At 35.2% G+C, this 144179-nt stretch overlaps 1 long non-coding RNA gene and 2 pseudogenes across 1 annotated transcript; all 3 read right to left on the reverse strand.

The window, feature by feature from the left end:
- Positions 1 to 11582: 11582 nt before the first annotated feature.
- On the reverse strand, positions 11583 to 111481 carry LOC140595060 (uncharacterized). The gene is made up of 5 exons (XR_011996455.1): positions 111365 to 111481; positions 64935 to 65113; positions 62499 to 62624; positions 18083 to 18235; positions 11583 to 11779 (listed from the first exon to the last, which is right to left on the reverse strand). It is a non-coding gene; the product is annotated as an uncharacterized lncRNA (long non-coding RNA).
- LOC112932381 (ubiquitin carboxyl-terminal hydrolase MINDY-1 pseudogene) lies at positions 60821 to 61749 on the reverse strand (annotated as a pseudogene).
- Positions 67084 to 83374, reverse strand: LOC112932372 (large ribosomal subunit protein uL1 pseudogene; annotated as a pseudogene).
- Positions 111482 to 144179: the final 32698 nt, after the last annotated feature.

Genomic DNA, 144179 nt, shown 5'->3' on the forward strand with positions numbered 1-144179 from the left:
CATGGGTTGGCTCCTTCCCTTTCCCTTTCCTCCCCTCCGCTCTTTCATTTTTTCTTTTACCTTTCATTTATTGCCCAGTCTTCCTTCCCTGTCTCTTTTCCTTCCTAATTACAGTTGCTAACCATAATTAGGATATGGCTTAGTCAAGAAATATCTGTTGAATGCCATCAGTCCACAGGACTGGCACTTCCCAATTGCTGGGGATTGTTTTGAAGGACATACATTGAGCTATGAGTTCAGAGTATTAGCTTCTTTCTTTTTCTTTAGTGCTTTTATCTCGTTTCTGACTCTTAGATCTTTTTGCATTCTTTTGCAAGGATTTTATAAAGTCATCCCTTTGTGAAAATGTACTGCTTTGTTGAATCACATGGAATTTTTATTGATTTGCAGTTCCTTCATCTCGGGACAAATCCTAACTTACCTCAGATGATATATTTTTGTGTTTGCATTCCTTTTATTGTTTTCTATATACGTTCTCTTTGACTGACGTTTTGATTTTCCAGTCTCAGGTGAAGGTTTTATCTTGAGTGCTCAATGCAGAGTTTCCAATACATTATGTTCAAATACTTCCTTGGTGCATTTTCTAAAAACAAAATTATTAATTGTATTGCACTTTTCTTAGTTGGTACTACTTAGTAGTGCATACAAAGCATGTGACTGACAGTTGTAGTTCTCTTTACATGACTAATGATCTGGATTTTCCCCTTCCTATGCTACTATAAACTGCATCTTGACTCCTGAGCTGTTACTGAAGTAAAATGTCTTTTCTATCTATTTCATAAGTTTGTTTTGAGTCTTGAATGGTACAATGGATGTTAACCTTTTGTTAACTATAAACCACTGTGAAGTAAAAGGTTACTGCTGCCTGAAAAAGAAGGTGCATATGTTAAATTTAAGCTTTTAAAAATATCAAATTGTGATATAGTGATGATAGTATTTGATGGAACAAAGGAAAAGGAGGGGAAAGGGGAAAAAGGAAAATATCTAAAAAAAAGTCTGAATACAGAGAAAAAAAGGGTGAATAGTACAATTTGAGACAGCATGTAAGAAAGAAAAAGGAATTTGGAAGTTACTCAGTGGTATGGTCTGTGATGAAAAAACTCATCATGAAAAACAAAGAAGAAATTTATATGTTATTTTAATGAATATTTCTTAACTGTGGAGAGATTATGGAAGAGATGATTATAGATGGGACAGCTATGAATATAGGAGTTAGTAACAAGTTGATGACACATCTAAACACACACATCCAGGATGGTAAATAAGCTTTCTTCTAAAATGAAATCTTTCATTTCAACTCTAATTTCATCTTGTTGAAGATGTATCTCTTAGTACATGTATGAAATAAGCAAATACATTGTTTAGGAATAAGTGACAATTCCTTATTCCCTCTTAACTGTTATCTTCTACTCAACTGTATTTGGGAAAGCTAGGGGAGGACAAGAAAGGTATGAGGGGAAGTTGTTTCATTTTAACCTTTAATGAGAGTCTGCTTCTATTACTGGTGTAGTAGAAGGACACTGACTCTAAAATGTTAAAGTGTGGGTTCTAAAATTTAGCATTTATGTAGTAACAATGAGGAACATTGATCTAGAGCAGAGTTTATGTGCATGTGAATCATCTGGATAAGTAGATGTAGATTGTTAAAATGTAGATTCTGATTCAGCAGGTCTAAAGTATGGCCCATGAGTGTCCTAGGTGGTGCTTAGTGCTGTATTGCCATGGACCACACTTTGATTGGCAAGGATACTCCATTTATTTGCATTTTATCACACAGTGGACAAGACTTAGAATTCAAATTCAGTGTTTTTCTTATCAGAGCTCACAAAGTGGGCATTAGCTAAACATAAAATTCCTTCTCTTTTCCTGAAGCATGGATTTTCACTGATAAAGATCAACAAGCACTTCTCTTTCATCATTTACATTTCATGCATGTGCTGAAATTTGATTTGTGCTGTGTACATCTATGATTTTATCTACTTTAAAGTAACATATATGCTACACACAAGAAAATGACCCTTTTGTCTTTCATGCCCCTTCAGTTCATTAACATTAAAAACATTAATTGGACAGGGATATTGGCAGTAGCTTCATTCTGTTTTCACCCACTTTTCTATATTGAGGTAAAATTCACATAAGATAAAACTCATTTTTTTATCATTTAAAAATGTACAATTAAGTGGCTTTTAGTACATTCACAGTGTTATGCAACCATCACCACTAATTCCAGAACATTTTTATTACCCCAGAAAGAAACCCTCAGTGTACTCACTAAGCTGTAACTCACCATTCCCTCTTCCCCCAGTATGTGGAAACCACTAGTCTCTTTCTGTCTGTATGTATTTTCTTATTCTGAACATTTCATAAAAATGGGATTATATGATATGTGGCCTTTTGTTTTGGCTTCTTTCACTTAGTGCAATATTTTCAAGATTCATCGATGTTGTGTAGTGTGTATCAGTACTTTTTATGGCTACATACTATTTTATTTAATGAATGTACCATATTTTGTTTATCTATTCAACGGTTGATAGACATTTGGGTTGTTCCACTTTTTGGCTGTTTGAATTGCACTATTAGAACAGTGGATGTAAGTTTTGTGTGGATATTTGTTTTCATTTCTTTTGGGTATGTATCTAGGAGTAAATTGCTGCGTCATCTGGAAATTCTATATTTAACTTTCTGAGGTACCACCAAATGGTTTCCAAAGTGTCTCATTTATGTTCCAACCAATGATGCATGAATGTTCTAATTTCTCCACATCCTACCAGCATTTGTTTTCTGTAATTTTTTTAGTTTTGTGTTTAATGATACCTTTCCTAGGGTTGTGCAATGGTGTATCACCGTGTTTTGATGTGTATTTCCCTAATGACTAATGATGCTGAACAGCCTTTCGTATACTTATTACTCATTTGTATATTATTTTTGGAAATATACTTATTCAAATCCTTTGCCCATTTTTAAATTGAGTTCTTTGCTTTTTTGTTATTGAGTTGGAAGAGATCTTTATATATTCTGAATACTAGGTCCTTATCAGTTACATGAATTGCAAATATGTTTCTCTATTCTGTGGATTGCATTTTCACTTCCTTGATTGTGTCCTTTGATGGATAAGAGTTTCAAATTTTGATATAATACAACTTATCAAACTTTTTATTTCATGTGCTTCAATTATCATATGTAAGAATTCATTCTCAAAAAACATCATAAAGATTTGTGTCTATTTTCTTTTAAGAGTTTTATACTTTTAGATCTCATATGCAGGCTCTTGATCTACTTAGACTTAATTTTTGTATATGGTGTATCCAGCTTCAATCTTTTTCAGGTGGTTATCCAGTTGTCTCAGTACCATTTGTTAAAAAGACTATTATTTCCCCCACTGAATGGTCTTAGAACAATTTTTTAGGATCAATTGACAACAGTTATATAAATTTATTTCTAGACTCTGGATTCTATTCCATTGATCCATTTATTAATCTTCATGCCAGTACCTAATTATGTTAATACTGTAGCTTTATAGTAAGTTTTGAAATTGAGAAGTGTGTTGCCCAACCCTCTTCTTTTTTTATGATTGCTTTGGCTCTTTAGAGGTCCTTGAGCTTCTATATAAATTTTGAATCAAATTGTCTATTTCTGCAAAAAAAAAAAAAACCACTGTGATATTGATAAGGATCGAGCTGAATTTGTAGATCACTTTGAGTTACTCATTGCCGTGTAAACAATATTAAGGCTTTTCAATCCATGAAAATAATCTTCAATTTAGTTAGATCTTCTTTAATTTTTTAAATAATGTTTTATAGCTTTCAGTGTACAAATGTCAACCATCCTTGGTTACATTTATTCTTAAGTATTTTGTTTTCTTTGATGCCATCATAAATGAAGTTGTTTTCTTAATTTCACTTTTAGATTGTTCATCACTATTGTATAGAAATACAACTGATTTTGTATCCTACCACACTGCTTATTTTTTTTATTCACTCTCATTGTATTTTTGTAGATTATTTAAGATTTACTCTATATAAGATCGTGTCATCAGCCAATAAAGATAGTTATAGTTTGCCTTACCTATCTCGATGCCTTTTATTTCCTTTCTTTGCCTATTTTTCCTGGCTAGTATTTCCAGCGTAATGTTGAATAGAGGTGACAAGAAAGGACATAATGTCTTACTCTTGATCAATGAGGGAAATAATTCAGTCTTCCATCACCAAGTGTAAAGTTAGCTGTGGATTTTCATAGATACTCTTTATTATGTTGAAGAAATTCCTTTCCATTTCTAGTTTTCTGGGTGTTTCTTTTTTTAATCATGAAAGGGTATTAGATTTTGTCAAATGCTTCTTTTATGTCATTTGAGATGATCATGCATTTTTTCGCCTTTATTGTATTAATGTGGTATATCATATTGACTGAATAATGTGGTATATCATATCATTTGTTATTAACTTATAACTGGCCTTACAAATTTTTCAAAATTAGAAGCATACTTGGTGTTTTCAAATGATATTCCCAAATAATGGGCATTATTTTATGCTCCTGAAAAATTTGATTTACTAGAAGGGTAACTGTTTTCTTTGAAAATAGCATGAAATGATCACGCCGCCACTAATTGTCAGTTTTATAACAGACAGTAGTCTAGCTACCAGAGGTAAAACAAGGAATTCTTAGGTATTTATTATCTTATTTTTCTAGTTGCACTTTTACTTTTTGGGTGCATGTATGACATAATCATATTTTCAGATTCACATTTTATATCTTCCCTGGATTTCTGTTTACTATTATAAACATTAATCTGAGTAACTATATTTACATTGCAACTTCATTAATACTTTTAAATGCTTTGATGAATCAATTTTGAACCACTGATCTAGTTTTGGGAATGAAGAATTTAAAGGAACCTAATAATAACAAGGAAAATAAAAAGTTAAAATCATTGTCATGCAAATAATGAGAATATACATGTTTTCCAAGATAAAAAATAACTGCCTAATCTTTAGTAAGTGATTATTAAATACTTTTGGCAATTTTTGTAAACATCATAATTTTATATTTCAAATTTGTTAAATATATATTAGCAGAATTGGTTCATTGTTTCTTTTCTGGAAACTTGCAAACTATTTGCAGATTCCTTTGTACTCTAGGTGATTGCTAATGGTCTGTGCATCTCACCTTGAGGACTTTTGCACTGACCACATTTTTTTTTCTTTTTTTTTTTTTTTGACCACATTTTTAAAATGACTATAATGATAATAATGAAGGTAAGTCTCTGCTGCGGAGTTTTGGATGCTTGCTGACTTTGCCTTAAGCAGTGTGTGTGTGTGTGTGTGTGTGTGTGTGTGCATGTTTAGTTTTACTTTTATTTCACCTATATTAGGCTAGTACAGATATTAGAGTGATGTTAGAATTAACATGAAATGAAGTTTTCTTGAAGATAATAATGTCTCTGAAATCATACTTTCAGAATCTTCAGGTTTCATACTGTAAAGCTTCTCCCCTCCCAGGATGATAAAATCTCCAATTATGGAAGTTCATTAATTGGATTTCTATATTATACATTCTGTATTTGTATATCAAAACAATAGCTACCAGATATTATGCTGTCTCTTCCCCACAATTTAATTGCTCATGTTTTCACAGTTCTTCTCTCTTTGGCCCTCTGCTCCTCTAACTCTATCGGACCTTCCTGGACAATTTCATATTATAGGGATGCAGACTCTATAGTCACAGAATTCCAAATGTGTATTTCTAGTCTTGACTTCTTTCATGAGATTCTAACAACATTTCTTCTTGGACATTTACAAATACCTCCAACTCATCTTATTTCAAAAACAATGACTTACACTCCCATGTATTAGTCATCAATAGGAGACTAGAACCAGTAGGAGACTATGTGTGTGTGTGCGTGTGTGTGTGTGTGTGTGTATAATCTAGACTAAGAAGTCCCACAATCTTCTATCTGCAAACTCTAGACCTAAGAAAGCCAGTGGAATGATCCAGACTAAATCTAAAGGCCTGAGAATCAGAGGAACTGATGATCCAAGGGCAGGAGAAGAGATGAGATGTCCCAGTTATTTCAGTGAGGCAGGAAGAAAGGGGTGAATTCCTTAAATTCCTCCTTCCTCTGCCTTTTGTTCTATCTAGACCCTCAGGGGATTGGATGATGCCAACCACACTGGGGAGGGCAAACTATTACACTGAGTCCATTGATTTAAATGCTAATCTTGTCCAATAACACCTTCACAGACACACCCAGAAATAAAGGTTAATCTGGGCACTGTGTCTAGTCCAGTTGACACATAAAATTAACCATCACACATAGCCACCCTTACATGGCTCTTAGGCTCTCTCTTTTTCCTTTCCTTTCTACTCTAGTTGGTGGCATTATCTAGTATTCCATCACTCACACTAGAAACCTGGCAACTGGTCACTGGGTGAGAAATAGCGTTTCAATGTTTTCTTCCTCTTTACCTGTACAACCTGCCTTAATTCAATCCCTTCTTGGTTGTGTCTCCTTGCCCCACTCTGCTGGCACAACTCTCTCACTGGCCTCCCTGCTGTCAGTATTTCCATTTTCCTCTCACTCTTCCACAGCCTCCAGAAAAGTCCGTGTCAAATGTGAATCTGACCATATCATTCACCTGTGTCTCAGGGTCCCTCTGTCTCCTGCAACATAAAGGATTGCTATTCCTTCAGTGGACCTGTAACCACTTTCCTACAGATTAAAACTTATTCAGAATTCAAGAGAAAATTAAAATGAGATGCTAAGGAAAATGTATATGAGCATCACCATCTAGTTTTTAAATATGGAACAGCCTTATATAATGCTTTAATGGCATAAACTTTTATAAGCTTGATGGTACCTCAAATGGCTATTTTGCATCAGATTTTATTAAAGCCCACTGCATTCTATAGAAGAGGATCATTGTATATTTAATTTTTACATACACAATTAAACTCGTATATGTGATACATTTATCTAAACAAACCTAGTTTCTATTCCTGAAACTTTATTTTGAACAGTGTGATCTAAAACTGACTTTTCCACGGGAACAAAGTTACATATGGGAATTATGCCTCTGGAAAACCACCAGAAGATTGTGCATATCATGGAATAAAAGAAATAGGGAAGAACAGTTAAAATGAGACTTGGACTGAAATAACATTTATCGAAGGCAACCATCAATAATGCATCTCATCGTTCAAGAACTAGATGTTTGCTAAAAGAGGAAACAAAGCAACAACAAAACCACTTGTGATTTGGTGAGCTGAGTCACTGAGGAGTATTTACAAATGCTATTCTTTCACCCTTTCCATCAAATCTATTCCTCCTTTGTCCTCCTCATCACAGCAAAATACTCCTATTTCCATCCAAATGCTCAGGGCAAAAACCTATGTAGGATCTGTGCATCTATCCTTTCCTTCATCTCTAATATTGGGTCTATCAGCAAGTTCTAGGCCACTTCCTCCAAAAGATATCTTAAATCTATCTATTTCTTCTTATCTCTGTCCTTCCTCCCAGTCCATTATCTGTCATATACATTCTTTCCATCTTTTCTTTTTTTTAAAAGATTTTATCTATTTATTCATGAGAGACACACTCACAGAGAGAGAGAGAGAGAGAGAGAGAGGCAGAGACACAGGCAGAGGGAGAAGCAGGATCCATGCAGGAAGCCTGAAGTGGGACTTGATCCCGGGTCCCCAGGATCACACTCTGGGCTGAAGGCAGTGCTAAACCACAGAGCCATTCAGGTTGCCCCTTTTCATCTTTTCCTAACTGTTCTTGGCGCTTTCATTTTAGCTTATCTACAATCCATTCTACATATCAAGAAGAAGGTGATCTTTTACAAGTAAACATCAGATCATGTCACTCATCTGCTGAAAGCCATCCAAGGTTGCCCTTCTTCAATGAGATGGAAACTTCTTACCATATCCTTCATGGTCCTACATGATTTGGCCATGCTTCACCATTGGTCTTTGTCACCTAATAACCCTCTCCCCTGACTTATTTTGCTCCAGGCATCCAACACTTCTAAATGAACCATTCTGACTTTGAGGGCAACTCACTTGTGCCTTCAGAGCTTTTGTTCACTGCTTGGTGTACTTAGAATTCTTTGCCAGGCTGGCTTTGTCTCCTCATTAGACCATATGTAACTACCTGTTATGTTATGAATTTGGTTTCCTCCAAATTCATATCTTGAAGTCCTAACCCCCAGTATTTCAGAATGTGACTCTATTGGTTTAGTAGGGCTGCCATGACAAAATACCATGGATTAGGTGGCTTAAACAACATAAATTTATGTTCTCATAGTTCCAAAGCTGGAAGTCCAAGATCAAGGTGTTGGTTGGTATGGTTTATCCTAAGGCATTTCTCCTTGGCTTGTAGATGGCCATTTTCTCACCATGTTTTCACATGTTTTCTCTCTGTGTGTACATGCTTAGTATCTCTTTCTTCTAAGGACACAAATTTTATTAGATTATGATTTTTGATTTCACCTTTATGATTTCACTAAACCTTAATTATCTCCTTAAAGCCCCAATCTCCAAGTACAGTTACATTGTGGATTTGGTCTTCAACATACAAACTTTGGGGGAATACAATTTGATCCATAACATTGACTGTATTTGTAGATAAGGCCCTTAAAAATGTAATTAAGTTAAAGGAGGTCAGGAGGTGGGCCCTAATTCAATAGGACTTCTGTTTTTATAAGAAGAGAAGTTTAGGACACAGACTTATACAGAGGGAAGACAATGTACATACAAACCAGAGAGAGAAACCACAGAAGAGACCAACTCTGCCAACATCTTGATCTTAGATATCTAGCGTCCAGAATCATGAGAAAGTTCATTCATGATATTTGTGCCACCCTCTCTGTGGTACCCTCGTATAGTACCCTAGAAAGCTAATAAACCACCTCAATAAGGCCTTTCCTGAGCCCTCAAGCTAGGCAGCCCTTTGCTATCTCTATTCTATCATCCTGTCAATAGAAGGTAACCCATGACAACAACAGGGAACAACAGTTTCTGTTGTTCTCTGTAGGTCTTCAGCACTCAAGGAGGTGGCTCGCTCATTGTACTATGCTCTGTTAATTGAATCAATGGCTAGATGAGAGACTAGCTGAATTGTTGAGTGGATGGACCTTCTTACACACAACAAACTGGGAAGAAGAGGGATACGAAATGGGCAAATTTTGAAGAAAGTCACTTTATGGGGCTTTGCCTAGGAAAGAACAAGGTTGTAGAGATGGGATGATTTTAGATTAAAAGGTTAGTGGGAACCTGAAGAGCCTAGTAGAGAATGCACGGCAAGAAAAGTGGAAACAGAACAGCTATAATCACTATGACTAGGGTTGGAAATATAGTGTAGTTGTCCTCCCATGAGATGGCAGCAAATGAGGCAGGTCTTAGCTTAGTGACCCAATAGGAAGGGGAAGTAAGGCTTTGCACTGACTTTCCAGAAAGCTGGGCCTTCAGTTCTGACTGTAATGGAAGTCACATCTCCCTTTATAATGTGAATGCACCTACCTACCTGTCACATTCCAGGGGCTCAGGCCCTCCTTTCTTGTGTATGACCTGAGGATGTGCAGTTCTTGCTTAATTCTGACATCTTCCTTCTCTACCTGCTGCACAACCCTTTCCATGTTTCCCTGGTGCCTGGCAGTGTTTGCTGTATCTGCATTTGTGTTTCTTCACTATTATGCCTAGCTGCCTGATCCTTGACTGAGATGACTTACACCCTGCTTTTCACAGATCCTAATACCAAGAGCTAATGTTCTATTAAAATTATAGAGATCATGGTCTTTGCCCAAATCCTAAAGAAATGCCAGCGAGAGGAGAGGATAACCATAAAAGCTACCAACCAGCATGCCAGCATCTAGGAAAATAGCCCCAGAGATTAAATTAAAAGAAAACAGATAAAAATAAAATCAAATAAAAGCAAAAAAGCATTTGAAGAGCACATATTTGATATTTTATAACTATTAAAACACATTAACTCTATATCAAGTTTATGTATTTATGTGTTATTAGATTTCTAATCCAGTGTAATTCATTGTCCACATACATGAGCAATAAGTGTTAATGTGAACTGTCAGCCTAAACCTGAAAATTAGCTTGTAGGATGGAATTGGATGCTATTATGGCATTATTAAAACCTGATTGAACGTGTATAAATACAGACTGATTTGAGGACCCAGGTTGTAAATGCTTTTTAAAAATCATTATTTAGGGATTAAAATGAGGTAAAATTATCAGATTCAGTTTTGAGGGGTCTATCGTGATATATTCATCTATGGAATTCAAGCTTTCTGAGGCAGATACTATTTCTAAACCTTTTCAATTAATTCTATTTTCTGAAAAGTGATAATGAATGTATGACTTTTAAGCATTAGCTCATTAAATTTTTACAACTATCTGAAGCAGGCATTATTATTATCTTAATTTTACTCATGAGAAAACTGTTTTACTATCCTGTCCTAACTCCAGTAGGAGAGTCAGGAATTAGACCCAGCCTGTCTACTGTCTAATTCCAGAAAAGGTTCCTTTAACCACTATATATGCTGAATTAGAGTGAAAACTTTTGCTTACTCCTAATTACATAAGCAATTTTAAATCAAAGTTTATTTTATTTGTAATTTCTTTTATATCTATTTTATTTGTAGTTTATTTATAATTATGCATTTAGGTGGCTATCTTATAGATATCTATAATCCATGTGCTTTAGGCAAAATTTTATGTAGATAATGTCTTCAGCATAAGCAAAAAATTCATATATAGTTATATATGTGTTAACGACATTTGGTTGATTGATAGATTGATATTTACCACATACCTGCTTTGATTTCGTGAGTCAAACTTTTCCCTGGTCAGGGGCTTGACAAAGATAAATTGAGAATGGCTTTGAAGTTCCTGCCTTTAATTGCTGCATGTGTAATGAGATGTTATTTGTTTGTAGAGTTGATATTCAGACACAGTTCCATTTCTCTTTTGTTCACATTATTCTGCTTTCCAGCGACAGTCCAAGCCTCATAGTCATGTTTTGATTAAGGGACTAATGCTTTATTAAATTTTGAATAGAGTCTGTTATCAGTGTAGTGTTATTCTTATTGAAATAGCAACATAATATTCTTCAGCTGCTTTGTGAAAGGAGAGCAAAATGTGATTTCTATCCTTACTCTGATTCCTAGTTGTTTACAGTGGTTTAAATAATTCTTTTTGTGAAAGGCTCCCAATTTTAGTTTGAGATGATACTGGGCTGTATCGCTGATTCCATTATCAAATACATTGGAGGTGTGGTCCACCTATTCCAATTTTATTACTTCTTGAGAGGTGAAGCTACATTTACATGAAATACTGATTTCTCCCCAGAATTCTGCTTAGTGGGCCTAAGATATGCAGTTCATTTCTGAGAGTCAGATGACTTCCAAGTTCTTGTGTTTTCTGATTCTTTCAATATTACCTAGTCAGCAGAATGTAGGATCTATGAAGACTTTTTTGTATAAGAGATGCATGAAGAAGGCCAGAGTTTGGACTTCATGGCCCTCTCAGATATGCAGACTCTTTTCTTTTTTTTTTTTTAAATTTTATTCATAGAGACACACAGAGAGAGAAAGGCAGAAGGAGAAGCAGGCTCCATGCAGGGAGCCCGACGTGGGACTCCATTCCGGGTCCCCAGGCTCACACCCCGGGCTGCAGGCGGCGCTAAATCGCTGTGCCACCAGGGCTGCATAGCTACGCAGACTCTTCAGGAAGAATTCCCTCTTCCAGGTCTTGGTCTCAGCTTCAGCATCTGAGAAAGAAAGAAATGAAAGTAGATAATTTTTAATCCCTTCAACAATTTTATGCTGAGAGATTTTATTACTCTAGTCTTCTGTGTTGTAGTAGCTTTTGTAAATATATTGACAACACGTTCATGTATTTATTGACTACCTAGTAGGATAAAAATGGTTGATTTGAGTTCATCACTCTTTTAGGGCAAATGTTGCACGTGTATGAAAAATATTTATTCATTCAACAAATGCTATTCACTGATTGTTATGTGCAAAGCACTGTGCTAAGTGGATGCATGCGGGAAAAAATAATAGGCAGTAAATATTCTTACTGCCTTTTGATTCTTGGGAATTTGGAGTTGCTTATATTCATAGAAACTCTCAGATGCAAATGGACAGAAGTAAGATTCAAACTTAATTGTCTTAACTTCAATATTGGAAGCTGACATGGGTTGGTAAGGATGCATTACTTCTGGAGGTGTGAGGGAAGACTTCTTTTCCTTGCCCTTTCCAGCTTCTAGAATCTGCCTGCATACCATGGCTTGGCTAATGGACACCTCACTCCAACCTCTGCTTTGTCATCACATCTCTGACTTTGACACACCTGCCTCCTTTTCCTAAGGATCTTCATGAGTACATTGGGCTCATCTCGATTATCCAGAATAATCTTTCTGTCTTAAGATCTCTAGCTTAATCACATCTTCAAAGTCCCTTTTGCCATGTGAGATAACATATTCATAGGTTCTGGGGATTGGAACATGGACATCTTTGGGAAGCCATTATTCTGCCTATCACAATTTTTTGTGGAAATGTATAGATTAATAATAAAAATACATAGAGAATTTCTACTATACATTATATCCTTGAAATAATACTATACTTTCTAAACAATTATACTAATTGATGTTACAGTTATGATAATGTGGTCAGCTTGGCTCAAGTTTTTAAGATGTCCACTTGGCAACTGCTATTTGGGTCTAGAACATAGTCTTACAGATCTTCATCTTCTGAAAGTGAAATGTATTTATGTAATATTTGTGATACATGGAGCCTAAAACTGATGAACAAACTTGTTGTATCCAATGGATATTTTGGATTCTAACCAAAGAAAACAATTAACTACTGCTACAAAGAAATGAGGCTGATTTTTATTATGTAATAATAATAATAATAATAATACATATTATTACTGGCACTTACTAAGTTAAACTTTTTTTCTGGGCACATGGTCACAAGTGTGTCTATAAGGTAAAATGACTAATTTTTAGCAAACATAGTAGACCTTATCTATTCAAATTAGTAACTTTCCTAGTATGATCACACAGTTTGTCATTAGAATTGGTTTAGAATGCCATTTTACTGTTACCTTCTCAAATTCAGTTTACCTTCAAAAGAAAATATTGTCTAATCACAAAAGTCAAAAACATGTGTCAGGGACAATGAAAGCAATTCCAGAAGAGATCTTTCTCCAGTGCCTTGGGCACTGCCATAGTTCTTCAAAGCAGTACGTATCCTCCCAAGATGACTACTCTGGAGACAATTCACACAGCTGCAGGTGTAACGGGTAGCATGTTGGCGCAGTTGGTTTGGTTGTCATGGGTGCTGCTTATTTGTCTACACAAAATGGGTATCAAAATCTTGACTGTGGTGGTCTATTTACAATCTTACTTGGAGGAATCTTTATCTTCAAACATTAACAAAACGATTAGTTTTGAGTGAGTGTATCCACAGTCTGAAATGATGATTAGGTATAGTTGATTTGAATACAATGTACAATAAGCCATAAGTGATATCTAAAGGTTCTGAGGTCATTTCCAATATTCCCTCATTGGAAGTTGGTGAAAAATATTCCTTAGTCAAACCTAGATAAGAAAAATATCTTTGTCTGTTGCACACTTCTCTTCTTCAATTGTTTACATCCTGTGAAAAGTGTTCTGGGTGACTGTTTCTAACCATCCTGTTTTGGTCTGGTTCCTTCCTTTCATCATTGAGCTTGTTCTTTTCTAATTATGGACTTCTTCAAAGCTCATCTCAAGTGCAGGATGTCATCAATAGGATTGTTGCAGAGGCTTTGCTTACCTTACTCCACTCTTCAAAATGCTTGCTCCTGTGTGCCTATTATTGCGCAATGGCTTCTGTTTATATTTGTGTGGCCCTGCAGCTTTAATCTCTGTATCTGTGTTCACCCCTGTGGGCTGTGGTCAGCCTCTGTGATGGTGATGAAAGGAGTGTTTTTAATCCACTTATTTCAGTAGGAAAAGTAAGTTACTAACTAGACTCTAAGCTGAAAATGGATCTTTCCCCATTGGGAAAAATACAGCACACACTTACACACACATATGCATGCATACATACATGTACAAGAGCTTTAATACCACCAAACTTTTTGTATAATCCATTAAGCATTTCTCCTGGCCTCTGCTTATGAAGAATGTTGCTTTTTATCCAATTAATGTCTAGTGTCATCTGGGCTAAATCTGCATTTTAGAGGGTGCCTTCACTCTAACTCTTTGCTGGAGGACAATGATGCAGTTCCCTGTTGCATTTAAATCCATCTTAAATCACTTAGCTTAACTTGATATAAACTAAACACTTAGGTAGCAACATGTCTCTGAATATCCAGAAGTCCCTTAGCTTTAAGCTGTGATACAGAAATTCTTATAAATCCAGAGATAGCTATGGAAGTTTGTCAGGAGGCTGAGCTTGGCTATGCCATACTCGGAAGATTTTGCTTTCTCACAGGGTGTATGGAGGAACTTTCCTCCGGGGAAAAATGGCTCAATAGCTTTCAAAACAGAAAATGAGATATATGTAAATATTGTATCTTGTAAAGCATTTTTAAACTAGTCTTCTTGTTTAGTTTTTTTTTTTTTTTTTGCATGTAGGCAATAATAAATGTAGATGCAAAGGCTAGGAAAATTGAATTAAAAAAACAATAAATTATAGAGCCAAATATATAAAAGTTGGTAGGAATGTGTATTTGGAAGCCCATAAAGTAATGTACATGAATAAAAATATAGATTATTTATTAAACCAACAAATGTTTAAATTCCTAATAATCCTGAACTCTATTAAAACATAAATATAATATCTAAATAAAATACATTGATTTTCCAAATATTGAGTGAAAATCTCTGAATTATTTAATACTATAATAACTATTCCTTATTTGCATGCAGCTAATTTTGTATAATACCCTATTCTTAGAGTTATTAAACAAAAAAATCTAAAATAAGGGAGCTTGGTCAGTATTCATTAGAATGGCCCATAAATACTCATCTACTGACATTTTAAAATATGCCAGCTTATTTATTTTAGATTAGATATTTGGCCTTCTAAAAGCGCTGAATATTTTATATCTGTTTAAAATATTACCTTAATTTAGTTTAAGCAATTCAAGCATCAACTTTTTACCATCCTACTAATTATTTTAATCACATGACATAATTACAATGTTAGAAATATGCCTGTGTTAACCAAGGAATAAAAAATATGAAGACATGAAAAGTATCATTCTTAGATGTATTTAATAAACCTGGAAAAGAAAAGTGTGCTGTTAACCCAGAGCCCATACTATAAGGGCTGTTCAAACATTGTTTTATAATGCTAAGTATACAATAAAACTGCTTTAACAATGCACTCAACTTACATTTACATTCTCAGAGAAATAGACCAGCAATTTCTTCGTACATTTTAAATGTACTTAATAAATTCTTGTTGGGTACACTAAACATGTGTTGACTAGACATTAGCCATTTGAAAGAGATCTAACACGCTGTAATGAAAGACTTTATAACACCTACAGCAGCAGTTTTCCCAAGGATCAAGACAATTACTTTGACATTATGTAAAGAGAATGACCAGATCAGTATAGCTGCTTCAGCAATAAGTTTTTGGATCAAACAGCTGTTTACAAAGGCATTGCAAAACTTTATCAGATGTTTTATTTATATTAGAGGTTAAATGAAACATCTGGTCATACCTGATAGCAAAGTTACAAATGAGTATCACAAGTGACCTGATTATGTAATTAAGGCAACAGCTGGGTCTTGAGGGGATGCTTGGAAAGGTAGTATTAAGTAGCTCTAACTTTGGCTAATGAGTTATTTCTCTTCAAAAAGCTGCTTTATAATTTGATGTGTACTTATCTCAAACTTGGCCTATGGCAGTTCTCTCCCATATATCATAATATGCTCAAAGGATCCCAAATAAATCTATTACCTTGAATCAGTGCTAGTAATATTTTGCATTTGCTTCTATATTTTCCTGGACATTAGCCCGCTTAATAAGCTTCTTGACTTAAGAAATTGCCAGCAAGAATGCAAGATTTATAACTTACTAAGCCTCAAAAAGTTACTATATATATAGAAAGTTTAAATTTTTGAAAAAAAATATTAAATGGATACCAAATCCATGTCTAAACTCATAAGAAACTCATTTCTGAATACCAGAAATGGTGTTTTAGGACCTGTGAAGGTTCAATTTTTAGGTGGTTAGTGAAAGAGTAAACTTCCTCTACTTTACTACTTTACTAGGGTAAAGATTCTCTATCTCCCTCCCAGTGTGGAATTTTATTACATAAGGCTCCTTTGTATTGAACCAGCTCTGGAAGGTCTGAGTGTGTTTGGGTGTGAGTGCATGGGGGAGGTGAGTGCATGATGAGGAGTAGGAATTGAGAAGAAAAACCCATCCTCATTATGAAACCATATAAAATACACTATAAGAACAAAGCTCCAAATAATCTTGGTCAGTTTTGATTCATAAAAAAGATCATTGTTTGTTATGAGTTGCCAGGTCTTTATATGAAAATGCTTCCTTTTTACTAGGAAAAGTACCATAGAATAAAATTTTTGGCAGCATTTGCACATCACTTAACAAAGATGCTGCTCTCTTTTCACTCAGTAATAAATAACAAGTATTTATTAAATACTTGTATTTAATAAAGTATTAAATACCAAGTATCCCTGGTAAACTGGAAACTACTTCCTCATCAGAATGTTGTAAAGCATAGTTTTATCCCTAATCAAACAGCACCAAACAAATTTTATACGTAATATGTCATAAATGCAACTGTTAAACAATGATAAACATCTATAATAAGGCAATCATAAAAATAAGCTACTAATTTTATAGAAAAACTAAATATCCAGTACACATTATTTACAAAATGGGCCACAATGTCCAATAAAATATACACGAGATTTAAAAAAACAAAAAAGCTCTAATATTTGGTAATTTGACTCATAACCAATAGTATTGATAAAATAAATAATAAACATTAATAAACAGTCACAACAGACTATGAAAACCATTTTGCTGATTTTAAAATTTGGAAGATACTTTAGGAAATAATGTTAATTTTAATCCATGTTTCTTTAAAAATATGTTAAAGGAGATTTGAGAGGATCTTTTTTTTCTTTATTCTCAAATATCTTGGAAGCTAGAGAAACATTTCAAATTATTTTAATTTTATAATTGTTGAAAAGCAATATAGTGAACATGTTATAATTGATAATTTTAGTTTATTCTACTTAGAACATTATGTTGAGCCAATAATAACATCGACAATAATAATGGATACCATTTTTTTATAGCACTTGCATTGTGCCATGTAGAGTTTTTTGTTTTCTCTATGATCTCATTTTGCTCTTCCATTGTCTTCTATATTTGCAAATTACTTGTGACCAAATAATTTTAGATCACATCAGAATTCTCAAGAATATAAGTGGTAGCTATAAAAGTACCTCATTTTAAAGAATAAGAAAATGTTTCTGGTCATCAGGAAACTTTACAGTTCCAAAACATCTCTTGCATGCTGTCAAAGGCAGGCATTAGACTGCACCCTCCCTCCATGTGTGTATTACAAGACTAGTTGAAGTCATCCACTGAAAAGGAAAGTATTAGTTTATTTGGAAGTGAGCTCTGGTGTGTTTTAAAATGCTTCCAGTCTCATATTCTCTACACATAATAAATAACCTATCAAAACAACACTTAAATGCACCACCATTTAGTAGAACCATGCTATATTAAGGGAATTGTACCTTACAGAAAATATTTAGTAATGAGCATAAGTATCTCTTATTTATCTATGTGTCATATAGTGAGTTATTTACTTAAGCAAACGCAGTCATCCTTCTGAGAAAAGCAATCCCCTACCCATTTCACTGTCTCTACTAACAGACTAATTTACTTTACTGAATTGGAAAAATTGATTTCCATTAAGAATTTTATATTTACTATATTAGAATTTGTTGCATGAACAGTGATGATTGGTATGCTTTCTATCAGCTCTTAGATAAAAGAAGGCCTTCAAATACTCTTACCAATGTCTAGCACCAGTGCCTTCCTGCTAAAGGCAGTGTTTTCATATAAATTCCCTCCACTTGGAGACAAGTTCCTTTTTCTTGTGGGGTTTCAAGAGCATCTTGATTCTTGAATATTTGTTCTTGTTTTTCCAAAGATGGAGGCTGTGAGTCCTAAATATTCAGAAATATAAATCAGTGAGAAAAAGAGATGGAAAATTAAAGCTGATATATCTAGTGAGCAAATTGTTCTCTGAAAATTAGTCTTTCAGAAAACATTTAGTCTTCACCTCTGTTATGCTATATAAATAGTATTTTAAAATATAAAATGAAATAGATATTTTTCTTCATTGTGTTTAGCATCATACCTGTATAGCTGCAGGTTGTGTTTGTGTGTATGTGTGTTTTAAGCTGGGAAATAAGATTAAGTGCTTTTATCCTTTGTTTTTCCTCCACATCTTTCCATCCACCTTGTTTTATAAGTATATATATACTTATAAAGAAATATATGTCAGAAGTAAATATATAGTAAATATTTATAGTCTATATATTTAGAAATATATATACATATATATATTTTTACATAATCTTCACAAACTTGGTTCATATATAGAAATTGGTATTGCAATGATAGCTTTAGTAGTAATAGTTTTGTTGATGTGAGTTTATGTATAAAAACGATGTTTTACAGTTTGGTGAGTGGCCCCAAAATATGGATATAGCTCACAGAATAGTGAGGCAATCAAGCTTGATGATTTGACTAAAGGAGCAAAGATCAAAGACCAGTATTCTGCAGAGGACATACACCATACACAGGCACCAGATATTGCAGATATTTTTACTAAGTAAATATTTATTATGATTTGTATCTACTTTGTCCTTTGTTTTTTAATGACCAATTCTACTATTTTATATAGTTAGTTATCATACTTTGAAATGAAACAAGTAATAGATGTTAGTAAGTCAATAAAAATATTTAAGCTATGTCAAAAGTATCATAAGTCATGTAAAACTTGCAGTTTCAGTTCTTAAGGGATTCCTAGAATTGTAATAATATCATAATGGCATGTACTAGCAATATTAATATACTAATTATTATAATTGATGACATTAGGCAATCATGTGCTATATTAAACATTTTACACATATTGTCTTAATCTCCTTCTAGACTTCTAGACTTAAAGAAATTAGGAAACTTAAATGATCTGTTCAATGTCAGACAATTAGAAGGATGGACACTGTGAGCTGGGGCCAAACATAGAGCACTTTGGTGATATTGGAAAACATTGCCAATTCACTAGGAAAAAAAATTAATGATAGCTTTTAAATTATATGTAGATCATCCCATTTGATTCTTAAAACCAATATGTGAGATTAACTGGTTTGTTATAGAAATTCCATTTTGCAGATGAGAAAACTGACACTCAGGAGATTGTGATTTGTCTCAAGTTACAGAACCAAGTGCTCATGTACTCTGATTTCTAATTTAGTGCTTTTCCATTACACATTACTCTTTTTAGGAATTAACAAAATGATTGATAAGATAATAAATAAGTAAATTAAACATAAAATAAAGTGAGCTCTAGTATGAATAGACTGTGATTTTCATAAGTAATACAGAAACTGAGAGTCTGAAAGACGAATGTAGAATTACAATAACGAAAAATTTGTTCCTTGCTTTCTTGGCTTCTCAAATCATGGTGATCTCCATATTCTTCCATTTTTAGATATTTTCCCAATTTGATTTTCTATAGATCTAGATTAGAGAGATGATCTCTACCGAGTAAAGGATATTTCATGTGCTTTATTAATCACTTAATCAATTAATTCTTTTTGTTTCCAGTTAGTAATCGAGTAGTCTATATGAAAAGTATAGAAGATATACAGTTAAATAAAGTATAGTCTTCAAAAAAGTCCACAGACAAAAAAAAAGTAGTTATAAACAAGTAATTAAAGTGCTGTTCTAGAGGTATAAATGAGATTTATATAGCATTAGCACAAGGAAAGATATGATCAGGTTAGGGGAAGACTCTAGTCTGAATTATTGAGGATGAGTAGCAGTTTGCTGTTTGGTCTGGGAAAGGGGTCATCCGTGAAGGGCAACCTATGTTCCATGAATCAGCATGACAATTTAGGAGAACTGCAGGTGGTTGAGTTTGTCTTTCTAGAGTATTGGCTGTTTGCCTATGTTTGGCAGAAAATGACACTGGAGAGAGACAAGCAGGGACCATAGTGTCCTGTGTGTCATGCCAGGTACTTTGAATGTTATCCAGTAGACAGGATGAGAATTGAAATGTTTTGAGCTCGGGAGAAAATTTACCTGTTTACTTTCAGGAAGATGGGCCTGTAAGCACTGTGGATAAGCTCTCAGAGAGGGGTGAGATGAAAGTCAGGAAGACTATTTTGGAGTTCTATTTGTCTGCTTTGCGTGCCATAACAGAATAGCAGAGACTGGGAGCTTAAACAACATACATTTTTTTTTTTTTTAAATAGTTTTGGAGGCTGGAAGGCCAAGATCAAGGTGTCAGCAGGTTTGGTTTCTCTTGAGACCTCTCTCCTTGGCTTGAAAATGGCTGTCTTCATTCTGTGCCCTCACGTGCCTTTTTCCTTGTGCATGAATATTCCTCTTTTTTCTTATTATTATTATGACACCAATTCTATTGGATTGGGGCCCCATCCTTATGATCTCATGTAACCTTACTTATCTCCTTAAAGACCTTATCTCCAAATATGGTCACCTTAGGAATTAGGCCTTCAACATACGAATTTTGGACAGATACAGTTCATTCCATAGTATTCCACCCTGTGGACCTCCAAAATTAATGTTCTTCTTCCACGCAAAGTACACTCACCCTATCCCAAACATCTCCAGTCTTGACTCATAAAGTCTTATCTAAATATCATCTGAATCAGATATGGGAGAGCCTTCAGGTATAATCACTCCTAAGGCAAAACTCTTCTCTAGCTGTGAGCACATGAAACCAATCCATCTATGTGCTTTAAAAATACAATGGTGGGAATTGCATAGGATAGTCATTTTCATTGCAAAGTGGAGAAATTGAAAAGAAAGAGGTTATGTGTTCTAAGCAACTCCAAAATCTAGTATGGCAAATTCCATTAGCTTTTAAGTTTTAAGAAATATATACTTCATGCTCTGTTCTCTTGGCCTACTAGGAAAGCAGTGATGTCTCCACAGTCCTAGAAAGCAGCCCTACTTCCATGGCTGTGAGTGGCAGCTCTGTGTCTGAGGCTTAGGGTACCTGCAGCCTGGCCCACTAAATGTTGGGGGTGATAGCCTTGCCCCTGGACACTGGCACCATCATGGTTATTCTTTCCTTTTCTTGAAAGATAAGGCATGTTTACATCTGGATAACTTTAATGTCCTTTCTTCAAGAATCTCAGAAGTCTAAAAGCCTTCTTTTATTTTGTTTCATCTCTTAGTCCAGACTAGAAATGTCTTTGCTGGTATGATTCTATCTCTAGTCCTAGCTTCTGCTGCGATGCTTGATTAAATCCAAGGGTAATCTCTTATTGGGGTGATTGCACAGCCCTACACTTGACATTCTCTTTGAAATGCACTTTCTCACTTTTTGCAAGATAAATAGGCTGAGACTATTCCAAATCTTCAAATTCTAGTTCCTTTCTGCTTGACAATTTCTTCAACTAAACTCAACCCTCATGTTTTTGCTATTTGCAGCAAGAAGAAACCAAGCCATGCCTTTTAATATTGCTAGAAATCTCAACTAAATATCCAAGTTCATCATTTTTTTAAACTGGGTAGATTTAAATTTTTTTTTGAATTTTATTTTTTAAATCAAGTATAAATAACATATATAATATAGTGTTATATTAGTTTCAGATGTACAATATAATGATTCAACAATTTTACACATTACTCAGTGCTCATCAAGATAAATGTACTCTTAATCCCCTTTATATTTAACCCATCCCCCCTCCCACTTCTTCTCTGGCAAACACCAGTTTCTTCTTTGTTTTTAAGATTGTGGTTTTTTGTTTCTTTTTTTTCCCCTTTTATTGTTCTTTTATTTTGTTTCTTAAATTCCACATATGAGTGAAATCATATGGCATTTGTCTTTCTCTGACTGACTTAGTTCACTTAGCATTATACCTTCTTGGATCACTCATGTCATTACAAATGACAAGATTTCATTCTTTTTTATGGCTCAATAATATTTTATAATATATATATATAAAGAAATATTACATTTTCTTTATTCACTCATCTATTGATAGATGCTTGTATTGCTTCCATATTTTGTCTATTATAAATAATGCTGCCAATAACCATGGGGATGCACATATCTCTTTGAATTACTGTGTTCATTTTCTTTGGGTAAATACCCAGTAGTAGAATCACTGGATCATGTGGTAATGCTATTTTTAACTTTTTGAGGAACCTCCATACCCCAAGTTTGTCACTTTTAACTTCTACTTTCCACAAACAGACACTTCAGCCAAATATTTTTTTCAGCCAAATTTTTTGCTGCTTTATGACAAAGATCAGTTTTCCTCCAGTTTTCAACAACATGTTCCTCATTTCTGTCTGAAATCTCACCAGAATCAACTTTATGTCCATATGTCTCCCAGTAGTCCCTTCAAAGCATTCTAAACTTTTTTTAACATGTTCTCCCAAACACATCCAACCTCCACCCAATATTCAATTACAAAGCCAATTCTACATTTTTAGACATTTTATTTTTTAAGATACAAAATAAATCAAGCTTGTTTATATTCAGTTAAGAAGGAGAGGGAAAGACTGATTGAATAACACATAATTAATGGGAAAGGATTCATGAGAAGAGTGGGATAAAGAACAGTACTTCTCAAACTTTAATGTGCATAGGAATTACCTTAGGATTTCCAAAATTAGGTTCTAATTCATTAGGACAAGGAAGGAACCTGAGATTCTGTACTTCTTTTCTTTCTTTCTCCCTTTCTCTCTTTCTTTCTTTTGGAGGGAGAGAGAGAAATGGACAGAGGGGCAGAGGAAGAGGGAGATAATCTTAAGCACACTCACACTCAGCACAGAACCCAACACAAGGCTTGATCTCACAACCCTGAGATGGGTTGTATGCTTTAACCAAGCAAGCCACTCAGGCATCCCAAGATTCTGTACTTCTTTTTTTTTTTATTTTTTTAAAATTTTTATTTATGATAGTGGCACAGAGAGAGAGAGAGAGAGAGAGAGAGAGAGGCAGAGACATAGGCAGAGGGAGAAGCAGGCTCCATGTACCGGGAGCCTGACGTGGGATTCAATCCTGGGTCTCCAGGATCACGCCCTGGGCCAAAGGCAGGCGCTAAACCACTCTGCCACCCAGGGATCCCCAAGATTCTGTACTTCTAACAAGAGCTCAGGTATTGGTAGTGCTATTGGTCCACAAGGATTAGGGCACTGTTGCAGGACTTTTCAATAGGATGTGTACACCTCTTTTTTAAAAACATGAAGGGATTACTCAAGGAAAAATCATGCTTAAAATCTGATCAACCTCATTCTCAATCTCGTGGTAAATAAGATTCAAAGATGCCTCTAGTTGGAAAATGAATTATTATTTTTTTAAATATGCTTTAATATGAAAGTGTTTAAACATACAGATGAAACCCCATATACTCTTTTGCAATATTGTTTCATCATCTCTTGCCTGTACCCTCTCCCTTACTTTACCTCTACCACTGAAGTATTTAAAGAAAATCTCACACATATATCATTTTGTTTATAAATACTTCAATATATATCTCTAACAACTAAGAATAAAAATGAACAGTACCATGATTACAAGGTCAGAAATGTTAATGTCTCAAAAATGTATTTTCATAATTAATTTGTTTGAATCAAGGTTCTATAAGGTTTCTACATCAATTTTTGTTGACTGTTCTCTTATTTATGTTTTAATATAGAGCAGTTACTCCTCCCCCTTTATCTTTCAAGGCATTTATTTGTTGAATAAACTGGATTATTTTATTTTCTGTAACATTTCCCATATCCTGGACATGCTCATGGCATCTTTATATGATGTTATTTAACATGCTCCACTATCCTGCTTATTTCCTGTAAAAGGATAGTGGATCTAGTGACTTGATTCAATCTGTTTAATTATTTATTGACTAGAATACTTCATGGATGGTGCTGTGTAATTCTTTGCATCACATCACAAGGCATGAAATTTCTTGTCCCAGTTTGGTGATGTTAATATTAATTGTGGGTTCAGGTGTTGTCGGCCTCCTCTATCCATTTAAAGTTCCCTATTAACTTCTCATGTAATGATTTTAATGGCCATTGATGATTGTAACTTTAGATACATGATTTCAACAGAGGTTTCAAAATGGCCTTTTTCTGACATTTCTTTTGTATTTATTAACTGTAATCCTTCTTTGGAGAAGAATTTTCCATGATCAAATGTTCCATGCCAGAAAGTCTAGAAAAATAGATGATTTTTATACTTATTTAATCATCTTCAGAATGGCGATTAGTACCCTAGCAATTTCCAAAAGTGATCACAAAGATGCAATTACCAAAAATCAGATTATGGGGAAAATCTGCAGAATGAAATTTCCATTATCTTCAACTTCAAACTGAAGAGGTAAAGAAGAAGACAGAGGAGCAATGAACCTATAGATTAAAAGAAACAGGGTGCTTACCTACCACATTCACTGTGTGAGTCTTATTTGGTCCTTTTTAAAATAAATTTTAAATATGACATGTGAAAATCAATTTAATATGGACCCTGATTAGCTATCTGATATTAATAAATTATTGCTAATTTTCAGCTTAATAATAATATTGTGGTTATCTTTAAAGATACAGACCGAAATATTTATGAATGGAATAATATGGTATAATAATATGGAATAATATGGAATACATGAAAGAGGATATGAATAAACAAGATTGCCTGTGAATTGATAATTGGTGAAGTTGGTGATATAAACATGCAAATCCATTATACTATTCTTTTTTGTGTATGTGTGAAATTTATCATAATGATAATTTTGATGGTCTATCCAGGACAGAAAAACTAAAGTCACAGAGTACATTTTCTCTTTCATTTGAAAGCCATACACATTTGCACATATTATTTTGATATTCAGAAATAGTTCTCATCATATACTTAATTCTGTTTCGTTGTTTCCTTCTTTAACCATTTAGTGACAAGAAGGCAAAAGCTTTTTTTCTTTCTTTCTATTGCTTTATATTTTCAGGATCTAGCAAATTTTCTGGTACATAGAGAGTTCTCACCAAATGTTTGCTTGGAGAAATGGCTAACGTTTTCAGTACCAGCCTCATATATAATAGGAATTCTAAGAAGGAATTTGCCATTTGAAAGACAACATGCATACAGTCAAAATGATCATCAAAAAGGCTAAAGCAAAAGAAAATTAGGCAATATAATAATTTCTAAAATGTAGATCTATTTAAAATTTCTGGAGCTATTGTAACTGTCCCATATCCTAACATGATAACTTTATCTGTCCTATCATGTTTTTCTTTGGAAATTGTTCATAGGAAATTTTAGGTTTTCAAATTGTGATGGGAAGTGATTATATTTTATTAAGAAATCATTGGATTCTTGCAATATCAGAAGTTGAGAATGAGAACTGATTATTAGTTTCTCTAATGCTCAACTTATTCCATATTTGTTCACTCTGCAATGTGACTCTCAGGGCAGATTGGAACTCTAATTAGGGGTCTAGTTTCCCTTTGATGTTGACGGCAACTCTTATTAGTATTAATGTATATGGAAGAGAGAATAGATCTTTAAATAATTTAAAAACAGCTTTGTGTATTATGAATACAGACATATAAAAGATTTAATGATCTGACTTTTACATATTTATACAATGGTGCACATAAACACACACTCCATGTATTGTATATAACTATGTCTTGGGAACTAAATGAAGTTCATAAAATCTTGCCATTAATTATATTGAGGGAGAGAATATCCTTTTGTGTTTATTCATTCATTCCCAGAAATGGCTGGAGCTTCTTTTAACAATAATCTGCCTAATTTTTAAACCTCAGTCTCTTAAAAGAGAGCCCTAGCTTCGATTTCCCTAAATTGAGGAATACACATTTTACAGCATTGGGAAATTAACAAAAAGGGAAGACTTTATGTCTTTATATGTCAGGCATATGAGAGTATACATTTCTCAGGAAAAATGTTTTACAATGGTTGACATTTTCTCTTTTTTTTGTGCATTTCTTTCATAAATATTGTGAGCTACAGCTGTAATACTTCTTTGGGCACAAGTGACCTACAGTGTGATTGTACTGTATTGTATTTATAAGTCATAAGTGGTGCTTGACATGGCAGTAAGAATAGCTTGTCTGTGACTTCCACTGTGAGAGGCACCAGGGTTTTGTTGGTCAGGAGGTGGGTTTTTCACTCATTATGATACAGCCTCTGTATTTGAGTGGTCTAGTTATGTTTAACCTAATACACTCTAGCTTTATATATGGATTGCTTAACACCTAAATTGTATCTTAAAGAAATTTCCAAAAACAGAAAGGAAAAACATAATGCTAAGTTGGTTTTCATTCAGGGATCACAGAAACAAAGCTAGAACAAACTTCTTCTAGGGTGTATTCTATTGGCTTAGATCTAAGACCAGAGCATCTCAGATTTCCTATATGCATAATAATTTTTTTTCTTTTGAAAACCCTGCCCCTGAAAAGAAGCCCTGAAATGGTTGCAGTAAAGCCCCTTTTGAAGGACTCTCAGCACCGGTCAAGGAATGAACAATGCCAAGGGGCAAGGTCTTTGTTATGCAGGAGGCTGCTGGCCATTTCAGAGCAGCTCTGGGTGTCAGGGAACCCAGTTGATGACAGATGGTGTGACTGTCCTTGCAAATTTTTCACCTTAAAATGACAGCCTATGTGGAAATACCCTGTCATCATTGGGGAAAGATACTCTAAAAAGCCTCTTGAAAATTACATAAAGGGAAACAGTTTTTATTTCAGATATAGTTCTGGGTTTTTGATATTTAGGAAAGCTTGGATGTTTACAATAGAGAAAAAAAAGAAAGAAGGAAAATGTTTCAGTTCAAAGGGCTCTTCCTCTACACGCAAAGCGATAAATGGTAAAAAGAAAAATAAAATATAATCAATATCTTTTCAGATGCAACCTTTTAAGTGCATATATTGTTTGGTTTGGTATACTAGGTTGGTTAACCATATATTCTCCATTTTGGATAAAAGACAGTCTTTCGCTTACTGCATAAACCGGTAGAAATAGGGAGATTTCCCAGTTATACCCCAGGCCAGATATATAATACAAAATTAAGCAATAAACTGCTTTAAGCAGCCTGTTTTAAAAATTGTTGTCAATATATGACTGGAAGATTAAAAAAATTCTTTCTCCTTTCTCCTTTTGTTCTTAATCTACAAAGGAAGATGAAGATGGAAAAATAATTCTATAACTTCAGCAGCAGTTTTATATTTCCTATGCATCTTTTAAATTTTTAATTATGTGTGTTTGTTCAGAATCATCAAGGAAATATTGCTAAAATTCTGAATGACAGTGAGGGGTTTCTAGCTTATATACTCTATAGATTTCCAGTGATACTCAGTGTCATAAAATTAAGATATATTAAAAAGGCTTGGTTAATTCTGAATGCAAACATTGTTTTAGGTTGGTTTTAATGAGAAAATCATAGCTGTCATTTCTGCTTCATTTTCTCCTTCATGTACCATAATTTGTGCATATAATACAGTGTGGTCTCAAAATGTATGTCAAGGAGCAGAATGAGTTCCCAACAAAAAAAATCAATAGTTCATTATTTTTGATTTAATTATTTGCATGTTCCTTTAGTCACTTCGTTAAAATTAGAAGACTGAAAATTAAAACAATATCAGGATCAATTCATTAAATTGTTGGTTTATGTTCTTAAATGGGATTTTGCTTTAAGCTTTGTGTAAGAATAGTATTAATTTTCTTTCTATAAAGTGTGAGATAGTAGCAGTTACTAAGGGAGGTGCATTCTTGATGGGGATGAGTGGCTTCCCCAATATATCCCAGACTGGCCAACTTAAAAATATACATTCTCCCTTTGTTCTTTGGTCACTTGTGTTATAAATCCCCAGGATACCTGAAGCCTCCTGTGGTTCACTATCTGAATTATGATTCTTGAAGTTTGGATGGAGTTCAGTTATATTTTGTAGTTCACTATCTTATTTTTAAGGAATGCCAACATGACTAAATCTGGGGGACTTGTTTTTGATTGACAACTATACTATGACAATGTAAAGTAAAGAAGGAGAAAGAAGAAAAAAAAAGAGCAGAGGGATGAGAGAAAAAGGAAGAAAAGAAAAAAAAATAAAAGCCTTTCACACAGATACGGCCAATTCCACTTGACTGTATAGGAATATAAATTATGGTTTTCTAATATGGCCACTTGCAATATTAAAATTTACGTATGCCATGAAATTATAAAACTGCCCCCCAAAAGCCTAAAAATTATCTTCGGAAATGGTCACATCATCTCTTTTCCCTACATGGGGCTCAGGTGACAAAAAGGCATTGAGAGCTCAAAGCTCTGCTGTAGCTCACTCACTTTACTGTGTGTTGCTTGCTCCCATTCCATTTGCAGTGATCTTGTTATCTTTCCCATCATTCTCCAACCTTCTTTATCCACAATGTAGTACATTGTTCCACATGTTGTCAATTGGCTTTAATGTGTTAAAAATGTTCTGAAATTTGCTAAGGTTGAAGTGTGCTATTTAGATAAGTTTAAACAGATTTCTTGCATATAGTACTTCTCAGAACGTTTATATGCTGAAGTAGATTGTCAAAACTGAAGCAATACTGTGTAGAAGGTTTTAAATTTAATTGACCATTGAGAGGAACTTTCCCCCATTCTGAAAACAGCTCACAGGATTTCTGGTCCAGAGGATACTCTGGGGGGAAATTCTGACATGTGTCATAATGCCCTGAAGTTATACAACTGAGGTCAGTGAATAAGGAGGTCTTAAAAGAGAGTGATGGAAACAAGCTTCATCTCAGTCTTGGTCTGCAAACCTAGTCTGACTGCATTCTCTAAAAGAACATCCAGCACACAGAAGTCACGTGAGTTTGTCACGTGAGAAGCACAAGAGTGGGCACCCACTTAAAACCTAGTTACTTAAATAGTCTCAGCTGTAAGATCAGCTAACTTTGTCAGGTTTACTTTACAGGGTTACAAAACGTACATTATGCTCACAAAAGCACTTTAAAGTAGCAAAGCACCAATACCAACTGAAATTATTATTGTTGGATGCAGTCATAGAGTGAAAAAGCACAGGATCTGACTTCATGAATCTATGATCCAGTTTTGTAATTTTTACCATATATAAACTTGGGCAAGTTGTGTGACCCCTTTGAGTCTCAATTTCATCATCCATAAAATGGGGCATAATCATGCCTCCTTCGAAAGCTATTAAGAGATCCAAATGAACAATGTGTTTCAAAGCTAGCATCATGCAAATATGGTACACACAATTCTATTAGGATTTCTTGCTGAGAAATACTCTTTTGGTCCTGACAATTCGGGACACTGAGAATATGCTTGAAATTCCTTCTTATCCAGGGCTCAATGTTTTAGCCCCCTTGTATTCATGAAAGAATATTTCAAAAAGTAATAGGGCCTGGATAAGGAACCAATATATTGGAAGTAAGGGAGTAAAGAAGTAGCATAAATGTGAGCCATCCAAATAACCTTGACTCTCCATTAACCACTTTGTAAAATGCTTGAAAATGGCCAAATATTCTTATCTGGGTTGATTTAAGTCCTGTGTAGTCATTTGAGAAAAAAGCTCTGTCTCATTCTTTTGGTATTCCCTGTGTTGCTTGTATGACTTCACCAAAGGAATGAGGAAGATGAATAAATGTTATTTACCTCAATTACTTAGATATCATCATGTGATATATATTATGGGCTTTTATATTTAGACTTGATGGCATTTCTTTTCTGTAAGCTTACAGCAAAACATAGAATGCATACTTCATTAGCACATTTGTTATAAACTGGGGAAGGAAGAGCCTCCTTTTCTGCTCCAGATTCACATCTTTCTCCATACTTGCACAGAAATGTACCGGAAGATGCAGACGTGGCTCCAAGCACATAAAGTGCACACAGGAGAGGGAATGTAAGACTTGTTAACAATCCCACAGACATGGTTTTTCCATTTTAATTTTTTTGATGTTCTATTTAAGTTAAAAATGTATACCTTCACAAGTACTGATTAAGTATTGGATGTACAACTGAAAAGAAACAATGTATCAGACTTTTCCCCTTCAGAGATTGTACCCTTTCTCCCCCCCCGTCCTGAGAACACTCCTTTAGATCTCTGGATGCTTTAGCCTGCTCCTTTTTTAGATCTCAGAGCAGAAGTCACCACTTCAGAAGGGCTTTCCTTGGCTACCCTCTCTAATCAGCTCCCGACTGCCTTCTAGGTTTTATTTATTGATTATGTGTTTACTTATTGATTATTTGTTGTTTCTCTACCAAGCACATTTTTCTTCCCTTTGAAACTTGGCAAGTATTTAAAAAATTGTGGAATAAAAATGTGTATAAATTGGGACTAACAAACATAGTTTTTGTGTTTTGCAATATGATAATTAATAATTATTAAATATGTGTTAATGTATTAAGGATTCTATGTCACACATTGTTCTGAGCCTTTTGTATGTATAATTTAATTTAATCATAATAACAACACTGTGAGGTGGATATTGCTGTTACTCCCATTAAAGATGCATTTTCAGTAAAGATAAAGAACTCAAGAAGGTTCAAAACATTGAATAATGATTTTCCCACTCAAAAGTAGTATAATCTTGGACAAGCAACTTAATTTTACTGTTTGGGTTTCCTCATCTGTTAAAGTAAGATGCTAATATATCCCACCTGGGACTTTGCTGAAGATTGGCTAGACAAAGCCATAGGACTGCATCATCAGGGACAAATTGCTATAAAAAAAAAAAATCATAATATCATTGGAATTTGTTTAGTCTCCAGACAGGTCAAGCCTGGTTATAATCCTATTTAAAATCTGAGATGGTACGTAAGATTTGTCTTGTTCAGATATTTCTAAATACAAAGCCCTCCAAGCTCTGAATGAGTCCTGTTGACATTCATATCACAAATGGGGAGCTAAGTTAAGGAGGAAGCTTCCTACTATGGAGGGATTTCCCTGAGAATAGAACTTCTAGACTCTGAGCATGACAAATATCCATGAACTGATAGACAGCATACATGGAAAGGCCAGAAAGAGCCAGGTAGCCAGGCCCTTAAGGCCTCTTGCTTCTGGCTCAGATTTCCTAATGTCTTATGTATTGAGATTGTGGCTACAAATTTAGCAACTAAGCAATACTGCAGTTAAAACTGTGGGGTGCCTGGGTGACTCAGTCAGTTAAGCGTCTGCTTTCAGCTCAGGTCATGATCCCAGGGTCCTGGATGGAGGGTCCTGGGATCAAGCCCTGAGTCGGTTCCCAGCTCAGCAAGGTGTCTGCTTCTCCTTCTTCATCTCCCTCTGACCCTTGCTTCCACTCAACTCATGCTTTCTCTCTCTCAAATAAGCAAATAAAATCTTAAAAAGAAAAATTAAAAACCGTGAGGTGATAAAGTATATATACCTATATATATTTATATATCTTAATATATATATGTATATGTATTATGTTGTATATGTGTGTAGATATATGCATGTACATATAAGCATACACATGCACACATATTTAGAAAAAGCATAATTAAGAAAAAAAAAAAACGAACTTGCCCAGGATTGTAATGTTAGTTTGTGGCAGACATGGGATTATAATCTGTGTCTAACTCAAATGCTTGTTCTAGAATATCATACTAGCATTTAAGTTAATAATTATACATATACATAGATTGATAGTCACTGTTTTTTAAGCATTTACTAACTGTTATGTGCTATGCTTGCTTATACCATCTCATGTAAGCCTTCTAATTAGTTAGTTTACAATGTACGTATTTTGAGGTTCACTTTACAAATGAAAAAGTGACTTTGAGAAGTTTATCCAAGATTGCATAGTTGGTAAAAATCCCAATCTTGAGGCCAAACCGTGTTCTTTCTTATCCCAAGTCTTAACCAGGCTTTCTTTTTCTTTTTCTTTTTTTTTTCCCTTTTCACTATGCTGCAGCTTCTAATTTACTAAGTGTATGGTAGATCTGAACTGAAAACATGTCTTTTTTCATAATATTCCTTCTAACATGATAGAGCTTACATAGTAGTATTAATCACTCATGTTGTTTTCTTTCTAACCGCATACAAGTATTTGATTTAATGTCATAGTAGAGAAATGTTAAAAGAAAAAATAAAGGTCAAGCAGTTTCTATATAAACTCCACTGTCTCTTTACTATTTGGCTGCTTTATAGTAAATCAAATCCATTTTATGTAATGAAGCTTATCTTTATTATCCCATTATGGCTGCCTTAGAAAAGAAATCATGTATGTGCTTCAGTTTAGGGTCATTTGTAATTATAAAAAGATATGCAGGAAAGCTCTGTCTGTACTCCTTGTATGCTTTTAAAATCTTCTCCTTTGGTTGTTCTGCACGTTTTTACTGTTTTATAAAGAAAGTGTTGGAAAGCTGTGTTTTTATTGCCTTGATGCCTTTAATAGTACATACTGTGAAACTAAGCTGGATACCTGATTGATGCCATTCCTACCTGTCTAGGAAGATAATGATCAAACATCGAGGGGTCTGTTCTCCAGGTGATGTGTGCATGGAACTCCCATTAATGTTAATGGGAATCCTGCAGCTAAGCACAGTGACTGGAGACAAGAGGCTGAAGGTGTGGTAGGTCCATTAATACTTCGTTCTTTCATAGCAGCTGGTTGGAATATAAGTGGTAGGCAGTCCTTTTGAAGCTAACAATCAGCTATATTTAAAAAGTGCTGCTTGTGGAAGATATGTAGATGTATTGTCAATAAACTCTTTGTATACTTATGCGATATTTTTTGATACAAAAGCGTCCATCTGAAATGCTTGCTTTTTTGAGTATTGTTTCATCTTCCTCAAAATGGTTGATTAGAAGTTGATAAAGAATTTTGATAATTGGTGGCTATTTGAGAAATACAGATACAAAATTTAAGAGCCAAAAAAAGTACTTTAATAAGTTGATGACATACAAAGATTAAAATCTAGACAAGAGAAGAAAAATATGATACATAGAAAATATGAAATTTCATACTTAGGCTGAATTATTTAAAAATATGACTTTTTATATGCTTGCTGTAAAAGTCATTTTAATGGTTGTATAATGTTACATGGAATAAATCTTCCAAAATATCTGTTTACTATTTAGGTTCCTACACATTCATAATTTTTATGCCTTTCAGATGGATTACTCTTGTTAGTAGTGACTATTTTAATCCCTAATAAATTTCTTTGGCATTTAAGTCTATTATGTATACATAACTATATATGAGCTTTCTTTTGGTTAGTAATTGCCAAGTGTGTTGTTTTCATCCTCTTACTCAGAAATTTCTTATGATGATATGTTTTAGGTTCATCTTTTTGTACATAAGACCGAATGTTAGTTGAATCTGAAAATATCTTTTTTTAAAGATTTATTGATTTATTCATGATAGAGAGAGAGAGAGAGAGGCAGAGACACAGGCAGAGGGAGAAGCAGGCTCCATGCAGGAAGCCAGACGAGGGACTCAATCCCAGGTCTCCAGGATCACACCCTGGGCCAAAGGCAGGCACCAAACCACTGAGCCACCCAGGGATCTCTTGAAAATATCTTTTTAAAATAAATTTATTAGGGACTCCTGGGTGGCTCAGTGGTTGAGCGACTGCCTTCCGCCCAGGGCATGATCCTGGAGTTCTGGGATGAAGTCCCGCATTGGGCTCCCTGCATGGAGACTGCTTCTCCCTCTGCCTGTGTCTCTGCCTGTCTCTTTCTGTGTCTTTCATGAATAAATAAATAAAATCTTTAAATAAAATAAAATAAATTTATTATATAATATTTGATAAATTCAGAATAATATATTACACATATTTGTGATATATATATATATATATATATATATATATATACAGGTTTACTTTTCCAAGAATAATGATAAAATGAATACTCATGAACTCAGTGACCAAATTAAGAATTTAGGTATTACCAATTCATAATAAATGAATAAGTAAATAAATAGCAGGTGCAAAGTCTATAGCCAAGGAAGAAATGATGGAGAGGGACTGTTGGAGGTCAAGTCTCAAAAGATAGTCTAACATTAGAGGCATTGAACACAATGTAAGGAATGTAGGCTCAATCATAAAGCACTGAGGGCGCATTATAAGTTGTAAACAGAGGCAACGTGATCAGATTAATGTATTTCAGGTGATATTTTGATGGTTGTAGGAGATGGACTGAATCAAAAGAGACATTTGTCAGTCATCAATATGGTAGTATGAGTGATCTTTGATGTAGGCTGAAAAATGTAGAAATAGAAGTGAAGACAAATTTTAATTGAGAAATATTTGATGGTGGATTTACAGGCATTGGTGACCACTTACATGGGAGAGGGAGGAAGATTTGAGAAATAGGTTTTTTTTTTTTAAAGATTTTATTTACTCATGAGAGACAGAGAGAGGGAGGCAGAGGGAGAGGCAGGCTCCTCATGGAGCAGGGAGTCGGATGTGGGACTCAATCCTAGCACCCTGGGATTAGGACCCAGGCCGAAAGCAGACATTCAACTGACTGAGCCACCCAGGTGCCCCGTGAGAAATAGTCTTAAGAGAGAATGGAGTCTTGTGACTTGTCAAAACCCAGGGGATTGGTGAAGTACCACAGGGAAAGTGAAGAGATCTGAGGACATGGTGCTGATAAACACACGTGTTCATCAAGCTACTGAATAAGGGGAAAGGGCATGTGAAAATGGATGAGAATGAGTTGGTATCTGAGGTCTTTTGATTATTTGCTTCCTATGATGAAAACATTTAATCATTATGGATCTAAAAGTAATGTTTAAAATGTAAAGATTACACTCTATCATTGTAGTAAACTGTTGTGTTTATTGGAGCTTTGGGCTTCAAGGTACCTGAATTTAACTGAACTTGCTAAATAATTAAGATTGTTAATAGTCATAATCAGAGATAATGTATCTCAGATTGGATTTAAAAATCCTTTGAGGAGTGTATACTTGTAGGAATCAGGCTGATATTGTGATGAACCCAATTTTACCTTTCATAAGAAGTCATACAATAAACTTCTTTTATGTCATCCACTAGCCTTAGAACGGTGCTAGATTTAGTAAACACAAACACACACACTATATATATATATAGTCTAAATTAACTTAGATATTTGGAGTATATTAGGCTATAAAGATTAGCTACATATTAATCCAATGGTATGGAAACTTCAATTTGATTGTACTTGTTAGAATTCAGATATCATAATATGGGATATAGTTTTTAATTGTCCTACCCACTTTTAAATGCATCTGTCATAAAGTCTTGCCTCATCACAAGCTAGAAATTATGGTGACAGAGTGGTATTTTTATGGTCTAGTTAAAAAAAGGAAATTACTAATGGAACCCTTTTCTGATGATGCAGTTAGCTGCCTAGAGTCTCAGTAGCTTCACTTCATTTAACATGAAGAAATATGAAACTGACATATAAAAATTCCCCAGGGGGTCCATTCATAATTGTTATTTTTTTAAACTTAATAAAAGTTTTTGCTCTAGATATAAGGCCTTTAACATATACATATTATTTTCTAAGTAAACACACTAATTTATGTCTCATTGTATAGTATAAATTTAATTTACATTTTCTTCTATATGTACATTTGGTTTTTGACAGTCCTAAAGAAATCAGAGTATCATTTTATCTAGTCATTATCAAAGATTTTATATGATAAAAATATTAATAAAGCATTCATTGGATTCTTTAAATTGATGTTCTTATACTATAATTCATATAAAATAAACTGAAGGCACCCATTTTTAGGTTAAAAGTTTGGAGCCTTTTGATACATTAACATACCCTTATAACCACCACTCTAATCAAGATATCATACGTATGATTATCTTAAAAAGTTTTTTCATGCCCTCTGTGCCCCTTCTTGGGCAGTCCCTCCAAGAGTCTTCCCTAGGCACTTTTGATCTGATTTCTATCTCTATAAATTATATTGCTTTTTTAGAACTTCATATAAATGGAAACATACAGTGTATATGCTTTTATGCCTGGCTTCTTTCACTCAGCATTTTTTAAAATTCATCCATATTGTTTGTGTGTCATAGCTTGTTTCTTCCTATTGCTGACTAGCATCTTATTGTATGAATATGTCACAATTTGGACATTTGGTTTCCACTTTGTGACAATTGTGAATATTCACGTACTAGTCTTTTTGTGGTTAGGTTTTCCTTTCTTGGACAAATACATAGATGTGTGATTTTGCTGAGTCCTGTAGCAAGTGTATATTTAACTGGATAAGACACTGTCAAACTATTTTCTAAAGAGGTTTAAAAATAATAAAATCTAAGGAGCAAATTTTCTCAGAGCATTCTGGGAATTCTGCTCCTTGCCAACTCTTGGTGCTATCAATTAAAAAACATTTAGCCATTCTAGATTTAGATTTATTTCCTTTTTTTATGATTTTTAATGATGTTGAGCCCTTTCTCATAAGCTTATCAGTTATTTCTATCTCTTTTGTGAAGTATCTGTTTTACACTTTTGTCCATTTTCTTTTTTTTTTTTAATTAATTTTTATTGGTGTTCAATTTACCAACATACAGAAAAACACCCAGTGCTCATCCCGTCAAGTGTCCACCTCAGTGCCCGTCACCCATTCCCCTCCAACACCCGCCCTCCTCCCCCCTTCCACCACCCCTAGTTCGTTTCCCCGAGTTTGGAGTCTTTATGTTCTGTCTCCCTTCCTGATATTTCCCAACATTTCTTCTCCCTTCCTTTATATTCCCTTTCACTATTATTTATATTCCCCAAATGAATGAGAACATACACTGTTTGTCCTTCTCCGATTGACTTATTTCACTCAGCATAATACCCTCCAGTTCCATCCACGTTGAAGCAAATGGGGGGTATTTGTCGTTTCTAATGGCTGAGTAATATTCCATTGTATACATAAACCACATCTTCTTTATCCATTCATCTTTCGATGGACACCGAGGCTCCTTCCACAGTTTGGCTATTGTGGCCATTGCTGATAGAAACATCGGGGTGCAGGTGTCCCGGCGTTTCACTGCATCTGAATCTTTGGGGTAAATCCCCAACAGTGCAATTCCTGGGTCGTAGGGCAGGTCTATTTTTAACTCTTTGAGGAACCTCCACACAGTTTTCCAGAGTGGCTGCACCAGTTCACATTCCCACCAGCAGTGTAAGACGGTTCCCTTTTCTCCGCATCCTCTCCAACATTTGTGGTTTCCTGCCTTGTTAATTTTCCCCATTCTCACTGGTGTGAGGTGGTATCTCATTGTGGTTTTGATTTGTATTTCCCTGATGGCAAGTGATGCAGAGCATTTTCTCATGTGCATGTTGGCCATGTCCATGTCTTCCTCTGTGAGATTTCTCTTCAGGTCTTTTGCCCATTTCATGACTGGATTGTTTGTTTCTTTGGTGTTGAGTTTAATAAGTTCTTTATAGATTTTGGAAACTAGCCCTTTATTTGATATGTCGTTTGCAAATATCTTCTCCCATTCTGTAGGTTGTCTTTTAGTTTTGTTGACTGTATCCTTTGCTGTGCAAAAGCTTCTTATCTTGATGAAGTCCCAATAGTTCATTTTTGCTTTTGTTTCTTTTGCCTTTGTGGATGTATCTTGCAAGAAGTTACTGTGGCCGAGTTCAAAAAGGGTGTTGCCTGTGTTCTCTTCTATGATTTTGATGGACTCTTGTCTCACATTTAGATCTCTCATCCATTTTGAGTTTATCTTTGTGTATGGTGAAAGAGAGTGGTCCAGTTTCATTCTTCTGCATGTGGATGTCCAATTTTCCCAGCACCATTTATTGAAGAGACTGTCTTTCTTCCAATGGATAGTCTTTCCTCCTTTATCGAATATTAGATGACCATACATTTCAGGGTCCACTTCTGGGTTCTCTATTCTGTTCCATTGATCTATGTGTCTGTTTTGTCCATTTTCTAATTCAGTTGTACTGAGTTCTTTTTGTTATTGAGTTATTGAGTTCTACATGTGTTCTGGAGCAAAGTTTTTGTGTTTTGCTTTTACATTTTCTCAATAGTATCTTTCTTCAATAGTACATTTCTTCAATAGTATCTTTTGAAGAACAGGTCTCCAGTTTATCTTTAGTTTCCTTTGGTTTGTGGTTTTATTATGTCCTGTTAAAGAAATTCTTGCTTATCTCAAGGTTGCAAGGATTTTTTTTCTGGTTTTCCTCTTAGAAACTTTAATTCTTTAGTTTTATGTTTTATTCTATGATCTATTTTGAATTTAAATTTTGTATGATGTGAGGTAGGATTTGATCTTATTGGATATTTCATGTCAGTGGTTTCAGAACCATTTGTTGAATAGATTAATTGCTTACACATTATATTGCCTTGAATTTTTTATTCAAAATCAATGGACCTTATATATGTGCGTCTAGTTTGACTTTCCATGTGTTCTATTGATATATATGTCTATTTTTATGCCAAGCCCACATTGTCTTGATAATTTTAGTTTTATATTAAATATTGAAAGTCCTTCAAATTGTTCCTTCTTTTTTCAAAATTGTTTTAGCTATTCATAGACTTTTACATTTCCATATATATTTTATTTGTATTTATATATTTTAGAGAAAGAGAGTGCACACACACTTGCTTGTGGGAGCAGGGGGTGGGATAGAGGGGAAAGGGAGAGAATCTCCAGCAGACTATCCATTAAGCATAAGAGCTTGATCTGGGGCGATCTCACAACCCTGAGATCATGACCTGAGCTAAAATCAAGTGTCAGATGCTTAGCTGACTGAGTCGTCACCTGCGTATATATTTTAGAATCAGCTTTTAATATCTACAAAGAAACTGCTGTCATTTTGATAGAAATTACCCTGAATTTGTACATCAATTTGGGGTGAATCAACACTTTATCAATGTTAGTCTTCCAAACCACAAGCAAGGTATATCTCTCCATTTATTTAGGCTTTCTTTAAATTTTATATGACACTGTTTTGTATTTTTCAGTGCATTTTTGGTGCTCAAATTTGCCATTAGGTATTTTATACTTTTAATGCTATTGTAAATGTTTGTGTTCTTGTTTGTTTCTTTTTGTTTTTAAATATAGTTCTATTGTCCATTGTCATTGGGTTTAGAAAACTTTGGTCCAGGTGCCCGGTGAGCTTAGTTTAAGTGTCTGCCTTGGCTCAGGTCATGATCCCAGGGTCCTGGGATCAAACTCCATGTTAGGGTCCTTGCTCAGTGCCAGAGCCTACTTCTCCCTCTCTCTCTTGTGCTCTCTCTTTCTCAAAAATAAATAAATAAAGTCTTAAAAAAAAAAAAAAAAAGAAAACTTTGGTCAGAACGTGTCACTCCTCTGCTCAGAAACTTCTACTAGTTTCTGAGTTCCCTTAATAAGATCTAAAGTCTTTCAATGAACTAAAAGATTTAGCCCCATATAATCTTGCCTTTGCTACTCTACTAACCCCTTGTCATTCACTTACTCAGCACTAGATACATTGGTATTCTTATTCTTATTTAAATATGCCAAACACTCTTACACCCTAGAGACTTATTCTGCTTTTTCCTTGAAACCTTCTGCATATATTCACACAGCACAGATGCTTACTATCTGTAAGGCCTTCTTTTTTTTTTTTTTGTAAGGCCTTCTTCAACTGTAGTATATAAAGTAGAGCCTTCTCCTCTGTAAGCTCCAGATACTGCCTGTCTCCTTACCTTAGACTAATTTTTTTCCACAACCTCATACTCTATATTTATGTGATTATTTTTCCATTTCTTGTCACTCCCACCATAAGCTTATGAGGGAAAGAACTTTGTTTTGTTCACTGCTGGAATTATAACAGTGCCTGCATTTTGTAGTTGGCACTCAATAAACAGTAGAATGAATGAATGACCTGATAATTAAAATTATTTCAACTCCGAGGGCAGAGATCAGATTGCTATGGTTTACAGGGTGCTATGGTAGAGGAGAGATGGCTAGTGAATCATAGTATTCCTCAGGGAAACTTATTTGAGGGAAGTACCTGGGTAAAATGGAAGCCACTTGGGGAATAGGTGGCAAAGGAAGATTTTCTTGTTTATTGTTTTAACTACAGAAGACACTTGAGAATATTTTTTTAAGGGATCCAGGAAGTTCTCTTAATAAAAGCAAATGAAATTCTCAAGTTTCCAAATGAAGGAGGGATTTTCACATAAGTTGGACCAATGGATCCTGCAACTTTAGTACCTAATTCTTGTCATTCTTCTTCCCACTGGAGCTTGCTAATCTCTGCTGGCCCTGAGTTGGAGGGGTGTGTGTATGTGTCAGTGCTCTTGTCCGTTTACACTGTCCAAAGCTTAACCCCATAATTGTTATTTCATTGTCACCAACAACAGAGATAACATAGCAAAGCCATGGGAATGGGACAACCTCAAACTCTTGGAACCAGTACAACTTTTGATAGAATCCTAATTCTGTCTTCTTAGTTGGGCTTCTTAATTCTCTGAGCCTCAGTCCCTTTGGGCTTTCTGTAGGCTTTCTCCACAGAACTATTAAGAGAATAAATTTAGGTTCTATATGTAAAACATAAAGTTTCTGGCATGTGATAAAAGTCATTAATTAGTGTCCATATATATAAGCCTTTTTGAGCAGCATTAAGTTCTGATAGTTTTACCATTCATATTTTGACTTAGCACACAATGATTTGTTACTTAAAGTTTAAATTTCTTTAACACATTAATATGATTTTTTTTAAATAAAAATCTGAAGCACAATATAATATCTGGAGCACAATATTAAATCTGTAAACTGAAGTACAATATAAAATCAAAAGCAATGTTTCCACTAAGAAAGTAAGTTTCTGAATTTAGTAGGGCCAGATATTTGGAGTTTGTGATGATTAATATTTTTAAAAGTATGTTTCATTTGTTTTGTTCCCTGTTAATGACACTAACATGTAAGCAGGAATGGGTATGAAAACCTTAAAATAAGAATTAAAGTCAGCCGAACTTAAAATCTAGAAAGTCCTATTCATCATGTAATTTATTTATCAATTTAAAATAGAATATCATCATTCTTTTTTCTCTTTTTTTTTTAGATTCCAGCACAAAGCACATGAGTGTATTATAGTAGAGTAGTTCAGTAGTCCCCACATCTTTGTGTGCATCAGAATTACCTGGAGGGTTTGATAAAACATTACTGAATCCCACAGTAGAGTTTCTGATTCTGTAGGTGGGGAGTGGGAAGCACAAATTTTCACTGCTAACATGTTCCCAAGTAATGATGCTGGTACTGGTTTGGAGACATTTAGAACCATTAGACTTAAAGCAATGGTTCTCAAATCTGGCTGCACATCAGACTCATCTGTGAGGATTTTCTATTGTCTGTTAGTACAGATTTCCCAACTGTACTTAAGATTTACTATGCCATAATCTCTGGGATTGGTACATTGGAATCTATATATTTCTTCACAACTACTTAGATGTTACTGATGATCACTTTTGCTTGGAAACTACTACTTTATAGCCCTGGTTCTCAAACCTGGTTGCACAATGGAATTAACTGAGAAGGCTTTAGAACTACAAATACCTAGGTCTCACACCCACAGTTTTTGACTGAATGGGTTCTACAGTTTGCTCTGAGCTATAGAATTTTAAAAGGTAATTTTCATTTTTAATTTTGAAAATTTTTGCTTTTTACTTTGTTCTTTAATGTTAAGCTGTTTTCTTGCCATATGCCTGTTTCTGATGTCCTACACATATTTATTAAAAATCTACTATGAGTAAAGTGTTACATTAGCTGCAGTATAAAATAAGAAAGGATAGAAGGTAAGTCTTTTTTCTCAAGTAGAATACAATCTGATTGAGGAGATTAAGGGATGTGCACATGAAAAGTTAACTAGAAATATAAGGGATTACTTCTGCCTAGGAAGATTAGAAAAGACTCACAAAATACAAGTGAATTTAGTACTTCAATCCTAGCTAACTGAAGTTTTGAGTGTACTTGATTTCCAGATTTCAGGACTATAATACTTAAAGTAAAGAGAGGTACCACTAAGAGAAAATAATTGTTTAGTCACTCAAATATATTAAAATATGAATTGACTTTAGTGATAATAGTAATTATGATTTAGTTTCTGGCAAAGACATCAATAATTGAAAGAATATTTTTGAAAAGTGTATAAGACAATTCTCATCTTTATTGTTAATTTTCAGAATATTCATTTGTATTTTGTCCTACAAAATGTCAATATGACTCCTTTTTCCTGTGTAATCTGGAGTTAAATTAGCACATTTCATTGGAGGTGTGCTAATGATGCCAATCTAATTAGTTTGTTTCTCCATATAAACTAGGTAGCTTTGCTTTGTTTTTTTTTTTTTTATCCCAAATTGCACCCCAGTGGCCATTTTGAAATTGTATGACATTTTTATAGAAGATGTCTTAACAAGGAAATGTGGATGTATTAGTGAAATCCATAACCTTTATTTCAAATAGTAAATGTGCTTTGCTTGATTGATGCTGAGTCATGTAATCTTCACATGTTAATTTTATCTAGTTACCTGTCTGCCTCCTCGTGTGACATCATTTTGTGGGCACCTGGTGATGTGAAGCATATCTGGGTGACCCTCCAGTCAGCTGGCAACATCTCTGTGTTCTATTTTTAAAAACTCTTGTGAAAACTTTGTCTCTTGAGAAATGTCATGACCTATTTACATTCAGAACTCACAGGTCCTGAGTTTTACAGTATGTTAGTGGACTTAAAACATAGAAAATCCATTATTCATTTATACATTTCCCAATATATGTATCTAAATGCTTTTTTAGAAAGTAGTGAATGTCTAATTTATGTCCCTTAGGTTGACATTGTACTCCTTGTATTCTGTGATTATTTCAGGCTTCATTTCAACAAATTAAAAAGAGTGGCAGTACTTTTAGTAATCTCACCATGCCATAGTAACAAACCATTGTGCTCTTAAACAGAATAGACAAGAAAATAGCTTAGTTAAGACACTAAGTTGTTATAAACAACAGGAAAAAAGAAAGAGGGAGGGACTGCTTTAAAATAGCCCTTGTTTAAAGGCTAATGTTAAAAGCTTAGAAAAGAAGAGAATAAACCACTTAACAGCCTTGATTCTGACAATCTTGAATGAAAATAACCCTCTCTCAATATTTTTAACATACCACATATGAGTTTTTGATATTTCATGGAAACAGAAATTTTTGGATAGCAGTAGCATGCCAAGAAGTGGGTAAATATGGGATTCATGCTGGAGCCTGAAAACAGAGGACTTAGTGAGTGACTGAATGTCACAGCATCAAGAATGATCCCCCAGGATTCTGTCTAAGTAAGAGCATGAGTGGAGGTGCTGTTTACTGAGATGTAGAACTGGAATTGGGCAATGATAGATGATCAAGGATTGTTTTTGATACATTTGAGAGCTTGTGAAACATATTGGCAGTTGGACTAAACATTGAGAATAGATCTGAGCTAGTTATATACACTGAGGATTTATTGGGAAATGGAGAGTGTTTCAAGGTATAAGAGTAAATGAAATAATCTGTAGAATGTGCTATGGGTTGAATTTTCAAACCCTCAGATTCACAAGTCTCCGAACCCCTCACCTCTCACAGTCCCCAGAAAAGAATTGTTGAAGTCTTAGCTTTCAGTATCCTACAGTGTGGCCTTATTTGGAGTCAGGGATCTATAGAGGTCATCACGTTAAAACAGGCTATTAAGATTTAATCCAATATGACTGATGTCTTTACGAAAAGGGGACATTTCAACACAAATACATGCAAAGAGAGAATGTGATGTGAAGATGAAACCAGAGGTTGGGGTGATGCTTCTCAAGCCAAAGAATGCCAAAGATTGCCAGCAAACCACTGGAAGTGAGAAGAGAGGGATGAAATAAATTCTCCTTCATGAGAGCCACCTTAATTTTGGACTTCTGACCTCCAGAACTCATGAGAGAATACATTTCTGTTGTTTAAAACCACTCAATATATGGTACTCTAGCAGCCCTAGCAAACTAATATAGAATGCATGCTCACTGGGAATATAAGAAATTTCAAAACTGAGGGTAGCCCAGGTGGCTCAGTAGTTTAGCGCCACCTTTGGCCAGGGCGTGATCCTGAGATCCCGGGATTGAGTCCTGTGTTGGGCTCCCTGCATGGATCCTGATTCTCTCTCTGTCTGTGTCTCTGCCTCTCTCTCTGTGTGTCTCTCATCAATAAATAAATAAAATCTTTAAAAAAGAAAAAAAAAGAAAAGAAATTTCAAAACTGAAATTGCAGTGCTCCAATACAGAAAGAGAAGGAAAAAAATCTTAAATGAGGCTGATATGGAGAGGTCAGAGAATTAGGAGAAATGATAATGGTGTGATATCATGAAGGCCAAGAATAAGGGGAAAACCTCAAGGAGGGATTGATCAACTGTCCTACATGTTACTATGAGACAGGCACTGTGGCTTTAATGTGGTATTCGGTTCTAAAATGCTATGATTGTCTTATTTGTTTTAGGGTACAGGTTGACTGTTTTTTTCTAAGTTATAGTTCTAACAGCAAGTTCACAGGGTACCTGTTGGGTTCAGAGTTAATCTGTCTTCTCTAGAGACCCTGAATGAAGTTTTCAAAATTTTATCAGTAGATAACTCCAATTCTGACACCAATTCCAATGTGTGGGTTTTCCAACACCACCAAGCAGTTCTTTGACACCAGCTCGAGGTCCTATAATTCAATTCAATTCTAACACCATCTACCTATAGATAGCCTCTGATCCCACATGTTAAGGACTCACTTCAGTTCAACAAGACTGTCCCCCCCTCCGCCCCCTTCTGATGCCAATTGCAAGTTCAGTGCTTCTGACAAACTGCCTGTAAATCAGAGATTTCTGCAACCCTCTCCTTGGGGTCAATTAATTTGCTATAGCAGCTTACAGAACTCTGAGAAACATTTTACATATTAGATTACCAGTTTATATTATAAAATAATATAACTCATAAGCAGCCAGTTGGAAAAGATGTGTAGGGCAAGGTATGGGGATGGGGCACAGAGCTTCTGGGCTCTCTGAACACACCACTCTCCCCAAATCTCTACATGTTCACTAACCCTGAAAGCTCTCCAAAAGTCATCCTTTAGGGTTTTTTGGAGGCTTTATTACACAGCATACTTGATAAAATCATTGACCACTGGAAATTAAACTCCATCTTCAGCCCTTATTCCCCTCTCTGGAGGATAGGACTGAAGGTTCCAACCCTCTAATCATATGGTTGGTCTCTTAGACAACCAGTCCCCATCCTTAGGTTACCTAGGGGCTTTCCAGAAGTCATCTTATTAGCAAAACAAAAGGTATCTTTTTGGCTCTTATCACTTAGGAAATTTCAAGGATTTTAGAGGAGTTCTGTGACAGAGACAAAAAACAAATATATATTCCTTACTATAAATCACAATAGCACTGTAACATAGTTACTTAGTTCAAAATTAAAAAGTGAAAAGTTCCCTTCCTGTTCCTCCTCAAGTCATCCAGTTCCCCTCCACAGGGAGATCTACTCTTATTTTGTGTCTCTCCTGAGATACCTTAAGCATATTCAAGTATTTCTAAGAAAATGTGAGCATATAGGCTCCCCTCTTAATCATACAAAGTGGCATGTTATAACCATAGTTTTAGACCTTACTTTTCCGGTTGTTAATGTAATTCCAAGTTTTTACCATACTAGTATACAAAGAATTTCCTTATTCTTGTTTTTTTTTATAGTTGAATTATATTCCATCTTCTGGATGTAATTTATCTAATCAGTCCTCCTTAGATGAGCACTTAAGTTGCATCCCCTTTCCTAGTAGAAAATATTCTTTTGGGGCACCTGGGTGGCACAATTGGCTAAGTGGCAGCTTTTGGCTCAGGTCATGATCCCAGGGTCCTGGGATTGAGCCCCACATTGGGCTCCCTGCTCAGCGGGGATCCTGCTTCTCCCTCTGCCTTGCTTGTACCCCCTCATTCACGCTCTGTCTCAAATAAAATATTTTTAAAAATTCTGTCATGAATATACTTACATTTATTTGAATGTGATCAAATTTATCTGTAGGATAAATTCCTAATAGCAGCATTACCAGGTCAAAACATGATGAGCTTTTAATTTTGATGGCTATTACCAAATTGCATTCTGTATGGATTCCAACAAGTAGAATTTGCACCATCCAAGTAAAAAAGCATCTGTGTTTCCTGTACTCTTACCAATGAAGTTGTTACCAAATTTTTAATCTTTGTTAAGTTGGTAGGTAAAAAAATGTCATTTCAGGATAGTTTGACTTCATATTCCTCTAATTTTGGGTAAAACTGAACATCTTTTCTTCTATTAAACCATTTGCCCATTTTTCTATTCAGTGGTTAATTTTTCTTATTATTTTGCAAGGAGAAAATTATATATTAGGGAAATTGATTCTTTTTCTATGACAGAATTACAAAATTTCCCAAAGTTGTCTTTTTTACATTGTTTAGAATTCTCCCACCCCTGCACAGATTGTTGATTTTTACAAGGTCAAATTTAATCAACATTTTCCTTTATAGGAAGACTGTGCTTTTCTGTCCATTGGGCACACTTTAGAATATGGGATAAACTGCTATAAACATCAGGGTGCAGGTGTCCCGGCGTTTCACTGCATCTGAATCTTTGGGGTAAATCCCCAACAGTGCAATTGCTGGGTCGTAGGGCAGGTCTATTTTTAACTCTTTGAGGAACCTCCACACAGTTTTCCAGAGTGGCTGCAGCATTTCACATTCCCACCAACAGTGTAAGAGGGTTCCCTTTTCTCCGCATCCTCTCCAACATTTGTGGTTTCCTGCCTTGTTAATGTTCCCCATTCTGACTGGTGTGAGGTGGTATCTCATTGTGGTTTTGATTTGTATTTCCCTGATGGCAAGTGATGCAGAGCATTTTCTCATGCGCATGTTGGCCATGTCTATGTCTTCCTCTGTGAGATTTCGCTTCACGTCTTTTGCCCATTTCATGATTGGATTGTTTGTTTCTTTGGTGTTGAGTTTAATAAGTTCTTTATAGATCTTGGAAACTAGCCCTTTATCTGATACGTCATTTGCAAATATCTTCCCTCATTCTGTAGGTTGTCTTTTAGTTTTGTTGACTGTATCCTTTGCTGTGCAAAAGCTTCTTCTCTTGATGAAGACCCAATAGTTCATTTTTGCTTTTGTTTCTTTTGCCTTCGTGGATGTATCTTGTAAGAAGTTACTGTGGCTGAGTTCAGAAAGGGTGTTGCCTGTGTTCTCCTCTAGGATTTTGATGGAATCTTGTCTCACATTTAGATCTTTCATCCATTTTGAGTTTATCTTTGTGTATGGTGAAAGGGAGTGGTCTAGTTTCTAGCAGCAATGTCCACAATAGCCAAACTGTGGAAGGAGCCTCGGTGTCCATCGAAAGATGATGGATAAAGAAGATGTGGTTTATGTATACAATGGAATATTACTCAGCCATTAGAAACGACAAATACCCACCATTTGCTTCAACGTGGATGGAACTGGAGGGTATTATGCTGAGTGAAGTAAGTCAATCGGAGAAGGAAAAACATTATATGTTCTCATTCATTTGGGGAATATAAATAATAGTGAAAGGGAGTATAAGGGAAGGGAGAAGAAATGTGTGGGAAATATCAGAAGGGGAGACAGAACATAGGGACTCCTAACTCTGGGAAATGAACTAGGGGTGGTGGAAGGGGAGGAGGGCACGGGGTGGGGATGAATGGGTGACGGGCACTGAGGGGGGCACTTGAGGGGATGAGCACTGGGTGTTATTCTGTATGTTGGCAAATTGAACACCAATAAAAAATAAATTTATTATAAAAAAACTGTGAAAAAAAAGAATATGGGATAAACTGCTTTTGCCTTAATTTCAAATCATATTATGACATTAACTGCATATAGTTAGGATTTTAAATGCTTGTTAATGTATGCCATAGAAGTTCTTAAAAATCAGTATGACTCCTTAAGTCAGTTGAAATTTCCCTCCAATTTAATTCAGTCTTAAAGATAGTTTGCAAAAGGAATGTAAATGGAAACTTTAACCCAATTCTGATTTTATTAAATAAAATTGAATTTAATGAAGATGAAATAAATAAAATCTTAAAAAATATTTGTTAAACATAGCTAGCATTCCGAATGTTTATTTTTTTTTCTTTCACTCTGGTATATATTAAACTACATATAGCCAAGCCAATTTGGTTTTTGTGGTATTATGAAAAGATAAACAAATTCTTCAAAAGAAAAATTTTATAAAGGATTCCATGAAGGAGTCATTTAAATGATCATTAAATTTGAATTTTGATGTGGAATCAAAGTATATTTTTGTATGTTTGCTTATTTTTCTGCTATTCTATTTAAAAAATATTACAAAATAAGCAATATTAACAAAAAAGAAAAACACAGAATTGCTCAATAGTTTATTCCATCCTGTTCATATAAAAGTAAGAATTTTGTTGTAACTTTTACTCCTTGTGAAAGAAAAAATGATTTCAGGAAGCACATTTCTATGACCAGAGTCAGAAGTGAAAGATTAACCATAGAAGCAGAATCACTGTCCTGTGACTGAGAATGAATGAGACAAGTAGAATTGATACTTGGTGTGGCCAGGAGGAAAGATGTATCTTGATGCTTAAAGGAAGAGTTTTGCAAGTGATATCTGATAATGTGATTTTTTAAATCTGGATTGAGGTAAAGAATCCCGTGTTGTCGACTAAACTTCATTTTTCTCTGCCAATATTTAAAAAGAAATAAAGTTTGCTCAACTTGACCTAGGTAGATAAAAATGAAGAGAACAAATGACCAGATTTTATAGTATTTTATACTTGTGTGTTCCTGCTTATAGACTTGATTGGAAAAGTTATTTAAAAAAAAATAGACTTTTTTTTTTTAAACGTGAGATACTAGGCTAAGCACAAACTACAGACAAATTAGTTCATTAGATCTCAGACAAATAAGATCATTAGATCTAAAAGTTTGAATAGATCAATGTCCTTCTTGTAAAAGGTCTTTAAAACTCTATTTAGTCTTGGAAGCCCATCCTGATGAGTTACACATTCCATTGAATGTATGGCAGAAGGGGGTAAGCCTGTTCACTGACTTATTGCCTGACCTTGTCCAAGTCATTCATTCCACTGACTATAATTCTGGCCATTTGCAGAATTGACACAAAGGGACATTTTCCATTTAAGGGAGAATTTTATAGAGCCAGTCTTAAAATTAGTTTAAATTAGTTTAAAATACTTAGCACACGTTTTTCATCATAGTTATATATCTGCTGACAGGATCCATTTAACTTTATCCATTTTGTGTTTGTGGATACAACGTATTTTACTATATTTAAATTCATTATTTATTTTTTTCCTGGTAGGTTGATAGGTTACTGTGAATAAAAAATATAGTTTCTTCCCCTTCAACAAAATCTCAGTCAAGATAAAAAGAATTCCCCTTTGTTAAGAATGATTCCATATAAACATCATTCATTAACTCCATGCAATTGATAGAGTTTAACACTTTATTTGCTACTCCAGCCACATTTTTTTTTCCATAGGAGAGCAAAAAACGAATGAATATTCACACTTAACTTTTAGCTTCAGGCTAAAATGTATTATGCACCGTATTTTGGTTTTTAAAAATAATCACCTTGTCATAGTTCAATGGTAAAGTGAAGTCAACTCTGTCAATAGAGACAATTTGAAGAGGAAAAAACACTCTTCACCCCCTTGAGTATCATTTCATTTGAATGTTCCTGATTTTTTACCTGCTACTTTTTTTGGGAATGCTCCATGGAACAATATAATGAAGTCTAAAATACCATCCACTGAAAGCTCATCTTTGCTGACAGCACATAGCTGACAAGTCCTGGTGTTCTCATACATTGTCCCTATTTGAACACTATATTTTATGTACCTAAAATGCATGTCTAGAAGGTTCCTTTTAAACTCCACAAGCACAGAAAAAACCTGGATGCCCATATGTCTAACAATGTACTGCATGAATATATTAACACCATCATAGCACCAACTGCTTTTATTGTTTTGCTATAAATGGGATCATAGTCAGGATATACATTACTTCAAGTGTATTTTTCAACATATCCCAGAAGAAAGCAAAATCATTTGTTAAAAAATATTTAGATGATAGAATAAAATAAAAGTAGTAGACATTATCTATAATAGAAGATACTAGCAATTGAATGTAGCTGACATGATTTTTTTTTTTTTTTTAAGGAGAGGGGTGATAGGGTTGTAGAGAAGGTTTGTGTTCTATTATTTTAGAATTTGCTCTCCAAGAAAGACTAGCATGATTTTCACAATTTTGTCTAGATATTTTAAAGGCCGGAGACTCCTAAATTTGCCTTTGTTTGAGGTAGATTCTGAGTAAATTAAGATTATTCCTTAAGAAAACCAAGATCTCTTTAATGATTTGAGTGGTTCAATTTTCCTATGCTTCATTGCTATTATTATGATTTTAATAGGGATCAACACTTTTAAAGAATTGATACTACTCTGCCATATTTTCAGATAATGCACAGAAAATATGAATACTTAGATTAATGAATTAACACCATAAGAACAAATAGAAGAATTCTAGGGTCCTTCTATAAACTGCAGGGGAAAAAAGATTATTCTTCATTTGAATGTGGCTATAACTAATACAAGTTTTGCTTTAATATTTTATTTTTTGTCCTGGTGTTGGCACTTGTGAAAATCACTTAAGCTCTCAGTGTTTGGGATGACAGTGACCACAGGGCTAATGGCATCCAGCTCCACCTTCTGATAGTGATATTCTGAAGTCAAAAGAGATTCATAGAGACTTTGAGGTCCCCAGAAGAAAAGCTGCATATGAATTCAAGTGGCAGTTACTGCCAGGACTTAAATATACTGCATCTAAGAAAATCTTTGGTTTACTCTTTTCTTAAATTTCAGGAGAAAAAGTTAAGAAAACTCTTATTATGATAGGCGGCAAAAAGCCAGAAGTAGTTCAAAATGGTTGATCCAAGAAAGAAATTGTATTGAGCTGCGGTAAATGAGAATAACTTCAGTCAAAGTGATAAAGGTCAAAGACAACTTTGAAGACAAAAGTCCCAAGCTGTGTTCTGTAGCTCCTCATGATTTTTTTGGGGGGGGTAGAATTCCATGTATGTGGACCTATTTTTCTAGGGGATTATAACAAAAGCCACCAAAGCAAGTGTGGGCCACTCTACAAATTAGTAGGCATATCTAGAGATGGATAGCTCCATAAATGCCAAATAAATACACATGTGAGAGACAGGTAGAGTTTGTGATTATTTTAAATTCTATTCTCCAGGTATGCCTGTGTGGGTCAGTGGTTGAGCATCTGCCTTCAGCTCATGGTGTCATCTCAGGGTTCTGAGATCAAGTCCCAGATCAGGATCCCTGCGAGGAGCCTGCTTCTCCCTCTGCCTATGTCTCTCAAGAATAAATAAATAAAATTGTTTAAAAAAATAAATTACATTTTACAAACTTGTAAGCTCTCTGGACAAAGTGAGAAAGATATGCAAATAGTATGAGATTGTCAGTGTGAGAAAGATATAATGAACTAAGAATATTTTTGTCATGGTTTAAAATGATCATCGGTTACATGCCATTTAACAAAATCCAGTTAGTAGTCAATTATAGACTTCACTCATTTCTTCACATCGTTGTCTCCTTTTTATTCTAAGCTAGTTTATTAACAAGATAAACTCCTTGTGCTATTTGAGAATAAAGGAGCTGAAAATCATATCTCTGTGAGCCTTGAGTCTCTGCTTGATGTCACTAATGCTTGTGCACGGGATTTGGGGATTAAGTCATTTTTATTAAATTGAACTGAGTGCTGTCCATATGCTCAAGAAATACCACTAAGATGGTGTCTCAGAGGGGAGGTTATGCAACTTTAGTAGCAGTTTAAGAGGGGCATGGGCATCCTTTAAACTATTAGGGTAACTATAGTCTGCATTAATCAATATATAGCAAGAAAGGTAATGGTATAACTGTTCTGGGAAGACCACATTTGGAGTAATGAATCTATTTCTCAAAATGCATTTTGGAAGGTCATTAGTGTACAATATAGTTGGAGATTTTAGAAAACTAGAAAAGTTCAACCTGGAGAAGGCTTTTGGGAGCATTTTCTGTTTTGATTTTCTCAGTATCTTAGGGAGCATGAGTATATATATATATTTTTGTGGCTCCATAGGAAAGAATTAAATGAGTAGCTATAATTAGAGAGAAGCACATTTAGTTGTATATAAGAAGGAAATTTTAATTTTTCAATGCCTTTAGTACTGTAAATAAAAATAAGTACATAATTCTGTCTAACATTACCATGTTATAAATGTAACTATATATTCACACTGAGGTAGAATAAACATAATCTCATAGTAGAAGATATTTTGTTAATAAGAATAAATTTAGTTCTAAGAAAAAGTCAGGGCATTCTTCTTATTTCTCTCCATTTGACATGGCCAATGAAAACATCATGAATTGGCCCTGATCTAAGGACTAATTTTGGGAGCCATTGGCCTTAATTATGTGATTCATTTGAATCGAATACAATGTAAAGGCGAAGGACAACTATAGGTGGTAGCTTTATTTTTTTTTTTAATTTTTTTGGAAGATTTTATTTATTTATTTGAGCTGAATGCAGACACTTAACCTACTGAGCCACCCAGGCACCTCAATAGTAGTTTTATATCAAAGATTTTAAAGTTATTTTAGAGAATGAAAGCATCTTTCATTGTGTATAAATGGCTAAACAAAATATTAATCCTTATAGCTTGGGAAGGGAAAGATAGGGTTAAAAAATAAAGACTTCACTTGCTTAAAGCTCTCTAAAATATATCTGGCTATTTCTTCTCTTTGCGTTAGGCTCTATTTAGATGTTGGTGCAAATTGGTTAGTGAAATGGACTTTTCTGCTTCCTCATTTTCTCTTCATTCTTTTGATGGGCCGACTGGTTTCAAATATCATGAACTATAATGATAGGCCATAATTTATATGTCAGAGTTAGCAAACTCTAGATGAATGGTCGTAAGAATGGAAGAATGTAGTCGGTATTTTTCAAATGTCCTACAGCTTTTTGCAGCTTAAGAAAGAAATGTGAAGCTATACAGAGAGCTAATAACTTCTTCCACTGGAAAGTAGCCACCTTTCTATCCAATTGTAACTAAAAGAAAATGTATTTAATTTATTATTTCAATTTACAGAAGTGCATCCACAGCCCAGACCTCAGTGTAACACAGAGTATATATTTCATTTCAGTAAAGAAAGCCTGAACTGAATCAATATTTGAAGGACCTGGAACTGAATGGAGGTCAACAGATTCTGGATCACTCAGACAACCCAGCAAATCTGTCCGTGTGTTTGAATGCCTGAGTGTCTGTACCTTACTCATTGCCCTACATATTTAAAAATGACACACCTAGGGGATTGTTTTCTGAGTGTATAGGAGTCCCTATGAAATCTGATGCATAATCAGTTCCTAGTCCTTGCCTCCATCATCACACATGTAGCTTAAAGCAGAATCTTTTATTTCTAGACTGAACAATTCCCATATTCAGAACAACTCATTTAATTCTGAATTGCTGGTTAAAACGGTCTATTGGAACATTGTAAACAAAGTGTTATGTTTCTTTAAAACCTTCTTTTAGAAGAGTTCATGCCTTCCCCTCCCCACTTTTTGAAGTGAGTTTCCATGAAGTTCTATAACTTTAAATAGCAGCAATATCATTCAAAGTGATATTTTGTTTAAGCATCCCCAAAACCTTATTTAAGCATCCTCAAAATCTTGGTTTCTGTTATGCACTAGGTTAATCTTATTTCTATGTTCAAAGTAATATGTACTTTTTCCCATAGTCATCACAAAAGTAACATAGTGATTCCAGCAGAAAAAGATAATCAGTGTTACAGAGAATCATCCCAAAGCCACGGCTGATATGAATCTCCTTGCCTAGTTAAGCAAAAGGAAATAGCACAACATGGGTCTTCCATAACCAGACATTATGAGATCTAACTTAGAAACCTAACTTAACTTCAAGATCAGTTCTCCCTCACAGTATCCTGTGTATGTGTGCGTGTGTGTTTCTGTCACTCCATCCCCTGTTCTTCTTAAAACTTTCCATATTCTCAGCAGTGTTGTGTGTGTGTGTGTGTGTGTGTTTTCTCCATTCTTAGACTCAGAATAAGTTATACCATAGCACTCTGAAGGGTAGACTAAAATATCTCATTGCAGTTCAGGGATATGATCAAAGTCGTCTATATAAAGGTTAGTGAAAAGCGTGAGGTAGTCTGAAGGAAGCATTCCATGATTTTTCATGGTTTGGCACTGGAGCTCTGTGATAGGCATCCAGAATAGGATTAACAAAAATGAAATTGTCTCCAACTGAAGGGTGTATACACTTACTTTCATCTTTATCTTAAGACTCATTACTCTCTGATATTGGCTAAGGTGTAGCCAAGCTGTTGTTTGAATGCTAACCAAAATAATGTGCTACCCCTTCACTAACTAAAAACGCCCCAAACACATCATGTCTAGAATAGAATTTTGTTGTAAAGTCATTTCTAGGCATTTATTTGGAATGAAAAAGGAATATTCTAATAATGAATTGTTAAAGATATTTTAAATTGATATTTCCCTTTTGAGAATATTTTGGTATTCTGGACATATTAACTAATCTATGTCATTTTCTCTTCAGTTAAGGAAATTTTCTGAGATTTGAGGCACAAATTTTTATAGCAAATGCTAATCTTTGTTTTCAAGTAAGGTGTTTTGGTATTTCAGGAAAATTTTTTATCATGCTTAATCACTTCCATGCTCATTTGATTCTAGACCCTAAATAGACTCTAGTTTAATCAATGAGCCTTAGGCCATAAGAATAAATGGAATATTAAATCTGCACAGACAGAGAGGAATGGATAGACTGATTAAGAAGATATGAGAAATTCACATATTAGCAGAAAAGATGAAGAATGGATTAAAGCACTATCTGGAGAAGGTACTAGAAAATTACCATTGTGGGGTCAGTAGAAACATTTTTATATGTTTTGTATTCTAGAAGTGCTTTTGTTCTAGTAAGAAAATAAGATTCCATATGGAAGAATCACTTCTGTACCCTTTACTTGCATGCAAAAATTAAAATTCCAGGGGTAATTTACCTTATTTATATTATTTCTAGATTATAATTTTGCTGGGATATAAATACAAATGTTTTATTTAATTTTAACTATTTTACAAACATTCAACAAATGTCTAACTTTTTCTTTCCCAAAGACTATCTTTTTATATATGGTAATATTTAAATAGATTATAATTTTTCTTTTACTTATGAAATGATTACCAGTGGTTGTTAATTTCTTCAGAGTTGAAAATCTATTTGAGAAGCCCAACAAAACCTTTGGACCCTGCCCCAGATAAATAGTTACATACTTATACAAGCTTAGAAAAAAAATTATGATTTTTACAAAATACTTAAGGTTTATCCATGAATGCTTAAGAAGCCCTAGATTAGAATAAGGTAAGATTGCAGGTTAGTTGACAGCTTACCATGACTGAAAAAAAGTTTGTTGGTGCCTTAGAAGTAAAAATAGCTGACAAGGCACAAAATTCTGGTTGCAATCTTTAGAAATGATGTCGTTTATTAGCATGTAATGAATGTTCAGGATTTTTGGAGTTTCACCAACTTCAGTTTTAAAGTGAAACTTCATCGCTATCCTATGCTGCGTTTATCTGAGAAGTGAGAATAATTACCACTGTGCATTCCAAAGAGAGTCCAAGTTAATTTCTATTAGTGACAGGATATGCAATATCATATGTAAACAACAACAACAAAAGACTACCTAATTAAAAGATTTCAGAAGGAGATTTCAATTTTCTAAATGTTGGTGCTCATACTAAATAATATGTCTCAATTGAGCCAGCTTATATCTTTGCCAAGTTTCTGTCATTTGGCAGGTTGTTCCAACATTTAAATTCAAATATTCAATGAAAAGAGCTCTGCAGAAAGGAAATTTTTTCTGAATGAACAGTTTTACCTGCTATCCATGTATGAAACAAACTATTGCCCCCCCCCCAGTTATCATTGGACAGCCAGTCATTAAAAATTTATTGAGTGCTTACTATATGCTAGATTTTGAAGTACAGTATATAGTCTTTATCTTAAAAAGCTGTGATCTACAAAAAGAAAAGGCATTCAAATTGGCAAAGAAGAAGTCAAACTCTCTCTCTTTGCAGATGGCGTGCTACTTTATGTGGAAAATCCAAAAGACTCTACCCTAAAATTGCTAGAACTTATACAGGAATTCAACAAAGTGGCAGGATATAAAGTCAATGCACAGAAATTAATTGCATTGCTATACACTAACAATGAGAAGAAAGAGAAATTAAGGAATCAATCTCATTTACAATTGCACCCAAAATCATAAGATACCTAGGAATAAACCTAACCAAAGAGGTAAAGGATCTGTACTAAAAAAAACTATAGAACACTTTTGAAAGATATTGAGAAAGACACAAGGAAATGGAAAAACATTCCATGCTCATGGATTGGAAGAGCAAATATTGTTTAAATGTCTATGCTACCCAGAGCAATGTATACATTCAGTGCAATCTCTATCAAAATGCCATCAATGTTTTTCATAGAGCTGGAACAAATAATCCTAAAATTTGATGGAACCAGAAAAGATCCTAAATAGCTAGAGTAATGTAAAAAAACAAAACAAAACAAAACAAAAACAAAAAACAAACAAACAAACAAAAAACCCTGGTGGCTTCACAATTCTGGACTTCAAGCTCTATTACAAAGCTGTAATCATCAAGACAGTATGGAGCTGGCACAAAAATAAACACATAGATCAATGGAACAGAATAGAGAATGCAGAAATGGACCCTCAACTCTATGGTCAACTAATCTTTGACAAAGCAGAAAAGAATATCTAATGGAAAAAAAGTCTCTTCAATAAACGGTGTTGGGAAAATTGGGCAGCCACATGTAGGAGAAAGAAACTGGACCATTTTCTTACACCATACACAGAGATAAACTCAAAATGTATGAAAGAGCTAAATGTGAGACAGGAATCCATCAAAGTCTTGGAGGAGAACACAGGCAGCCACTTCTTTGACCGTGGCCCCGGTAAATTCTTGCTAGATACATCTTCAAAGGCAAAGGAAACAAAAGCAAAAATGAACTATTGGGAGTTCATCAAGATAAAAAGCTTTTGCATAGCAAGGGAAACACTCAGCTAACTAAAAGGCAACCTACAGAATGGGAGAAGATATTTGCAAATAACATATCAGATAGAGGGCTAGTATCCAAGATATATAAATAATTTATCAAACTCCACACCCAAAAAACAACAATCTAGTCAAGAAATGGTCAGAAGACAAACAGACATTTCTCCAAAGAAGACATGAAAATGACCTACAGACACATGAAAAAATGCTTCACATCACTTGTCATCATGGAAATACAAATCAAAACCACAATGAGATACCTCCTCACATCAGTCAGCTGTAATCTGACTTAATTAATTAATTACTTTTAGCCAGGAAAAAACAAATGTTTGCAAGTATGTGGAGAAAGAGGAACCCTCTTACACTGTTGATGGGAATGCAAGCTGGTACAGCCACTCTGGAAAATTGTGTGGAGGTTCCTCAAGAAGTTAAAAATAGAGCTACCCTATGACCCCGCAATTTCACTACTAAGGATTTACCCCAAATATACAAATGTAGTGATCTGACGAGCACCTGCATCCCAGTGTTCATAGCAGTAATGTCCACAATAGCCAGTGTGGATGCCCATCAACTGATGAATGGGTGAGGAAGATGTGTGTATATACACAATAGAATATTACTCAGACATCAAAAAGGATGAATGCTTACCATTTACATTGACATGGATGGAAGTGGAGGGAATAATGCTGAGCAAAATAAGTCAACCAGAGAAAGACAATTATCATATGATTTCGCTCATTTGTGGAATATAAGACATAGCACAGAGGATCATAGGTGAAGGGAGGGAAAACTGGGAAGAAACCAGAGAGGGAGACAAACCATGAGAGACTCTTAACTATAGGAAACAAAATGAGGATTGCTGGAGGGGAGGTAGTTGGGGGGGGATGGAGTAACTAGGTGATGGGCATTAAGGAGGGCACATGATGTGATATGCAACTGATGCATTACTGAACTCTACATCTGAAACTAATGATGTATCATGTTGGCTAATTGAATTTAGATTTTTCTAAAAAGATCTGGTCAACTGAAAAAGGACCTAGGATTTGATGTGATAAATGTTATCATGGGGACAATATGGGGCACTCTAGCTCCTCATTGAGGCTTAGTTGTTATGGAAGATTTATCGATTCTATGCATGTCTAAATTTAAACATAAAGATGAGTAGAACATAATGTGAGCAATGCAAAGATATTTGGGAAAATGAAGATGGGTGGAAAAAGTTACTTTGGGACCTAAGAGGAAGAAACAACAGGTTTAGAGTATAGAAAGCTAAGGATTTTGATCCCAAGAGCAATGTGAAAGTAGTACAGAATTTTAAGCAGAAGAATGACATGCATTATTTTGAAATTTAGAAACATCACTCTGGCTGCAGTAGAAAATAGTTAGAAAGTTGGATACCACTGAGAAATTGTAGGTAAAGATATTGGTGACCTCAGTAAATGTAACTAATAGAAAGGAGTGGAGCATTAAACAATTCATCAGAATTAACACGTGAATGACTGGGGGAAAGCAAGGAGTAAAAAATGATGCCCTCATTTATGTTTTATGTAATTCGGTAGTTTTAACTTCTGTTTTTATGTAAATGGTAGAACAATTTACAGTGAGCGATAGAAGAGTTTTTGGAAGGAAAGAAGAGGAGTTCAGTTTGAAATATGTTGCATTGTAGTTGAATATGGAAAATCCATAGTTCGCTCACTTAGTAGTTAGATATGCGGGCTTAATATTGTAAGACCTAGGATATGTATATAGGTATGGATGTTATTCACATATACACAAATGACAGAGGTGTCAAATCCTAATTAAGGAAGAATGAAAATGAAACATTGAATTTGTTGACAGCTGTCAGAATGTGCCCAACAAAGATGAGCTTTTGAGAACAATCTTAAGGGGAATGTAAAAGCCAAAATATCATCGGTTGAGAAATAGGAAGTGAGGAAGTGAAATCAGTGAATGAAAGCTACTCTCTTAAATAGATGGCTGCTAAGTGGAGGGCAGATACCACTGAACAATACTCGCAAAAAAAAATCTATCTTGCTCGAAAGAGCCATATTTTTCCATGTACGTAGAGCTAAATTCTACCAACTATGTATTATTGCCAAACTAGAATTAAACCACCAAACATAGGTCTGAGATTTATTAGGCTTCGTATATTTTGTTTTCCTTTCCTTGCTAGGAAAATCAGGATGTTTACAATTACTTGGAATACAATTTGGCTTTTATTTTCATGTGTAATGTCAAGATTGGGTATAAGAGTCAGAGACAGATAAAAAGAAGAGAAACCCAAGCATATTCTCTTGGATTTGGATCAGCTGAGTTTCTCCCTGAAGGATGGAAGTAAGCTTATTAAAATGAAAGTGCCTGCTCTCTTTTAATTATTATTTCAAAATGTCAAATCTCTGGCTTGAAAGCCTGACTAGCTGAGCATTAGCCCTTGAAACAGTCAAAAGGCACAGTGTAAGAAAGTGAGTTTGAGTGTGATGAAATCTCCCTGTTCCATTGATTCTAGTGATCAGAGCCATGGGAGGTTAGGGCAGCTGTCCAAGATAAAGGTCAGTAGAATCTGGGTGCCAGTGTATTTCTGCAGAGCCCACCGTTAGCTTAGTGTGCAGATATTGCATACTAAATTTACACAGCACAAAGATTCTGATCATAAGTCTTGAATCTTTGTTAGTGAGACAATGGACTAAATTTTGCATCCAACGTTGACCTGATGCTATAAATCTGTAAGTCAATAGCTAAGAAATTTGTCAAACCCATGATAATTATTTTTTCAGCTTATAGCAATTCTAGTTCATTGGTCACCTTGTTGAGTGGGCCATACCATGCTGTGACAGCTATGCACTGATAAGATAATTGGGTAAAAATTATTTGATCATTTGAGTTCAAATAAGGGAAGGGATCTAAAATATTTTAAAAATGATTTTCAATATAATTAGTTGAATTCGCATCTAAATCATATTTTATTATCCTTTTTATTTAGCAACATCTTCTAATACACATCATTATAATTGCATTTACTGTCTTTATTTAGCTAGCAGTTTTTTTCCCCAAGTAATATGGGATGAAGTTGTAGTATAGGAGTTGAGAGCTTGGGATCTAGAATCAGACAAGCCTGTTTAGAATTTCAGATCTACTATTAACTAGCTGGATAATCTTGAGTGAGCTATTGCTTTCTTCTGTGTCTCAGTATCCTCATCTATAAAGAGATGGCAGGAATGGTACTTCTTGCCTTGAGATGTGAAGATTAAATGAGATAACTCAAATATTGCTATAATAAGCAGTCAGTAAGTATTACTGGGTCTGAATTTGATATTTATTGCATGCTCTGATCCCTAACAATTCATAAATAAATTACCTTGCATATCTCACAGGCTGAGCTAGGGGAGCAAGCAACATAGCCATAGCCTCTGAAAGAAGGAGCAGGGCAGCTTAGCACTGGCAGGGACCATAGGAGAGCACAGTCTGCCTTGACAACTCTCCCTAGCTATGTGTCCAGATGTGGCTCCTCTCTCCTGCCGTGACAAGGCTCATACTGGTGCAGGCTGGACTGCTTGTTGCTTTATATACTTCTCTCGGTCAAGTTGCTGGGCTAGCTCCAAGATGCTAAAGCCCAACGTACCTTGTTGCTACTCCCACCTTTTGCCAACCTACCCAGGGAATGACTGAAGTACAAGTCAGAGTCACAAGGGCCCCTGTCTCCATCCACAATGCATAGTTTTCCCATACTATTTGCTCCTTCTGGAGAAGGTCCTGGTGCTGACCATTAGGTACAAGGGGCTTTGATGCTTAGTCATAGTACTAAAATGCTTATTTTAGAAGAAGACACTAAGTTCACTTTTCATGGCAGCTGCCATTAGCTCACACAGACCATGGTAAATCCTAGCTCTCTCAATGGTCTCCAGGAACTGCTCTGCAATTGGGGCCTGTTCTGTTATGAGGTTGGTGTTCCTGGAGTGTTTGCAGGTGAAAATCTTCTCCACCAGCTGGTTATAACTCAGTTTCCCAACTGCACTCCCAGCCTCATAAATCTGGGGATCAACAAGCCAGCCATAGTATAGAGTTATGCTTAGCGGGCCAAAGATCCTGCACTCAGATGCACACTTAGAATCTGAGACACCTGTGAATTGCACATTGATATTAAGACTTACAGCCGGTTTAGGCAGCGTTATCATTGCATCATGCACATTCTGCTGAAAATGAAGCTGAAGTCCCTCCGATTTCGGGGGACCGATGGACAGGAGGTAATCTCTCCAAGGTGGGCCATGAGATCATCTAATGTGATCACTTCCTTCTGAGAGAGCAGCATACACACACACACACAGAAATATGACATATAGATACACATATGACATATAGATGGCATCTTTATATAAAATTGTTAGTTTGGGTTTTATTGGCTCCTATGGTGTGCTCAAAGTGTTCCTTTAAAGTAATGTTCTTAGTGTTTTTTTTAAATAATTGTCTAAAAAATGTTTAAATGTTGTTAGTTCACATAACATTTTGATTTCTACCCTCATCGTCTTTCACATTACCTTTAAAGTATAGTGAAATGAAAATATTTAACATTGGAAAGAGAGAGAGAAAATAGAGAACATCTCATCTTCTGTATAGAACCCAAAATAGAGGGGTACCCGGGTGGCTTAGTGGTTAAGCATCTGCCTTTGGCTTAGGTCATGATCCCCGGGTCCTGGGACTGAGTCCCACATTGGGCCTGCTTCTCCCTCTGCCTATGTCTCTGCCTCTCTCTGTGTCTCTTGAATAAATAAATTTAAAAAAAAAAGAACCTAAAATACGTGTGTGTGTGTGTGTGTATACAGACACACATACATACAGACATATACACGTGGATGTATATACATGTATGATATGTATAAATACATATATGTGTATATATTTATACATACATATGTATGCATATATATGTGTGTAAACACATTACCATAATAGGCACACTTTACGCTATGTAAAATACATGTGCTTGTTTTTCCTTATATTTTAACAATAGAAATGTATAAATTTTAAAACAACAAAACATAAAAAGACAAAATGACTTACTTAAAAGGTAATTATTATCTTGGACAATACTTTCCCCTTCTTCTAACACCGAATGGTAAGAGATTTCAAATCCATCTTGAGATGTCACATAGGTAATATATGTGACTAACAAGTTCTGTGTTTCTCCTGAAAGAAAAATAGAAGAAGCTCCACATCATCTTATACTAACTTCATAATGGGCTCAATTAAAGGACATGTGAGAATTAGCAATTCTGAATTTCATTGTTATGAAGTTTGGTTACTCTTCTAAGCCCCATTTAGTTATATTTGACTATCAAATGTTATAAACAATTTTGATAGGAATGATGGAAATGACTGTGCCTATAAAAATATTGCTCAAAATTGGTAATCAGAACAACAAAAATTGTTTCCAAATGTACATGAGATTATCATCAACAGAATTTCAGTGGATAAAATACTTCCTGTGTGTGTGTGTGTGTGTGTGTGTGTTAATCCATTAGAAGATTTAGTCTGGTCTCCCTGACATAAGGGTGATAGGTTTCTATCTCTTAGTCTAATTAACACCTTTAATCTTTTTTAATGGTTAGGCATTCTCTCTTTGGTTTTGAGGCATGCTAGAGATAAAAGCACGGGAGGCTGGAGGTTAATCCTTCCTGTACTTTATTTCTTAATTTCTGCCACAGGGATTCCCTTTCTATCATGACTATTTATTCAGGAACCCTGATGATATGCTTTGAGTAAGAGACAACAGATAGTTGGTTTAGAACTATCATTCAATATTGCTTAGATATCAAATTACAGGGTTGTAATTAATAGCTGTTAAATGAACACAATTCCAACTTCTTATATGTCTTTTTTATTATTATGCATCAGAAATGAATCAAATTAGGGCTTATTGATATTGAAACTAGATAGCACCACTTTAACTTACTCTAGAAGATGGGAACAATGGTGGCAAACAACCCCAGATTTAGTGAATCAAGGATGTTATAGATGAATACTAGTGTATTGATGGTGGTTTGCTTTTTCTCACTAAAATGAAGAATAATTGAATTTCCTGGGATTGATAATAGAAATATATTGATTAAAATTTGGCAATATGTAGATTATAGAGGTTTGATTTTTCACTTTAGAATTAGGAATTTTTTTAGTGAGTATGAGTTACATGTGTTTTGACAATTTGCCCCCAAAGTCTTAACATATTTTTAAGACAAATGTGTTTTCAGAATTTTTGAAAATATATTGAGATTTTATTTGTAAAAATTCTCTCTTCTTCAAAATCCTCCATTAGGAATTTTAAGCCAACTTAGGTTTTTAAGTATTTTGAAATTAATAAAACCTCTTCAATAGATTTGTATGACTTGAGATTTCAGCTCAAATATTATATATTTGGTATATGTATATTTATATTTCTTCAACCAATTTTGCTTAAATTGAACCAATATGCCATCTCTTCAGAATTATAAATGAAGAAGAGCTTTTCAAAATGGACTTGTTTTCTTTAAAAAAAAAAACGGAGAGAATTAAAATAGTCTCAATTTTACAAGGATTATTAAAATAAATGTTTCTGAATATTACATACACACATGCACATGCACATTCTAAAGATCTCTACATAATTTTAAGGTAGAAAAACTCAGGAGTTAAGGATGCTAATTAAATATTTTAAAATGGAACAAATTCCCTGGAGAAAGTACACATATAGGCAAATCATAAATTAAAGCACTTTCAGAATTTTTTATTATGAGCTTTTTAGAATGTTTGGTAAAATATATATGTGGAACACATTTGCAAAGAAAAATATAATAATCAGCTCTACCTTTACTTCGTGCTATGGGCACTACATTTATTCTGAATATATAACTACATAAGTAAAATATATTGGTTTAAAAGGGATTTATTTTCTTTTAAAAATATTCTCTTTAGTGATTTGTGAAGGGAAAAAAAGAATAATGAATAATATAACAGCAGTTGAGTGAATTTGAGTATTACCTGCTTTGTGTCTTCATAAACCTAACTTCCCAATACAAACAGATGATTATTATTCATTCTAACTTTTCTTTACATGTTTCGGATTTTGCAATTTTTATGTGCTTATTGAGGGATATCTACATACAAAATACATTTTTTTTCTGTCCTGCCTCATCTCCTGCCATTATATTGACTAGCTACTTGTTTTTGACCAGAATAATAATTGACCTAGAATAACTGTTAGATTCCATGTCTTTAACTGAGAAATGAGGATAATGTCTGCTTTAGATTGTGTGTGTGGGTGTGTGTGTGAAAACCAAATATAATGTTTACAAAGTTCCTAGCACACAGACTGCACTCAACAAATATTAAGGATGCCTTCTCCTTGAGACATTTCCCATCTTGTAAGTAGCTTCCCATTACACTAGCAAGTTGTGGTAGTTAAATGGATATAATATGTCATCTTTTGAAAAGCCAGAAAGCCATGATTCAAATAAGTATTACCTTTCCCAGGAAGACTGTCTTTGTTCTTCTCTTTTTCTCTCTCCTTCATTATTTTTATTTTTTTATTTTTTTTTCATTATTTTTATGTTAAGTGACTGAACCAAATGCTTTGCTATCTTTCCAGCTTCTTTTCCTTTTCTTTTACAGTCATTGGCTTATAGCAACTACAGCAAGTTCATCTGCAGTAGAAATCAGAAACCAAAGCACATGACAAGTCTGTACAGAGATTAGACAGTGCAGTTAGAAGTGTTGTAGTGATGTGGGCCAGCCAGTAGAAAGAGCTCCTGTGATCCATCCCTCAACTCTACCTCTCACAGTCCTGTCAGGAGCCAGAAGGTCTAGCTCCTGGCTTTGTTTCCCTTTGGAAGTCTGTTCCCAGGCCATCTTCATGGACCTGTTACCAGAGTGGTCACACATATTAAGAAAAGTTTCACTGTTGGAGTATAATGCTTGACTCTCCAGTCTTGAAATTCATAAGAATTTTATCTGTAAATTTACATCTTGTGAGTGAAGTGATATGGGACAATGGAGCATGTGGCCAGGACTTGGAGCCTGGTTCACACACTCTCCTCCTCCTCAAGATGGTTTCTCCGGCCAGCTCCCAACTCCCTGTTCCCTCATGCCCTGGACCCTCCTCACTCTCCTGCTCCATGATTGCTGATGCCCTCTGCCTGGTGTGGCCACCCATATGAGACTCTCATCTTTCCATCCCCCTTTGACCTCTGTGGGCCCTAGGCAAGGACTTGGGATGGATAGAGGTCAAGGACACATGCCCAGTGGTGTTTCAGGGCAGGAAATGGCAGCAGTATCTCTCTCTCTCAGTAGGCAATTACGTGGTGTTGATCCTGTCACTCATCCTTTGGGGTCCAGGAGGGCAGCATGTCCAGTTACAGGAACTCCAATCTTTAAGGAGGCATGCTGTCAGGTCCACAATGTACTGGGCATCAGTAGTGGGAAGGGGAGGTTGACATCCCCCTGCACCCAGGTCTGTGGATCTGTCAGGGGGCTTCAGGTAGGTGTCTTGGCAGTGGTGGCCTCATGTCTACTAGGGTGCAGATGGAGTCCCTGGGCTCCCACAAGGATCTGCACTTTCTGAGTATTTCCATGGCAGGTGAGGGTGTCATTAAATAGCAAATAGAAGTGATATGACAGGTCAAGAAAGAAACCACAGAGAAAGGAATGAGTTTTATTTTATTACCTTTAATGACTCTTATCCTTTTCTTTTTGAAAAAGGGACCTTGCATTTTAATTTTTTGTTCAGTTAAAATTATAGGCCCTGCTTGTTGGTTTGTTCTCTGAATCTTCTGCATTGGATACCAAAGACTATATTCACCTTCCCATTCTGTTCTCTCTTTCAGCCTAACCAGTCACTGTGAACTCTAACCAGAGAGTTGGTTTGCTGAGGGTCATGGACAGCCACATTGTCCTTTAACTTCACATACCCTACTGGAGCTTGAGTATTTGCTCCCTAAGAAACATTGTCATGAGTCAAATGTTAACTACAAAATTTATAGTAATAGTGCTAAGGGGTCATTAAAATGACATTGAAAATATTCACACATATTCCTAATATTTACCTTACTATGCTATTCCTTAATGTTTGTCATTCAGTATTTTTTCCATATAATCAATATTTCTTGATTGCCTACTAAACATCATGCACTCTGCTAAGTACTGGGAATACATTCATTTATTCAACAGATATTTATTGAATGTTTACTAGACTCTGAGCTCTATTCTAGAGATTAAGGTTATAGTGGTAAACAAGAGAGCCAAGATGTTTGCTCTTGTAGAGTTTATACATTAGTGGAATGAGGAGCAGTAGATAGACAATAAACAAGTAAATAAATAATGTCCAACTTTCGTTAAGCTTAACAATATTTAGAGGTTCCTGAAATTGTTTGAAGTTTTACATTACCTTTATAGAACAGTGCATACAGACACACACTCACACACACACACACACACACACACACACCTGTTCTTTTAGTCACTAAAAATATGGATTGGTTTTTCTAGCAGAGGGAACTATTTTTTTCTAGGTATCCTATTTTATCAATAGCCAATGGAAGTTAATGGTAGATATAATCAGTGAGTCTCATGTGCCTAAAGAAACATAGGCAAAGGAAGACTAAAATGCTTGGGAAAATTATGAAAAAGCATAGGTATTAGGCAAATTTTTTTTGGTAGAACTAGGGTTTATTAAGTTATGCTTTAGTATAAGCTCTGGGGGTAACCTATGGTGCCCTTTCTTGAGCAATGACACCAGGAAATTGACAGCTAAGTGAATGTTGTACACAAGTTCATCATCTGTCATCTTCACATGGCCAACAGCCACTGGCAGACACAGCACCTTCTTTATCTGTAATTTGATCATAAACTTCACATCATCCATTTTGGCCACGATGTTCTTAACATGGGTCTTTGAGGAAGGGAACTTGCCAGCCTTATTCAGGTCTGGGCCCAGGATTTGTGGGACCAGAGATTCCAAAGCCAAAAAGGCATCAAACTTCTTGGCCAGCTTCTTGAATAATTTTTTATTCTTGTTGAGTTTCTCCAGTGCCTTAGTGTTCATGCGGGGAATAGCTACAGCCTTGGCCTCATCACAATGCTGCTGGTCACCTAAAACACATATGGAGAACTTCAGGCAAGGAGTGAACTTAAGCCTGATGGTGCCTGAGAAGCGTCTGTCTGTCTGAGAGTCAGAATTCTGCAAGCTGATCTGCAGCAACACTGTCTGCAAAATATCCTGCACACCTCTTGGAAGGTGTCATGGGAGACTTTGCTGCTCATGGTGCCTCATGCCACAATAATTGGAAAAGAGTAGGCAAATAATTGTGGACATTAGTTTGTAAATCACGTAAGACATTAAAGTTCTGGGGGAGACATGATTGGAAATGAGACTTTTTAAAAGATTAAGGTAGCGCTGGGCACCTGGGTGGCTCAGTTGGTTAAGCATCTGCCTTGGGCTCAGGTCATGATCGAGTCCTGCATAGGGCTCTCTGCTCAATGAGGAGTCTGTTGCTCTCTCCACTCCTTTCCCTGGCTTGTGCTCTCTCTCTCTCTCAAATAAATAAATAAAATCTTTTCTTTTATTTTTTTTTAAAGATGAACATAGTGTTAATCTATTTGGTGATGTGGCTCACACAGAAAGTACAGGTGAGACTAATTATGAGGCCGTGGAAAACTACACAATTGGGAAGTGACAAATGTTTGAATTAGCACCAGGACATTTGGATTAGATGTGAAATGTGGATTGACATGATTTGGGATGGGTGCTATGGAAGACAGAAGAATCAAAAGTGACTGAAGTTTTGACTCTACATGATAAAGAGAGGAATGGATACTTTCACAGGATCAAAAATAGATGATGAATTTAGAAAATGAACAACAGAAACTAACTAAAAAGCAACGTGTATCCATGGTGTCCCACCACCCAATGTTGTTAAAAGCTGGACCCCACTGTTCTCCCTCTTCACTAGCTTCTTTACTGTGTCAACTCAAAACTTGACAATGTGGCTGACAGTCCCATTTGCCCTTACAGGCCAAATAGCATTCACTGTCATTGCAAATAACAGCATTTCCTCAGTGAAGGTTGAACTAAATTACTTTAACAAGGCTAAATTAAAAATCAAACATGTTGATGCATTTAATGTGAGGCACAGAGGACACAAAAGATCATCAAAAATGAGTGGCAATATTGATTGTCATAAACAACCCTTCATGGAATAAAATAGACTCAGTGCTGACCCCTTGAAATGCAGTTACCCTATTCCTAGTATATTTACTTACAGGTTATGTAATTTAGGAGAATGATTTCTTTTTTACTTTTAATGTGTTATCTTAACCTTTCTTTCCTCACCACAATCTATTTTTTCTCATAAATGAGGATAATGGTGATAATAGTGACTCCATATTAAAGTTTAGAATTTTATGAAAGTCTTTCATTCTTTTATATTAAATGTATAAAATAGATCAAGTATATAAAATTATACTTGCTTTGCAGAAAAAAATCTTACAGATTTTAAAGATGTTCTGACAAATAACTTGGATATTATGAAGCAGGAAAATTTTTATTGACTCTGCTGAACTTTTACTTTATTTCCATCCATTTCCTAATGGAAGTCTGTGCCCTACCTGAGCCTTACTATTTTGGAAGTTTGAATTCTATAAAATAGCAGAGGATTATCTTTTAATTTGATTGTGTTATAAAATGTTAGAAACATCATGAGATTATCTGAAATTTGTTTAGATTAAATCTTTACACAATACTTTAGATTTAATCTTACAACTCATATCTAAGAAAACTTGAGATTAAATTTAAAAAATTCTGGCAGAAATTCCTGGCATTAATATTATAATTCGTTGTTGAAAATTCATGGATCTTCTTTTACTATTTTAGAAAATAATTATATTTTTTAATATTTATTCTTTATTTTCATGGACAGTTTCACCAAATCCTAGAATAACATGTGTCAAATGTGGAAAGTACTGCTCTAAGATTTTTAATGTAAACAAGTACAACTTGGTAGTTTCTATATGCTTATGTAAATATAAATATAAATTTCTAGGAATTTATGATTGATCCAGCCACAATAAGGTATTATAAGAAGTTAAAGGTATTTCTGGAATAAATGTGTAAGTCCTACATTTGTTTAATTATTGTAAAGTATCGTAATCATGCTTTCCTGCCTAGTATCTGTTATCAGAATTGCAGTACTGGGTAGGATATGTCATGGATATGAAGCAGATTAAAATTTCTTATTTTTTTTCTTACTTTATATTCAGAATGTAATTCAGCCCTGACATATAACATTGCATGAATCATATTCCCATTCTTCAACCTAATATCCCAATAAATCCATAATAGTGTCTCCAGACATTTCTGCCAATCCTACAATATTTCCCATCTTTAGCCCATCCATTACTCTACCAAAGTTTTCTCTCTAACATATAGATTTGATTATATCCCTCCTATACTTCAGAGCTATGTCTATAGAATAAAATTCCTTTTTGTGATATTCAAAGACCTTCAGAATCTGGCTGTCACAAACATTTTATTCTCTCAATAAATAATTACTAAATCCTTCCTCATTGTAGAAACTTTGTGGTAGCAGGGGTTCCTGGGAATGGGAAAAAATACTGGTCTTTGTCCTCAAGTAGCACATAGCGAAAAAGCAATTACAATGTAGTGTGGTCAGTGCTTTATCTTTACACATGTGTAAAGATTAGTTCAAATTGCAGTAGTGTCTAAGACTTGTTTAATGGCTAGTTAATCAGATGCAAAAGTGAAAAGATCTTCTGGGAAAGGAAAATGACTTACACAAAGTCTCAAAGTCATTACCAAACGTAATATGCCCCACAAAAGGCAAATAGTTCCCTACACTGGTGTATAAAGTTTCAGGAGTCTTGGACAGGTAGGATGTCAGATGTAATTACAAGTAGCTTTCTGGTCACCTGAGTGGCTCAGTGATTGAGCATCTACCTTTGGCTCAGGGTGTGATCCCAGGGTCCTGGGATCAAGTCCTGCATTGGGCTCCCTGCAAAGAGCCTGCTTTTCCCTCTGCCTACGTCTCTCTGCCTCTCATGTGTGTCTCTCATGAATAAATAAATAAAATCTAAAAAAAAAAATTACAAGTAGCTTTCTGTTCAAAGGGATGTAGTCTTTATCAACCTATAAGGAATCATTAAACGGTTTTTGAAAAGATGCATGAAAGATTATCTGTGGGGAAAAAGAACAAAGGAGAACAGAGGAAAGCAGATAGTTGGGCTAGAGGGAAGCAGATGACATGATATGAAGGCAGGGGAGACTGGTGAAATGTAATAAAAGCAGTAATAATTTCGTGATGAGGTAGATAGAGAGGAAAAGGAGGAATGCAAGATGACCTCTATGTTTCCAACTTGTGCAAATAGGAAAATGCTGTCTTAGCAGTCCAAGAAAGAATGCAGAACTAGGAGACAATCTGAATCAAAGTAGGGCAGAGAAGCGATAATAAGGTTGGTTTGGATCCTGTTGAGTCTGAAATCCCATTAGGGATCTGAGTAGAAATGTTGGACCCTAGGCAATTGGGTAGAGATGCCTCTCGTTCAGGAGATCATTATGAACTTAATTATTGCTCTGGGAATCACTGGGAGTCACCTGAATAGAGGCAAAAGGTGGCCAGTGTTTGTTCAAAAGTCTGTATTCAAGACAAGTTTGTTCTGGGTCAGACTTATAGGTAAATCCTGTGCACCTTTTCTCTGCTCCTGATTTTTTCTTTTTCTTTTTCTTTTTATAAAAGCCTCCGTGAATTTATTCACTTTTCCTTTTACACACATTCTCCACTGGCAAATATATGACTGTTACTATATGATGCATCAATGAAGTTTACAGGTATTGGGTTAAAAAAAAAACTCTTGTGATAAGATATTATCATAACTTTTATACATGATAGTATGTTTTTGTTCTTGTTTAATTTTTTAGGCACCCATCCTATGATTATGTTTTCCATTTGAGTTGCAGTATATATCGAAGGTGTACTAATTTTACAAAACTGACCTTACCTTCAATACACTAAAGCCTTCAATTTTTCACTAAAGTGAGAAATTTACTTCAAAGTCATGTGATTTTTTTTCTTGGATAATCTGCCTGAATTTTTCATGTGTTTATTGTTACTATATATTAATTCTTTGTTCCTTCCTTTAATGTTCACTATCATGTAGTAGTCTCTATTTGACCCATTTCCACAATTACTTTGTTTGGAAGTGCCAAATCATACACAATGTAAAAAGAGAAAAACATTCCATGGGATTAAGCCAAAAGTGACTTAAAAAAATAGGTAACTATGTATCAAATTCTAGTTCATAGAAGCTAAACTGTAGTCAATTGTTCTAAGGATGTAGAAAAAATTTAAATCTCACTGGTATTCAATGAAGAGCAAAAAAAAAAAATCAACATTTTCTAAAGATAAAGAAAATTCTGATACATATTCTAATGTTTTGCACAAAAACAACATTTAATAAATAATATTATAAAAATAGTATCCAGATACAAGGAACCAAAAATGTAAGATGTATAACTGTAAGTAGAGAAAACTGTATTTCTTCCTTCTCTAAAACTATCTAATAAATCAGACAAAGAAGGAAACATTTCAGTGTTTCCTACATGTGTTGCTTCTTTTGGCCACGAATCAAAATGTTATTCCAGTTCTATATTTTTAAGTAAAAGAGCAGTATTAGGCTTATGGATAAACTGAACAAAAAGTACAGAAACTTAAAGCTGTGGTGAAAGATGACACTTTCTTTGAGTTTTTAATTCTTCCCGAAGACCTATAGGAAGTCTATTAATTTGTATGGGCCTCAATATCAAGAGGATTTGGGGCATTGTAGGGCTTTGCTCTTCCTGTGTTTGTTTTGCCCACAATAACAGAATACAACTCCCTATAATCACAGTTAACCAGTTTTCCACAGACAGACACTACCATGCAACTCAGAAGGAAGACAAACAATACTATAGAAGTAAAGCCAGAGTTTGAGTCTAAAGAATAAAGCAGAGAAATCAAGAACTTACATAGGAACTTTCTCTGCAAAATGAGAGCATTATCCCTGTAGGAGAGAAATGACTAGACTCGGGGAAATTGGACTAAACTTGTCTCTTACACTTACCGTAAATCCTTTATATATGTGATGATTATTTGCCTTTCAGAATTTATTTTGAATTTTTAGGGCAGTGAAATTATTCTGTGTGATAATGTAATGATGATACATGACATTATTCATTTGTCAAAACCCACAGAATGTACAACGCAAAGAGTGAACACTAATGTAAACTCTAGAATTTAGTTAATAATAGTGTGTCAATATTGGCTCATCAATTATAAGAAATGTACCATACTAGCGCAAGGTTTTCATAATAGAGAAAAATGTGTGAGGGAGGAGAGAGGTATATTGGAATTCTGTAGTTTTTGCTTAGTTTATCTGTAAACTGAAAACTGATCTTTTGAAAAAGTCTATTAATTAAAAAAAAACATCAAATTGCTCTCCGTAAAAATACAAACTCAGAAAAATAGAAAGAAGGAAAAAATTACTCAAAATCTTACAACTCAGAGATAACTACTCTTCAGATTTTTTGGTCATCATTATTCATTCCCTGTTTCTGTCTCTCTTTCTCCCTCCTTGTTTCTCTCACTCCTTTTCCTTGTCTTCTTCTACTCCTTGCCTCCCATTTCCCCTTGTATTTTATTGCTTTTCAGAATTCAGGTTAGAAACACAGATTGATTTATACTGCCTCTGCAGGGGTTTTAATCCTGTCTCTGCTTCTAAATAAATGTGTGGACCAAGGGAGGTTGTCTACCCATTTGTGCTTTAGTCTCCTTTTTTGTAAAATATGAACAATTGCAGTTTTTACCTCATTGCATTGTTGAGAAATTCAGATGTAGTAATACTTGATAAGAGTTGATCTCACGCTTGCTGCATAATGAATACTATGCTACTTCTCTTACTCTTCCTTCATATTCTTATTCTTAACACAGTGCTATTCCATGTCAATGAAATGGAATGAGGATCATCATTTTTAAGGTGGCCAACCATCAATTATTTTTATCAATCCCCTTTTCATGAGCACTGAGTTTGTTTCTGTGGGGGAGGGAACATGGATGGATTTTATATTATGCTGTAGTAAATATCCTTGTTCATGAATCTTTATTGATTTATCTCCTTCGAAGAAATTCCTATCCATCCAATTGATGGACTCCAAATTACTTTTAGGATCAATTACCTTTAGGCGGTATATGTGACTCTCCATGAACTTTCACTTACCTGCTTCTCCAGCCTCACCTCTTAGCGGGTACTTTCATTCCTCTTTCACATTCCAATTATATCAGGATACTTGCAGGTGCTCCAATGCACTATACCCTTTTTCTTCTTTGGGCACTTGCATAAATCGCTCCCTTTGCCTAGGACATATTCAACACACTTTCTCCTTATCAGCTATTTCCTTATGTATATTCCATACTAGACTGTAAGCCTCATGAAAACAAGAAGCATCTATTTCTGTCTTTACAGGTTGTCTCATCTCACTTTTGACATCATTATTCTGGTGTTCTAGACCAGAAACCCCTTCTTACCCTGAAGTAAATTAAGATTCTGATTTAATTATCTATATAAATGAAATTTTATAAAAATCTATGTGGCTGTATTGTGTATATATCACTTACCAATGTACCTTCCCATGGCTCACAGAGACATTAAAGCAGCACATCATTTCTGGTAACACTTTTGACCAAGAGCAGGATCTTGGATTTGGGAAGCTCCATTCCCTAAGAATTTACACTAATAATCTACATGTCTTTCTTCATATTTACCATATCAATTTCTCTTGTTCTTTAAACCAAAGTCAGCACCACAAAGACTATGGTGGGGATTACCTTCAAAATTTTCTTTCTTCTGTATATGAACCCTGAATAATCCCCAGACTGTGAATATGATGAATTTTACTTCTGCAATGAGCTTGTGTTAAATGGCACAGTTGACCTTAAAGAGATTATCTGTGTGAGATTTAGTTAATCACAAGTCCTTTAAAAGCTGAGAGTTGTCTCCATCTGGTTGCAGAAGAGGAAGTCAGAGATTTGATGCATAAGATTTGACACACCATTACTGACTTAAAGATGAAGAAGGCATGTTGCAAGGAATTTTGATGATGTCTAGGATCTTAGAACAGTCCCAGCCAGCTGGGAGCCATCGAGGAGACAGAAACTCACCCCTATAACTCCAAGAACTAAATTCTGCTAATAACAGGAATGATCTTGGAATTGGATTTTTCTTCAGACCTCTTCCATGAGAACTCAGGTTATCCAACACCTTAATTTTAGCCTTGTGATATCATAAGGGAAAGCGCTAGACTTCCAACCAACAGGATTGTACAGTGACAAATGAGTGTTGTATTAAGTTACTAATTTTGTGGTTATTGTGAAGCACTAGCAAACTAATAGAGTGGAGGTGAGGAGCAGGAGTGGAAAAGCAGAACGAGATCCAGGTGTCCATGCATAATATCTCTGCTTCCTGTTTTGAGCATTCCTGAGAATCCACAAGTATTCGTCCAGCTAATGAATGTGACTCAGATCAGTGGGGGACATAATAAAGAAGGCACACACTAGGAAAGAACTGTGGCCTGCGGTGGTTGGAACCCAGGCTCTGCACTGCTATGGAACACCTGATTTCCTCTCCTCTGATGATAAATGACCGGGTTCTATTCACGTAGCTAAGCATTGGGAATTTGAGACTTTTACCCTTTTTTTATTTTTTATTTTTTAACAGTTACACTTACTGATTGTTAAATGTTTTTTTCTTGACTAAAAACATTTCTACTACTGTGTAAAAGATATGACAGGGAGTGGGACATAAGAAGAAATCCCTTCTCCAATAGTGTAAAGTATTATCATGAATTCCAAGGTAAGTTAATGGTGGGGAAAAGACCTGCCCACCGATGAGTCCTCACCTGGTAAATGATTGAATTCAAAGACTCAGAAATAGTTATTAAATCCCATTAGGCATTTAATTAAAAAAATAGGCATATTTCTGTATTTGAGAACGCATTTATAACCATAAGCTGGAAAGAAAGAACTAAGGGAAGGATCTGATGGATTTGAGACAGAGACATAAACTAGCTCACTAAAGACATTATTCAATATTCAAGGATTTTGTGACCAGGTGGTCAAACCATTGGTAGCTTGAAATCAGTCTTTTATTTTTTTTCCAGCTTTATTGATATATATAGTTGACATATAACATTGTGTAAGTTTAAGGTATGTGATATGATGATTGAAATCAGTCTTCTTGGGAGTATTTAAACAGTAAACAATAAATCAGGGCTTTTTGGGAAAAAGTTGGTTCATCATCAGCACACTAACACTACACTACATTGTTTCCATACGATGTGCCAAGAGCCTTCTGGGTCTAACTTAAAATCAATGACATTCCCTAGGTAAAGCATGTGTTAGTTATTAGTAGATGACGTAAATCCATTCTGAAGAAATCTCTAGTTAGAATTAAAGTTACATGGAGGTTGAGTTAGGAGCAAGAAACTTCTTAAGGGTATTTGTATTTAGGCAGGCCTTGCTGTGCAGCAGTAAGGAAAAGAAAGGAGTTTCCAGATAAGTGGAGAAGGGTAATTCAAATTGGGAGATGTGGAAAGAGCTGAAAGCATCGAGTAAGATGGCTGCAGTGGGGTTATTCATTTGCTGTCACAGTTACAACATATTGCCACATGTAGTGGCTTAAAATGATACAAATTTATTATCTTACTGTTCTGAATGTCAGAGTGAAAAAGAAATGGGTCAGCAGGGTCTCATTCTTTCTGGAGGTTCCAAGGGAGAACTGTTTCCTTGCCTCTTTTGCTTCCGGAGGCTGCCCACATTCCTTAGGTGGTGGTGCACATCTCTCTGACCTCTGCTCCCTTTGTGACATTTTTTCTCTGACTCTCTTGCTTCCCTCTTTCACTTAGAAGGACGCTTGTGATTATGTGGGGCCAGACTAGATAATCCTGGATAATCTCTCCATCTCAAGAACTTTGATGTAATCATGTCTGTGCAGTCTCTTTTGCCATGTAAAGTAACATATTTAAAGGTTTTGGGAATTAGGATACAGACATCTTTGAGAGGCTGTTATTCTGCCTAAAACAATGGGTAACACCGGCCAGTTGATTATAGGTCTTAAATGGCAGACTGCAGAGATTAGAGATTTATTGATTTTGAGCAAGGGAGTGATTTAATGAAAATAGTATTTTAATAAAATTAATACTGCAACAGATGGCTCATCAAAACTGGAAACAGTTTGTGTAGTAGATTACTCATAGTAATCTATGTAAGAGTGATTAGAGTGTGCACGAGGCAATGGCATTGAGATCCCTGCTAGCACTAGGTCTTGTCAGACTTTGACATGGATGGATATAAAAAAAAGTATCTGATTTTAAAAATATATACTTAACAGCTTTTTTGAGACATAATTCACACCTCATACACCTAGCACATTTAAGGGATATGATCCAATGGTTTTATATTCAGAGTTTTACAACCATCATCAAAACCAACTGTAAACCATTTAACCACCCCTAAATAAACACCTGTTCTCGTTAGCAGGAACTTCTTATTTCTCTCCAATACCTCAGCTAGAGACAACTGCTGACCTCTCTATCCCTATAGATTTGTGTATTCTGGGCATTTTACGTAAATCATAAAATATGTGGTCTTTTGTGACTAATTTCCTTCATTTTAGCATGCTTTCAATGTTCATCCATTGTGCAGCATGGATCTGTATTTCACTCATTTATTGCGAAATAATATTCCATTGCATGGAGATGACATATTTATTTATCCAGTCATCAGTTGATAGACATTTGGGTTTTTTCCTTTTTTTTTTCTCAAATGAGTACTGCTTTTAGGAATGTTCATGTACAAGTTTTTGCATGGACATATGTTTTCATTTCTTTTGGTATATACCTGGGAGTTGAAATGCTAGGTCATATGGTAACTATGTTTAGAAGAACATTTTGAAGAATCTCCAAACTAATTCCCAACACGATACAATCCAACCAGCAGTGTACAAGGGTTCCAATTTTTCATTCCCTTGCCAAATTTGTTAAAATATGTCTTTATGTCTTTTTATTTTAGCCATACCAGTGTATGTGAGGTGGTATCATATTGTGGCCTTGATCTGTATTTTTCTAATGATTAATGGTGTTGAATAACTATCATTCATTGTGTTTATTGATCATTCATATCCCTTTTTTGGAGAAATAACTATTCAGATCTTTTGCTCATTTTGAAATTGTGTTATCTTTTTACTACTAAGTTGTAAATTTCTTTACATACTCTGGATACAAATCCCCTATCAATTGTGTGTGTGTGTGTGTATATATATATATACATATATATATAATTAATTTCATTTTTAGATAATTCATTTCTAGTGTATTGATTTTCGTATATGAAGTGAACTCTGCAGAAATATGGAATTCATTTATTAGTTCTAATGATATTTTATATATATATATTCTCTTGTTCTGTGAGCTGCCTTTTATTTTTTGATGATATATCCTTTGAAACACGAACTGTTTTAATTTTGATGAAGTCTAGTTTAGGTTTTTTCTCTTCTCACATTGGCTTTAATGTCGTATGTAAAAAGACTTTGGCTAGCCCATGTTCATGAAGATTACTCCTATCGTTTCTTCTAAGAATTGTATACTTTTAACTCCTATACTGAGGTTTATGATCCATTTGTATGTTATGAGGCAGTGGCCCAGCTTTATTATCTCACATGTGAATATTCAGTTATCCCAACACCATTTGCCAAATATGACTATTCTTTCACAATTGAATTGCCTTGGTAGCTTTGTCCAAAACTAACTGTTTATGTGAGGGCTTATTTTTGGACTTTCAATTCTATGGCATTTATTTTTACATCTGCCCTTATTCCAGTACCACACCCTCTCAATAACTATAGCTTTGTTGTAAGTGTTGAAATTGTGAAGTGTATCTTCCAACTTTGTTCTTCAATTTCAAGACTTTTGGCTATTTTAGGTACCAGGAATTTTTGTTTTTTATGAATTTTAAAATAGATTGTCAGTTTCTAAAAAAAATCATGCTAGGACTTTTTGGTAGTACATTGAATCTTTAAAACAATTTGAGGAGTATCACCATCTTACCAATATTAGGTTTTCTGATCCAGGAACTCAGAATATCTTTGAATTTCTTTACATCTTCTTTAATTTCTGTCAACAGTGTTTTGTACATTCAGAGTATATGTTCTGCATTTTAGAATTTTATTCTAAGTATTTCACTCATTTTGATGACATAATAAATGGAATTGTTTTTCTTAATTTCATTTTTAGATAATTCATTTCTAGTGTACTGATTTTCGTATATGAAGTGAACTCTGCAGATATATGGAATTCATTTATTAGTTCTAATGATATTTTAATTGATTCCTTATGAGTTTCTATGTATAAGATCATGTCACCTGTAAAAATAGTTAATCTTATTTTTCTTTTCCAATCTGGATGCCTTTTATTTCATTTTCCTGCCTAATTGATCTGGCTAGAAATTTCAGTACAATGTTGAATGAATGTAGTAAGAGAGGACATACTTTTCTTGTTGCTAATCTTGGGGAGAATTATTTAGTATTTCATCATAGCTTTTCATAGATGTTTTTATTAGGCTAAAGAAACTCCTTCCCATTTTCAGTGTGTTGAATGTTTCTATCATGGATGGGTATTGGGTTTTGTCAAATGATTTTTCTAAAACTATTGAGATGTTTATCTGGCTTTTGTCCTATTTTCCATTGATATAGTGTATTATATTAATTGATTTTCAGATGTTAAACCAACTTGCATTCCTGAGATAAATCCCACTTACTCATGTTGTATAATCCTTTTTATATGTTGCTAGAATCTAATTGCCATTACAATCAATCCTCATTATTTGCAGTTTCCATATTTGAGAATTCACTTACTCACTAAAATCTACTTGTAATCCCCAAATCAATATTTGTGGCACTTTTGTGGTCATTTGTGAATGTGCACAGAACAGTGAAAAATTTGTTACTCAAAGTACACATCTCAAGCTGAAATAGAAAAAGACAATATTCTGCTTTCTTATTTCATCTTTCACACTTTAAGCAAGTATCCTTTTTGTGGCCTATTTAGCGTCATATTTTCCGTGAATTTGTGCCATTTGTTGATGATTTGGTGTTTAAAATGGCTTCCAGGGCAGCCCCGGTGCCTTAGCGGTTTAGCGCCGCCTTCAGCCTGGGGCCTGATCCTGGAGTCCCAGGATCGAGTCCCACATCGGGCTCCCTGCATGGAGCCTGCTTCTCCCTCTCCTGTGTCTCTGCCTCTGTCCCTTTCTCTCTCTGTCTCATGAATAAATAAATAAAATCTTAAAAAAAATGGCTTCCAACATTAGTTCTCAAGTGCTGTCTAATGCTTCTAAGTGCAAGAAGGCTGTGTTGTGCCTTACATACAAAATGCTTGTTAGATAAGCTGTATTCAGGCATGAGTTATAGTGCTGTTGGCCATGAGTTCAATGTTAATGAGTCAGCAATATATATTAAATAAAGTGCCTTTAAATAGAAACACACATAAAACAAAGCTATTATTGATCAGTTGATGAAAATGTTATGACCAGAGGCTTTTGAGAACCTAACCCTGTATTTCTCTTTTGAGCAATGGCTCAGTATTCACTAATTCAGAGTTCTGAGTGAGTCTTTAGAACATATCTTCTGCAAATAATAAGACTCAACCACAAGGGCCTTTTAGTTAATTTTTGCATATGTATTCACTAGAGAATTAGTTGGTGATTTTCTATTCTTGTGATGTGTTTTTTGACTTTGGTATCAGAGTAATACTGGCCTTATATAATGAGTTGGAACATGTTCTTTCCTCTTATTTTGGGAAGGATTTGTGAAAATTTGATATCAATGCTTTGTTTGTTTGTTTGTTTGTTTTTAATGCTTGGTAGAATTTACCAGTGGGGGGAAAATGGATCTTGGCTTTGCTTTGTGAAAAGTTTTACATGTTTTAATTGTGCAGAAATTAGAAATTTTCTAATTGTCAAAATAAAGTTAACTTACAGTTGACTAGTATCTGGGCACTTGAATTTTGGTAGGGTTTCCATCATTCCCAGAGAAGAGTGACTCACTGTCTTACCTATTGGCACAATGTGGTTTATGGTGAACACTTGCTTTCCTTCTGGGGGTCTATAATGTTGTTATGTACTATGCAGATGCTGTGTATATGACCAGCTTCAGGATGCTGAGTCTCTCATGAACTCTCATTAATTAACATTTCATATGTGTTGTCATAACTTTTTGTTGGGGAATTAAGTGTGCACTCCATGACTTCAGTGAGAGATGACCTTCGGAAACTTATGCCTTGTTTTCCTTGGGCTTTGCCGCATGAACCTTTTACCTTCACTGATTATGTTTGGCATCCTCTCACTAGCCATGGTGTCCTCCTAGCCATGAATACAACTAAATGCTAAGTCCTGTAAGTCCCCCTAGTGAGTCACTTATCCTCAGGTGGCATTGGGGATCCCAAATATATTAATTCAATTTATTTACCTACTAAAGTCCTTTTCAGATTTCCTATTTCTTCTTGAGTAAATTTCAAAACTTTGTTTCTTTTCAATAATCTTTTTAAATTTCATCAGCGTTAACTAGTTTGTTGGCATGTAATTATTCATAGTATTCCTTTATAATCCCTTTATTTCTAGAAGGTCAGTGGAAATGTTCTTCTCCTTGATGCCTCTGCTCAGTCCAATTAAAGGTTTGTCAATTTTGTTGATCTTTTCAAAGAGCCGCTTTTTTATTTCATTGATTTCTCTATTATACGTCTATTCTCCATTTCATTAATTTATACTCTAATCTTTATTATTTTTCCCTTCTGCTTGCTTTAGGTTTAATTTGTTCTTTTTCTAGTGTTTTAAGGTGGACAGTTAGCTTACTGGTTTGAGATCTTTCTTTTATAATTATTTTTATTGTGAAAAGGCCTCTGTATGCTATAATTGGATACCTATAGTTAATATTTCTATTCCTATCAGATGACAAATTCTATACACCAGCAATGAAATATCCCTTAAATTACTTTTTTACCAGTTACCAACATTCAGACCCAGCCATGCTATTTTTTTAATGGAAATATAATTGACATATATTAAGTGTATATCAATGATTCTATATATGTATATATTATGAAATAATCACCACAATAAGTCTAGTTAATGTCCATCACTATACATAGGCAAAAAATTTTTTTCTTATGATGATGAGAACCTTTAAGATCTACTCTCTTAGCAACTTTCAAATACATAATACAATATTAGCTGTAGTTACCATGCTATGCAATATGTCCCCAGGACTGATTTATTTTATAACTGAAACTTTGTACCTTTTGACCACTTTCCCTTTTTTTTCCCCACTCCCAAACCCCAACTCTGGAAACCAGGAACTAATCTCTATAACTATGAGATTTTAATTTTTTTCTCCAGACTCCACATTTAAGTTAGATCACACAGTATTTGTTTTTGTGTGTCTAACTTCTTTCACTTAGCATAATGCCCTTTGAGGTAGCATCTTCAAGCTAATTGATTGTCTGTTTAAATCTACCATTGGACTCTTTTGAGAATTTTTTGTTTCCATGATCTTGTCTATTCCAGAATTTTCATTTAGTTCTTTTTAAGTTTCTTTCTCTTTGTTGATATTCTCCATTTGATGAGACATTGTAATTATGTCTTCATTTACTTCTTTAAGAGTGATTTCTTTTAAGTTCTTTGAACATATTTATGATGACTACTTTGAAGTCTTTGTTAAGTCTGATAACTAGACCATCTCACAATTAGTTTCTATTGCCTGCTTTTGTTTCCATGTGTGGGTCACACTTCCCTAATTCTTTGCATGTCTCATAATTTTCAGTAATATTCTGTAGCAGCTCCAGATACTATCTCTCCCACCTCTTAAGAGCTTTTTACTATTATTGTTTGCTTGCTTATTTGTTTGTTGACCTCCCTGGACTACTTTAGTGAAGTTTGTTTCCCCACAGTGTGAAGCCACTCTTCATGGGTAAAAAGTTGGGGATGTTCACAGTCACCCTGAGATGACAGTGGTTTTATCAGGCCCTCTTAGACTTTCTTTTCTCTGGTCATCCATTGCTAGGCTACTAATGGCCAGCTAATTATACTACTGTTTTTTACTCTGGAACATAGTGCCCCCACAGGCCAACTTAATTCGATCCCCTTTACAGGGAGAGTTTTGAGACCAGTCATTGAGGTTTATTCTCATCTCAGGAGAGTTCTTAGTTTTTTCGTATCCTGCTTCTCTTTTGTAAACTAGCTAGTGTTAGATCTTGCTTGTTGATCTCATGGACTTCTGAGCCTCTTTTTACTGCTTACAACCAAAATCTCCATTTTTTTTTTGAGAGCAACCTTAGACTTGAACTGTGTTCCTTTCAGAGACGTCCTTGGAGTCTCCATCATAACCTACCTCTTCCCTTGGGAAAAATCTCTGAGCCACTGCTCTAGAGCTGGGGATGAACACAGTAGCCTACATCTTCAGAATGACATCTTTGCTTCATGAATCGGGTACTAAGGAGGGGAAGTTGCCTCTTGTCTTTCCCACTTACCTCTCCCCATGTGGAATCTCCTCCCTATAAGCAACCTGAAGTGTTACAAGGACATTATTCTTGGTCTGCTGTATCTGTGGCAAAGCATCTGAACTACAGGTAGGGGCTGGTGGAGAAAGGGAGTCCTTGAACTCTTAGATGCAGCCATCTAGAATTTAGTCTCTGCAACATGGACCTGGGAGAAATAGGAAATGCTAATGGACTGGAGAAATCATAACTCTTGACTAGGAGCATGAGGGAGTGGGAGTCCTATCTTTTTAGACATACCTGCACAGGGTGGATCTTCTGTCATGCTTAGCTGGGAGGTGGAGGAGACAGAAAGGGGTCAGGTCATGGCTCAATGGCTACAGATTCTCAGTATTTTTTTGTTTTTGTCTTTTGTTTTCCAAATCTACAAATCTACTGTTTCAGGAAATTTTCTCAAAGAAGAAATGTTTCTTAATTTGTTGTAAGCCCTGGAACAACTTCCAGATATTTAAAGCTTTTTTTGTATGTGTATAATTTTCATCGGTTGTTTCCCTAGGGAGCGAGTCTGCGGAGCTTCTCTCACCTCCATGGCCAAAGTGCTCATCCCTCTGTGTTAAGAAACTTGCACTGGTATTACTTTGGAATGAAAGAAACACAGTATAAGAGAGAGTAAACAATAGCTGCATAACCTTGAGTAAATTATTTAACCTCAGTTTGCTCAACTATAAAAATACAGACAATAATAATCCCTACATCATAATGTTATTACATGCATCAAAGTTAGACACAGAATGTAAACATTTAGCATAGTGCCTGCCACACTCCACAAACCTCAAAAATGTGGTTGAGCAACTGAATGAATACACATTTGCAAAGGAATAGGTGTCTTCCTTGTTAATCACTCCTGCTTATGGCTTACTTTCCTTCCTTCCTTCCTAATTGTCATAAACTTTCGCACAGTATGGCTACTCAGTTCCTTGACCTTTTTTTCCACCATATGACGGTGTTTCCCTCCCTAATTGAGTCTTACTTCCGTCCTCATTTCTTTGGCTTTTTTCCCCCAATTGCAATGACCCTGCCCTCAAACTCAATTTCAAATATCCAACAGTCTGATTCTCAACGCCTATCTTTTGAGTTGCTACCTTTACTAGTCCAACTACAACATTCCTCAACTCCACTCAGATCTACTTAGCATCAATCCTACCAGCTCTATACTTCTCCTCAACTTCTAATAGTCTTTTATTTCCTCCATACCCAACTTAAATTTTGTGTTCAATCACTATAATCACTCCCTTACATATATCATCAACTCCCATGCCTCTCTTGCTTCATCATATTTTCCTGATGAGACTATAACTCAAGTAAAGTAAAACTTTCTTTCTGCAATGCACTCATTCATTTGGGGAATATAAAAAAAATAGTGAAAGGGAATAAAGGGGAAAGGAGAAAAAAATGAGTGGGAAATATCAGAAAGGGAGACAGAACATGAAAGACTCCTAACTCTGGGAAACGAACTAGGGGTGGTGGAAGGGGAGGTGGGCAGGGGATGGGGGTGACTGGGTGGCGGGCACTGAGGTGGGCACTTGACGGGATGAGCACTGGGTGTTATTCTGTATATTGACAAATTGAACACCAATAAAAAATAAATTTAAAAAAACTGCACCTATACAGTTCAATGTAATTGGAAAAAACAAAACAAAACAAAACAAAGGAAAATACACAGCTATGATAACTGGTCTTACTGTATTTATTTTACATTTGTTTTTACTTAAGTTCAACTTGCCAACATATAGTATAATACCCAGGGCTGGTCTTACTTTAAATTCATTATCAATCGCATCAAGGGAGTCTCAATGCAAGCATAGTATATTTTCTTTATCCATTTTCCCTTCCAACCTCCTGGATGATTTTTCATGATTTCTTCTATTTCTTCAAACTCCCAGTATCTCATCCTTGATCCTTACTCTCAGTTGATGTCTCAGTTTCCTCTTTCACTGAAAAAATTGAAGCATTTAAAAGAGAACTTCTTTAAATTCCTAGTAATCTATCACCCGCCAGAGTATCTATACTCTTATATTCTACAATCTCTCCTGTTATTGTGTTCATTCATGTCTCTAGCCAGGCAGTGTCCCCATCTGTAGCATAAATCCCATCCATTTTTGCCTGTTCTCCATTTCTCCATACATTCAGTAGCATCATATTTTTTCTATCTCATTTCCATATAAGCATGCTATTAATTCACTCATCATAAAAACTCTCTCTTGATATCACTTTGTTCTACAGCTGTGTTCCCAAGTTTTTCTATCCTTTGTAGCAAAACTTCTTGAGGAAGTTCTCTGTCTACTGTTACCAATTTCTTTCTTACCATTCTCTCTTGTATTTACTGCAGTCAGGTTTTTCTTCCGTAGTCCATTGGAATTGCTTTTGTCAAGGTCACCAAAGACATTCACATTCATAATTTTAATTACCAGTTCTCATACGTGCACTATCTGTTGCATTGAACTCAACTGATACTCTTCTAGAATTGCTTTTTTCCCTTAATGGCCATCATTTCTCTGACATCTCTGACCCCTCCTTCTCAGTTACTTTTGCTGCTTCCTCCTTATTTTCCTGAATTCTAATCCTTAGATGTTTCTTCTTTTTTACCTATATTCACTTCCAAGGCCATGTAGTTTTCCTTTCATGGTTTTAAGCACCATTTTTATGTTGATGACAACAAAATTTGTATTGTGCAGGTAGGATCCTCCTCTTAACTTCAGATCTGTATACCCAACTGCCCATTCAACACAGATTTATCTCTCAGACAACTCCCACTTAAACTGCTTCAAACTATGATGCTGGTGTTCACCTTCTGTTTGCTATCCTATATTGGTTAATGAGGCTACATTCTTCCAGTTACTTGGGTCAAAAACTTTAGTGTTAATCTTGGTTCTTTCTTCTTATATATGGTCCATGTTACTATTATCTCTCTCCTGGATTATTGCAGTACTTTTTAAGTAATATCTTAGCTTCTGCATTTGTTGTCCCTGTAGTCTATACTTGACAGCCCATTTAAAATTTTAAATCCACCCCTGATATTTCACATATTCCTTCTTTGCTTTATGTTTTCTCTTTAACATTCATCTCCATGATGTAAATATTTTACTGTTATCATGTTTATTATCCTTCTCCCTCCACAGCATGTACATTGCATGAGTTCAGGTACTTTTTATTTATTTATTTTTTACTACTCTATTTTTGATGTCTATAAAAATGCCTGACATATAGGTAGAAACATGAAGAGCCCCCCCCCCTTTTTTTAATAACTAACTAAAGGCCTATAATAAATTTTGGTAATTGGGACAAGAAGGAAAGTGGAAGATAAAATATGAGATGACCAGGAGGTAAAATGTTAGTATAGAGGAGATAATTAAAACACTTGAATGTAAAAAAATGTGCAAGTGTAGAGGAAAGTCAGCAGATAGAAAAAAAAGAGAATCTCTAAATTGAGGAGTAGAAAGAAGAAAAAGCCCAGTTGGTCAGAGATACAGAAAAAAGAAATCACAGCATCATGGAAACTAAAAAATGAGATAAGCTGTGTAAAGTGTAGTGGAGAATTTGAAGAGGGTCAGAATAAAGAAATTTAATTCCATTAGAAAAATGATTTAATTGAGCAGTTTCAGGATATTGATGGATCCATAAATCATATGGGAGGAGATTAAGGAAGTAAGGGTTGGCAGTGAAAGTAGTGGGGTCTGGAGGTAGGCTGCTTGTTTGAGGATCTTAATGCTATAAAATCATGTCAAAGAATAGGACAGTGATTAAAGTGGAGCAGCGGTTTCAAAGAGGAATAATTTTCAAGGTTTTGGAAATTCAAACATATTTCAAGGAGAAATAGAGTTAAAGAAAAAAAAACTAAAGTATAAAGAGTGAGCACTAGTATAGGAATGGTGATCTCTTTGGAAGGATGGATCTCATCCAAAACAAAGAAGGTCAGGTTTTAACTTGAGAACATTGTGTGTGTGTGTGTGTGTGTCTGTGTGTGTGTGCGCACGAAGGGGCATTACAGGAAGAGAACTGCTGCGTGAGAGTGAAAATAGTGAACCAATAGCCAAAAAAAAATTTCACTATTAGAGGAACATAGTTTTAAGTATCTAATATTAAACTGATATTGTGGATTACCTTTCAACTTTGGTGGAGGCCTCTCAAAAATACAGTAACTGACCCTGAAATAACCTATAGAGGTGCTTAACTGTGCAAGCATGGAGAATGATTTTGTGTTCGGTACACACCATAATCCAAAGACTTTGAAAGTTCTCAGGCTGTGAGTAGATGTTAGTCTGAGGCAACCACAATCAGTGGTTGGTTAATAAAGTATGGGACTCTCCCTCCAGACCAGCTGCTCCAGGCAGTCTCCTCCTTTGACTCTGCCCGAGGCAGGCCTCCGGTCTGAACATAACCTGGGTGGAGAGGAACTGCTTGAAATCCCTGATTCCACCACTTTTCATTCTCTGATCTTGCCCCCTTAACCTATCAATGCCCTAGGTTTTTGTAATCTGTACCTTAATTTCCTCATTGCCCATCCTAAGAGCTTAATATGCAATTTTTATAATATCTAAGAAACATGAACTTTAAGCACTGCTGATGTTGTGGGTTAAGATGGAAGATTACTCAGTTTATGAAGAAAAAAATAGCGGTGATGATTGTGATGTTGAATGTGCTGATTTACTTCCAAAAATATATTTGTTCATTTGTGAGTTCTGTCGCAGTAGTTATTTTAATACAAAATTGAATGTTATTCCTGGCTGGGTAGGAAAAAAGGATGCTCTTTGAAGGGGTCAGGAGTAATATTTTGTGGTTAAGACTGATGTTGGTTTAGTGCAACTCATTCATTGTTATTACAATTGTTATGTTATGTAAATAAAACTGGCCTTTCTCTTCAGTGTGGTTGTGTTGTGGATTTAATTAAATTTGAAATTAGGGAAGGGCAGGGAGGCTTATCAGTTTTAAAGAAATTAAAAATGGGTTATAACAATTTAGAGTTCTAAAGCATTGTAGTCTGTTTAAAGTTAAGATATTAAAATAGGTTTTTTAATCAACCACTGTTATATTAACAGATTCAATCCATTAAAAGCATTCAATAGAACTATATTTCCTACATAAAATTATCCCACATCAGCATTACTGTATGGTATGGAACTGACCAATGAGATGACTTTTACTTAATTGAAGGTCAAAAAATTCAGATTTTTGAGGAGGCTACAGAAATAGTTTCTGGTCAGCTATAGTACCTGGAATAATCTCAAGTAGCATAATGAGATAATGACCATTTTGCTAGTAAAAATCTTTCTATTAAAGGCATTTTGATTTTCAGCTAGTTAAAATTCCTCCTTTCTTTGGCAGGGGTGGGGTAGGGTGGTGGGTGGTGGTGGTACTTTTCTGAGTTGAGTGCTTTACCTTCCTAGAACATGGAATATCTGCCCAGGAGAGGAGATAAATATAGTTTTTTGTTTTGTTTTGTTTTGATTTTTCACTTGAGCACTAGTATAGAGGCATCTGTGTTCAATATTCAGTACTTACACATTAAATACAGTTCATTCATTACAGATTATTTGCCTCCCTTTCTAATTACAGAAGATTTGAAAAGTCATTATTTATAATCTTTGGTCAATTTATTTAGGGCATTAGTTAAATCTTTATTCTTTCATAATATGAGGAAGTAATTATGATAGAAGAAAGAAATGCTGATTTAAAAATAGAGGCATTCTTATGTGTTTTTAATATGAACAAAAGGGTTTTAAAAATAGTTTTAGTTAAGATTAATTCATATTGCAGGATACAGCTAAGAAAGGAGTTCACATTTGGTCTTAAAATGAGAAAAATTCAAAAGCACTAACAGTGAAATTATGATGCCCAGTTGATCATGCAAATTTGACTTAATCAGAACTTTTGTCTGTTCCTATAAAACTAAAAAGACAGTTGATCATATCAATTATAGTATAAATAATGATCAGTATCAGCACAGTACAGCCAATGAAATCTATTGTTTTCAGTTAAAAGAGCTAGAGATTTTTAATCCATATGATGAGAACTAGCTTTCTTTCATTATAGTTCAATATCTACCACTTTTTCTTTTTAAAAAGCAGCCTACGTTTATTTTTTCACAATTAAAAAAAAACATTTTCAACATTATTTAAAGTAAAAGAACAAAATCTGGGATTAAAAAAAGAAACAGCTGCCCATCTGTCCCATCCCCACACAATTGTTCAAACTGACAAGCATTTATTCTGAGACCTTATTTCAGCGAATGTGGGAAATTGTGCATTTGCGACTGACTAAAAAAAATCATACTAATATTTTAGCAGCATTTTATATTGCCTCCTTCATAGATGAAATATGGTATTCTTTTCTTAAAAAGAGAGATAAAGAGAGAGAGAGAGAGAGAGAGAGAGACCTTACTATGTCACGTGATTGATTGCTATAGAGTTTTCCTTTAAAAGACATATCTGACAACACAGAATAGCAGATTGCATAGGTGGTATTCACAGTGTTCTGCTCTATAACATAAAACTTGTTTAGTAAAGTACATTTTAAAAATGGGAATTATGTGTCGTGAGCCAAACAATGTTACAAAGGCAGCTAGAAAATAGGCAATGTACAGTTGTCTTTTGAAGAAAGCAATAATATGGCTACTAGAAGATTTCTGAGAATGTCTGGTATAAATTCCAGCCTCTGACCACGTGACTCAGTCTAAAAAATGAGCCCAGGGAAAATTCCTTCCATGTTAACATATTTCCGCTTCAAACATTCTGAATAGACATAGACAAACTCACCTTGCTGGGGTATCTCATGTATGCAATTTTATAAACAGAGGAAAATTATAGAGTCCAAGCCCCAACTTGAAGATAAAGTGCAGAGGATATAATTCCAATATCTTGCAGGTACATGTGTATGCCTTGCTTTCAACATGCATATAAAATGGCTACATGTAGAAAGGCATTAAAACCATGGTAATTGTCGGGATAAATGAATACTGAATGTAAGAATTGTCACTATGACATGTTTTACACTACCTACATGTTAAAAATCCTTTTATGCCAATAATTTGCATAACATGCTTAGACAAGCATATGTTGTCCCTCACTTCTTAAAAGAAATGACCCAAGTTAACAGTGCAGTAAGAAATGTCTTCATATTTCATTATACACAGTTAGTGTGAGCTATAGACGATCCCACACTAACTAGAAGAAAAAAGATAGAAATAGGAATTTAGAGAACTGTCAAAGAGATAGTTGGACAACAACATATATATATATATATATATACACACACATATATATGTATCTTGTGTGCATATATGTGTGTGTATATGTGTGTGTGTTGGTGTGTGTGTGTATATATATGTTATATATATACTACAATTTTAGGAATTTAGCCTTATGAATAAGGACGTAAGGTCCTTCATGTTCTATTTCTTCTGAGGATAATTCCAGCTTAGATGATCAAAACATATGTTGAATATTTATATTTACAATACTGTGATAGTACCCACTTGATGTTTAATCTAAAAGATTTAAATCTATTCATTCAAGTATTCATAATCAGTACAATAGTTTCAATAGTTTTTAAACACATACATTAAAACCAGCTGTCAAATCTGAAGAAAGACCAGGCTCTGGAGATCCTTGCATATGTATTTTTTTTAACAACTGATAATCAATTTCTTAAAATAATTGATTTAAGCATCTGCAAAGGTGACTTTAAACTGGACTCCTGACTACATCACCTATCATGTACTTTTATTCCAAACATCATCCACTAAAAAGTAAGCATGTTGCTTTAATAGACCAACTCCAATAATATAAAATGTGTTCCAGAGAGACTTTCTGCACAGCAGCCCTGACTAGCTGAGCTGCACTGAAGTCATCACAGTCTGCAAAATAACACAGCCGGCTTACGTGCTAGGAGAATCCATGCCCAATGGAACTGCTGCATTTACCTTCTGACTTTCACTGTTTACCTGAGCTGTCATATGAAAGTGCCATTTATCAGCTTTAATTTGAAGTTGTACACCACTTTAGTAGAAGAAAGGTGGTACACACAAATAAAGACTTTTATCAGAAATAGAATCAGTGTCGTTACTTAACAGAATGAAATATCATGATGACAAGATTGTCCTGGATACCATATCTTTTCCAGGGATTTTCTATATAATCACCTGAGAAATAACTAATGAAATAAAGGTAGATAGTTTTGTGTTTGGTAATTTTTGTTCTCAGATATTTCAAGCTGTCTTCTTACCTACACAGGTTTCAGGTCATATAAACTCTTGTGAGGATTAAAATGTCAAATAATGTATACAAAGGACCTAGTTGCCTACAACACAGTGAGTTTTTAAAAAATAGTAAGTTCTTTCCCCCTTCACCATTTTAGATTTATTTTGAATCTTGTAATTGTGACACCTGTAATATTTGGATTTAATTCAACAGTTCTAGATTGTGCAGAGTCCCCTTTTCTTTTAATGAAGCTTCTAACTGAACTAAACCTCTTTGTAAGCTATCCCTTTCTTAAATAAGAAGAGTCATCTGGATAGAAGCTAATGAGTGATCCTGCTTTTCTTTGCCATTTTGGATATAAGCAGCACCCCCTGCCTCCGGCATGTTTCTCTCACTATACCTAGATCCTCTGTATGAACCAAGCTTATCTTTGGGGAAGAGGGGCAGGAGGCAGAGGTGAGATTCATGGAATTAAATCACAAACTGGGAAAGAAACATCTTTTCAGTAGTAGCTGTCTCAAAGAGCTGAGGTAGATGTTGCCTGTTTCATGCGTCCTAAGCTATGCTCCATCCATCTTATGCACCTATATTAAACCAACAGATGTCAGCGTCGGGAAGCACACTAGCAGTGTTAACTCCTAGGCAAGGCTGCAGATAAATCAGTAGAAGGTACTTCATTTAGTACCTATTTTAGTACTTTACTATTAGTTTTTATACCAGGAAAAAAAAGGAAGAAAGAAATAATTTTTATAGTATCTACACTAGTAGATCAATCCCAGTTATTTTCTTTCTTCACTTCAGTAGAGAGAGATAGAAATTGGTTGGATTGATATGATTATCTTCTCTTTAGGATTAGCTATCATGTGGTGGATCTAACACTGGACTTAGGATAAAGTTCCTGGGTTCTGATGTTATCACTGCCTTACCTTCTTATTTAAAAGCAAGTTGCTCACATTTTCTGAGACTGTTCCCAGCCTATAAATTGGGTTAAAATAGTATTTTTTAATTGCCCAGAATACTGCCTGTCACATAAAATATGTTAAAGGTAGAGGGTGAGATGGTATATGAACTCAATAATCCAGGTTCTTTCAATCTTCCTATTGTAGGAATTCACATATATCTTTATATATACCTACACATACACACATACATACTGATTTAATATTATAATACTGTACTGTACCCTCCTTTTCTTTCATTGACAATAATAGGTTGTGGCTATCTTTCAATATCATATATATTACAATTCCATTTTAATTTTAGTGTAGTATTTCATAATAGGTATATACTGTAATTTAATTAATTAGTCCCATATGGGGGAATATATAGACTATTCTTAGTTCTTCATTATTACAAATAATTCTGCAATAACATAATTGCACCATCTTGGTTTTGTGTTTTGTTTGTTTTATGTTTGTCTTTTCTTTTTCAAAACAGAATTTTAATGTAATCAAACTTGTCCACATTTTAATTTTTGTTTGCAGTTTTTATGGTATGGTTAGAAGGCTTTTCCTAAAGCCAATTTATAAATATTTTAGTCACTTTCTGTGAGCAAATTGGTGATTTCATTGATGCAATCTGAATTATTACTATTTATATTCCTATTATTGTTTGGTGGAAGAAATGAGGAAGAAATCCTATTTATTTATTTATTTTCCAAATGACTAGCCAGTTGTTCCAAATGGCTGGCCAGGTGTTCCAATATTATTGCCAAATAATCTATTTCCTCATTAATTTGAGTATTTTCTTATATATTATTGCACTTATTTCTGGATTGTCTATTATATTCATTTGGTTTGCTAATGTTTGCACTGTCTCGATGCTTTTCAAAATACTACGGGTATTGTGAAAAAAAATCATTATTTATCAATTATTAACATAAAGATTTAGTAGGGAAAATTCCCAGCTAAAAGTGGGATTTGGGACAGCCTGGGTGGCTCAGCGGTTTAGCACCACCTTCGGCCCAGGGTGTGATCCTGGAGACCCAGGATCAAGTCCCACGTTGGGCTCCCTGTATGGAGCCTGCTTCTCCCTCTGCCTGTGTTTCTGTCTCTGTCTCTGTCTCTCTCTGTCTCTCTGTCTCTCTCTCTCTCTGTGTCTCACATGGATAAATAAATAAAATCTTAAAAAAATAAAATAAAAGTAGGATTTGAAGTGTTGCTTCTGTGATTTCAGAACTTTGAATAAAGTCTAGAAAAGATTGGTGGGAGCAATAAGAGAAATAAAAGATGAGGGAGTGAGGGAAAATATAGATGAATAGCATTGCCATTCCAAAGGGAATTGTATGTATATGGAAGTACTGACTCATACTCTCCCATATAGCAGTGTGTGTTTGTATCAGAGTGAAGAAGGGATATGATTGGATTGTTCCAGCACCAATATGGGCTCAAAGGCACCAACAAAAGGCTAAGTAAAGTGATGATCTAGGAGGCTGATGCTGGTTGCAGAAGGACATAAAACCAGGAGAACACTGATAGACTGAGAAATGAAGTAGGAATCGTCATGATATTGTAGATGTCAATGAAATGCAAGAACATGTGAAATGTAACTTAGTGTAACAGAGCTGAGTGGGTAAAGTTGTAGTCAGAGACAACAATGTTGAAGCTATGTGACTGTGACCAGCATAAGGAATCCATTGCTCTTTCCTTTGTGCTGCCTGTTTCTATACAAGAAATTTATCAGAGAGGTGAGATACGAGCTGGATAAAATGAGAGAATAAAAGCCTTATGGACAGAGAAAGTACAGAATGCTTCTGCTGTAATGAGGCAGGCAAGGTTTAGGAGAAAAAGAGAACAAACTATTTTTAAAAAATGAAGCCTTATTTGGATTCGGGGTATTAGCAATATATTTAATAGAAAAAGAGGAATGGCAAGCATTTTGGAAAAAATGAAAGTGAGACTGATCTGAAATGTGGTGCAGAATTATAGATGATACGGCAGGAGAAGAAAGAGAAAGTGGGTATAAATATTTGAAAGGAGTTCTCCAAGTTCAATTAAATGCTTAGGCAAGTCCCCAAATTAAATGAGATGCCAAGAAATAGTTGGCAAGCAAACAGTAGTAATTAAGTGCCATAGGGCTAGAAGTGCTGAGCCTTACCACATTATGCCACCTTCTCGTGGCCCCGCTCACCATCCCATAATGGAAACCTTAGAAAATACAACAAACAGACCACAGTCCAAAAATGGCACAAAAAAAGGTAACTGAAACTAGGTACGAAGGATAAACACAACCGTGGCCAGAGATGTGGATTCCAAGGGCAGTTCTGCATGGCCAAATGGGAATTTACTCTCTCATGTGAATAATGTGCCAGGCTCCTGGGGTCCAGCCTGAATGAAAGAAGATGCAGTGTTCACAGATGAAAGAAGAGCAGACTGTAAATTAATAAGCTGTAAGTGTTCTTCAAATAAAGATATCCTTGGGTTTGTAGCGCTGGTAATAACCAGAATTTTAAACTTTCAATATAAGTTCTAGTAGACAACTACCGGGCTCATGTTGTGGCCCGGGTGGAAGCTTGAAAGTATGGACAGTATAGGCGCATTCTCGGATCAGAATGTAAGTAGCAGAATCTTGAAATATCTAAGAGCTCCTACCAAAGTTCCAAGGTTAATTCATTATTTGTAGGCTATGTAAATGTGTATATGCTACTTGTGGTTTGGTTTTATTTTGATTTGGTTGTTTTAATGGTGTTTAATGCAAGTAATCCCACCTCCAAATCATTTATTTTGGTATTTTCTGTAGTTGTTTTTGTATAGGAGAGAAGTCTTTCTGGTGGAGTTGAAGAGACACTATAAAAGATTGCAATTGGCAGAGGGAAGTCACTTGGAGCTTATTTGTGCCTTAGATCAGAGTATGTAGCAACACAGTTAATTACTTTACCTCTAATGGACAGCATTGCTTTTGCTGTATATGAACACAAAGGGGAAGTTGCAGCAGCTGAATGAAAGAAGCTTCTGTGGCTACCTAAGCATTTTGCAAGAATCAGAAACCAGTTCATCCAATGAATTAGAGATGCAAGTTATTGTAAAAAGTAGAGATTCAGAAATCACTTATTAAAAACCCGTGGAGTATCTACAGTAAAAGAAATCCTCTGCATCATGATTATAAAATAGGAGGTGGTTTTCTTTCATTCATTTTCTGAAGACAAATAATTGCACACATTCATACAGCTTCCTTTGAATGAAGTAGATCCAGGGACCATGATCTCCAATTTAGAGATGTGCAGATGGGTGCAGGCAGCTCTCAATGAACTGCCCAAAGCAGTACAACCAGTGGCAGCGTGGAGAGTAGAGTCCTGCTACTGATTTAAATGTCCTCCTAACTGGCCCACATTCTCCTTTATACTCCTTAGATTCTTAAAGCCTAAATGGTCACTTGAATATAATCATTCAACATAGCAGACTGGACTATTACAATATCATAGAAATTGTAATAAGAGGCTGCTCTACTCTTGATAAATGTAACTAAATCACCAACAATATACTAAATTTCAGGTTATAGCCTCAAGTGTTTTTAACTGAGTTGAAGAAAAGCATAGAAAGCAGAAAAGTTTTCCACTTTTATAACTGACAGCCAAGAATGCATGTAATATGTTTTGTATAAAAATTACTTCTGAATGGCATTATGTGTTAGAGAATTTTGCCTAAATAAATAAATTATCTGTGAAATGGGAATAAAGCCTATGACTGCTTTGCTTTATATAGAATGAGGATTAATGAATAACCCTGACAGACTGCTCCAAAATGATTGGAAAAGACTTGAAAGAGGGATTCAGGGTATTGTCAAAACACTAGGATTAATGGGGAAAGAGATTGTGTCCAAGAGGTAATGTTAATTTATTTATAATTTGAGTGGTAAATCCAGAAGACATTTAATGTGTGCTCCCCATTAGAACCACATCCTAAATATAAAGTTAAAGCAAGTTTTATTTTATCTCCTAAGAGAAACAAATATGAAAGAAAGTTAAATTTAAGCAATAGAGATTACAACTAGATATTTTTAAATCCCATTACTTTACAGTCTGCTAATTTATCATTTGTAACAGCTCAACCAGGAATGGATTGAGCTTTAATGTAACACTTGTTCCTTTTTTTTTTTTTTTAAAGAAAAGACTTCCTAATTAAGTTAATAAACAAAATTGTTCTGTTCCTCTAAAAAGAAATATTTATCTTAAACATTCAGGCTGGATTTAAGTAGCTTAATTGTATCTACCGGCTACAAATATTTTTTCAAATGTTCATTCTAACAATTCCAAATATTTTGTAGAATGTCTACTTCTCAATTCTTTATCTACTATTATTTTTATGTTACTCTCTGTAACTGAAAGTCATTCAACTGCCTTTCAGTTTTTAATCATAAACTTCAAGCTTTCTAGCGTTCAAATTGACCTGTTACCTGAGAATCAAGCTTTTCTGTAACAAGTCTCATACCCTTTCCTTTTCTTCCAACTTTTCCTAATGGTCTTAGTTTAGGCCACATGATTTCTCAAGTAGATTACTGCAGGACTTCTCACTGGTCCTCTCTGGCACAGACACTGTTATCTCACTGGTCTCTCTCAGTGTTCATCTGAATACACTGTTGCCATTATAATATTTGCAAATGGCAGCCATTATTGCCACCTTTAAGAAAATTCTTAAATTTTCTATTGCTTAGAGAATAATCTGAAACCAGAATCATGTCATCCCTGAGGTTCCATGCCTCACCCAAGTGTTCTTTCACAGCTTCATCTCCTAGCTCTAGAGTCCATTCACAGAGCTTACTCGGGGGGTTATTGGCTTTTCCCGGATCCCTAATCTTTCACTTTTCATGCTTCTGTATCTTTTTTTCCAAACCGGTTATTCTTCTAGAAATGCCTTGGATTAGTCTCCTAGTCTTTTCTACAAATAGGTAACCAGCTCATGTATCCGTATATATTCAAATTTTACCATTTTGGTGTTGACTTTCTCAATCATTGTTTTTATGCACACCTAAAGAGGTGAACAGCTCATGTATCCAAATATATTCATGCTTTGCCATTTCAGTGTTGACTTACTCAACCATTGTTTTTATGCACACCTACTGAACTTTATAAACACATTGATAAATAATAAGGATAGCTAACGTATATTGGACACTTTTGCTAATCACTTTATGGATTATCAATTTAAAATTCACCATAATTATATGAGAATGATACATATTAGCTCCCCTCACTGATGCAGATCCTAAGGCTTAGAGAGTTTGGTAGTTTATTCAAGGTAATTTGGTAAGTACGTGAAGTTGCTCTGCTATCATGTATTCCAATGACATTCATTTGTTTTAGGTCGATCTTTTCATACTACAAAGCAAACTCTGAGAATAGAAACAATACCTCTTCAATATCTCCCACATCCAGTAGAGATTGTAGAGTGAAATGTAAGAATATAACAATAATCAAATTGTGACAGAAACAATTCAAAGATGTAGTGAAATCGTTAGTAATAAAATTGTAAGATTTAAGATTATGTTCATCCTTGGTTTCCTCTTGCATCTGTAGTTTCATTTTATTAAATGCCACTTCTGATTTTCTATCCAACAATTATACCTTGCCTTTACTTCTTTGCTAAAAAAAAAAAAAAAAAAAAAAAAAAAAAAAAAGTCTGTTTTTGGGAAAGATGTGAAGGACTACATAGTTTTGGAGAAGTGTCAGGAGTCAATACTAACTAATCTAAGCCGATCAATTATTTCTTCTTTGCTGGTCATTAGTTTAGGAATGTGCATGTGGTACCATTTTAGCTGGAAGAATTAGTTTTCCAGGAAGTTTCTGGGAAGTGTTTCTTAAGAGGATATATAAGAAAGAAACCAAACCCTCTCTCTCTTTTGGCATTTGGATGTGTGCAGTACTGTGCTTCCTGGCCCTTCTGTAAGCATCTTTGATCACAAGAGGAACAGACTCTTTGCTAAATAAGACAAAAAAAAGGAAAGGTGGAAAGAATATGTATGAGTTTTTGTCTTGGGTTAGTTGCTGAACTGGTCAATTCTCGTACTACTTCATTTCCAGACATTTTATGTGTGGTAATACATTTTCTTTTCTGCATATGTTACTTTTTTTTTTTTTTTTATTGTTACCTTGTAGTAGTTCCATTATAAAGTGCATCAGTGTGGTTTTCCTGGTATTTATCCAACTTGGTTGGGATTTCTAGGTGGATATATTTGTTGCAGATTATGGTGGATGTGTTTTATCAACTTCGGCAAATTCTTGTCTATTATCTCTTCATATATTCTTTTTTTTTAATTTTTATTTATTTATGATAGTCACACAGAGAGAGAGAGACAGAGACACAGGCGGAGGGAGAAGCAGGCTCCATGCACCGGGAGCCCAACGTGGGATTCGATCCTGGGTCTCCAGGATCACGCCCTGGGCCAAAGGCAGGCGCCAAACTGCTGCGCCACCCAGGGATCCCTCTTCATATATTCTTTCTAGCTGGTTTTCTTTCTTCTCTTCTGCAACTCCAATTATGCATATGTTACATTAATTGCTGTTGTCTCACAGACCTCAAATGCTCTGTTTTACTTTTTTTTTTTCCCTCTCTGTGTTTCAGTTTGGATTATTTCTGCTGAAATTGTCTTCAATTTCACTTATTCTTTCTATTCTGTGTTCCATCTACTGACAAAACCAAATGAACCCCAACTTCTGTTATCTGATAGCATTGATTTTATTTCTACTTTTTCCATTTGGCTCTCTTTAAAAATGATTTCCATGGCTCTGATAAAATTTCCTTTCTGTTTACTTATATTGTCCACTTTTCCATTTTCCTTTAACATATTCATCATAATTATTTAAAAGTCCTTGTCCGATAATTCCAAAATCGATTCCATTTCTGGATCTGCTTCTATTGATGGGCACATTTCCTTGCTTCTATATATGTGTCATCTTTTTATTGTGTGCAGGGAATTGTATGTAAAAAAAACCAGTAAAAATAATAAGTAAATAATAATAAAACTCAGAAGAGAACAGGCTCATTTTTCTCTTAGGCCTTCTGGAGTGAGGAGTTTAATCAATCTATAGGTGAGCTGAGACTGTTCTTACCATAGTTTAATCCAAATCACCATTGGCTTCAAATGATTAGAGATTGAAATCAAGATGTTCCCTTCAGCAGGACTGGAGATCTAAGTACAAGGAGACTTTTGATATCTTTTGTGCTTTATAACCCACCACCAGCTTTTAAGCCATGGGACATATCATGCTCTCAGCAGGCTGCCACTTGGTTGAGTTCTTGTTTGTATGCTCAACTCTCCAGTGTTGAGGTTTTTGTGTTTTAGGACACTGTCCCCTCATCCCCTGCTGCTGCCATGTACCCAGGTTTGGAAAGCTAGAGGGGCAGATTTGGGGAAGGCCTAAATTACCCTTCAGGAATTTTCCTCAGTTCTTTGGCTCTACCCCCAGCTTTGGCTGGCCCTGCCTACCTGATCATCCAAATGGTCCCTCTTCAGCTCTTCTGCTCTCCCCCAGCCTTGGTCACTTATTCCCACTTGTGGGGGATGGGATTGTTTTCCCTGCCCTCAACCTCCATCAGGCTCTTGGCTCTACCTAGTCTTCTATGTGAGTATCCAGGAAAGGCCCAAGGGAAACAGTTGGTGGGTAGGTGCAGATTCTGCATATGGCTGCTGCCCCCTGAATTCTATCTAACCTGTCATGCCTGTCCATATTGGCCCTAAAAGTTTCTGAATATCACAGTGACTTCTCTTTACCTTCGTCCTTCCCTCACGGTTCCTTCAAGAATGAACGTGGTTGTGGGAAGAGCTTGTCACTCTCTAGATTTCAGTTATTTAAGTTTCTTTGCATCATCAGGTCTGTGATGATTAAAAAAATCCATATGCATCTATGGCTGTACAGGTTATCTGGGTTATTCTCATTGTTAGGATGGAAGGACATTATCCTCTGTCTCTAACCTCAGTGGAAGTGGAAGTCTCTTTAAGCACTTTTAATTGAGTTTTCTGGTACTTGCTGCCTAATTTATCCTAATCAGATCTATACTATATTTGAAATTGTTCTTCAGGATGAGAAAATCATTTTAATTACTTTTTTCCTGATTATAAAATCAACCTATTTTTGTTATAGAGAATACAAAAAATACTGAAAAATCACAAAGAGGAAAATAAAAATTAACCATAGTCACTACTCATAGATATTAAGCATTAATGCCATTTTGTTATATACCATTTCAACTTTTTTCAGTAAAATGTATTTATTCATAGTTTAAAACAAAACATGAAATTTTATAAACTACTTTCTATTTATGTAGGACTATATTATGCACATTTTCTGTATTATTAAATATTCTAAAAGCATGATTTTTAATGCAGTATTATATTTTATGATTTTTTAAAGAATTTATATTTAATCAATCACATATTGGGCATTCTGAGTGTTTGGGCATTCTGAATGTTTCAGATTTCTCACAATGACAAATAGCCCTGTCATGAAAACTCTTATATACTGGAAAGGTTGAAACTTGTTGAAGGCCACATAGCTGGTTGGTGGCTGATCCTGCATCCGTTGTGGGGTCTACATCACTGTTCTTTCCTCTGCCTCTGCCCTTGACTCTACCACATGCTACTTGTAATGAAGCAATTGGAAGTGTACACTTAAAATGATTCAAATTAAAAATAAAGATCAGGGAGTTTATTATGGCAAAAATCACAACCGAGTCTAAGATCCCAGAGTGTAAGAGGTCAGCAACTCAAGAAGAATCCAAGTTAGGAAATCTAGGGCTAGGCACAGTATCTGATTAAGTGTAATGAATGGACTTCTTTTAAGATTGCTGGGTCAGGCATAAAATGGATCTTAAGTGTAATCTGCTTGCACTCTCAATACCCACTGATTGATACCATCTACTTCTCTTATAGAGCACTCACCTTGCATTGCTTACTTTTCTTAACTGAGTGGAAATTTCATCTCTCTTTTCCCAATCCTTGCTTTCAGTGCCTTGTTTTAGGATCTCACTATTTCTATTTTTGATTATTGCAACAGCATCCTTATTGCATTTTTCAGCAGTGGCCCGGTCTCCATCTAATTGATCTAATCATAGTATTTTCTCTGATTTAAATCCTGTAGTGTCTTTTTATAGATTTTAGTAAAAATCAAACTCCTAGCTTGCTACACAAGACTCTTCATGATCTTGTCCCTGCCTACCATGTTAGCAACATCATTTGCCAATACCCTACGTCAACCCTTCATCCAGTGAGTTTCTAGTTTCCCAAATAAATGTGTTTAGTTTCTCTAAGCATTTACCCATACGCTACTAAATGCTTCGACCCTCCCTCCATCTCTCATGCCGTTGTTATTCTTTTTAATTTGCACTCCCCTTTTGAAACACAGCTCCAGGTTCATCTTTATTAGAAACAGTTTATAATCCCTGAAAATAATATAGATTCTTTACTCTCTGCTGCTCAAATATCCTTTTCATACACTTATCCTAGTATCAATTGTACCATACTACAATTTCTAGTTTTGTTTTGTTTTTTTTTTTTTTTGCATATGCAATAGTTTTGTTTTGACTTTATATTCTCAGCATTTAGCAGAGCCTGGATCCTAGGTATTTCTTACTCAATATTTATTGGAATGCTATAATAATGGTAATATATTAATCCGAAAAAAAGTGAAAGTGCCTAATTACCTAATCATCTACCCCCTACCCTCTCTACTCAAGCCTTTGACACATCAATAAGACAACCTGTCACTATTTTCAGAATTGTTAGGGCCAAAAATAAAAAAAATCATCCTTGATATATCTCTGTCTTCCATACTCATAACTTACTCCATCAGCAGGTCATGTTGGGAAAAATGTAGCATGATTCTATTTCTCATCCTTCTGTCATTCCAGCCTACACCAAGCTATTGTCAACTAGTCTTGGCTTCATACTAATCTCCCTGTCTCTCTCTCTCTTTTTTTCCCAAACTCGAATATTTTCACCATAGTCTATCTATTCTTTACATAATATCTGGATATAGTGTTTTTAGAAATGGAAATCATTCCTTAGTTATCCAAGCAGTTTTACCACCATATTTCAGATGAAATCCATAGTTCTCTGTAAAGCTGACAAGGTCCTATGTAATTAGCAATTGCCTCTCCTCTCCATCTCTGGTCATTTCAGCCACTCCAGACCTCAATCATTCCCGTCCAATTGTAGTGATTTTTTGAAGTTCCTCAGTACATGCTGATCTTGATCTTACCTCAGGGACTTTGCATTTGTTGTGCCCTTGGCTGAAATGCTCTTCTTCATATCATTCAGGTTCCAGATCAGTGTATTGCTATAGGTCCCATCCTATCTGTGGTCTCATTCTCTAATCCTCTTATCTTCCTTTTTTTTTTCTTCATAGCAACTTATCACTAGAGATTACACAATGTATACATTTTGTTTACTTTACTTGTTTATTTTCTGACTTTTCACTATAACATAAGTTCCATGATTCCACAGACTTTGTCTTGTTGTACTAGTGATAAATATTTATCAAACATATAAATTAAGGATGCATTCCAAGTCTAGGTTCTACTTTTTCTATACTTTTTATATGCTGTTTTATTGGAAGATCTTCCCAACTTTATGAACATGATTCCCTGTAAGAAATATGTAATACATCACAATATAGACACTCAGAGACATACACATAACTGATAAGTGTGTTTCACAAAACAGTACTTATCTTTACTATATGAAATGCATTCTCTTTTTTCTGTTCTGTTCTATTTCTCATAAAATTGATTTTACTTCTCAGTTATGGATTATAATCAGGGTTACTTCTTATGGCTTTGTAGGCAGCATCCTGCCAAAGAGGTTATAGCCAGATCTATGTATATATGTTTGTATCTATATAAAAGTAAGAGTGCAACATAGGCACATATTTGAGAGTACTTATTACATTAAATTTATTTTCAGAATAACAGAGTTATAAGAAAATATAAATTTAGTAAAGTCTTTCCTGCAAAATAGGATCTTGCTTTTTTATTCAACTAGAAATTTATTTTGAAATATTGACTTAGCTTTGAGATAATATTCATTTTTTAAAAAATTGAATTAACTATAAAATTAGTTCAAGCAACAGTTACACAAAATATTTTGTATGTAAGGAAAATAACTATAAAAAAAACAGGAAAAAATGTTGGCATTTTTGCTAAGAAAATGTACATGACAAAAACCTAAACATAAACCTAAGAATAAATGAAAGCCATTCTCTTGAGTTCTGATCTTGGCTTCTTTAGCCAGGAGTCCAACTCAGGGAGTAAGAAGATAGGTTTACCTTCTTTGTGAACTTGTCTTTAGAGGTAAGTCTGGCAGCATGGGGAGTGTACATTTAGGGGCTTTGTGGAAAAAATGACACTGATGAAGGAGGGTCAGAAAAGTTGAAATAAGGTCAAGGGATTATTTCTGTATCCCCCCCTTTTTTTAAGCCTGTAAATTTCACTTTGATTTGTCATGTTCATTCATCTTGTTGCATTTCTCAGACAGAACACTGGGGAACAGCAAAGAGAATTTTATTTATATAAATTAATGTGCTAATTAGCAGCAGTCTCACAGGTCTTGGAAAATCGCCCATTTCATTTTATTGCATATTAAAGATTGGGTGTCCCAACCCTTGTATGCCATTGGAAATGAAGAAATAACCCTACCAAATATTTTTGCCACTCCAAAGGGAAATGTTAAATATAGTGGCCTCACGCTCATTTTCTGAGTGCTTTTTAGTAGTCTTTTTTTTTTTTTTTCTATTTGTGCCTTTAGTCTAGAATCTTTTTCTTTTTTGGGGGGAGGGGGAGAGACTAAAGTCCTGTAACATTTTAGCTCTTGAGTCTTATTATATCAATCAACAATTGTGTTTATGTTTAAAATAGCATGTGTGTATGTATGTGTGTGTGTATATATATATTCTGATATTCTGATATTTATATATATATTCTGATGTGTGTGTGTGTGTGTATATATATATGTGTATATATATATATATATATATATATATATATATATATTCTGACATATCCAGAAAAAAGTATTATGCTAAGAAACAAATAAACCACATAAAAATGCATAAAATATGAAACTCAAAGGCTGGAAAATTTTAATTAGTATTTTAAATTTTTGGATGCCATCCCTTTAAGAGATGAATTCCAAAAGGTTGTATTCTCATCTGGGATCTATCAGTATTGAGCGAACAATCTTCATCAGCTAACTGAACTTTTCTTCATTTTGATGATTGCACAATGAGTGAAATATTTGCCTCTTTCATATGTCAGAATCATATTTTGGAAAGAAATAAAAAGTGCTTTAGTTCTATTGGAAAAGCTCTGAACTTCTGTAATTCAATGATACACTCATGTGATATTCACTACCACCACACACACAAACTCCAACTAAATGAATACATATGAATGTTAGTTATTATTTAATGCCACATCAAATACTAAATTGATACAAACATACAATTTGTTTCTACCCATCCCTCTTTAAGATTTAGAACAACTGGCCTGGTTCATTTTTCAATTTTGTTTCCTTCAACTACTGCCCAAGAGGAGGATTTGTTTTTTTCTACATCTCTTAATGACTCCTTTCTACCAAAATAAGCACAAGACTCTTTAACAGATAGGTGGTTTGTGAAGTTGGTTTGTGAAGTTCAATCACAAAATAGCCTAGGCCTTCTGGAAAACTCAATTCCTGATTTTTCTTCCCACAGGTAAGTCTTAGTGACCGCTGATGAGAAGGATGTCCTATCCTCTCTATCTCCTCTATGTCTTTGAAGTTGAAGGAATGTTTTTGTGTTGAACTATCTTAAATAGTTCTTGTGTATCCCAGAAAAAGAACCAGAGCATTTTAATGATCCTTTTTATCTTTTGTGAAATAGAAAGAACACCAAAGAAAATGTCATGCAAAGGGTAGGAGATGAAAGCAATGATTGTGGCACATAGAAGTGTTACATGTTTCCATAGGTCTATAGGATCATGAGTGACACAGCACAATGCAAAAGGGGTAGGTACATTCTGAGATGGTCTCATTCCTCTTCCTGCCAATCAATCAATCAATCAATCAATCAATCAATATCCAGAAGGAAAAAGGTAAAAGAATACTATAGAATAAAGAGCACTACACCAATCATTGTGTTATGTGACCTTGGTGCTGGTCTTGGCTCTACTACAAAAGACTTACTTCAATTCAGGCCAAATTGTTTCAGTTCACTGTCCTTTCACCTGTAGAGTGAAACGGCTGGCTTCAGTAAGTCCTCAAGTCCACTCTAGTTCCATTATTCTGTAGCTGTATGTTTATGTCTCAGAGACTATATAAACTGTTAATAAATTTCTACATATTAGCTATTGCAAACCATTAAATAAACCATGAAAAACAGTAGTGGAAAACTTTGCCTGCAATGCTAGGGTAGACAGAGTTCTCTAAAAAATATTATATAATAAAAGTGGCAAGATAAACAAGCAGCTTGGTAACTCTTTCAATTTTTGTGTTTAAAATATTCTAGAGTTGAAATAAAGTAGTTCTCATCTGTTAATAGCTATGTGCAGTAGACAGCATGATTTAATATAAATACTGTCCAGGGAGGAAAAAAACAAAGGAGATCCTACAGAAATGATAAGCGATAGGCTCGCAGCTTTTTAAAAGCTATTGCATACTTTATTCTGTTTTAAGTCTTTTTTCTAAAAGCCAATCGAATGAGGACTATTTGGGAACATCAGCGTTAGCCTACCAGACAATGGCATTTGCTTCTTGAATTATTCTATTAGATTCTAACCTTGGCACAGTATAACCCTTTTGCTGAAATATTTATAATTGCCTAGTAACATGGGAAATAAACAATTTATTCCTATTATCTGTGTGCATGTTTTGATACAGAAGAAGCAAACTGTGAATGACTAGATACTAATAAGATCATGGAATGTCCCCAGCTTGTCATAATGGCTAGTAACAAATATTTGCATGAAGCCTTGGTTATCCAAATATTCCTTGTGAAGAGTGTGGCTGAGTGGGTTTGATTTCTCTAACCTTGCAGAATCATTTTATTCTATTGTTCCTGTGATAGATATGTAGGGTAATGTAGTCCAAAGCCTCCAGGCAATGCATGAATTGAATATTTGCTATTTATGTAGCATGTTGTCTCTGAAGCGTCTAATTTGGGAGTGATTTAGTAAATACAATCATCAAGAATGTGGTCATGTTTTCCCTTTAGTTTTGCATAGGGGATTTTGAAAGAGTCTCCCTTCCCCCAATCATCTGTAAGGAAATGGGAAAAATAGTCTAACTTAACACTTGTATTTTGAAAAATGGGATGAAAAATAAGACATATATATTTTTGGCAGTAGGGTCATGGAGTTTGCGGGAAGAAAATGGTTTCAACTATATGCAGAGATCCACATTATGGAATAGCTGCATTTCTATGCTTAGCTTTATTCCACCAACAGAAAAACTCAAATTATCACACAAGAGTGCTAACACTAACTTACCTTGATTAAAAAGATCATTTTTGCAGGGCACACATGTATTGCTATGGACATTATCTGCAAACTGATCGTAACACCAAAAGCAAAAGGCCTCATTGCAAGTCAGAACTATTTTAATTTAATGAACTAATATTAAAAAGAGGCACATAATCTATTTCTCACCGTCTTTTAGCAGGAAAAGTATTCATTAAGGAAAATCTATGCTATTGTTAGCAACATAAACAGAATTCCAAATAAGGAAGAACACAATGACCATACCGAAAGCCCTGTGGTTTCCTTAAAGAATTCCCTGGGAGCTTGTCCCTGTGGCAGGGGGCCACCCCCCATCACAGCTGTCCCAGCCCCCTCCCTGGCATTGCTACAGTGCTGATGAGGGCTCCAGAGACAAGTTTGCTGCTAGCTACCATCACTGCTGATAGTGAAGGGGCACTAACTGTTCTGGAAAAGTTTTGAGTCAGCTCCAGTTTGGTGGTTTCAAAACTTGACCTATTTTAGTCTTGATTTCTTTTTTATTTCCTCTAGAAAAATGTATCTCTTCATTATCAAGGGAAAAAAAACCCACCATAGCCTAACTGAGTTCTAAATCTCAGTTGTGAACAGCATTGAATCAGCTAAATATTACGAGATCAAGAAAAAGAGACAATATTTTTTCTTCTTCTACCCATGGAGTAGGGGGTATGTCCTAAGACATATTAGAAAAATTCTTCACGTTTTACTGATACCAGTAAACTAAGTGACCTTGAGCAAAGTCATCTTCTACTTCTGGGTCTTGTTTTTCTCATAAACAGAATATGGGATTAGAGGAAATTATTGAATCCTCTCTTGCTCTGAAAATAACCTATTGATCCATCACATTTTTATAACTTTGCCTGATAATGTTTGGTGTTATAGGAAATGTATAGGAAATCTGAAGGAGTGGAGGCAGCTTGGCCTAAAAGGTTCAGAAAATTCTTGAGCCTTAACTATAGAGGTGGTTCTTATAGTTGGTTTTTAAGCTTTAATGGCTAAGGGATGAAAGAACATATTAACAAATTACAAAGATTTTTCAAGGCACATTTACAAAGATTTTATCTCTGAATGAAATTTTAGATTCCTCCATTTAAGCCAAATAAAGCAATAGAGAATTAAAAAGAGGAATTAAAATATTCCACATAGTTACCTTTTAAAATACCCAAACCTACACATAAGAAATTGGCCCAGAGGAATATATTAACGGGTTTGATGGCTTCCTTGCCAAGACAGCGTCCTATATAATCTATGGACATTTACCTAATTTAAGTAAGTCAGTAGATAAAATGTTAACAATTGTATATTGATAAATCTAATATTACCAAGTTTTTGTTTTGTTTGTTACTTCTTTTCCATGATACATTGAAATATATTTGTTCTTTCATATTCCAAACTTTTGTAATCAAAAGTAACAATTTCTCCCAGCAAAATATTTCCCTGGAATAGGGGGAGAGTCACAGAAAATAAGATACTACATCTGAAAATGATTTTATTTTACAATTAAAATTAGTTTAGTATACCCTTTAATCCAACTTTTATTCTACATTGATTTTAACCCCTAAGTTAAAGATTATTCATAGAGAGAAAGCACTAATGTGACTTATAGTCACTACATCTAAAATTTTGTAATTGTATGTTTTGCAATAAATAGATGTGTGATAATTAATTTTGTGGAAATGTTTTAGATGCACAAATCTGAAATTGGAGACTCAGAAGGCTGTCCCCTTCAAATAGTAGAGCTCTTAAGCCAAGAGTAGCCTTGATCAAAATATTACTAAAAGGAATTTTTGAAATTTTTTTTCACAATCTGTAACATATTCTTTAAAGTACATAGACTGCCATTAAAGTCTGAGAATCCTTTTTCCTTTAAGAATTATTTTGGTTCAAGAAACAATGATAATTTATTCTGAGTCAAGTCTAATGTATAAACTGGGTATTCCAAACAAGATAATGCCATTTTAGGGGTCGAAAATAATGATGGCAAGGTAAAAAGAGTGATGTTCTTGTGTGACTAATGGAAGAAATGCCCAAATAAAAGACTCTGTAGGCAAAACCCAATGAGTTGGAACCAAGTGTAAAAGCTCTCTATTTATAAATGGCAAATCTGGAAGAAAATAACCAACTGGTCGGGACCCAAGCTACAGAATATATTGTTAGCTTCAGTTTCTAACTACTCTGGTTATAATTTTTTTCTCTTTCAAGATGTAAATGCAGCAAAAATCATATAAAGTGTTGCCATAAAGTAATGAGTATGTATATTAAAAAAGTAGCAAATTAGTGTGCATAGACCCAAGTGTATATTGTCTTTCAAATGAGGTATATTGGAGCCGATCCTTCCAGTTCACCAAAACTACTCTTTGTTCAAAATTTATTTTGAAATTCATCTTTCAGAATAATCTTCTGAATATGTTCATGATTCACACAAGAAGACTGGCCACATGATTATATCACCCAGGCTCCTATAACCTTTCTCTTCTTTTTCTTTCTCTTCTTTACCTAAAACAAGCTAGGTCACCTATCTGTTCACCAATACTGTCCCTGAATGATAATACAAATTCTCTCAATATATGATAATTGGGACTCATTACAGATTTGTAAACAGGATGTCCATCAAGAGAGTAATTTTAAAGAGAAGAATGGCCATACAAATGGAATGGGTATAGACTCTGGAGGTGATGCCTCTGAATGAAAAGATTGATTTGAAAATGTAAGTTTGGGTCTGTTTGTAAGATTGGTGCCTCATTACTCTATACTCAAACCTCATATGTTTTTTATCATTTTGGTATCCCAAATCAGGAAACAATTATATGGTACATGAATGGGGATCTGCCAGTGGAATTGCTTGTAGCATCTTAGAAGGAAGTAACTAAATGAGGAAAAAGAGAGAAAGAGAGAGAGTATTTAGTGAGTATTTTAAAAGGACTGGATATATTCTACAAGATTAAGATGTGAATTTGTAATTCACACATATGTTCCCTTAGAAAGACAAAGATTATATTCTCAAGGATTTAGCCTCATGTGAAAACACTAGCATTTCAAAGAGTTCTATCACATATCATATGTGAGGTATGGGGGAAAAGTGGGAAGTGGAAACATTCCTTGAAATGTTCTAAATCCATGAGGTATAGAAGGTAATTAAATTATCCACAAAATAAAATTTAACTTCCTGGTACAAAATAAATTGGAAAAGAACAATCTCCTTTTACACCCCCAAGGAAAACAGGAAAGAACATCTTTAGTTTTCACTTTCCTTCAAATTTAGTAGTGCTCATTCTTCAATTTGATGATTTACTGGGGAAAAAAAAAGGAAACTATTACTTTTTTCATTAACTGAAGAATGAGCACTGTGTAACTTTACAAAATGAGGGTTGAAATAAAATGGATACTCAAGCTTAGACCCTTCCTTTGTATTTGGGCTCATAATTTTGTCTTTCCTTTGCATGTCTGGAACTCACATGATATCAAGTGTATCCTAATTTCAGATAAATTAATATATTATGCAATCTTCTTAACAAGCAGAGATTTCATTATTTTTTCATATTAAAATAAACCAGCAGAAACAACTCAGAAGGCACAGCTTAGGACATACTTATTTTTATAGAATCATTTAAATTAACCCTGTTCCCCTTTGCAAGCATGGATATATCAAACCATGTTTCTAAATATATCCCAAGCACTTTGCTTTGAAAATAAACTCCAATGAGAAAGAGCACAATTAATACTCCATCTAGATCTTCAACATGCAAATACTATGTTTTGGCTCTCTAAAGTAATGGAGTCAGGATCATTTTATAGTTGAAACATGTGAGAAACATTTGACACTTGTAATCAAGACTTCAGTGATGCCTGCGTGCATTATTTTAAATACTTTCTGCATCTGTGTTAATTTCTACTTCTCCATAGACATTGACGCTTTCCTGCCCACCGTTCCCTGTCAACACACACACACTACACCTCCCAAAGTAAATAAGATGATCAATTAAGCAAAATAACTGTTCAATTAAATACCAGAAAAATCAATCAACTTGTTAAATTGATCATCACACTTATTTCAAGATATTCCACCATATCTTTAGCATTAAGTCATTTCAGTCAATTAGGACAATCAGTGAAAGAGGAGAAAAAAATATTTGCCCATATGTCAGAAATCCTGTGTAATAATGACTGGGGATTTGTTGGTTTTTCGGCAAGGTGTTCCTAAATAACTCCAAAACTCCTATTGATATAAATTGAACCATTGCTTTCTTTGGGGGAATTTTCTTTCTTTTTTTTTTTTTTTCAGTGAAAAAGTTGGCCAGGAAAAGAGATCTTTATGTTAACCTGAAACGTTAAGTCTACCAAAATGGGCACCTTGTTTACACACCTCATGCACATTTTCCTCATTATTTCATTTAGCCATTCTTGTGACTTTGCTTCTCAGTACATTTTAAGGTGATTGTACATATATCACACACACAAATATCATCTCAGCATACAAAACAACAAGGTCATCTGAAACAAATATGGAATTCATAGCTATGTGTCCTTTTCAAATGATATTTGCAAATGGTTGCACTACATATCTGTGGTTTCCTCTAAATAAATTTAAGATTATAGCATTACCTTTTTAAACCTGCAGATTCTTCTTTCCGTAAGCTTTGGCTCCAGCAAATCTCAGCTATTCTTATTACAGCCCTTTCTCACATGCTCCCAAGTGAGGAACGATTTGCAAAGCTTTTTGGCAAGGCGTGTTGTTAAAGCTGAGCTCTTCATCTGATAAACATTTTCACTATAATACAGTGTTTTTTTATTTTTATCTTTTGTTTTAAATAACTGACCAAATTCTAAACCGTAAAAAGAAAAGGTGAGAAAAAGCCAAAGGTGATTATTATTTTCACCAAAGTAGTCACCATAATATTGTTCAAATAACAAATTTCCTTTCTTGCTTCCATACAAGAGATCTAGCTAACATTTTCATATGATTGGCTATCATATAACCTTTACAGTTTTGTTTACAAAGGGCATACAGTGATGTGGGACTGTTCTAATAACATGCTTTGGAACAAAAGAGCTGGCTATTATATTAAATAAAATTTGTAATATAAATTTTTATAAAAAGCAAAATCCTGCAGAAAAAAAAAAGACTGGAAGGAAATATTCTAAAATATATCCAGTAATTGCCTATGGTTGTTAGCATTGTAGATAATTTATTTTCTATTTTACATTTTTCCTATTTTTCCAGATTTTACAAAGTGGGTTAAAAAAGAAAAAAAAAAGAATTACAAACATCTTTATCTTTGAACAAAAAAGGACTCAGTGAAAAACTTTTAAAATGCTATTTCTCTGTTAAAGGCAAGAGAGACATAAATGCTTTTTTTTAAAGACATGAGAAAACAATTTCCTAACAGATTCAAATGATTTGAGACTAGATAATGTGTGTGACTTAGAGTCTCTGAGAGTAGATTCCTAATTATAGGGAAAATTATATTGACCAAATACTACCTATAGAGTGTGTTGATATTTTAGAGTTCTTGTTTGACAATGCTATTATTATCCTGTGATAGTTTTGTTTCTTTCATGTGGATTTTTAGGGTAGCATTTAACTCAAGAATTTATTTACTTGTGTCACAAATAAAAAATTTTACATAAAGCTAATTTTAAAAATACCAAAGTCTTTTCCAGATATATTTTTAAAAAATTCTTCGCTCATCAGCAGAATTCTTTTTCTCGAATTACATTCTATAGTTTTCTAGTTTTGAGATATCACCCATATATTTGGCAAGAAAATTGTTAAAGGATTTTCTTTTCAAGTGAAGATAATAGTATTCAGGTTTTAATATGATTACCAATTCTGTATTACTTTCATTAAGAGAAATCAAGGTTTTACACCAATTTAATTATTTACAGAAAAAATTATAAATCTTCCTTATACATGCTTCTTGTTCTTTTACATAGATTAAAATGGAAGTTATAAAGAATGTTAAGTATTGATCATATTGTTTAAAGGCATACATAATAATTTAAAACTATTTTCTGAAATTGTATGCAGAAAATAGAGGAAACAGAGAGAGAAAAGGCAAGTAAAAATGTTCCTGAGTTCAGTTGTGCAGTGTGTACTCAGCAATTTAAAAATACTAATTTTGTTCCATTTAATGGTAAAGAAATATTTCTTTTCCCTCCCTTGCCTAAAGGTCATCTATAATTGAGGACAAGTTAGCAAGAGTCCAGAGGCTGAGTATAGCTTTGATCTAGGTGTCCAGCCTTTCTAAGTGCAAATCATTCTGGGCAGAATGGGAGGAGTCACATCAATGAATTGGTTGCCTTATTAAAGGTTATCAAGATCCCCTCTTTCCTCTTCCCTAGCCTCTTCCCTCCGCCCACTCTTTGTGAGCACCTCTGCATTTCTGTAGCACTTTGACTTTGTCTAGCAGAAATTATATTCAGATATAATATTAAGCCTTACACCTGTTCTTCATTATTTTCTCTTGGTTCCTCCAATTTTACTCTGAGATTCATGTCATGTGTTTTCATCTCTGACCACCTTTATCAAATCATTTAAAAACATATATAGCGCATGTTATTTGATTTTGGATCAGCAGAACATTCTCATTCTCAAAAAGGAGTATGATACAATTTGTAATTCATTATAATGCTTTCATTCAAGATTTAGGGCAATAATATTGATAATATGGATTTTCTTTTAGAATATAAAGAATAGCACTAAATGTTCCAAATTGGAATATATCCTGGAAAAATGTTAGACAGATACATGTAGGACCTAGTACATTTATGGACTTCTTTGGTAATATTTTTATGTTTTTACTTATTAAAATTAATAAAAAGAGAAAAAAGATGAAAATTATTCTAAATAGCCTTTTACCAATTATTTAGACTGCCTTGTACAATTTGAAAACTTGGCAGTAATTTTATCAAACATCTTATAAATCATTGTCAGAGTAATGTTAAACAGTCATTTTGAATTACACTATAACCAATTATTTTTATAATCAAATATTTCATCAATTATAAAATGCATTAATTTTTTATTCCATTTAGGTAAAAATAAGTGAGCTATGTCCAAAAGCCATGCTTCTTGTAGGTGCTTTTGCATGACCAATTTATGGTCACAAAATTTTGCACTTTTTTTCTAGTAAACAAAAGTCTTTTTCATTGAAGTATTGACAGTTTTAAGTTCAATTTCCATACCATTTAATCAACTAAACAGATTTACAAAAACACTTTAAATATTGTTCTGGAGTTAAAGAGATGATAATGATAGCTATACATTTCTTTCAAGTGATGTCTTAAAGTTATACAGCAAATTCTTTTGGAAAAGAATAAATCCTTGTGACAAACTATAGTTACTTCCATTTTATTTCTTCAGTGATTCCGTCATCTTAAAGAGTCTACTAAATTTTGCATTTAAAATGACTATAGATTTTTTGTGGTATAAAGTGAGTGCTTACTATTGCCTACTAAAATTACAATATGTATTTTTTGTATTACGTACCTTTCTTTTGGGATAATTCTATTTCATTTAACACACTGTTTCTACAATATGTTTAATAATAACAAACCTCTAATTGCTCATATGTCTGTACTATGTGGTTACAATAAAATATAATTTAATGTAACACTGTGTGAACCATACTTCAATGAAAAAAGCTAAAATACAATTTGAGTATATGTTGAATGATTTAGTTTATAGGTTTATAATTTTTTCACTATTTACTGCCAATGTGAATATTTTTAGATCATGTGCTTTGATCATTTTTGTGGTAACATCATGAAGCATCAAAATAAATTTATTGCCGTTAATCAGTTATGTAAAAGCAAACCTCAGGGTACATAGAAAATAATTATATTTATAAATGACTCTGTACATTATTATATTTATATATAATTTTTATTCTTAACATTTTGAATAACAAATTCCTTAAAAAAATCTATCAACATAAAACGTCTATTTACTTTTTTAATCATGGCAGGACTATTTTCTAGAGCACTCTATCTTAAAACTGAACACAATATTGCTATTGAATAATATTAAACTTAATAATTGAAAATAAGTTTTCATTTTAAAAAATTCCTGGCACTTTTCTATTTTCTAATAAAATATTATTTCATTTTTATGGCACAATAATTAATCACTTTTGCTCGTGTAGCCTGATCATACGTTATATCATTTAGTCTTAACACTTGCTTTCCTGTAAATATCCAATTCTAATGCTAACAAGTAGAAAGAGCTTTTGAATATAATACTTTATCCTCAAGAAAAATTATTCTTGGCTTTGTCTGACTGTCATTTATAAAGCAAGAGATGGTTATTTTTCCAAACATGTGATCAATAAGTGTCCATTTTCATATCATTGTTAGTAATAGATGCAATCTCATTTAGGAGCAAGGCCATTTTAACATAAGTGTATCCTAGTATAAAAAGAAGCTTGTCACACTCCTCCCTAATAGTGAAGGATTTCAGTTCCCCTTTATGCAGACATTTGCACCTAGTATTTTCCAATTCTGTAATGCAAACATTCACGGAGAGGTTAAATACAATGTTGGCTTTGCAATATGTATGCAGAAGAGCTGCACGCATTTTGCACAGGCTTCGTTGAATTTAACCCTGGGTCAACAGACATGTTTAAACGTGGACTTGGACATAAATGGTGCCTACCAAAAGAAAGTTAAATGAGTGTAAGTTTTTATAAAATGTTACAATTGATAATAAGAACAAGATCTCAAAGGGGGGAGGGGGGAGGATAAAAGATGGGAACTGATGTTCCAGAATCACTTGGTTGCACATGTATTTCATCTTTTTAATTTGGTTACTACACCAAATCACAAGTGGCCAAACTGGAGTTACAACTATCCACTAACATTTTCTTTCCTACGTTCCTGATATGTTCTCTCACTTTCCAACTCTTCTATTTCCAGGCAGTTGTACCATATGAAACTGACAGCAATTGTTCTGATTCATGGTTTAGGAGGAGTAGCTGATTAATCCCATGTCAGCAGTCTTGACCCTATGTGGAAAATAGAACCTCAGACGGCCCACTCAACAATATATCAGGGAGTAGAGTGGTGTGGCTTGCCTTGCTCTCAAATGTAATGAAAGTTTAGGGCAATACTGAACAGTGATTTGATCCCCCCCACCCCCCACCCTTTTAACCCACGTTTCAAAGGAACATTCTGGCTTGGGGTGGCGATGTAATGAGGGAAGGGAATGAACAATTAAGATTCTGAGACAAAATCTTATATTTCTAAATATTTCATTTGCATTTTCCATGAAATGCTTTGGACCATGTTTTTTCCTTAAGCATAATTATTGATTAAAAAAAATTTAGCTGGTCATATGTGTTTATTTTAAACCTTTAAATTTCAACCCTGGCATTTTATCCCCTCTTTAATGACTATAAAATGCTCTTCCACCTTCTGTGCAGAGATCTAATTGTACTTATTATAAAATAATTGCAAATAACTTCAAATTTTAGAATCATGTTTAATATGCTCAATTTTAAAGAAAAATGTACATGTTATATTTTAAGCACAGAAGACAAGCTTTGAGGAACCCATTTAATGTTTAATATCTCTTTTTTTTTTTTTTTCCACAAAAGCCCTAACCTGGGCATGTATTTCTGCCATGAATTAGGAGAAAAACCTCAGTACTCTGTATTATGTCCTTGGAACTTATGATTAAAATAAAGGGATAAAGTGGAATTACATCTTTTTTAAAGGGGACCATGTGGATGAAGGCACTAATGTGTGAATTTTATTTACAACTATAAAGCAGATTGAAATGCCAAAGCAACTTGAAAATCTGTCAAATAATGCTAAATCTTAAAGCACAGGGTGCTGTAAATGGTGGTCACACAGTACAAGTCGGATTTTAGTACTGAAAGCCATGCACAACTAGTAAAAGGAAAGGAAAAAAACACCACAACTACCTAGCATAACTAGATAAAGCTGAAATGTGCTGAAATCTTCCCGTGCAAACTGCATAATAGCACTTCCAACGGCCCCTCTTCTGTCACCCACCGTAACCATCAAGCCTCGATTCTGCTGCAGTCAGGTGAACGGCCGCAGAGCTCTTATGGTTGGCTGCATAGAATTCTGAGGAAAAACACATCCGTACAATTTTTCCTTGGACAATAATAAACAGTAATTTTTGGTACACTGAGATTTTTTTTTCCCTAAAGAAACTTGAAACGAATTATGCAAGATTTCCTTATGCATCTTCCTAAAGTGAAGGTTTTATTTTGACCGAATCCTTCACTGGGAACGTGCAGCCCTTTGATCAAATAACATTTGCATTTCTGTATGGGGTAGGGTTTTATGTTCTTTTCATACATACTGTCTACTACGTGTATCATGTTGGTTTATGCTAGTCACCATTTAAAACACTAGGTACCAAGTGTTGCCTTGTGAACAGAATCCATATGTATAAGCAGAAGACAATAGAATCGTGCATTTTAAAATTCAAAATTAATAGGTCTTTTGAATGAGACATATTTTTAGTGTGGGTATTCTAAACATTATATGCTCAGACACAAAATGCAATAGTTTGGTTTTTCAACGCTTTATCTTCAGATTAGCCCTGTCTCATATATTAAAAAAAAAAAAAAAGAAAAGAAAAGAAATGCTTCTCAAGGCTTTTCTTCAGAGCCAAGCACTCTGCACATACCATCAAGGTGGGTAGAATTAAAAAATAATCATAAAACAAGCCGTAGGTTACATCATGCTGTCCATAGAGTGCTTAAACATGAGGCTCTGGTTTTGTGAAAAAGTGTCTTTTGAGGGATCAGCAAGCACCTGCATTGTCTACAAAAATGGAAAGAATTTCTAAGTGCATGTGTGTGAAGTGATCTTTATCTTCACCTTTTTTTTTTTAAAGAAGGCCACTATTTTTTTTTTTTTTTTTATTGCTGCAAGGAGCAATGTTCTTCTACCTTCCCTCAAAAAGCTGGTAGAAAACAGTTTTCCCTTTTTCTCTGATTTCGAAGGCATCTTTCCATAAAGAAACAGCAAAACCCTGTCTGCTTCATTTATCCACGTGTGGCTATTAAAACTGCGTGAATCTCAAAGGCATACAAATACCTTGTCAATAAAGTAGTAAATTAAACAACTGGCATTAAAAAAAAAAAAATCTTCCAGAGAATTTTCTCATTAGCAGCCAACTATTTTGGGTGCTTTCAGGCTTAGAGCTTTAACATTTGGTAAAATTTAAATAATACAGGCTTTGGGTTTATGGAGAAGTGTAACAGACATTGAGTGAACTCATTCATTTTGTCATTTTTCAGAACATTTCAATTTAACTTAGTTTCTCTTAAAAGAACAACAGCTTTATTTACTAGGTTTCACATAGCACATTCTTCTCAAAAATATGATTTAAGTTTGCGTTTTGAAGCACTGTGATAGTGTTCATCAAAAATAAAAGCTAAGCAGAATACAAATTACATATCTCTCAATCAGAGAGAGTTTAGGCTCTAATGTCAAGAATATATTACGGGAGGAGAGCCTTTTTGTGTCTTCCCTAATCGGATGGTTCTTTCTGCTTTTCCTCACCTACTGAGCGAGGCAGCATGTAGTATCTATGAGGAAGCTTGATGTTTCTTAGATAATATGGTTTGGAAGATGCTGTTTGCAAGCTTATTTGCTTCTGTGTTGTGTTCATAAGCAGGAGAATATAATTCATTTCTGCATATCTGCTAGACTGGACAAATCAAGGTGACAATCCGTGGTTAGCTCTGTCAGGCCCTTTGTCCTACTGCTGCTGTGAATGGAAGTACAATGGGAGCAAAGTGGAATATATAAGAGTCCAGCTGCCTTGTTGTGACAGCCCAGTCCTCCCATTGCAGTGTGTCAGCTCATGTTTGTGTACCGGTAGCCAATCCATAAGATGACAATGCAAATTGTGTGAAAAGTCTTCTATAAGATAACAAATCATGCTGGGGGTTGAGGTACAGGAGGAGAGGGAAAGGGGAGGTTGGACACATGTCTTGGAAAAATAATGACCCGTAAAAGGTTATATTTTTGGTACAGTGATTACATTCAAATGCAAGGCCCTTATCCCAATGCTGGCATGTGTCTCAGAGACGCAGGTAGGCGCTTACCCTTAAATCTATCATAGCATTTCTGCGCGCAAGGTTCTGCATTAATGTTACTTTTAGGGCTGTTTATATTTCATTTACGCATGCAATTAATCATCTTTACTGTGTTGATGCTACTGGCGTCAGCAGTGTGACTTAATTAAATTTGAAATTATGGTACAGTAAATAGAGGCTTCCAACTAGCCAGTCCAAATTAAATGCTGTGGTCTATTTCTTACCCATGGTGTTTTCCAATTTAAGTGTTCATTTGAAAGGTTACATTTCAGACTCAAATCTGTGTGTGTGTGTGTGTGTGTGTGTGTGTGTTTGGACTTAACTGTTGCTAAACTAGAAAAGCTCCCTTTCAGGTGGGTCCTTTATTCCTATCTGTGGATGATCGCTGTGCTTGGTATAGAAGCACATTTGCTCTCTGTGTCCCCTCCATTACCTGGAATATTCATCTGCTCAGATGCCCACTGTTCTTTAGGGAACGTCTTCAGCCCCTCAAGCCGTTTGCTGCGACGCCTCAGCCCGGAGCCGCCTGCGAAGGCCTCGCCTCCATTTTGCGTCCTGCGGGCGATCAGGTGATTAGCCCACAAGATGGAGGTTCCCAGCTCCGCAGCCCCCTCGGCTCTCCGATGGGCCGTTTCACCTGTTTGGAAGCCCAGGCAGACCGGTTTACTGTTGACCGTGTTAAACTGGCCCCGGAAGACTGCTCTTAGGCTGTCAAATAAGTGACTCTTGCTCAGGAGCAACCTTGGCTGCCTGAGACCTTTGTGGTGGTATCACCTGGGACTCAGCCCACCTGCCGGACGTGCGGCTCGGCTCTTCCCACCTGACGGGGCGAACCCTCGAACCCATTCGCTCACGTTCCAACGGGAGCGAGCCCAGCTCTAAAACCCCGCTACCCAGATCTCTTGGGGGGTCGACATATTATGCATTACAGCCCTCTCCAGGCAGGCCGGACGGGGTCTGGCCAGGTGCCTGACCCGAGAGGCAGTCGCCGTCCCGGCATATGCACAACGCGGGGCTTGAACGCCGCGGGTCTGCCGTCCGTGAAGTGCAGCACAGGGCTCGTGTGTGAGAAGCACGAGCCCCCCGCCCCCCCCCCCCCCTTTTTTTAATGCAGTGCTGCCTTGTCTGCACTTTTTGAAATTGCATATTTATCAGTTCATGAATTATTTATGAGATTGGAAAAGTCGGGGGGGGGGTGAGGCAAGAGGATGAGGAAGAAGAGCATACAAAAAAAACCGTATGCTTGCAATACTTGGGACAGGAGGTGCTTTCAATGCGCGTGCTAGCAATTCTGCTCAAGGATAGCTGTGCTTTGATTTTTCTTTTTCTTTTTCTTTTTTTTTTTTCTGTATGTCATGTTTAGATTCGGCGTTGGGTATTTTGGTGTTTAAAGATTGTGGTGCTGCGTTGTCTACTTCTTCCTGGGTGAATTCAGAGAAGTGCCGTTTTATTTGAAATTAGGTGAAAATAGGGACTGAAATGAACAGGGCGTCTCAAAAACTTGGAAAGTGTGGAGTATTTAATAAATTTTAATCTTTTGTCTGTCAGCCTCTATTGTCAAGAAGAGCTGACAGATTGAGGATTAATGAAATGTTTCATAAATTAGAAATGAAACTATCAGCAGAATGTCCAAAGTAGGACTTAAACATTGCTCGGACAAGAGCTTTGGGCCAGTAGAATAGTCCATTCTTAAATCCAATCCTTTATGCAGTCACATGGGGCAAAAATAAACCTCTCATATGCACTGGCTGAAAACGTATCCTCAGCTTCTTTCATTAAATAAATCGGTGTTGTCTACACATTTCCAACATGTTGGGATTTTTCGCTCTTATTTCTCAGAAGCAAACTGAAAACAAAAGGAACAAGGAAAAAGGCTCAGAAGTGACTTTAAAACCAGGAAACTCAATGTGAAGACTTTCATTAGAGAGTATAAACATTTCACAGGTATAATGTGGGATTGTAAGTGTCCTATTCCCAGAGCTCTTCACGGGGGCCCATGTGTACTGGGGTGGGAGGGGTGTGTGGGTGTGTTGGGACAGGAAGGGGTGGCCGTATTTAGGAGTGTGCTGTAACTTCCTATTATCTTCCACAATATAACATCACGATGAGTCAGTCATCAATCCCCGCATCTAACACTCACTGTTAAAGATAAATGAATAGTCTAATATTAAATGGTAAAAACACTGTCTTGTTCTTAATTCCCACAGATTTATTTTTATTTTTTTAATTTGAGCATGCAACACAGGAAACGTGCTAGCCTAAAATAAATAAGGATCGTGCGATATGTTGAGGCCTGGAGATAGCTATGCTGAAAAGAAAAATATTTTGTGTGTGTGTTTAGGTGACAAACTCTCCGGTTTGGGTATCAGCATGTTAAAGTTGAAGCAAGGGGCCTTCTCATTCTTTCTCCTACCATTCTAGTCATTTGGATTTCTGCATGGTTGTTCCCAGGAACACTCACCTGAAGTACCTTTCCTCCTACCGGCCAGAGATATATAATTTGAAAGTGGGCTAGGAGAGTGTATAAAAATGTTTAGCCTAATCACTCCCTAATGACAGCGACTTATGTCCTTAGTGCAGTCGATTTGTTTCCTGGGTTTTAAAAGTAGATTATTTCCATGGTGCAGGCTTAGTGTAAGCTGTTGAGAAACTACAAGCACTGCACTTCAGCCTGAGTTTGGGACGTTCGCCAAGGGTAATCTGATTAAAAGGGCATTTTTTACAACACAGCTCTGCTTTGAAAATTCTGTGCTGCCCGATAGAGTGGGGGCCAAAAAATTGCTTTTTTGAAGACTAGTTTGCTTGAACAAAATTAAAAGCCCGGTGATTCTCTTCAACCTAAGTGCAACGGATGAACAAAAGTCCTGGGTGACACATCTGTTACCCACCGCAAGTCACTCCGTGATCTATTTAATGCAGCTGTTTCGCCGGTTTTGCTTTTAGCCGCCTGGACTTCAGACACAGATGCACCACTCCTTAGCCCCGTTCCGTGGAGAGGTACGAAAAGAAGAAGTTTCCGGCTCTAGTTTTTGTGATTGTGTGATCCGCACTGCAGTCCGCTCTGAGTAACAGTTACGGTTCCCTGGAAGTTTAGCAGCTTTAAGTTGTTAAAAAGTAATTATCATATCTCAAATCTTGCGTGTCTTTTAAAAGATGGAATATAATACTAATTAAATATGTCATGTTTGCACACATCAGAATACACTCAAAAGAACCTTTCTTGCATCACTTACTTTATTGAAGTATTTTCATAGTCTTCCATGGGATCTAAATAGGCAAGTAAGATAGATCACTGAATCTGTTCCCATTTTCCAAACATCCCTAGGGTAGGATGAATAGTGACTTCATGGGAGAATCCATCCTTTCAAATAGCATAGGGCAGTTTGCATCCGAGTATTTGTATACATAGCCTGCAGATGAGGGTTGGTTTCTGTTGCTTTTTTAAACTCCCTCTGCTAATGGAACTCGATGGCATCTGGTCTTTGTTGGAGTGGCCTTTCCTAGTTTCCTGCTTTTCTCCCCACAAATCAAAACTCTTCAAAATAACTGAAATATGGGGCACCTGGGTGCCTCAGTGGTTGAGTGTCTGCCTTTGGCTCAGGTCATGATCCCTGGGTTCCGGGATTGAGTCCCACATCGGGCTCCCTGGGGGTCGGGGGGGGGTCGGGGGGGGGGGCTGCTTCTCCCTCTGCCTATGTCTCTGCTTCTCTTTCTGTGTCTCTCACGAATAAATAAATAAAATCTTAAAAAAAAAAACTGAAATGTAATGAGATGCCATGACACAGTTTGGAACAGAAAAATAAAATACACTTTAATTCCATGTATAGTTGGCTCAGCAAATGTGCCAGGCATGGCATCCGTGCTATATAGGAATCAGTTCCTGCCCACAAGCTGATCATACTCTACTGAGGCAGAGATAGCAAGATGCAAAAGGGGTAAGCATTATACTTAATCCGGACACCAATTGCTGAGGGACCAGCGAGGAGGGAACAGTATTACTTCTTGAAAGAGATTGGCACTAGTGTACGATAGTTTAAAAAAAAAAAAAGTATTCCTTTCAAGAGTGGAATGCTTTATAATCCTCAAGTTTTCCTAACACAATAAAAACTAATGTCAGTGAAAAGACACAGACAATTTCATGTACATACTTCACAACATTAAGATCTCCTATTGTCTGGCAAAAGCTTCCCTACATTTTAGTGGTATCCTAAAACGCATTGGATCCTTCTACATTACATGTTTCTAAATTGTGCAGTCTGCATTTTCATGGAAATAAATCCCTGCGCATGTTGTTCTCAGTAAATATAAAAAATGGTGGCATTTCTTAAAATACACTTTCTAACTTTTGGTAACGTGGAGAGAATGTGCTGAAAACAACTTGAGTCAAAATAGAAACCCAGAGACACTGCAAATTGAATTAGGCCTTCCCCCACGACAAACATCTAGTGCAGTTCTTTGTTAAAGATGACAGTTTTTCTTCTGAGCCATCTTTAACTTCCGGGGAACATCGCTATAGAATGGTCTAGGAGTGCGCACTATGGTAAAGATGGGTCAATGATAAAATATGGTGTTTCCAAAGAAACTCTTTGCAGTTACTAGTTCATGTTCCAGGAAAGCAGTGCTGTCACTTCAGAGCAAAATTCCCATCTGTGCCAACGGAGTTGTCCTTATGGATTCAGAGAGCATTTTATGGTCTTTCTTCCCCCTGCAGAATAGAAAGGGTAATTTGACTCAGGCACATTAATATGAATGGCTTGGAGTTATATGATTGAAGATTTTTTAATACTAGCACTAACGTCAGCGTGTAGGGTAGAAACAGTGCTCCAGGGTGCCAATGAGCCAAAGTACATATTCCTGTGACCAGAGAGACAAAGAGAAATTATTTTATTCTGTAGAGGCATAGGTAAGAACGAAGAGGTGTTTTCCTGCTTTCTCTGCATTTGGCATGTTATTTGAGAAGCAGTCCTTTGAAACCTTCTAGGAACAATTGGCCATGAGAGGTCATAGCTCTACTTATCTGCCTGTATAACCCTTTTGTAGTACCAGTAATGTTTGTTAACCAATTTTTCCCTTTGAAGTTCAGTGGTAGATTTGGGGTGTGTGTATGTGTGTGTGTGTGTGTGTGTGTTTTCGAATTTAGGTTTTGGATATCTCTTTAAGATTTTTGAATTTTGTGCCACTTAAAATGAGATATTCATGTCAGGGAGATGTCCTGCTGTTCTAGGAAAGGGAGGGGGACACCATTAAAAAAAAATCTTGATAATCAAGGCCACCTGTGATCCTACGCTGCTTTCTGGAGCACAAAGGCACGGAGGAAAGCTGTTCTCCAAACCAAAGCAAAATTTCTGTGATCCACAAGACACTTCAGCCTCTTCCTACTAAGAAAGAAAGAAAATCATACTACAGCAGGATCAGCTGCTCTCTGTTCCTTCTTTAAAAAAGAAAAATCGAGGTGGTTGCTATTTAACACAAAGCCCTGTGACCTTAGTACTGTGCCTGCTTTGAAACACCGAACTATTTAATGATGCAAATTACAAACAGAGGGAAAACATCAGAAGAGTCTGTCTGGAAATTAGCTTGTTGGACTGAAAATTAGCTAGCTTAATCGAACTTGCTGGACTCAGATTTTCTCTGTGGAAGCCTGGCTTGGAACTGTGGTCCATTTGCATTGTCTCACTACTCAGTAGAACCCTAGGAATTGTTGAAAATTAGAGACAGAACAAATCTATCTTCTATTTACACAGTTGAAATGACCAAACGACCTCTTGGATTTTTAGTAAGGGCCTTAATGTTTTCAAAGAAACATGTCATTAGATGCTCGCAAAAAGCCATCCTAGAAAAATCGAATTAAATTATGACTATATTTCAACAATTCCTAAAATGCTGAGTCAAATTGTGTTTTTCATTCTGAAGAACTAGGATAAATCATGTATGTGTTGATACATAATTACATTTTTCTTTGGTGTGAGGACATGGTAACAACATGACCCAATTCATGCAGAGAGAATCCTTGTAAACATTGAGTCTAGTCAAAGACTTCAAAGACATGCTTAAAACATAGGACTGTGTTTGAGGCTTATGAATAATTCCAAAGGTCAAAAAATTGTACCATGTAGAGATAACAGCATCAGGTCATGAAGATCTATATTAAGAACATCAATTCTTAAATTAAGGGAAGTACTCAACAACTTTAAAATCATAATTTTATTTTCTAAGAGCTATTTCTTTGAACAGCTTCAGAAATATTTGTGCTTTCATATATTTTTTTGATAGATGGAATGATCTTTTTTTTATAATACCAAAGGGGCAAAACTCCTAAACCATTTGCAAAGCAAATCTGCTTCATGTCCAGCCTAGCAATCAAACGTTTCTGTCTGATTGAAAAAAATAACATATATAAATGATGACACCCAGTACAGTATATCCCTTAATTTAAAAAATAATTTGTAAGTGGTGAAGTATAACTCATTATAAAGTAGCCTCATACTCCCCCCAAAAAACTGTAAATAAGTTTAACTTGAGAAATGTTCAGAATATAGTTGGAAGCAATATAACACCACAGAAATGGTGAAATTTATTGTTATCATAATAAAATAATATTGATGACTTTAGACAGAATTCATCAAAAGGAAATGATAAATATTTTTATCATTTTTCTATTTTAAAAAGTAAAATATGACATTATTTGTTATTTATAGACTTTAAATTTTAATGAAAATCTCTAGTAATAGTTTCTGAGTTTCTATTGAGGCTACTGACAGTTCATAAATATGTCAAATTTAGTATTAGGAACATATTGTAATTTGTAACTTTTTATAGGACAGTAACTTATTATTTTTGCACCTATTTTAAAATAGCTGAGGTTATTTGAAAACTCAGTCCCTGCTAAATGTTTTAAATTGGATGTTTTTCACTGATGAAATAGCCTATAGGCTTTCACAGAATGCCAGTATCAATAGCACCAGGTAGCCAACATATTTAACTGTGATATTCTAGTCTATCTTAGCTAGAGTAACGGAATTCTATTTCTAAGCAGTTTTTGCAAACTAAAAATTAATATTATTGGTTAATATTTTGGCAAGTGTTGAATAAAATTTATTAGCTATTATTAAATGCTAATAAAATCCTACTTTACAAACTAATGCACAAATCTTACCTGCAAAAAAAAAAAATGATGCTATGAACATCTGCAGTCTAGGTGTAACTAGCACTTAATATTTTGAGTGTTTTATTTACTTTGGTGTCTTTAAAGTGATAGACAAAAGAGCAAAAGTCTTCAAAGAAAAAAGACTGTAAAACTGGCTTGTTAAGTCTGAATTTCTTTGATATGTACAATCTACTGTTTGTTGATTGCATATCCATGATTTCTGCTTTCATTCTCTTATAACTATGATAAACAGCCAGTTAAAGAAAATTACTTAAAAAAATATTTTCTTTATGTCATTATGAAAACATATTCAGGGAATGAAAAAATGCCATCTCTTTCATTACCATTTAGGGTCAATTTTTGCAGTGCTACTCAAATTTGGGTGCTTGGTTTGAAATAACTCTCATTTTGTAATCTGAACAATTTTCTGAAAATATTTCAGCTCTAGAAGGAAATTACCCAAGATCCTCTCCCTTTACTTTCCCCACTGCCTCTCCTTTGCTCTACCTCTCCAATTTTCTAAACAGGTGAATACATTATCATATCACCTGACTCACTCTTGAAATCCATTGCCCTCATCTAACTATTCTAATAGATCAGCCTTAAGCTTTCTCATCCCTGGGGAATCCTTAGGCTGTGGTCATGCCAACAGACGGACTGTGAAGCACAGAGCCATTATCTTTATTCTATGAGATATGATTCACACTGTGAAATTCACATTGGTTCATACATTTTTGTTATTATTATATTTGGTTGGCCTTGATTCTTCAGCATTTGGTGAGTGAAGACCCCTCATGAGTTAAAACCATTGAATATGTTTAGTGACTAAGCTAATTCTGAAGCCTAACTTGTTTACACAAAGAACGAGTTACAATAGCATATATATGATACATATTATGATGTATTTAGACCAGGTTATTGTATGTGTGTATATATACCACTGTAGGTGGCAAGTAATTTTATTTAGTTCGTGTTATTTCAAAAAAAGGTCCCGCGTGCATTAAAACTGCAAATGTTTTTTAAGGCAGAGTATGTATACATTTTACAATGGTGAAAAAAAAAAATCTTTCCGTAAAAGATCATAATAATGGTGAGCTTTTAGCATTCATGTTGATAGATCCTGAGCGAATCATCCCCTGAAAGTGGGGGCTGAGGAGAAGGGGTCAGGAGGCCCTCCCTTCCTCTCTGTGCAGAGCCGCCCGCTGCCCTACGTGGGGCTGTGGGGCTGTGGGGCGGCTCTGCAGAAACAGCCCCTCCGCAGCACAAGCACATCCATCCTGAGCCCTGGCTGTGGACAGCTCCTCCGTGGAGAAATAGCTGAGGACCGCACAGTCCTCTTTTCCTCCTCCTACCCTCCATCCCCTGGCTCCTGTTCATAGCAATCTGAGCTCTAGATGTGAGCTGCGACGTCTGACATTCTTGCAGCAGAGCCTGCGGGAAGAAACAATATTGGGTGTGTGTGTGTGCTGGGTGGGAGGGCACAGGGAGATGAGAAGGAGATATGGGGTGGAGGAGAAGCAGCACAGGCAGGAAGGGAGATGGGGCACCCGTGAGGCTTATCTCTTTCCCCTAGATCCCCCCTGATCTCAAGGCCAAGAATAGAACCGCCTATTAATAAAAGCAAATCCTATTTCAACACATTGCCTCCTCCACCGACTAGGACTATAGGTTTCAGGTATCAGACTACACTTATCATCGCCTTAGGTGGATTTCAAAGGCCAGGAGCCCACCAACCTTTTTTTCTTTTATTTCCCCTTACAGAATTGCATTTTCTAGAAAGCTTCCACATGTTTACTTATTCTACTACCACCAACAGGTCATTTGTGTTTCTGGCGTACTATGGTCATTACATAAGAGTAAATATTATTAACAACAAGCATAGGAATTCGGAATTACTTTGCCCACATGTAAAATTAATGCTTTCCTTCCGGCAGGAACAATAAGAGCTTGAGAAGCTTATATAAAAAGTGACACAGAATTGTAAAACTAAGCATTGCTGTGATTAGCATCCTCTTCTTTAAAAACAAAAACAAAAACAAAAACAAAAAAACAAAAGCATTGAAAATGTAATTAGCAAAGAAAATATTGCTTACTAAAAAGATAGATCGATGACACTTTAGTCAAATAAACTCTGTATATTCTAACTTTTAACTTTTCATCATGTGATATCCCAAGCAATAACTCTCACTGAGTGTTTTCTCATTTTCTCAGCGTAGGCATCGCTCAGACTAATTCAGCGGCAGCGAATGCATTGAGTGTACACTTACACCCTTCATAAAAAGATCTGATGGGAGGCAGACAGCCAGAGAGAACTTCAAGGATTTGGCAAAGGCAGGGACATATCTTAACCTATCCCAAATTCTCATTTTGAACATGTAGAATTTCAGTCACTTAAAAAAATAAATTTAATTATGTGTAGCTCAGTACTTTCTTCACAGTACTGATACTAGAAATAGTTTAAGAACAAACTGTTCTGGGTTTTATTTTTACTGGATCTGTAGGTAAGACTGCCAAAACTGTCACTTAAAAAATGTTGTTTGCAACCAGATTTTGGAGTCCTCGTTTCTGGTTCAGAACTTTGAAAATAGCAGCCAAATGTTTGGATACTTGTTCAGTTGTGGATATAAAAATTCCAGGACAGTCCAAAGCATTCCTATCTCTAAATGGAAATAATAATAATAATGATAACAATAATAATAATAAAGAAAAAGGAGGGGAGAAAGACAGGAAGAATAGGCAAAAAGGCACCCTAATAAGAAAAGTTACAAACAGTGTGCTTTGACCTACTTTGGAACTTTTCCTTTCTACCAGACTCTATTTTCAAAGACAGAGTCAGCTTCCTCACAGAGTAACATGATTATTCTTTCATGGCACCTTAGAATTCCAGAAAGAAAAGACCTCTGGGGTCACCTTGACATATCCTGCCACTGCAGGCTGGAGTCGGGCCTCATGGATTGCGCGGTGTGATGCATTACGGCGGGTTCAGATGTTAATGTAGCTCCCATGATTAGAAGGGGGAAAGATCTTTTTTATAAATGAGGTTTTGCAGCCACCATTTCCAAATTACTTAGCCACCGGCACCCGTTCTACCTTTCTCCTGCTCTTGCCTCCCTCCCACTGCAAACAAAAGGAACAGTACTCTGAACATTTTTTGTTGTTCCCTGGGTTGCTCTGCTTGGGCAAAGATCATCATGCTCTGATTTAGTGTTTTCAAGTAAGTGTGCCCTCTGCTGCAGCAGTCTATTGAGAGACAACACAGCCCAAGCGGGAGAGTTCAGCATGGCCACTAATAAAACACAAGCACGGCTTTGTCAGGCCACGAGTGATTACTTGAACAAGTGCCAACGAAGAAACCAAACATTAGAGCTCAGCGCTTCAGACCCTCAAGACAAAGGGCCAATTGACTTTCCTCATTAGTTTTTGTGCCAAACATGTAAACACAGTTTCCTCTCTATCTTTGATGCTCAAAACATGCCAGCTTGTTAACATCTTGGGTGGTACTGTGGTTTATGAGGCTATAAAGACGATTATGTTGGATTGGGTATTCTTTTTCTCTTCTTATTGGAAAAGATAGGCTTATCCTATTTAATTTTTTTTTTAATGAAAGTAGAGTCTTTGGGACAGTTTTCACTTATCACTGGTCCCATTGATTCATATATAATAACACAGTAATGAAATAAAGGGAGAAAGAAGAAAAGGGAGGAAGGAAGGAAGGAAGGAAGGAAGGAAGGAAGGAAGGAAAGAAGAAGGAAGGAAGGAAGGAAGGAAGGAAGGAAGGAAGGAAGGAAGGAAGGGAGGAAGGGAGGAAAGAAGGAGGAAGGAAGGAAGAAAGAAAGACTTGATCCTTACTAATTCCTGCCGAATGTGTAGGGTAAAAAGTCTGTCACAAATGTTTCAAAAGCAAAACCTGTAAATATGTGATTACAAGAATGAGAATAAAGAATCCTAAGGACTGATGGACAAGAACTAATAATAGTTATTGAACCAAGTCAGAGCTCCATCTTGGGATGATTGATACACACCTCCTCACCACTCACTTTTTTAGTCTTATATAGGTATCTCAAACTCTCATTGTGTTATTTCAGGTGTAAATTTATTTCTCCTCTCTTCCTGTTGTCTATGTTGGTTATTCTTTTATACTTGTGCTTATCAATACTTCATACCCCTCTACCTCTTACTCCTGACTTCTCAAGCCAGACCAAGTACATGTCTACATGTCTTGTCACTGGGGGTGGTTCTACAGAAAATTTTGTCTTCATAACCAGGCTAAGAGGAGCAAAAAAGCATTGACTTAGTGTTAATTAGTCATAATTGTGAATCGTCACTCCACAAGTCAGTTGTATTAACCTCTTCAATGGGAAATAATTTTTCACTTATTAAATTGACCGCCACCAAAATATGGTAACACAATATATTGTTGAGGTTATGTCAATTGTTACAGATTCTGTGGATGGTTATTTAATCATATTTATCAATATTAAAAATGCATATATCCTTTGTTTCAGCAATTCCACTTCTAGGAATTATTATACAGATATACACATGTATGAAGGTATACATACATGGTTGATGACATATATAGTATTTGGTTTGTAACAGAAGTTTGGGGGGGGGAGGTACTGTAAATGTCCCTTAGTAAGGGACTATATAAATGACCTAAGTAGGGTTAGATTATTTATGGTGCATCCATATAATGGAAAACACACAGATCTGTTAAAAATAATAACATCCTAATAATCAGGGAAATGCAAATAAAAATCACGATGAGATATTACCTCAGGTCTGCTAGAATGGCTAAAATCAAGAAGTCAAGAAACAACAAGTGTTGGTGAGGATGTGAAGAAAAAAGAACCCTAGTGCATTGGTGATGGGAATGGAAACTGGTGTAGCCACTGTGGAAAATGGTATAGAGATTCCTCAAAAAAATTAAAAAGAGAAATGCCATATGATCCAATAATTCCACTATTGGGTATTTACCCAGGGAAAATTTAAACATTAACTCAAAGAATATATGCTTCCCTATGTTTAGTGCAGCTATTTACAATAGTCAAGACATTGAAGCAATCTAAATGTTCATCAATAAACTAATAGATAAGGAAACTGTGATCTATATATCATGTATATATATCATATATATATCTATATATGTAGATAGATAGATATGTAATGGAATATTACATGGCCATAAAAAGGATGAGATTGTACCATTTGAAATAATATGGGTAAACCTAGAGGGTATTATGCTAAGTGAAGTAACTCAGAAGTCAGGCAGAAAAAGACCACCATCATATGATTCCACTCACAAATGTAATCTTAAAAAATGAATAGAATAAAGAGCAGAATCAGGGGCATCTAGGTGAAATAGTTAAGTGTTGGACTCTTGGGTGTTGGCTTAGATGGTAATTTGTGATATTGAGCCCCACATCAGGCTCTATGCTCAGCAAGGAGTCTGCTTAAGACTCTCTCTCCCTACCTCTGCTGTCCTCCACTGCATGCTTTCTCTCTCTCAAATAAATAAATAAACTTTTTTTTTTTTTAAAGTAGATTCAGAGCTACAAATGCAGGGAACAAACTGATGATTGCCAGAGAGGAAGGGTGAAGGTTGGGCGAAATAAGTGGAGAGTTGCAGATAGAGGACTTCAGTTATGGAATGAGTAAGTCAAGAGAATAAAAAGCAGAGCATAGGGAATACAGTTGGTGATATTATAATAGCAATGTCACGGGACAGATGGTAGTTATACTTGTGGGTGAACATAGCATAATGTATAAACTTGTCAAATCACTATGTTATACACCTGAAACTCTGGTAACATTGAGCATCAACTATACTCAAGTTAAAAAGATAATGATGCTGCTACTCTGCATATATTAAAACAGAACTATCCCCAATTTGTATTTTTTAAGTGAAAAATCAAAGTAGGGACAGCCTCGGTGGCACAGCGGTTTAGCAAGGCCTTCAGCCCGAGGTGTGATCCTGGAGACCCTGGATCGAGTCCCATGTCAGGCTCCCTGCATAGAGCCTGTTCCCTCTGCCTGTGTCGCTGCCCCCCCCCCCCACCGTGTGTCTGTCATGAATAAATAAAATCTTAAAAAAAAAGAAAAATCAAAGTAGAGTGATGTATATAATTAGCTAACATTTGTGAAAAAGCAATATATATACATACATACACGTGTTTACATATTTATGAACATGGATAACCGTTAGGAGATGTTCCCCTAAAAAGGGGGAAACTGATCTCAGGATTAGATCAGGGAGGGAGATTTACTATATAATTTTTTGTACCTTTTGAATCTTTTGTAATATTAATGTATTCCTTGGTCTAATGAATTAAAATACACAATTCTTCTTTAAAGTCCATGATTTTAAAGGATATCTTAGAGGCAATACATAATTTCACTATTATCTATTAAGAACATTATTAAATGACTTGACTTTATTGAATGGTTTAATGGTTAATAATTAAGCCATCGTTAAATAACTCACATTATGAAAACCTTAATGTAAGTTATTTTACTCATTAACAGAAACTAGCTAGTGTAGACCTCTCTGGAAACGGGACTGAATTTTGATGTATTTTGTCATGGAAGAAGGATCACACATAAAAAGTGATCACAAGTCTTGATAGTATGGCGAAATGAGCACCTGGAGGCAATAGGAGGACTCTGGGCCCCGGATGAATTAGATACTGGGTGAAGGGAGATACTTGATGAATTAGATACCTGATGGAGGGAGAATAAATGAAAGCGGAAGTAACACTCCTGAAGTAAAAATAAACCCAAAGACACAATCTGATAGGGCTCCAGCCTTGGCCAGAAAGCCTTAATAAATGTCTAAATGCTCTATGAAGGGAAGGGGTTTTAGGAGCATCCCTAAGCTTTGCAGCAAGTTTAGCACTCAGGAAGGTGCATTAGGTCTTCTGGGCCACTAGGGTACCATTTAGAGGAGTGTACTATCATTGTAGCCAATGGCCTAGAAACAAATGATTTCAAAGTAATGACACCCCAGTGGCCTGGAAGAGTTAATGTGCCTCCTAAGTGACTAATTTACCATTAGGGAGTTATTTAGCCTCTGGGGAAGATAGAATGTGTTCTCACAAAGGCAGAGTAGTTTACTAGATAACATTGAGAAGTAGAACACAATAGAGGCGTGTTCTATTTTGACACCTTTGTAGATTTGTTCTGCTACCTTGGCCCAAAACTTAACATCTCTTTGTTTGGGCACATCTATGAAACAGGGCTATGGCTCTTTATTCCACCCAAATCTCCGGCCTGCTACAAGGATTGCTAAATTAGCACCTCCAAAGGACTTGAAGGAGAGTGACAGCCTGTAACAGAGCCCAGAGTCCTATCCTGGGAGTCAGAGGACCAGATCTCAGTCCTCGGAATGATATCTTGAATATGCTTCTTAACGTCTCTAAGCCCAAGAAGTCCTGTCCTTACTCATAAAATAAGATCAGACTCGATGACCTCTAATACCTGTTCCAACTCTCACATTCATGAATTGTAGCCAAATACCTAAGAAATAGTCAATCAAATGGAAGAGTTTATAAAATTATAAAATTTTACCATGTTCACTTCCTCTAAAATTCTTTTATCATTGATTGAGCAATAACAAATATCAGGAATGTAAATTTTAGAGACTACGTCTAGGCAAAGGAGATACATATGAATGAGAAAAAAGATGGTGCCTATCCATGATAAATTCCTTACACTATTTTGAAAGATGGGGCATGTACTCATGAAAAGGCAAAAGAAAACTTTTAAGGAAACATACCCAACAAGATAAATAATGTAAATAATCCAGGGCACCTCGATGGCTCAGTGGGTTAAGCATCTGCCTTCAACTCAGGTCATGATCTGATGGTCCTGGGATGGAGTCCCACAACTGGCACCCTGCTCTGTGGGGAGCCTGCTTCTCTCTCTCCCTCTGCCTGCCATTTCCTCTGCTCATGCTCTCCTGCTGTCTGTCACGTAAATAAATAAAATCTTAAAAAAAAAATAATATAAATAATCCATAAGCACATTAAAAAAATCAGGTGTGGTTAAACCAAGAAGGCTTCCAGGTAGATAAAAAGAAAACAAGATATTTGGGTTAGCAGAGTAAAGGAAAGAATATATTATAGTGGGGGAATAATTAACATGCAAAGGCAAGAATTTGAGAACAAGTAATATAAGCAGAATGGTGAGCAAATTAGCAATATTAAAGATTTTGCATTAAAGATTAATAAAATATTGGAACGAGGAAGTTAAATATGTTATAGAGGTAAAAGTTTATTGATAAAAAGTCTTAACAGTGATTACAGGGAGGAGTTTTTATATGAAAACATAAAAAATTTAAGGTTCATAAATGTTTTGGGACAGAACCATGCCATGATAAAAGCTCTGTGTAAAAGAAAATTATTCATGGAAGAAAGTCATCAAGGCTGAAAGCAAATTTGGGGAGACCACCAGACAAATGCAGATTAATTATTGTAATTAACAATATTTCAATATGTCACATTACATTTTCTTTGACTATCTAGAATATTAATAAACAAAAATCTGAAAAGGCCATTAGATGAAATAAGAACAATATGAAGTTAAAAGAGAAGAAACATTGTCCCAAATTTTCCACAACTTGATAAATTTTAGAATCTCCTCAGTGACTAAATAGATTGAAATTGGCATTAAGATATTTAAAAATAGAGTTTAGAGGAATTAGGTCACCATTTCTCTTCTAATTAAGGATTAGATTGCATTGCAAGAAAAATAATATTTTATTGTATGTATTACATTCTATGCATTACAGTGAACACCCTTCATGAGATTATCCCCTTGTAAGTGGCTGTCTGAAATACTTATTTCAGTTTTCCAGTGAGCCTATGGTAGAGGCAAAAAAACACAGGTAAAATTTCAGCAAATATATCTAAATAACAAGCTTCTTATTCAATGTCTTGTCAGCACACAACTTTGCAGAACACCACTGTGCAGAAGGTTCTACTCCAATGCTATGGTTTATGAAGTCTTCTTGCTTCAAAATAATTTTTTATATAAATCTCCATGTGGGAACTCCAATATTCCAAGTCAACATTGTCCTGAAATTGAATGAGTTAACTGGGTACATTAATACGGACCCTGTTGAACACATAATGGGCACAAGTTAGTGTGCAAATGACCTGTACAGAGCCAAAATAAGATGTTAGAATGCCCACATGTAAAGCAGATAGGTTTTACTTACATTGTCCTTTGGGCCTCACTTGGATTGTGCTTATTCTGATTTCACGTTTATAATCATAATCAGTCTGGTCATATACCTATTGCTATCAACTCCACAGAACATGTAGAATAAAAATTAGCAGGAAAAGGGGCTGCTGTTGGCAGGCACACTGCCAGCAGAGACCTCTGAAGGCCCTAGCCCAAGACAGAGGAAGAGACAGTAAAACTATAGAGTGACAGATCCAAGAACTTGAATGGACGCAAGCAAGGGCCGTTAGGTGAAGGAGCAAATTTCTCTACAGAACTCACTAGCTCAGGGCACCTGGGTGGCTCAGTTGGTTAAGTGTCTACCTTCGGCTCAGGTCATGATCTCAGGGTCTTTGGGATTGAGCCCTGTGTCAGGCGCCCTGCTTCTGTTTCTCCTTTTCCCTCTGCCCCTCCCCCTGTTTCTGCTTTCTTTATTTTTATCTCTCTCTCAAATAAATAAATACAATCTTAAAAAAACAAAGAACTCACTAGCTCTTCAGGGCATGATAACATGGGCTGTCATAGCTCTGTACAATAATTGATAGAAATCATAATGAGCCTGAATTACAAAGAATAAAATAAATTAAGTACATGTTCTATTGACCAACTTTATGTTAGTTAAAACAAAAAGAATGTTGTGTTTATTAAGGTTTAGCTATCCAGAAAGTTTTCCTATTTTGAAAAGGTTTGTTCCTTGGTATTTTAGGTGTCAAAGTTTAAATATAATATGCCTTTTTTTTTCCTGTTCTGTAAAAACATTGTTTGTGATATATGAGCAAAATCCCTGTAACTTGGGTTTGTTGGATGTGAGTTTTACTATTGTAATGCATGACAAGTTTTAGATCTTTTCAGATGTAAAATAGTGGTAGCAATTCCTACCTCAAAGGAATGATGTAACAGTTAACTAATGGAAATTAAAAAAATTTAAATTGTACTTAGAAAGTGTTTAATATGTGCCAGTCTCTGTGCTAAGGCTTTTTGCATATTAACTCAATTCTCAAAACCATGCTCCCAGGTAGGTCTGTTAATATCATCTCCAGATTACAGTTGATAAAATTAAGGGATAAAGACATCACATAATTTGTCCAAAGTCACAAAATTACACAGTGGCAGAGCCAGGATTCAAATTCACATATTTATGTTCTGATGTTTACTCATCACTAATCTAATATGAAGTAAGGACTACATATAAAAATCATAGTGCCTAACATATATGTGGCTCCAACTAGCTTCTTCTGACTTTCCATTTCCATTCTATAAAAAGTAAATACTAAAACAGAGAGCAATAACTTTATTTTTCTAATCACTGTTCTCTTATTGGTGCTGTGGCTGTTTCTACTGTTATATATCACCAAGGTATGATATGATATGACTCTGCATCCATTACTTACACCACTGTTACTGTGCTGACTATGCAACTTCCATGTGCTAGAGTAGAAATGCTTCATATATATCCTGGTCTTTGAATTGTGTGTGACCTGGGAGTGAGAGGGCACAATTTAGAACTCTCGAGCTTCCCAGTCAACACTATGTTCATGGAAAGGAAAGAAATTTTGTCCATAGAGTTTTTTTTTTTGAGGTTTTGTCTAATACAGGGGATACACAATCAGTAGAAGTATGAAGCTCTATGTCTCATCTTGACCATGTTTTTCAAATGTGTACTTGACTTATTGGCTACCTGTTGAATTGCATAGAAGCAATGAGAATACATTATTATAGAATAAGGGACTGCTCTGAAGAAAATTTTAAGGAAAAACTAGTGGGAAATATTGGGGAAGGGGAAGCTTTAAAAAAGATGATTAGTTTTGGATAGTTTTTGGAATGTTTGGGATGGCATAGAGAGAGATGAGATAGCAATAACTTGACTTTGGACGCTGGTATAATTGAGTTAGTATAGCTTTGCCCAAACTCCTGACCATTTTTCAGTCAGTCTTCATGAGGAAGCACTTCTTAGGATTACATATTCAAGTGATTTTGAAAGAAATTATACACATAAAACCAGATATACCATTGAGAATCATATAACCATCTGTCTTCTAAAATAAATATATATAGTTATATATAAATACATATAGTTATAAAAGAAATTTGAACATTTGACAGACATTTGGAAAAGAAAGGAGAGGAGAGGTGGAGAGAGAGAGAATGAGAATCACTTCAAATGTTAATATCCTAATGAAAAAACTTTACAAATTTGTGTATATCCTCTTTCAGTTTTTATCCTAAGTACATATGTTTCATAAAGTTATATTCATAATATATATAATTTTGTGTCTTGCTTTATTAATAGTTTTCATATCTCATACCATAAAATCTATATGAATAGTTTTATAATATTTTATTTATGGTTTTATTCACTTATTCCTTTTTTTTTTTAAAGATTTTATTTATTTATTTTAGAGAGAGAGTGTGCAAGTCAGGGGAGGAATAGAGAGGGAGAGGGAGACGGAGAATCTCAAGTAGACTCCGCACTGAATGCAGAGCCAGGCAAGCGGCTGATCTCATGACCTGGTGATCATGACCTGAGTAGAAATCAAGAGTTGTTCACTTAACGGACTGAGCCACCCAGACGCCCTCATTTATTCCTTTTAAAGACTGAACAACAAATATTTGCCAGGTACTACATTACACTCTGAGAATGCAAAAATTAATAAAATCAGTTCTTGATCTCAAATAGATTATAGTTTTCTTTGGAGGAACATAGGTCAAGGAAGTACAATAGAATTTCATAGGTAAAATGGTAGATTTATTTAAAAAGTAATTTGAGGGGCACTGGGGTAGCTCAGATGATTAAGCATCTGACCGTTGTCATGCTCTCATGGATTGTGGGGTCCAACCCCATGTTGGGCTCCTCACTCAGTGTGGCATCTACTTGAACTATTCTCTCCTTCTACCCCACCCTCCCCCTACCCTTTTCTCTCTCTCTCTCCGCCTCTATCTAAAAATAAATAAATAAATCCCCCCCAAAAAACAGAAAGCAATTTGGAAAAAAAAAAGGAAAATGGCCAATCATTGTTTGGAAAAATGGTCACAACATGCTCTATTTTCAAAAATTATTTTTAAAGGACAGTTACAAGCTCTTTAGGCTGAAATGCTGGGGAGGAGAAGAGAATTTGAACTTTCAGGCAAAAAGGTAGTGTGAACAGGGACACTGAACACATGGCATGTGCAGGGCACTACAGTCATGTAGTTTCTGGTGTGAGAGGGCTTGCAAAGAGAGGTGAGGCATAGTTGTAGGCAGAGCTTGACAAGGAGGTCTTATGAAGTCACCAAAAGGTCCAAAAGTAGCACAATCACCTTTAAATGTGAATAACACCCCTGGTGAAATGTAGCAAGTAGTCGAAGAGAAGCCCAAGGAAAGGAAAACTGGTAGTGAACTACAGTCAAATTGAGCAGCAGATGATGAGAGTATAAACTATGAAGGTGGCTGGATGTGCTCACATAGAAGAAGCTTGAGAACTATATGGGGAAGAAGGGAGTAGGTCTGATATTACTGTGTGTGTGACAGGTATTGAATATTGGATTAGAGCTCAGAGATAAAGATGTAAGAATCATCCAAGTGTACGAGAAGTGTTAAAATTGGGCTCTTTTTGATTCAAGTTTGGATTGAGGTTCAGAAGTGAGAAGAGTAGGTGCTCAAGGGCTCACAGATCCTGAGAGCAAACCCAGCTCCAAACTGATTGGAACAAGTTTATTCTTAAACCACTTCTAGACTATATGATAGCAGACTAAGTATTTATTCCATGAAGATTAGGCAATGTAGGACTTCTTTGAGGGAAACCCTAAGCTGAACAAGAGGAATTTGGAAGGTCTACCACATGGGTTTTCAGTAATGGCTAGTACCTGACCCTCACTAGAAAATCCACCAACAGGAATCTTCTGGCTGGCAGGATCATTGATTATCTTAAAAGGAACACTTCCCCATGCTAGAACACGGGTGAACTCTGTGGACATTATACTAAGTGAAATAAGCTAATCACAAGAGGATAAATACTATGATTTCATTTATATGAAATACTCATAGTACTAACATTTATAGAGACAGAAAGTAGAATGGTGATTGCCAGGGACTGCAGGAAAAAGGATGTGGAATCCTGTTTAATGGGTATAGAGTTTCAGTTTTGCAAAATGAAAATAATTCTATAGATGGATGTTGGTGATGGTTGCATAACAATGTGGATGTTTTTATTGTCATCGAACCATGCATCTAAAAATGGCTAAGGTGGTAACATTTCTGTTATCTGAATTTTTGCCACAGTTAAAGAGTGAATTTGCTGGCTTTTAAAAAGGAACCTTCTCCCAATAAAAACAGGGCCTGGCACAATATAGGTTTGAACTTCCCAGAGGCAGAAGCTAGGAATAAGTGAAGAAGCCTTGGAAGCCCATTCATATGGCTTCATAGTAATTGTTAATTTTTTCAGGAATTTTGTGAGCTAATTGTTAAATAGGGCTATTATGAAAACTGATATAAACTTAAATAAATTATATTAATTGGTTTAAATTAAATTAATTTTATTAAAAAGAAAGCTAAAGCATATTCAAAACTCATTACTTCTTTTTCATTTCATTACATTTTTACTATTACCTATTCTCTTGTGTTTATGATGGAAGCACTGTAAAATTCTGTGCTACCTTGCATTTAGTGACATCAAGTTGATAGTTTAAAATCAGCCATGATGGGAGTATACACATCCTGGAAATCAGAATTTTTCTCCCCAGAGAGCCAATTGTTAAACTTTTCACCAACATACCCCTGGGCATAGGGCATCTCAGAGAACTGTAGATTTCTAGCAATTAGAGGTGGTATCTCCAAGAGTTAGTATTCGAGCATCAGCCCCACCCAGAGGGCACCATCAAATCTGCTTTCTGAGGAAGATTTTATCTGTCCTTTACCTCTGGGCCCTTCCTTAGCTCTATTCCTCCTCGGTAGCTTAGAGAATTTTAACATAATTTATCTATTTCCCTATACTATATAGGATGCTTCAATGATTTGCTATTTTAAATAAGGATGCAATATATATTTTCATGAACATAGCTTTTTTTCTATGGTTTGAATTTTGTAAGGACATTTTTTAGAAATTGCTTTAGAGATTATAGATGTTTCAAAGTTAACATTTTATAATATTAAGTTATACATGTTTCTAAGTATTTTATACAAAATTGGGTTATACTACACATTGATCTTTTGTCTTGTTAGTTTAATGAAATTTGTGTTGTATTATCTGATATCATTTCATATTTTGGGGAATACTAATATGTGATAGGGAAAGTCGCTCCTCAAAATACCAGTTCCCTTTTATCTTTCCTGAGATTTGCAAACTACATATTTCATTTAAAATTCTCTGAGTGGTTAACTTATCTTTTAATAAAAATTATTTTTATCAGAAAAGTAAAACATGTGCACTATGAAAACAGAATCCACAAGGTATAAGTGAAAAGAAAAGCTTCAATCCTATACCTCCAGTGTCCCCTTCCAAAACCATCAATCTCAATCACTTTTGTGTTTTCAGTTTCTCTGGGGGCCACCACCATGATTTTAAATAATATTATTCTAACTCTATGTCTCACCTATTCAACTTCAAAGTATAAATATACTCTTTCAATCCACCAAAACTATCCCCACGATTGTTAGTTATGTCATTATTTTTTGCTGTTTCTAAATTATTTCATTCATGGTGTTAAATGATGTTTAAAATTTTTCTATCTTATTTTATAGACCAATATAACTATATAAATATTATTTTTGCACAGATCAAGGCACCTGCTGGGCCTGTATAGAAGGAATGTGATTCCATGTTTTTATATCTTTGCTGCTGGAGAAGGAATGTATTCCAAGCATCAGATTCAAGTGGAATCCTTTTATTTCTGACCACCAACTGCTCACTGTTTTGCTACACGTTCATTCACTTCTTATTTGGATTATGACAGTACTGAACAACTTTTCTTCCTGGCATTTCTAGTTTACCTTTTTTTTTTTTTTAATTGACAGAAGAAATATATGCTTTCTTCACTATCTTATGGAGATCTTCCCACTTTTTTCCATACACTTTTTTTAATAAAATCCATTTTCTTCTCAAAAGAATATTCTTTAGAAGCCTTTGACGTTTCTTCCTATTTGGATTGACTGCTTTTCAATCCTGTTGTACAGCTGATATCTTGAGAATTGTTTTCATCAGAGAGTAGTTGGATTTTTTTTTCTTTGAGCTCTTGTCTAATAGCTATTTAGTAAACACATAGCAACCTACATAATTATAAACTATAATTTCTTTCTGGAATTCATCTTATTTGTTACATATTGGCATTCTAACTTGATACATATTCTTTAATATGTGTTCTTAAATTTCTATCATATTTTCCATTTTCTTGTCTTTTTGTTCTATTTCAAAAGTCATTAAATTAGATTATAATGCTGGATCCAGTGTACAGATGTTTTGGGGTTGTATGGATTTTTTAAAATTTGCTAATTACAAACATCTGAAACAGGAGATTTCACATCAAAACCTGCAATTCTGGCTTCCTCTTGAACAATCGCAGGTTTGATGGTCCACACGGATTTATTTGGACATGAATAGTTATGTTAGATGATATAGTGGCTGCCATGGATTTCTTTTTCACGAATGTAGGTAAATTGTGTTTTCTCAGAGGAGCAGAGCTGAGTTTGAGGTCTGTGTTATTTGCCTGGGGTATGCCTACTTGCAGGTTTTGTGATTGGTGTGTGGACAGGAACAATGGACAATGTCAAAAACAGGCATTTGTTTTAGGATACCGAAACCCACAGCCAGCTCATACCTTTCCCCAGGCAGGTTTTTCCACTTCTTTTACCATGTGGCTCTCAAATGCAAACCCTGTTATAGCCAGTCTGAACTTCAGATGCCAGGAAAAGAGATATGCCTAGTTATTTAACATTGGTTGCTCCTGTCACCTGGGTCCCCTACTTAAGTCCTTTAGTCCAGAGAGGCTTTTGAGATGATGTGACTGCTCTTTAAAGGTGTCTTTTCTTTAAAGGGCTGCTAATTTTGTTTATTTGTTGTTTGATGCTTTTTTCTTTCTTAAGTGGGAAGGAATTAATCCCAACATAATGCTTATCTCAGTCCCATTTTGTGTTCATCTTGGTGCTCATTAAATTTCCTCGTCATAATGTTAGCCAGAGGGCAGCTTGGTATACTCTGCTCCTAGATCAATTTCCAGCATCAGCACGCATTTATCGTGTGGATTCTAAAGCACTGAGGTATAATTTTCTCCTATATCCATTACCTGGATATCTTACTCTGATGCAATGGAATTTATGAGAAACTATAGTCTCAGGGATGCCCAACTACCTGGGCTTCTCCTATTGCTATTCAGCTTCTAGTGACTTACTCATCTGGGATGAGGTCTCTAAATGTGCAACCCTGCTCTGACCACTGCTCTCAACCCTATCATTTTGCAGGAATAGATGTGGGACAACATTTCTAAAAGGGAAAGGCAACAATACACTGATCTCAAATAATAGTAGAGGGATGGGGGGCCAGGTTTTATTACTATGAAAAACGAGTGTCTTGGGTAGAAGTTGGGTTGGGAGCATCTCAGAAGAGGAAAGACACTAGGTTTCATCATGTTCCTTTAGGCTTTTTTTTTGAGGTGGAATATTATAAATGAGTCACTGAGTTTCATTCTAAAACTATATGGATATATAATTCATAAAAATCTTTCCTGTTCACATCCACCAGTTGGCTGGCAGTAGTTTTTGGTTTCTTTTTTCTGTTTTGTTTTTGTTTTTGTTTTTTGATTGTCCCCTACACATTTTTTAGTTATGAGATGAAAAAACTGAACTTAGTGCCATTTTTTAACACATGTCAATTGAAATCTATTGTGGACACAGTCATGAATTTTGAACATAACCAAATAGTTTCCCATAGCAATGTAAGGAATATCAGTTTCACAATGCCCACAAAGAAGTAATGATTACCTTTACATCTGTTGATGTAATAAATGAAAAGCATTTTGCTCTTTAAAAAAAATCTGTTAAGTAAGTTTCTTGCAAAATAAAGCTACTACCTTTTCCTCATCTTTTCTGCTGTATAAATATAGATTTTTAGTGGATTTCTTTACCTTTGTTACATCAGAAATCATTAAGATATAAAATATTTCTGTACAGTGTAGTAGTGAAGTACACAGATTTGGAAACAGCAGAGGTTACTATGGGCTCTGATATTAACTAGCTAACTTTGGACTCATTACTGAACCTTTCTTAGCATTTGTTATGTCATCTGTCAAATGAGGATAATATTACTTTTGTCACAAGAGATGTGGATATTAAAGGAGGTAACACAGGAAAGCCCGTAAGACCAAAAAAACACCAATGCATGCCAATTATTGGCATTATTATTTTTTTTTACTTTCTAATTTCTTCCATATATTTTTAGTTTGCAATTAACTTTTCAGCAGTTTCATAATATCTCAACTGCTTCTTAATCTTTTCTATAATATAATTTTTTTCCTATTTAATTATTTAATATATAGAGAGTTTATTTTAGGATGAGGTTAGAATCTTTAATACATCCTCTCCTCAATCTTGTAAGTATGTAGCTTTTAAATACTTTATAGAATATTATTCTTCATATTGATGTATTATGTTAATTCCATTAAGCATGAAATTCTTACAAAAATAGTATCATCTGTGTGGTCTAATTATTGTGAACTATTGAAATGTCTATTCTTACCTCAGGGTCAAATTTTTCAATTATGGTAGCTTTATAATATGTTTGATTACTTAATAAGACAAATTCTGTTCAATCTCACTTATAAAGTCCTGAATTCTGGGTCCAATCTAGAGTGTCTCCTACTTTTAGTTGAATTGCATGGAGTAACCAACAATTAACTCAAGAAGCCTCATCTTGGATAGAGACTTTAAAACAAAAGAAGGGAAGAAAGACAAAACAAAGACAAGCTATTCCGTTTGGCAAAACCCATTGGCTTAGGTGGAGAA

This window comes from Vulpes vulpes, chromosome 13, assembly GCF_048418805.1.
Source record: "Vulpes vulpes isolate BD-2025 chromosome 13, VulVul3, whole genome shotgun sequence".
NCBI classification, from domain to species: domain Eukaryota; kingdom Metazoa; phylum Chordata; class Mammalia; order Carnivora; family Canidae; genus Vulpes; species Vulpes vulpes.